Source organism: Capsicum annuum, chromosome 11, assembly GCF_002878395.1.
Source record: "Capsicum annuum cultivar UCD-10X-F1 chromosome 11, UCD10Xv1.1, whole genome shotgun sequence".
Classification (NCBI taxonomy): domain Eukaryota; kingdom Viridiplantae; phylum Streptophyta; class Magnoliopsida; order Solanales; family Solanaceae; genus Capsicum; species Capsicum annuum.
Genome location: NC_061121.1, coordinates 87,991,436 through 88,135,614, shown reverse-complemented (window position 1 = coordinate 88,135,614; position 144,179 = coordinate 87,991,436). Strand labels below are relative to the sequence as shown.

The window sequence follows — 144,179 nt, the reverse complement described above, 5'->3', positions numbered from 1 at the left end:
GATGATTTGAATTTAATAGGGATTTTTTTCTGTAATTCGAGGGCCATTAGTGGTGTATTTCTCAAATATAGGATATTTTGATTTGATCTCCATGAAAGGAGGGTTTCGTGGATTTTCTTGATGTATTTGATTATCAAAAAGGAAGGGTTTTAATCCTTTTGTGATATTCCACAAGTTTATGAAACTATCGAGAGATGATTGATCTCTTTATGAATATCTTGTGAATTTATCGAATATTAAAGATATTGGGGATGCCTTTTTAAGAAAATATTTGTCCCTTTATATAGGCGTAATTTGGGGTTTAAAGTAGAGTGACCTTCAGAACTGAAATTGGACCCTTCTTGTAAATCGCACAAAATTTCAATATCTACAAATGCCCCCTACTTCAAGGATTGTCGGAATGCATACATGATGAAGTTCAGAGACGAGTTTTGAACCCATAAAGCTCATGGTCTTGAGGCTACAGATTTTCATATCTGATTAATGAGAGAAGAGATGAAGGACAGATTTGGTCCTACTAGGCGTGCCAATTTATTGCAACAAATTTTATAATGACAGAAATAAATTGCAATCATAAATAAAATATAAAGAAACAATAATTTTATATTGATAAACGATATGGGTATAGTTTTGTTTGTTCCTTTGATTCTTCTCTCTTAATTTTCTTCGTAATTCGAGGGTCATTAGCATATTTCTCGAACGTAGGAAGATTTGAATTTGATATGATTTTCTCTGTAATTTGAGGGCCATTAATGGCATATTTCTCGAACGTAGGATATTTTAATTTGATCTTCATGAAAGAAGGATTTTGTGGATCTTCTTGATGTATTTGATTATCAAGAAGAGAAGATTTTGATCCCTTTGTGATATTTCATGAGTTTATGAAATTATTGAAAGATGGTTGACCTCTTTATGAATATCTCATAAATTTATCGGATATTAGAGATATTGAAAATGTCTTTTTAAGAGTATATTTTCCCTTTATATAGACGTAATTTAGGGCTTAGAATAGAGTAGCCTTCAAAACTGAAATTGAATTCTTCTTATAGAATCCACAAAATTTCAATGTCTACAACATATTTTGGACCAAAAATAGGTTTGAAGCTATTTTGAAATTTGAGATTTAACAAAAACAATATGCCCAGCATACTATCACCAAGTGGGGTCTGAGGAGATTAAGGGGTCGTTTGGTAGAGTAATAACAATATTGAATATGATGTATTAGTAATGATTGCATTAGTAATGATAGTATTAGTTATGCAATCAATTTTTTTACATTGTTTATTTGATGTATTAAAAATAACATTTTTTATAAAATAACATTATTTACAAAAATACCCTTTCTAGCTTTGCACACTCTTTTTCAACAGAAGGAGGAGGTAGGTAGCAAGTATATCAGCAATTATAAAAAATAAAATTCAATTTTCACTTTTTTCATCTAGACCCAAAAATTCTGGCAATGAAATCAACGAAATCAAGGGGTAGTTTAAGGTATAGAAAAGAAAAAGGCAAAGGATAGAAAAAGGTTGCATCTAATCTTCCCAAGCTCGTAGAAGGGATGAAACGTCTGGCAAAGTTTGATCCTATGTTTTTCTATACCGTTGAAGAGTCTGGGGAGGATGTAATTTTTAGTGCTGGAGAATTCCACCTTGAGATGTGCTTGACGGACTTGCAGGATAATTAAATAGGAGTTGTTCATATTGGACTGAAAATATCTAGAAGAATTTTTAAGGGTAATTGTCATTTACTAAGTTAATGCATGTATTGACATTCTTTGTATTACTAATACATAAAAAATTATTGTATAGTAATACATACGTCAATACACAATAGTGTATAACTAATGCTTTATAAGCTAAAAATGTACCCAACAAGGTAATAGGGGTCGTTTGGTGTGGGTATTAAAACATAGTCTTAGGATAAATTTTTTGATGCTATGTTTGGTTATCAAATTCGGGATAACTTATTTTGAAATTAGCAAATAGTATCGAGATAAGTTATTCCGCCCAAGGGGAGGTATAAATAATCCCACCATATTTTGTTTTAACTTGAGATAAAGTCATAAAATGACAAAATTACCCTCCAACTCTTTTAATTATTACTTTTCATATATATTTATACTAGACGTTGAAGGATCTGTGCTAGCACGGGCCCAATATATGTTATTTTTTATCTCAATTTATGTGACACAAATATAATTTGAACAATCAATCATTAAAATAATTTAAATTTTAATTCTTGTGATTTATAATGTTTTTTCTTCTATTCCAATTTAAGTGACACTGATATAATTTCGAGAGTCGAATATTTTATATCTTTTATATTTTTTAAGTTGTTAATTATGGGATTTATAATGCTTTTAGCATAATTTTTCAATAAGATATTAATAACTCTCTCTGTCCTAGTTTACGTGTCTTCTCATTTTTAAATAATATATGTTACTTTATCTCCTCAGTCCCATCGTAATTTATGTCACTAATATAATTTCAATAATCAATCAAATATTTTATATTGACATATCATTTTGTGTCTATTTTACCATTTTTATGAAATATTATTAATTTTTAATGCTTGGATGAACATAAAAATTAATTGGGGTGATATAATAAAATCACAATTAAAACAACGAAGCAGACATGTCTTAAATGACTTATAACAACTAATTAGAAGTGACATACTTAAATTACTATAAAAGATACTTGTGGAAAAAATTTAAATTAGTCTCATATAAGTTATCAAGTTAATTTAAAACAAAGAGTTAATTTAGCATTTTATGTCTAATTTATTTTTATTATTAAATACTATTAATTTTGTAATACTTAAATGACTTATAATAATTAATTAAGAGTGATATAGTAATATTACGATTGAAACAACTAAAGGCACAAAATATCAAGAGTTAATTTGTTATTTTAATTTATTTTTATTTTTTATTAAATATCATTAATATTTAATACTTAAATGACTTCTAAAAATTAATTAGCGATGAAATAGTAAAATTATAATTGAAACAGCTGAAGCAGAAAGCACAAACAGTCATATCGAAGAGTTGCCTGCTTATCCCCTTTATTATTAGTAGTGAATTGATATATATATATATATATATATATATACACACACACACTACTATATATAAGAGAAAACGTGGAATTTTGATGATCTTTACATTAAATTTTTTTTAATAATTTTATCCCTAATTTAAATTTTAATTACTCTACAAATTTTCATTCATTTTGGTAAATTTGTACAATTATATGAACTTAACTGTTTATAAAATAAAATTCAAGAATGATCCAAGAGTTTATTGTCTTTGTATTTTGTAATTATTAATCTTACTTCAAAATTTTATTTTTCCTAACAAATTTACCATGGACAAGTAATTAATGTATCTTTACATTCACTTTATAATAACTTTGTACATGCTTGATTATTAAATAAAAATTAATTTTTTTATATATAGTTAAAACATGTTTGAAAATTTAATTTTTAAAAAAATACAATTCAACTTTTCAAATATTAATGATACTAAATAATGTAAGATGAGAGCAATTCTTTCTCACATTTTTTGGAGTAAATTCCTCATATTGTCACTCAACTTAGGTAAATATTTCAATGAAGTCATTTATCTTTTCTTTGTTCCAATAATATCATCAAACTTTATTCATTTTTCTTAAAAATCAATAATTGCTAAAAGTGACTCAAAAAATGAGAGAAAAATAATCAAAAAAGTTCCTTAAGTTTGAACTTTGAATTTAAATGATTCTTATTAGTTAGCAATACGAAATATCAATAACCTTTCAATTATAAAACTTACCAAGTACAATCTTTTTTCAACTTCTAAGTGCGATATTAAATCTAACAACGTTCACCAAAAACTGCGATGAAAATTGTTAGAAATAAGTTTATATGTACAGTATTTATTTGGAAACTTAGGAGTTCAATAATAAAATAATATTCTATATTTATTCATTTTAAGATTAATCTTTATTTTTGATAAAATAGTTCAAGTTAGTTGTTAGTTTCTTCTACTCCAAATTATTGTCGAAAAAATTATAATTCATAAAGAAGACGATGAATTTCTGCAAATTAAAAAAAAAAAAAAAAAACTAGGGTCTCTAGCTAAGAAAAATCATATATAAATATTTTAAAAGATTTTTATTTTAAAAAATAATGCATACTAATGGATACCGTGATAATAAAATCAATCATTCACTATCAAATAAAATTAGGTGATTTTATATAACCATTTCGTAACTTAAAAATGTTTTAAGGTTTCAATATTATTTTTATCAATCTTATGATATTACTTCAATGAAAATTATACACCTCGTCAACTTGACTGTAAAAACTGAATACATTTATCAATTTGGACAATAAATGTACTTATTTATTTCATTTGAAATTTGGACAATAAATGTATTTATTTATTTCATTTGAAATATAACTACCTATTTTAAGCTCTAATTTAACATTCTTTGTCTTTTTAATTCGTTTTTAATATTATGATTTGTGCCTTTTTTAACTATATTATGCAATTATTAATAAAATATATTAAAAACTAATTTAAGAAGCACAAAAGTAAAATAATTGGTTATTAATATTTCATGTAAAATTAAGGACTATTTAAATTCAAATTTCAAACTTGATGGAATATTTTGATCATTTTTTGAGTCACTTTTAACAACTATTAGTTTGTACGGAAAATCCACAAACTTGAATAATATTATTGAAATAAAAAAGTAAATAAATGACTTTAGTGAGATATTTTGTTAAGTTGAGTGTCAATATAAGGAATTGACTCCATTTTTTGATGATGAATCTTTTTTGAAAAAAAATAGGATTATCAACATTTTGTAGAATTTAAGATAAAATAAGTAATTTAACATAAAATATTAAACTAAATAAGACGAAGGGTATTTTTCTAAACAAACTATCTATTTTTAAAACGGATGTGTAGTGACTCATTTTTAGTACCACAAAATTAAACAATCACTAAAAAATAGTACTAGGATAACTTATCTCAAGACAACTAATCCCAGTATAACTAATCCTGCATAACTAATCCCAGCATAACTTGTTTCCCAACCAAACGACCCCTAATAGTACACATTAACTAATACATTTATTATTTGTTTCAATACACTCTACCAAACGACCACCTAAGTGCATGCGAACCACATCACTACCCAAAGATGAGACAGAGAGGTTATTCTTGATAGACCCCCGGCTCAAGACAAAACAATCTAGAAAAGAAATAGTAAAGTAACGAGAAACGATAGAAATTATCCCACCCAATAATAACATAAACAAGACACCAAGTAATACGGCAAACGATAACACACCCTAAAACAAATACTAGTACTATAACTCCTAGCATGGATAACAAAACAAAATCCTCCTAACTACTAGCATGGATAACAAAACAAAGTCCTCCTAACTACTAGGCAATGACACACTCCTTCCTACAAATATCCCAAAAACTAGATAAATTCTATAAGCAAACTGATATTTGAAAAAAAATCCAAATTTTGCGTCCAAACGGTAGCTTAATACTCCCTCCAGTTTTTTTCACAGTAAGGAGAAGGTTTTTAACAACTAAACTATTAAGTTTATTTCGAAATTCAACAAGGCAAACAAGTACTGAGAACGATGAAGTTCTATGTGGGTGCTGCTGCCGTTTCTATATTACATAAAATAAATTACAAGGCAAGGAGGATAATTGTAACGGTAGAACTCAAGAGTAGGAAATACCAGGAGTAACTCTCTGAATATAATTTCCTGGAATTTTCCAACCTACAATTACTCAAAACTGTATCTACTAGTAGCTTGACAAAAGCCAATAATCCAAAAAATGAACATACAAGAAAAATAACAATTCCTTTGTTTTCCATGTGTACCTGATTCCTTTGAACCTTTTCCACCTCCTTCCTGCATTTTGATCAAATGTTAGAACAACAAAATGCAGAAAAATGCCCGATAGATATCGGGCAAAAGTAATGTAGAAAAATAAGGATCCACATAAATATTGAGGAAAAGTATAACAAATTTGCTTTATTTAGGACTTGTTGCTATGAGAAATTGGGAAACTATTCAATATATTTACTTCTATCCACCTAATTTTGGTTTCATACAAGAAATGCAAGGGAATCAATGCTGCTTTATTTGAAGGAAAAAAAAAGGAGTAACAAAAGAAAATTCATGCACCCTCTGTTAACCAGCCCATCTGAAGGAATAGCAAATAGAATACAGGATACCAAGTTAACTATGCTAAACTTGAACCATACATTAATAATACTTGGTCGAGACAGAAATGCTGCATAAAGGATAAATTTTGTTGCATTTGAATCAGTTATTTTATTCATATTTTAAACAGAAAACCAGATTCTTGCTAAGTGAGACTTGTTGATTCTTATTATTAAGAGAAAAACATACCTAAGAATAGCATTTCCCCGGATAATTTCTTCTAGCTGTGTGGAAACAAGGGATTTCCATGAAACTAGGTCGACAACTTCTTTACCCTGAAAAAAGCATTGTGATAGAACATTGGGGTGAACTTTACTAGATGCTAATGCCACAGACTAGAATCTGAATTAAAAAAAAAAAAAGGAGAGAAAGATGAGAGGAAGAAATGGACATACTATGTAATCCTTGCTTTGAGATAAACCCCTTATGTCTGACTTGATATTTTGAAGAAGAACATCTTTTTCTCCCATTTCAGAGTCGAAGTCTTTGAAAATCTTTCCATATCTAGAATTTAACTCTTCCATGTATCGTTCCAAAACAGACAAATTGATATCTAGTGACCGCACTTTTTTCATCAGTATCTTCAGACTGTCTCCCGGCATCCTATTTACCTGTTGATGACGAACTTCTTCCACTGGGTCAGGCACATCAATAGTCATTACTCCCCTTGTAACATCAGTTTTTCCAACAGCAAGATCCTTTTCCATTTCATCGTCAACATTTTGAAACGTTTTACCTTGATTAGAAACATGTTGAGTGGGCACAAATTTCTCCTCATTATTAGTTTGTTCGGGAACAAACAATTTATCTTGATCAGAAATAAGATCCTCAAGCAAAATTTCAACAGCATCAACTCCGAACACCTCCAAAATGCTCAGCGTACAGTAGAACTCTGAACCATAATGGCCCAGAAGATTCAATTTAAGATATCTTACCCATTTTGGCTCTGGAAGAAGAAACCTTTGAGCATGCCTTACATTTCCAGCGGTAAAATTCCCAAGTTTGATCCATGTGTCTGTAGGATAAATGGGACTACCAAGGAGCTCAAAATCTTTTAAGTTAGACGAGTGATGTTCAAAATTTGCAACCTCAACTGTATCCACAAGGGTCTCTTCTGACAGTTCGATGACAACAAACTTCTCTTCAGCTGAGCAAGGATTACGAAGGTACTTGTCCATATCTCTGCTCAAGATATTGGAAGCACCTTTTGCTTCCTTGTTGTAAGCCAAGACTTTGGCTCCTTTTGAAGCAGAAGCATAATTGTACTCTGATCCTCCTGGCTCTAACCTATGTATAATTCCTCCAGACTGGCCGATTTTGTTCAGATTTTTGGCGTTAAATGCCTTGTTTTTGAATTCATCAAAACCTGAAGGCACGGCACGAGCGAATCTGTCAGATTTTGAAGCACCCTTTTCTGAATTTGGCGCTGACTTTGGTTTTCCCTCAGTAATTTGTTCTTGAATTGAAGGACCTGGGTTGTTGTTTCGCAGAACATCCGGTGATTCTCCATTGCTAACTTGACTTTTGCCTGCCCATGTACATGAGTTCTTGGCTGAATCATCAAACTGGATTCCCTGTGATGAACTGGAAGTCTTGGGAAAAGCAGAACAAGTGCCTCTATCATATTGAGGTTTATTTTCAGCACATGATGTTACAGCAACAGGAAAATCTCCAGAACCATCTAAACTAAACAAACATGACGAGTTAAAGGCAAGGATAAAAGCTTTTACTTTTGAATAACAGTAATGATGATGGAAGATAAATTTCAACTTTTAGACTAACTAAACAGAAATACTTCAAAAAAAAAAAAAGAGGAATTGGATCAAGGGCATATTATTGCACAATTTGTGTGCAACTTCTACTCACGCTTTTCACTTAAGTTGAATATAAAGGAGTTACTATCATACAAATATTCAGTTGATGTAACTAACCTCCATTAACATCACCATGGCCAATCCACAAGTTCAAAAGGAAAACAAGAGCCCACAGAAGAGAAACTGCAGAAAGAGAGACTTTATGAGCCCAATTCCTCCTGTAAATTTCCTTCTCCAAAGCTCTTCTTTGCAGAAGAGCCCCGTGTGCTCTCTGCATTGCACATCAAACTGATTTGCTGTGACTCAATCCTAAGAAGAGATAGTCAAAATAAGCCTACACCACAAAAAGGAGAATTTAATACTTCAATCACCCTTCAAAATTGCAGAGGGACACAGATTCAGCTATAAGAGAAAATCACAACAGGTGGCTCACTCAGATTAGAGGCCAAATGATTTGGATCAATTCGCAAAATTCGGGCGAAGAGTAGCATTGCAAATTCATCATACCAATCAACTAGTCTATTGCTAATTAATTGATCATACCATCTAATAGAGTAAGAGGGGACAAAAAATGCTAATATACCCTAGCATATAGAGTGCATCAGAAAAAAGAAAGCACATGACTCAACACTAAACCCAAAAAAGCATTTGACAGGCCTTTACTCTTCTTCAACCATTTCCCCATAGCTGTATAAACCAACAGCAAAATCTTGGAACTGAAGCCAACACATACAAGGATAGAGAATTGCCACTCACATCATATTCCATATAACACCAAAACCTAGTAAAAGAAGATGCAAACTTTTCCCCACATTTGGAGAAGAAAATCAAAGACAGATCCAAATTTATAGATCGATCATCCGAAAGAAACTCCAGAAACAAAAGACTGTTGAACGGTATTACTAATTAAAGTACGAAAACATAACATCAGTCGGTGCAAAGAAAGCAAGATAAATGGGGCGAGATCACCTTGATCTTAAAAACCCAAAAGAAAAAAAAAACACCTCAAAATCGCTGAATTCCAGTGAAAATCTTTTTCTGGTTTTGTCTTGCCGTTTCAACTCTTGGCTTTTCTTTTTAATTTATTTTATATAGTATTCAACCTCAGAGAAACGGCTCTCTCTTACATCTACTGTTCCTTTTTGAAAAAGTCCGCTCTCCCGTTGATTCTTGAAAGACTTGGAATTCGAGGAAGCAAAGATGGCGGTTTCTCTTATTACTATCAACTATGGACCACCTACTTCCTTCACCATTCGAAGAGACAAGTGAAATAAAAAGGAGCGAGTAGACGGACAAGTTTAGGGTCACATGAAATTTGGAATGGCGGAGATGACAGTCCAATGATTGAAGGTTTAAAAGCGTGGATGACGTGTAAATGCCAGCTATACCTTAATAATAGGTCCTGTTGTAAGGCGTAGTAGATCTTTTGAGCTGAAATTTGCAAGAAAAACGTAATCGCCGCAACCTAGGTTTCCAATCAGAGTACACTACGTGGCCTTTATGCTGTCCGTCGCTACTCAGTTTGAGTAAATTACCAGATTCTTATATTTATTTTATCAAACAGAGAAGGGAGATTTTAAACTTGTAAATTAAAATGGCTATATGAACCCTCTCGTGAGGGGTTTAAACTTATGCTTGTTTGCAATTAATGAAGGTCTGAATTTGAATAGTTTAGACTTTAGATCATTAAGTGTATTTATTTTTTATTAAGATTTTAACTTTTAATAGGTCTGAATAGGTGTTAATTATTCAGATTTAGAACCAAGTCTTAATAGGCATGAAAGGATATTCTGGTGTTGGATAATATTCACCACTCTATTCATAATCAGCAGTTATCACTACTAACCACCTCTGCCACCGTCACCATTGTCAACCACCATCCACCACCACCAACCACATCCGCGATCACAACCACCATCGACAAAAAATATTGCTACCAACCACATTTGCCAATCGCTACCACGCCTACTACCTCTTTTATTCTAATTATATTCACCGCCACCACTGCCGTCAACAGCACCACAATCAACAATCACTATCGGTCAATCCCTACTACAAACCAACTCATCTATCACAATTAGCACCACCACTAACTACTATTAATACATCACAACCTCTACACATTCTTTGGTCACCACCACTATTGTCACTAATAACGCCACCTCTACCACCATTTCAACCAGTACCATCACTACAATTTATCTCTACTAACAATCATCTCCACCGCCACAGCAAATAACATCTCCAACTAGCACCAACACATCGTCAATCATCATGCATTCATGTTTCAGCCAACACAATCAATACTTTAAACTACTAACATCAAGCAACGTCACATCACAACAACCATCACCACCATCAATCGTCACCATTATAACAGTCACTACAATACCGACCATCATAATTATCACTACCAACATTATTAATCACTAACATCAATCATTGTCACCGCAACCACCATTATAAGTCATCTCCACTATCACTAACAAACATAAATATTTTTTCTCAATCAAATACTAATAATTTTGTTGTATTAAATTACATACTTTTTTAATATATAATTAATTTTTTATTTGAATTATATTTTTTATTTTATTATGTATATAAATAATTTTTTTTATATATTCAGATATGGAAAAACAAACAGTCTTAGTCATTCAGTTTTCAGATCTAGAGACAACATCTTAATCATTCAGATGTGCATTCAGATTCAGACGTCTGAATCTTAAAAAAAAAAAAACAAATGGAGCCTTAATATAGATGGCTCATGTCTGGAAAATTCTAAAAAAGGAGGCATTGGAGGGTTTATCAGATCTGATACAGGAAACTGGATAGTGGAATTTTATAAAAGCTACCATAGAACCAACAATAATTATATGGAAATTTTAGTTCTAAATGAAGGCGTGAAAATTGTGGAACAAAGGAATCTCCTTTCTATAGAGATAAACATTGATTCCAAAGAGATTATATCTATGTTAGTTACGGAAAATTTACATTATGATTCCTTAATTGATGAATGCAAGTCAAGGCTAAGAAGACTAGGGATCCCAGAGGTGTCTCACTGTTTTAGGGATAAAATGGTGCAGCAAATATCATAGCAAAGAAAGGTGCAAACTCAACGGACTTTGGAGGAATTAGGATTTTTGAAGTTCCACCGATGTGTCCAACCAATGCAGTTTGGCCAGACAATGCAAGAACTTTCTTTGAAAGAATGGTTAAATTTTGTAATCTAGACTGTAATGGGATTAAATTTCTTAATGGCTTTTGGATCTCATTTTGATCCTTAATTCAAAAATTTGTAAAATCGAGTCTTGGGGGTTAATTTTGCGAAAATAATGTCTTTTCAAAAATCTGATGTTGTCATTGAGTTCGGAACATCGAATTTAGTCTAGTAGCATATATCGTTTGCCTTCACGAGATTTTGAACTAATCTCAAGGGGTGGTTCAATAATTTTACAATTTAGCAAAGCTGCTAATACAACAAAAAATTTGGCGCCGCTAAAGCGGTAGGACTTTAGGCTTGTATTTTGTCGTCATGAGGTAGGTTATGTCTTAACTTTCCTCAGAATGAACTGGGTAGTTAATAATTTGTCACACCCTAATACTAGATGAGACAGACAGTTACTATAGGAATACATACTATAAAAATAAACTAGATGAGAAAATGAATCACCATACTAATGAAATCGCTGATAAGAAGTTGTATATATAATACCAACTAATTAGCCAAACCGATATAGATGACATGTGAATCCATGAATACGTATGACTACTTTACAATGTCTACAAAGCCTCTAATGGAGTCCTTGACCGTAAAACCATCAAAATATATATGATAGAGACTTAGCAAGACCCTGAATCAACTTGGACCTCACCAACAACCGTTGAGTATCCCGTGCTTCTATTAGGGAGATCTACCAGCTAAGAACCTGTGCCTGCAACATAGGACGCTGGTCCCCATGAGGGACGTCAGTACGAAGTAAGGTATTGAATATGTAAGGCATGAGATAACCATATGTGAAATAAGAAATCAATGAAATCATGGATCAATATAAAAATATACAGATAAGGATGAACGACCACCTTTACTTACACTTGTAGAAGACTGTACATTACCTTTTTTTTACTTTACTCTTCTTTATCTTATAATCTTTATAAGCCATGTGATATATATAACCAGCTGATTAGTGGTAAAAGAAGATGACCCATGCTACGCATTATACCCCTGGGATACGTTCCTCATCAATATGCAAATCAGGATCGACCCATGATAGACTTTCCTTTCACCCCTAGGATATCACCCGATAATAGGATCGACCCATGCTAGGTATTTCTTCCACCCCTGGGATATCACCCGATAATAAGATATTCCTTTTTAAGTTTGGCAGTCTCTTTATCCTTGATTATTAATAGATTTTTCTCTTCACTTTTGGTTTGTGAGTAAAGGGATCAAGATATTAAAGAGATATACATTAAGGGAATAAACTACCACAAAAATTAAGATATGGCTACTGTCCATTTTTTCCCTTTTCCTATATACGTGTGTTGGTTGAGGATTGTGTATATATTATTGTTAAGAACTCAAGGGATGGTGAGTTCAATTTTTGGTTGCCATATTAAGGGATATTTGGGGCTTTTTTAGATCTGTTTTATGTACATATGTTGGGGGATGCTTAGTTGACGTTGGGGGAAAGGTGTGAATAATTTCCATTGAAAGGTAGAAGAAGGGTATAATGGTACACCACCGAATCGAATATCGCATAAGTTTACTGCATGCATCACTTGATATACTAGTTTGAGAGTACAATAAAGACAAAACTGTTAAGGGGATCTTCTAAGAAGTTATATTGCGTGTGAATGTAATTGGAGAAGAACGAGGTTGAGAGAACACCCTTGGATTAGTTGATTGTGGGTTACTACCCGGTGACTATTTTAGTATGTTTAAATAGCGTGAATATATTAATTAGCTACTTATACTAGTCTTATACCATTGTAGATTAATAATCTAAAAGGGAAGACGTTAAATAAAAGTGTGATCAGTTGTGCAGCAAGGTATGTATGGTTCATCGATCCTATACTCTTTGGCATGAATCTAACTCCTCTGTTACAAAGTAAGATTCCTAAGTGTTCTTTATTTTAATACATAACTACAGCGTACAACCTCCAAGGTGGCTAACAACCTTATTCTAACTTGTTAGGTTGTTAAAGCACCTAAAGATGTGTTTGTTACTAGATCTGTCCATTTTCCCTTCTAAATACTAGTATGATATGGGTGCTTTCAGAAATAACCCTTATGAGTTGTTCTCTTAGTCAATATGAGCTATGGTGTTTGTTAAGCTCCTATGTGTTATATTTCTATTATTGTTGCATTCTACCTCATTGCTATTACATCTAGTGCATATTTGTATACCTTTTGCTACTGGTCCAAAGTTCCAAATCTAATATATGGCCACTAAAAGAACAACTTTAAAGATGAAAAAAATAATTTAAAGTGATTCTATATATATTTTTGGGTGGTATCCTAGGGGTGGAAGGAACACCTAGCATGGGTTGATCCTAACATTATGGGTAGTATCCTAGGGTCGATCCCGATTTGTGTACTTATGAGGAACGTATCCCAGGGGTTAAAATGCGTAGCATGGGTCTCTTTTACCATTGATCAGCTGGTCATTTGTATTATGCCTTATAATCTTATAAAGTAAAGAAGAATAAATAAAAGTAAAGGATGTAATGTACATGATCCCATAAGTACAAGAAAAATTGGTATTCTATCCTTATCTTTATAGTTTTATATTTATAGTCACTTCATTCCGTACAGCTCAGTACACTCTTCGTATTAAGTCCCCTCGTGAGGGACACTATGTTTCATACCGCAGGTATAGGTTCCAGCTAGTAGACCACCCTAGTAGGAGCATAGGACATCCAGATGTTGTTGGTGAGCTCCAAGTTGATTCGGTGCTTTCTGAGTCTGTTATATATATTTTGGTATTGTATAGTAGTTATGAGCAAGACGGGGGTTTTCCTCGACCTTAACTAAGTCCATGTGTCTTTTAGAGGCTTGCAGACTAATGTGAAGTTAAGTGTGGTAGTATTGTGTTCTTTTAACATTATGGCCCTAATGGCCAAGTCTTGTATATGTAGGTTTGGACTTACTTACGTGGTTTTTTTTATCAATGCATCATATCCATACTAGCAGAACCTTTGAATGCCATAGTTACATGCATGAAAAGTACAGGGTTACGAGTTGGCTCTCCCAAAATGGGTATCTGTCCGCCCCAATGGAATTTGGGGCATGACAAAAGTGGTATCAGAGCAGGTCATCCTAGGGAGTCGTCTGCAAAGCCATATCTGTGTAGCGTTTTGCTTATGGGTATATCAGGGCGTTACTGGGAGGGTTTAGTGATGTGCATGGTGGTTTTGGTTTTGGGGAGAGAAATGAAGAGAGAGCTACTCTGTTAGACTTTACGAGGTCTTTTAGGTTGGTAGTGGTGAATTCGAGCTTCCCGAAGAAGGACGATTAACTGATCATCTTTCAAAGCGTAATAGCCAAGACCCACATTGACTTTTTGCTTCTTAGGAAAGGGGATAGGGTATTGTGTAAGGACTATAAAGTCATCCCGAGTAAGAATCTTTCAACCTATCACAGGCTCTTGGTGATGTACTTAGGTATTAAGAAAGACAAGAAGAGAAGGGGTGAAGAGGGTAGACCTAGAATTAAGTGAGGCGGTTTAACGCTGACAAATGCGCGGGAGATAAAGGAGAAGGTGGAGGGTATGAGGGATGGGAGTGTAAGGGGGATGTGGATAGTACGTGGGATACGAAGGCTAGGTGCATCAAGGAGACTACTAGTGAGGTGTTGGGTATGTTCAGGGGCCAGGCCGATCATTGTCGGGGGGATTGATGGTGGAATGAAAAAGTTAAGAAGAAAGTAAAGACTAAGAAGAAGGCGTATGCTAAGTTGGCTGAGAGTAAAGATGAAAATTAGAAGCGGGATAATAGGGAGGAATACAAGATAGCTAGGAAAGAGGCTAAGTTGGCAGTTACAGTGGCTAAGATGACAACGTTCAAGAGATTGTATGCGAGGTTAGAAGAGAAAGGAGGGGAAAAGAGGTTGTTTAGGCTTGCAAAGGTTAGGGAGAGGAAGGGTCGTGAACTCGACCAGCTGAAGTGTATTAAGGGGCAGGATGTTAGAGTGTTGGTGGAGGATGATCACATTAAGAAGAGCTGGAAGTCGTACTTTGATAGGTTACTGAATAACGAAGAGGATAGAGATGTTGTGTTAAGGAAGCTGGAGCACTCAGGGGACTATTGTGATTTTAGTTATTAGAGACGTTTTAAGGTAGAAGAGGTTAAAGAAGCAGTTCATACGATGCGTAGGGGTAGGGCGACGGGGCCTGATAAGATTTTTGTGGACTTTTGCAAGTTTTCTAACGAAGCGGGCTTAAGGTGGTTGACTGAATTATTAAACGATATTTTTAAGTCGATAAAAATGCCCGAGGCTTGGAGATAGAGTACAATGATCCCTCTTTATAAGAACAAGGGTGACATTTAAAGCTGCAATAACTATAGGGATATTAAGTTATTGAGCCACACTATGAAGATTTGGGAGAGAGTGATCGAGTTGAGATTGAGAAGGATAATGTCTATCTTAGAGAACCAGTTTGGATTTATGCCTGGGCACTCAACGACGGAAGTGATTCACTTGGTGTGGAGACTGGTGGAGCAGTATAGGGAAAGGAAGAAGGATCTACACATGGTGTTTATTGACTTAGAGAAGGCGTACGACAAAGTCCCTAGGGAGGTTCTTTGGAGATTCTTGGAGGTGAGCAAGGTCCCCGTGTCGTATATCAGAGTAATCAAGGACATGTATGATAGAGCCAAGACTCAAGTGAGGACAGCAGGAGGAGACTCAGAGCATTTCCCTATCGTGACAGGGTTGCACCCCAATCTACTCTTATCCTATTCTTGTTTTCTTTGGTGATGGAAGTGTTGATGTAGAGTATTCAAGGAGAGGTGACTTGGTGTATGCTTTTTATAGATGATGTAGTTTTTATTGACGAGATGCGGGGGTGTGTGAATGATAAATTAGAGGTGTGGAGACAGACCCTTGAGTCTAAAGGGTTCAAGTTGAGCAGGAGCAAGACAGAATATTTGGAATGCAAGTTTAATGCATTGAGGCAGGAAGACAAAGTGGTAGTAAAGTTGGATTCTCAGGTGGTGTGTAAGAGAGATAGATTCAAGTATCTTGGGTCTATGATTAAGGAAAATGGTGAGATTGATGAGGATGTCTCCCACTGGATTGGGGCGGGATGGATGAAGTAGAAGCTCACCTCGGGGGTGTTGTGTGATAGGAAGGTACCGCCTAAGCTTAAAGGCAAATTCTATAGGGTGGCAGTCCGTCCGGCCATGTTTTAGGAGCGAAATATTGGCCAGTCAAGAACTCTTACATTCAAAAACTGAAGGTGGCAGAAATGATGATGTTGCGTTGGATGTGTGGGCTTACTAGGGGTGACAGAGTTCAAAATGAGACTATTCGGGAAAAGATTGGAGTGGCTTCGGTGGAGGACAAGATGCGAGAAACCCGTTTGTGATGGTTTGGACATGTGAAGAGGAGGGGCGCGAATACCCCGGTTTATAGGTGCGAGAAGCTTGCTTTGGATAGTTTCAGATGGGGTACGAGTAAGCCAAAGAAATACTGGAGAGAGGTTATCAGGAAGGACATAAAGCAGTTACAGCTCACAGAGTACATGACCCTAGATAGGAAGATCTGGAGGATGCGGATTAGGATAGGACATTACTTGTTAGGGTATTATTCTTGTTATGACACCTTGCTTCATGCTTTATTATGAGTTTATTTACTGCTCTTTGATTATTATTCCTTGTGGGTGGCGTAGGTATGTACTGTTATCTTGTTCCATGCTTTGTTAAGGATTTGAGTATTATTTCGTGTCTTGATCCTGGGGTCTATCAAAAATAGCCTTTCTACTTCTCCTGAGGTAGTGGTATGGACTGCGTACATCTTACCCCCCCAGACCCCACTATGTGGGAATATACTAGGTTTGTTGTTGTTGTTGTTGTTGTTGTTGTAAAGGCATTACCACAAGCTTGGTCCCATTCGAAGGGAGTGTCCTTCTTCATGAGACAACTAAATAGTTGATATTTTTCGGCCAGGTTTGAGATGAACCTTCTTAAATATGCTAGCCTTCCTTGAAGGCTTTTTAACACATGAATATTTCGAGGCTCAGGCATCTTCAAAATTGCATCAACCTTGGCTTGATCAATTGTAATTCCTCGGTATCGTACAATGAAGCCAAGAAACTTTCCAGAAGTAACTCCAAAGGCATACTTCAACAGATTCATCCTATGTTGATATCTTCGAAGTAACTCGAATACCATTCTTAGGTCTTTTAAGTGGTCATCTCTCTTTCTTGACTTCACTACTAGATCATCCATGTAGCATTCAACATTTTTATGGAGCAAGCCACCAAAGATGTTTTGTATAGCCCTTTGATAAGTGGCGCCAACGTTCTTCAAACCAAAAGGCATTACCTTGTAGCAATAAATACCTTTGGGCGTACAAAATGCAGTGAGTTCTTCATCCTTTGGCGCCATACGGATTTGATTATAGCCGGATTAACCATCCATGAAGGACATTTCCTCATAACTAGTGGTTGCATCAATCATCAACTCTGGTATAGGGATTGAAAAGTCATTCTTAGGGTAAACATTGTTGAGATCTCAAAAGTCGACACAAACTTAAATTTGGCCATTCTTCTTTCGTACTGGAAAAATACTTGAAATCCATGTAGGATATTTGACTTCATGAATAAAGAACACTTTAATGAGTTTGTTAACTTCATTTTTAATCAAAGGAACCAACTCTGGCCTAAAGCGTCTTTAGGCTTGCTTAACAGGACGGACACCATTCTTGACTGCCAAATGATGGATCGCTACTTTTTGATCTAAGCCAGGCATTTCCTTATAGCTTCTGGCAAAGACATCTACATATTCTTTGAGTATGTCCATATAAGCGATTTTCTCCTACACTTGTAGAAATGTACTCAGGTAAGTTGGTCTTGGGTCTTCATCGATTCCAAGATTAACTTTCTTCAAGGGATCTATTGTGGGATATAATCCTTCTTCAAGTTGAGATGGAGCATCTCTAGCATCTTTCTCCTCTTAAGGATCATCGTCGTTGACATAACACCAAAAGGCATCTTCTATCTCTTCATCAGCCTTTATTTGAGACGAAACATCTTTTTCGTTCTGGGTCGTAACATGATATAAGGAGCCAATACTCTTTTTATCTTCTTCATGTTGCTTGGTATAAACCACAGTATGCGCCTTTGCTTTTAGCATCTTGTTGCATAAAACTACCAGTTCCGTCTGTCGCTTTATTCTAGAAGAAATCAAACTATGGAAATCCTTCTGTATTTAAAGTGAAGAGTGTATCATCATGCTTTGATGACTTCTCTTACGCTTGTTGATTTTCTTCTTATTTAGAGGTCCCAACCTTTTAAACACAAAAGTTCTTACAGTTGAACCTCCAAGTAGGTCAAATACAGAGGGTCTTTTATTAGTAGCAGTGGATTTTTCTTCCACGGTAATGTAATTACTAACTGCCCTTCTTATGGAGATACGAATTGGAGGTGGTTGTGTGTATCCTAGGCTTTCACGTGCCTGCCTGGTTGTACCCTCCGATGGAAATTTGCCCAACCTTGATGGCTCATTAGGATTGTATCTAGCATTTACAAATAGCTTATATCCATTTGGGTCAAAGCCTTATTTCGTACGCTTCTTAGGGAGTGTCATATCTTGTGGAAGATTTTGAGCCACAGACTCTTCAAGAAGTCTTGAGAATGAATTTATTGCATCAATCTTCCTGATAGGTAAAGTTAGCCCCTTTAGCACATTATCTTGGGAATCTGATGGGTGATATTTCTCTTTCTTTACCTTCGGTACGTAGTGAAGAATGGGAGTTGCCTTCTTTTTCATAGAAGCGACACTTTCTTTATTTGAAGTGGAGATACGCTTCTTGGTGATGACTTTTTCAACAGTCACCGTGACCTTCTTAGATGCAAGATCGTCACACTTGGTCTTGGTGACATCTTCAACCCTCTTCTCATCCACAACATAATTTTTTAAGTAGAATTATGCATCGGTAAAATGTGACCCAGCTTCAGTGAATGGCTTGTTATCGGCAACTATCTTTCTTTATACTCCGCCTTTGAGGTACTTCAAATATTGATAGTAAGAGGACGATATAATTTTGTTCCCGTGCACCCAAGGCCTACCAAGCAATATATTGTATGAAGTTTTGGCATCGATCACATGCATCAATGGGTTTGATTAAAAATTATCCATACGAATCCCTAACTTGATACATCCCATGGCCCTATGGCCCCTTGGTTAAAACCTTGGATTATTATACGGCTTTCTTCCAGTTTGCTAGTAGCGGTACCAAGTTCCTTTATCGTGTGGATAGGTAGGATGTTGACTTCAGATACCTTATCTATCAAGATTCTATTGATTTTCTTTCCTAGAATTTGACCTACCATATATAAGGGATGGTTATGTAGGGCCTCACCAAGCAGAATATCATTATTTGTGAATGTTATTTTTGTATCTCACATATATGCCTCTTCGCCAAGAGTTTCAGCAAGCTTTTCGGAAGAGAAAGGAACTTCCATGGGTAGATTCTCACCCTTGGCCCCCTCTTTGGCGGTATTAAAACAAGAAGCCTCAAGGTTGACTTGGACAGTCTTTACATGAAACTAACTCGGTAAGAATTCCTCTAAAGTCACCGGACGTCGAAGTTTTTGGGGGTGAAGCTTCATCACTCTCGTCTTCTTTGGAAGTTCAACCAGCTTCTATTACCTTGGTTTCTACACCATTCTCCTTCTGGTTGGCTACTCGGCCGACTCTTTTTGCAAACTTGTCCTCCTATGTCTGCACCTGATTCCCAGAGTCCAACCTTCATCATCACCTTCATCAACTGAAGACCTGTCAGGCTCTAATATTTTCTCATTATGCTCTTCGATAAATATTTGGACTGGATCGAGTGAGCCAAATGTGATAGATATTTGATAAGAACTGGTCATCTCTTCATCGAAGAAGATCTTCTTCTATTTTTCCAGTTGCATGACTTTATCTTTAAAGACAAAGCACTTTTCTAAAGGATGACTTATGAGCCTATGATATTTGCAATAATTAGGATCATTGGTCCTCCCAACTTCATTGGGATGCTTCATCTCTGGGATTTTAATAAGCTTATGCTCAAGCAGTTCATCAAAAATCTCAGCAACCTCATAATCAAGGAAGGGATATTCCTTTTCTTGCATCTCCTTTAAAGTTTTTTGATTTGGACGTTCTCCAGAAGTCGTCTTCACAGTTTTCTTGTTGCTCGCCTTTGTTGTGACCTTCACAAGAGACACATCAATATTCATGGACTCCTTGTTCTCATTTTTTGGGACAAACTTGCCCCATCTTTTGGGTTCCTGCTTATCCTTTCCCCTTTGAAGGTCATAGATAGGCGTTGATCCCTTTCCAACAGAAAACATGCTCAATTCTATATCATGAGCACGAGTATCTAGCTCTTCAAAGGATTTAGGCTTAATGCCTTGCAAGATGTAGAGAAGTTCCCAGCGTATTTCTGGACGCACATCTCTATTGCAGAAGCTTTGCTGAACCTATCTCTGCAGTTTAGACTAGCATTTCTCCATTGATTGATGAATTCAATGACTGGTTCATTATTTTTTTGTCGAGTATTTGTGAGCTCTACCATGCTCACTATACGTCTTGTGCCATAAAAATGATTTAGGAACTTGTACTTTAATTGCTCCCAGCTATCGATGGAATTAAGCTCATGGTCCGTATACCAATCAAAGGTGTTTCCCTTTAGAGAATTAACAAACTGTTTGACAAGATAGTCACCATAAGTTCCAGCATTGATACATGTCTCAACAAAGCATGTGATATGCTACTTTGGGTTTTCTTTGCCCTCAAATTGTTAAAATTTGAGGGGTTGATAGCCGACAGGCATTTTGAGGCTATCTATCCTCGCAGTGTAGGGCTTGACATACGCAAGGGAATATTTGGTAACAACATCATACTTGTCTTTGAGGGTCTCTTCAATAAATTCTCTCAATTGCCCAATTGGGATTATTCCCTCAGAAGAAACTTGCACCTCTTTATTCGGTGGTGTTTGTTTCATAGGATTTTCCATCTCATGAACCTCTGGAGATTTTCCAATTTCATGGCCAGACTCTTCGTCTATCAGACCTTCCACCCTATCCATTATTTTATCAATTTGAGCATCTTGATTCTGAACATATTTGGTTAGGCCCTCAATTGCCTTTGCTAGATTCGTAAGCTGCTCCTCCATAGACGAGGTATCAGTCTCCATAGCTTGTATAATCACTGGAGATATTGGAGAGTAGCATGAATTATCACACAAGTTGATCTTTGAAGTGCTCAACTTATGTGGTGTAGTCGGAGATGATGAGTTACTTGAACAACTATCGATTTTTGCCTCAGAGTATTTGGAATGGGAATGCTCAAGTAAAGCTAGAGTCTTCTTAAGCGATTCTACCACACTGCTTCCTCCTTCCGAAGCACTTACATTGGACTTCTTTTTCTTTGGGGTTGAAGATCCAAAAGCTGGAGTTGGTTTGGATAACACTAGATGTGTTTGTTGTCCTAGCAAGCCTACCTTGATCTTTGTGATAACTCCTAAGCTTCAGAAAGTAACACCAAGGATGCTTTCTACTTTAGCAGAGAACTTTGAATCAGCAGCCTTGGAAGAAGTTAATTGAGAATTGACGTTCTTGGAAGTCATTTTAGTATTATTGCACTTTGCAGTTGGAAAAGTTGAGATGAGAGGTAGAGATTGTCCCATTGGGCGTGCCAGAATTTGTTGGACAGTAAAATTTCAAGACTAAAAATAAGTAATTCAAGACAAGAAAAATATTGCAATAATTAATTTATTAATTTCAATGCGAGTGTTACAATATCTATGAATCCTCTGATTCGCCTTTTCAAATATAAATTAAAGGGCTTAAAGCTTGATCTTAAATTTAATTAAAAATACTCGGATCCAACTCCTTTACCCCTCACACAAAACACAACACAAACACCACAGTGTACATACAGTGTATACGCATACATAGAAACAGCGAGTACAACACCAACAACATCGACCTCAGCAACACCACGAACAACAACATACAAACCCAGCCAACCAACGTTAACGACAAACCAACTCTCCAACGACCTTAAACCAAACTCTTGACCTGCAATCTACAACCAACACATTCTTTTTCTTTTCGTCATGCGTCCTATGCGTACTCGTATGGGAAGAGCCTCGTATCTTCTAGAAATGGTATAGGTAGCCAGCAAGTTATTCAAAAATCCATTGTATTAAAGAGTAATAGTACGAAGTCATACATGGTTGGAGAATTTTCATTGGTTCATGAAGGGAATTCATCCCTCAATACTAATTGGTTGTCCAATTTTTGGATCTTCATCAAGAAAATTCCAAAATTCGTACAGGTTGTTGGTGGAAAACACTATTTCCAACGCGAATTCAAATTTCCCTTATCAAAAAATTTTGAGATTACCCCTTCGTTTCTTCACTCCCACATCGAATGATTTGAAAGGAAACCCCCATTTATTTTTCTATATAAAGCTCATCATTGAACTAGAAATATCAAGCCTTGAAGGGTGGGAAAAATACCTTTTGAGCAAAAACAGTCTTATTTCACAGTAAAGAGTTTTTTCAGAAAGTTCATTGACTGATTGTGGTTTTCGAGTTGACGATGACGTTATTTTTTAGTGGTTGAGATTCTGATGAAAGCCCGAGTCTCATTTTGCTGCTCCAAAATAGGTAACATTCTGTTCCATTTAGTTCTGATTATTTTTGCTTCATCTTGATATTTTGTAGTTATGTTTCAATGACGTTGTTTGCTGGGAATAGTTGTAGATGGCCTTGAAGACCCTAGGTTCATTTGTTAAAGGTGGCTACTTTCAAAGAATCGATAGGTTCGAGGTGTTAGTTATTGCATTTTCTCTTACTGTTTTGGTGCTCCGTCGATGATTTAGCTTCTTGCCTTGTTTAAGATTCAAATGTTATTCTAAGTAGTTACTCCCAATGAATATTCTGCATTTAATCTTTAATTGATGCTATAATATATTGAGCTTATCGTCCCTCCTATTTGAATGTATATTGACATCTCAGTTTGTTGGTTGGTTTGCTGAAAAAGAGTAGCATAGTCCTTAAAACGACAAAATCTGGTGTTTATGATGTCCCTTTCACCTAGTTGTTCAGCTTTCCCTTCACAAAAATTTTCCAGCATCTTTTGTTTTGATGTGTTGATTTTCTTTATCATTATGGTCGCATATGCTGAAATTTAGCGTGATTAAGTCTTTAGTGTAATTGGTTTATCATCGTTGTAAGTTAAAAGATGCATTTTTGGGTGAGCCATGTATGATGTAACTTGGAATTTTGTTTAGCATAACACTACGTTTTCTTGATAAATTAAAAACCTACTCATGTATAGCGTATTACTACTCCAATCTATTTAGTTAGGAGTATAATCTGATCGTTTAAAGCATTTAATGCTAATTCGGTATAATATAAAAATGTTCTCGATGTCATATATTGTTTGATAACCTTCATGTACTTGAAAATGCTTAGTCTAACATTGATTGGTTCTTCACATGCCCCAAGTGGATAATTTTTATGTAGTTAAATTGCCATGAGTTTTCTTTTGGTTTCTAAGGAAAAATTTCATATGATGTATGGTTTCTATGATATAGTTTTTTTTTCGCTGTGATAATTTTGGCATCAGTAGTTTGAAACTTAGCATTATGCTTAGTCTCACTACCTTAAGTGGATAATTTTTATGTAGTTAAATTGCCATGAGTTTTCTTTTTGTTTCTAAGGAGAAATTTCACATGATGTATGGTTTCTGTGATATAATTTTTTTCTCTATGATAATCTTGGCATCAGTATTTTGAAATTTAGTACCATGCTTAGTCTCACAATTTAATTAATGAAACATTGAAAAGGAGTAAGGAGATTTGACTCAAATTTTGGAAAATCTGTTACACGTACACCTCTATCAGTATGAATAAATAATATGTAAAAGTTATGTGGGTCAATAAAGACAAAAATATTAATTTATGGATTAATTTTATTTCTCTTTCCCTTCGTTAATCATGTATTAATGTTCTCTATTTTCTCATTTTGCATGGAAATTCGTTGGAGTCCAAACGAACTCTTTCCTTTTGCATTTCATAATGGGCCAATGAGGCCCATCTTTTGAGTCAAGCCCAAAGGAAAGCCTCAAAGAATATCACATAGCATACGAAAGAAAGGATACAGAACAAGATAATAGGTCCAAGCCTATTGATGCAGTTGCTAGGATTTGGAGACCTAAAAAAGTCTCATTCCCTTTTATTTATTATTTAGTATCACTTTATTTGTCTTTATTCATTTGGTTGTTTACTCATTTTGGGCCTCGAAGCCAAAGTTGTAAATTTAATACAGGTGGAGCAAGACTCGAGTCAAAGGCTCAAAAACTAGATTAGGACAGGTGAAATGGGTCGAAAGCCCAATTAGACTAGGACAGGTCTCGTTGATTTGGACCCAATGGCCTAAGTCTTTTACTTCCTCCTCCCTTTCCCCTTTTATGTGTATATTTTCCTATTAGTTTGTTCAGATTTAGTTAAGATCCCTACTAAGTCACGCAAATTTATTTTACACACGTCTTTTTTAAAAAAAAATCAATCACTTTTCAACAAATCAATCTTTTTGAAGTTAGTCAAAAGATGTTTTCAAATAGTCCGGATAACCGTAAGTTAGCAGACTTTTTAGGTGCCTTAAACCTTCTTAAAACATTAATAGAAACCGCTTACTCAGAATCTTTAAATTTAAACGATTTTACTTTTTTGGATCGTTTAAAGTATCTTATAAAGGTTTCTTAATTCCGTTTTAAAATTAAGTTACGACTCTGTTAAGTCAAAATTTTTGCAAAATAATGCACACTATTATGTATTAAGGTGTGAGTTGTTAATATCCACCATTTCCTATGTATAGGAATACCAAGTATTTCAACGCATGTATTAATTAGTAAATGACAAATTTACCCCTCAATGCCTACTAGAACATTTCCCAAGTCTTTTTTTCATCATTCTTTGCCTATTTTACAGTGCTTTTCCTCTCTTTTCTCCACTAATAAGTTAATAGTAAACAAATTGAAAACACCCATAAAAGTGGGTGTAATTATTTTATATTGAAAGAAAGTGGATTAAGCATGATATGTAGATTTTGATGGCTTTGATTAGGATGTTTTGTAATTGAGGTATGAATATGAAATTAATTTTTTCATTTTAAAGGTTATAAATTTGGGGAAGAAGGGTTTGGGTTTTTAAGTTTTGGATTTGTTTGAGGAATTATTGGAGGGGTTGAATTCAACATTATTCTGATTCTTGCCTTATTGTGTGTATATGGTTTGAGGTGCTTTGATTTTGCTTTTGAAGGATGATATTTTTGTAAATAAATATTATTTTATAGAAATTATATTTTTACATGTTATTTCTAATACATCAAACCAAACAAAGTATAAAAATTTATGTTGACATAACTAATACCAACATTACTAATGCAAACATTATTAATAAAAGTATTACTAATACATTATACCTAACACTATTCTTATACACTCTGCCAAACGACCCCTTATTATAATAGCTGATGTAATATAATGCAAGTTAAAAAGGAAGAAGTAGTAAAACAGTAAATCTAAAAAGGGATACTAATGGAAAACATAAGAAAAAAACTATTCTATATTTAGATAAATACTTCTCTGTACAATGCCTGCCGAAAGGACAGTACTAGGCTTAAATATCCAATGATATTCGTGGAGTACAAGCCACAACTGGCCCTTTCCAATACTATAACAAATAACCAACAATGGACCAAAAGTGTCCAATTAATTAAACAGAAAGGTCAGTTGCAACAACTACTATTTAAAACCTATTTGGGATTGAGCTGTAAATAATACCAAACTAATTTATTTGAATTCCTAACGTACATAATGATCATGTCCAACTTTTATTCTTGCATCATTCTTCATTCCTTAACAATGTTCTTGTTCTCAAGAAATAAATTCCGGAAATCTCAACTTTATTGTAGAGCAGTCTTCCCTTGGAATTTGGCCCCAGTGTATTAAGATCTGAGGAATTGCCTTGTTTCCTCTTTTGATCCTCTTCCTTTCTGAGATCTCTTTATGATGCACACGGTTGGGAGAAGACACATCCACTTCTGGGGGGGGGGGGTGATTAAAACTAATAGGCACTCCATGACAACGCTTCAATTGGGATATATGAAAGGTATAATGGATGGCCACTTAAGAAGGTAAAAGACAATTTGTAAGCTACTGAGCCCATCTCTTGTAGAACCCGATAAGGACCATAGTATTTAGCTGGTGATACGAGCCAAATGGACCTCGTATCTTTTGATGACATCATTCGAGGCCAAGACATGAGGATTCAAGCTTTGGTCACATTGAGGGTACACGAACATGCATGGAGGACTCATTTCAAGCGTACAATAAAGCAATTCCATGTTTAGAAGGTTGCTTAGGATCTTTCCTTTGTACCTACCTGAGATCCCTAAGGGATTTCACATCTTGAAGCTTGAAGAACCACGACTTTAGAGTGCATTAAAGAGGCGTCCCATTCATCAAGTCCAAACACTCAATGGTCGCCCCTTCTTGAAGGGTATTTTAGAGATTGCACATGGTGTTTTCACACACCATGGCTGCCCCTCACCATTAAGGGCATCTTGGTATTTTCTTTTCTTTATGTAATAGCCTATAAATAAGCACTTATTAGGTTTATTTCACTTAGTTTTTGAAGATGAATAATTGAAAGAACTCATCTCTTGAGAGAGACTGTGAAAACCGTAACTAGGGTAGTACTTAGTGTGGAATCACTAGTGTTGCATTTTGGCTAGAAACGTTGGTGCTTGAGTGGTGATTCTCTCTTGTGTCTACTTAAGAGTGTAGTGTTAGTAGGGGTTCTAGGATTTGATACATCGTTTAGTTCCTACTTCTTGTAATAGTGTATATCTCACTATCAATCTTACTTTATCGCATTTGTTGTGTTTGTTTCTTATGTTCTCGGTTTGGTGTTGCTGCCATAGCTTAGTTTTCATCTTGTTATCATGTGTTGGTGGTTGTCCCGTATCAGCAATCCACTTCATTTGAGACCATGTCTGCAATTTATGATCTAGCAAAAATTTTAAGGCCTTTTGATCAGTCCACACAATGAACTTCCTACCCACTAAGTACTAAGCCCACTTAGTTACAGCTAAAACCAGTGCTAAAAGTTCCTTATCATATACAAACAACCCTTGGTGCCTTATAGACAACCCTTTGATGCGGTATGCTATAGGATGACCATTATGCATCAATACAACCTCCATTTCATAATCCAATGGATTTGTTTCTACAATGAAAAATGGCTGAATTTTCAGCCAATGCTAACACAGGTGTTGATGTTAGTTCTTTCTTCAATTTCTCAAAAGCTATAAATGCCTTTTCAAACCACTGAAACCTATCCTTCTTTAATTGATCAGTGAGAGGTTTACCGATGATCCCATAATGCTTGATGAACCTCCTATAATACCCTGCCAATCCTTGGAATCCCGTAAGCTCTTTTACGTTATTGGGAATTGGCCACCTTTTAACAACATCAATCTTTTTTGAATCAGTAGAATCCCCTTCAGCAGAGATCGCATGCCTCAAATACTCCACTCTACTAGCCCCAAATGAATATTTTGCTTGCCTAACACATAACTTATGTTTCATCTGTATCTCATAAAATATTTTGAGATGTATTAAGTGTTCAAATAAGATTTTATTGAACACTAAAATGTAAAAGAAAAACAATATAAATTTCTTGAGATAATCCTTAAACACATGGTTCATCAATCCTTGAAAGCAAGATGAGCATTGGATAGCCCAAAGGGTATGATCAAGTACTCATAATGGTCTGCATGTGTTCTAAAAGCTATTTTTACAATCCATATTTGATCATAACCTGACCTCATGTCTATCTTAGAGTAGATGTTAGAGCCTCCTAGTTCTTCTAGCAATTGGGAATTGGAAATTTGTCTTTAATTGTATCCTTTTTAAGGTCTCTATAGTCCACACATAACCTCCAACTTCCATCCTTCTCTAACACCACCGGAAAAGCATATGGACTGAAATTGGGTTGTATTATCCCTTGTTCCAGCATCTCCTCCACTAACTTATTAATGATATCCTTCTGTGTTGATGAGTATCTGTAAGGTTTCATGTTTACAGCGTTGCTACCAGTTTCAAAAGGTATTTTATGGTCAAAGTGGCCTCTTGATGGTGGTAGTCCTTTAGGTGTAGCGTACAACTGAGGTTACTCCTCAGTAAGTGCTACTATCTCCTCTGGAACTGTTATCTCCCTACCTTCTTCTTCACCTATCGGTTTCATCCTAATCTTGAAAAATTGACCCCCTCCCCTAGCCATCTTGATCAAAAAGGATATGTAGTGCTCTCTTATGACAATACCCCTTCACTCTCAAAGTATGGTAAGTGGGAATGCCAGGAAGTGCATGCACTAAGGTCTCTCATACTTTAACTTATTCTTTCTCTTTCTCCTACTCAAGGACATTCACCTCTAACAGTTTCTTTTCACTACTCCCCCCTTCTTCCTTCACCTCCAGCAAGTAGGTGACTTTGCACCTCCATACTTGTCCGCAAGAAAGAACTTATCATGAAAAAAATATAATCACTTCTGCCTTATTTTATTCATCTCACCATAAGTTAGTTTCCTACTACCGTTTTTGTTCAAGCTCAGTTATGCTTCCTTCTTGGATTGGGGGTAGTCCTTTCTAGATCCACATCCCTTTTTGAAGGACTAATAAGAACTTCCCTTGTACTGAGAACCACCAGCAAAAGCAGCTGGTTTAGTAAGCTTAGGTTGAGCTTGGACTTAAACTTCAGTGTTCCTAGCCAATTGATAAGCTTGAGGAAGGGAAAATAGCATGTGGTTCTTGACAGTGTAGCCTATTTAAGGTTTTAAACCAGTGATGGGAACACTGATAGCATACTCAGGAAGAATAGAGAGTCTAGTCATAATTTTATCAAACTCATTTTAATAATCCTTAACAGATCCAGTTTGTCTCACCATCTAAAGCTCCGCCATATACTTAGCCCTAAATCTATCCATAAGGGCATACATATACTCCTCCCAAGTAGGGTAAGACAAATGTTGTCTACTTTTAATATAAGCTAAGTGACATTCTATAGCTAACCGTCAAAGTGTAGTGAAGTAACTCTCACCTTATGGTTGTAAGGAACTTCATCAAGAGACAAAAATTAATCTACTTGCAGGTCCAAGGCCTGAGATCCATTCCATTAAAATTTAGAGAATCTATCTTAGATAACCTAGACAGGGATGAGTGAAGTGCTTTTAAATATGATCCTGTGTTGTTTCTCCTCCATAACCTTTAGCGGGTGCTTGTCCTTGAAACCCTCCATAGTGCATCTTATTAGATATTCCTAAAAGATTTATCCAGCAGATCCGGCTCCTGCAATAGGGTTTGGGTGTGCATGTGGTGTTTGGAACTGAGGTAAAGACACCATCCCATCATCAGGTGTCACCATAGTGGGCAAACTCCTTGAACGAGATGCAAAACTAATTCATTAGCTTACTTGAGGGGGTATAGATCTGAACCCAACCCTTCATTTTCATTAGATCTTTTTCCTTTCATTTCTCCTCACAACATCCAAGGACTCCTTTAACTCAGCAAAAGACCACTCATGCTGGTCCTCCATTTTGTTTTGCCTAATAGAGAAATTAGCTAACTCCACAGTCATTCTATCCAGCATATCTTTGATTTCCTTAACGTCATTAGCCATTGTTTACCGATAGAGCTCGAAAAAGTGCTCTGATATCAAAAAACTATTCTATATATAGCTAAACGTTTCTCTGCATAAAGTTTTCCAAAAGGAAAGTACCATGATTAAATAGCTAATGATATTTATGGAGTATACAACTGACAATTCTCAGTCTTATAACCAATAATCAGCAATGGACCAAAAGTGTCCAACTAGTTTAAGGGGCAATTGCAATATAACAAAGCTACTACTTAAACCTATTTGGGACTGAACTGTAAATAACACCAAATTAATTAATTTGAACACTTAACTAACATAACGACCAGGTCCAACTTTCATCCTTGCATCATAATATGTAGTTCTTCTCAATGCAACTGAAATTAACATATAATTTAGTGGAATAGAATTAAGGAAATTCTGGTTTTATATCAAATATCTAAGAAGAGAACTTCCATAACATAGGGTCCCATTCCGTCGAAATGTTGTGGGTTATACGTTTTCATAACATCAAAGACGTGACATCTGATATTGTCACCTTTAGATGATGCTTAAGTAAATCAATTTAAAAGAAACTGAAAACAAGAGTTGCTGAGTGGCTAACTATAATTCCATTTTGGTTGAGGTTTGTTTTGTATTATAGCACAATTCAAAATTTGATGGGGCTTTATTTTATTATAAATATCGAAGTTTTGCTTCTTCAACGAGTTGAATCCAAAATATTCATTATCTTTATATCAAAAATTTACTAGTTAACAAATCTCCCTTTGTCAACAAGGACAGAGACTTGGTTCAAGAAGTGATTAAATTGATTTTCAATTATTTATTTGACGTTTTAAATTCATAAATCTAAACTTGCAAGTAGAAACACCTATTTTGAGCTTGCTCAGGAAGATGTTTTTGCTTATATTAATTTTACAAATGAAAAAGGAACAAATATACTCTTAAACTATGATAAATGATACATATATACCCTCTGTTATATTTTGGTACACATATCCTACCATTATTGAAATGGTGCCTATATACCCCTCACACTAACGGTAGAGGCATATGTGTAACCAAAATATGACAGAGGATATATATGTACTATTTATCAGAGGGTAGATTTGTCTATTTTAATTTTTTATCCCAAATAATAACTCAAAATCCACTATTAGATCCAATAAACTCATCGAACTTGATTTCAAATCAACTTGACTCGGCCTCTATTTTTTGTTTTGAATCCGATACTCCCCCTGTTTTTATCTTAAACGTGAACCCCAGATACATTGCAGTGATTGATCGTTGCTGCTAGTCAGTGTTTACTGGTTGAGAGAAGTGGAGATTAGGTCAGAGATGTTCGGAGCTAGGGCTGCGGCGATGGTTCAATCAGATCAATTACAAGTTATTTTAACGTCAAATCAATCAAATTAACTAACAATTTATTTTTATTTTCGATTTGATTTGATTCTTTGATTCGATTTAACTTGTACACATATAATCAGGATAAATTTTTGTACTCTATGATAGCTTTTAAGCTAATAGTGATTTTTATCAAATAAAACTTTATATGGTCAAAGAAAAAAGAATAAGCTATCAATATTATGTAGTGTGACTATCTAATTAATCAATTAGCTAAAAGATGATATGAATTGAATGTTTAACTAGAAAGTTTTAATTTGAATTAAACACATAAATGTAAAAACTATAGCAAATAAAAGATAGTTACTCAATACTTATAGACTAAAAATAATGACATTATCTATATGCTTTTGGGTAAAATATGTATAGACCACAATATAGAATGATTTAATTACCAATATAAAATTATGCATGATATCAAAAGACAAGAATACTTAAAATAAGATCTACGATTTACCTTGAATTTGATAATTAATCAGTTATCTAAAAGATGATATGAATTGAATTTTAAACTACAAAGTTTTAATTTGAATTAGACACATAAATGAAGAAATTATAAAAAATAAAAGATATTTACTCAATAGTAAAATTTTATCGTTTACTTATAGACTACAAATAAAGACATCATCTATATGCTTTTGGGTAAAATATGTATAGATCCACAAAATAGAATGATTTAACCACGAGGATAAAATTATGCATAATAACAAAGGACAAGAATAATTAGAATAATAAAGTCTAATATTTACCTTGAATTTGATGACATCTCTTTTTAGATAGATGAAGAGACTCTTTCCACCCTAAAGCAACATAATTGATCGTCCAAAGTTATAATAATTTGGACTTGTTGGTTATGCTATATCTCCCGAGTGGAGTAAAAAGAGATGATAAACCTTTGAGTTCTCCGATTTCTTTCGTTCGAGATAATGTTTTTGTTTCATCTAATTTTTCAATCAGAAATTTTCACCTGAAAGAGAAATAGGAGAAATTATCAAAAGAAAAAATACATTATCAATTATTGACTATGCATAATTCATATATAATCTTTAAATCTATACTAATAATTTTCAAATATCAATATTATTAAAGCAACATACCACCTAAGCAAGAAATTAGCAATACCTATCAATAATTTTTCAGCAATTTTCAAACATGGGAAATATGAACAGTAAGAAATTAAACACACAACTAACAACTTGATAGATAAATTAAAAATTAATGTGTTTGTCATATTACTCTTAGTATATTGCCGTTGACAAATAATCATCTTTTTCTGATCTCTGCATGAAAAAGTTAATAAAAAGGAACAAATAATTGTGAACATACTAGTTCTTGTTCACAAACACCTAATATATATTATTTTATAAATGTAAATTTTGATAAAACTTACCCGAACCAACTTTGACAGAGTAAGAAAGCACGATAATTCTAATTTTAATAATTTGGACTTCTTACCATACTATTAATAATTTTATATAAGGTAAAAAATTTTAATTGTCTTAAAAGTGTTAAATATTATGAATTTTATCTAGATCAAATAAATATTTCCTTTCTTTGCAGAGGTATATATATATATATTGGTTCCTAAAATTTTTTCCTTAAAACCTGCCATACGTATTTTTTTATGATTTTTTTTATTTATAAATTTTGGTTCTTATTTGTTTTTCCTTTCCATTGATTGAATTTTTCCTAAAAATTTGCGTAGGACTCCTAACAAAAAATTTTGCACATTGCATTTAATTCCTTTAGGTATGCGATTCTTCCTATTTCTTTTTTTTTTTTCCTATATTCTAAATATTTGAATATTAATTTAATGATAATTATTTTAAAAAAATAGTGAAAAGACGGTTTGATCTATTGAGTAGTATTTTAATGAAGGGCAGAAGGTTCAAATCACTTTTTTAGGTGACTTCACACTTTTAATATGTGAACATGTACAGTGAGTTTGAAATTGAACTTTTGACTGACATTAATTTACCCTTATCCTGAATACATGCTAGTACTCACCCCACTAACCGTCTCAGAACGTCGTATCCCCATACGATGCAGGGTCTGAAGGCACTTCTTCTTTTCCTACCAGTGATAGGCAATCTCAGAGTCGATCGTTGCGGCGAAGTGGTGAGCTTCCATTCTCTGAAATACTTGATCATTCCATCGATTTTCCTTTCATAAATTAGAATTAAAGACTTCACATTTACATTGTCAGAGTTAGGGGCATGTTCCGACGTACGTTGTTTTCTGGTATAAAGGCTTTGTGAATATTACTGTGAATTGGGTATTAATGTCACTCTTAGATGTCTTTAAGCTTATTACTGTCTATCTTGTTATGTGTTCGAAATTTAATCGTTGTCAGGTGTGCTGTGTTTTGTTAGCTAGGTAAAGGGGGTGGTCCGATCCTCGGTGGACTTGAGATACTCATCACGACCAGGCCCTGGTTCGGATCATAACATGTATGGAGGCGAAGCTAAACTCTTTCACCTTATACTAGTTGTTGCATAGTCACCAAACTTAAAGTCAAATTATTCAACTGTAAAATGTACGGAGGCGAAGTTAAACTCTCACACCTAAAGCTGATCATTGCATAGTCACCAAACTTGAAGCCAAATTGGTCGGTCTAAAGATATATGGAGGAGAAGTTAAACTCTAGCACTTTAAGCCAATCATTGCATATTGCTATCTGTTTTAATTCTATGATAAAAAAATGAGACAGAAGAAAGAAAAAGAAAAAACATGAGAAAAAGCTATTCATCTGAGTATGGAGATGTCTCGATCGTTAAAAAAAACAAATTTTTTCCTTGAATTCTCTTGTTTGCTGAAAAGGAAGTAAAATAATCAAAAGTAGACCCACAGTTGTCTGTTCATGAGGTATGATGAAATCACAAAGTACAGTGATCCATAACTCATGACTCACATAACGAAAAGAAAATACTCCACATGAATCATTAGTGTCAAGCAAAATAAAGGAAGTTGTATGGAACTTTAACAAAGAAATGGTGCAAAGTTGGTTTTCTTAACATGTATACATATGTATTGTATGCGTTTGCATATGCATGATATTATGGATATATGAAAAAATATAATGGGTTGACTAAAGCCGATATAGGCCGCCTATAGTGGATTTAGCGGATTTTGTAGATTTGGGGATGGATTTTGTAGATTTGGGTCCAAATTTTATGGATTTGAAAGCAGGTTTTGTGGGTTTGAAAGCTGGTTCTGGGGATTTGGAAATTAATTTTGTGAATTTAGAGATGGATTTTGTAGGGTTAGGGATGGATTTTGTAGATGCTAAGCATCTGGGTTATTTTCTCGATTGGTGTTTTGGACTAGTTGAGGAGTGGAAACGGACGATATGTTATTTGGATGGTCCCTGAGAATAGGCGTACTGAGGGGAGGGATCTGGAGTGGAGTCCTGTGTCCTCTTGGAGCGGGAGCATTGACAATGATGGCCAAGTTAGCAAATCTTGAGTACGATTCATCTCCTCCTGAAGCATTTCCAATTTTCTCATGAGTTCAGCAGTCATCTCGCTTTATTCCACTATTGCATTATCCCTGATGGTCAATGCATTTTTTTTGGTCACTCCCAGTCTTGTTTGAATGATGGATTAGGGGATGGGATCTTATACGCTTTTGACCGGGTGAAGTAAGGATGTTCTGCCAGCTTATTTCAACACGGAGTAGTTTTCTATCATCTGCAAAGTAAAATAACTCAAAGAAAGATGTGTTAGTTTCCATATGTGATAAGTAATGCAAAATACTTGACAAAAAATAACCACGTAGAGTTGTCATAGCCAAATTGATCCATATGAACATCGTGGATAAACTTGCCTTTGATTCAAATAAATGCACATAAACACATAAGGCAGTTATATCGCATAAAGATATTATAATAACGCGTATCCTATCTAGGGTGACCCTTTTGAGCCAAGGGTTTAGGCCTGACGAACTTTGAAGAAAATATATGTATTTTTAAAGCCAATTCATTATCTCCTAATTTCATAGATATACATAAATGACATAAATGCCTACAAAAGCTACACAAAAGGGGTTCAATCTTTAGGGAAAGGAAAATAAAATAAGAAAAAGAATGATGTCCCGCACAGGGGATAGGAAATACAAACTCCTGAATGCTTCTTCTATCGGCCTTCGCCTTCTTAGCTTTGTCCGCTTCTTGTCATTGGCGACATCCGTTGATGATTAAGTTATTTTCCTATAGCTTTTCTAGATGCAACCATCCAAATCGGTCAATTTCTTACTTGGCTTGCTTCCCTTAGCTAGTGTATGATTTACGCATCCTTACAAGAAAGTGAGTAAAACAAGCTTTCTCCCGACCCCCAAAGGATAATGGAATGGATTAAACAAATATATATTTCTTCAACACGTAAATATGATTTGTCTGTAATTAACTCAGGGTCAATAGTCGCAGGAAAAGTTTTCTAATGGGCCCAATACCCCATTGGGTATTGGGTCGTCCTAGTCTCATGCCTAAAATAGGGTTTTGGTTTCGCTCTATCCTAGGGTCTATAGGGGGTTTGAACCAGGTTCCCAAGTGGACGACTTGTGTTTGGAAATACGAACGGTCATCAGACGACTCACGTTCTAATAAACCATTGTATTTCCGAACAACAGGGGTCGGGACATCTACAAAGCCCCAAACAATTTAATAAGCAATGCGAGATTATGCTATGAGATGCAATAACTAAATTCCACAAAAATCAAAACACATAAGTGATTAAACAGTTAATCAAAAGATAAAATTAAACATTTGGTTAGAACCTAGTTAACTATCCCCAGCGGAGTCGACATTTTTGTTTTACGAAAAATTTTGACTTAAGAGAGTTGCCACTTAATTTTGAAACGGAATTGAGAAATATTTATAAGATACTTTAAACGATCCAAAACAGCAAAATCCTTTAAATTTAAAAATTCTGATTAAGCGGTTTCTATTAACGTTTTAGGAAGGTTTAAGGCACCTAAAATGTCCGCTAACTTGCGGTTATCCGGACTGTTTGAAAACATCTTTTGACTAACTTCAAAAAGATTGATTTGTTGAAAAGTGATTGATTTTTTTTTAAAAAGACATGTAAAATAAATTTGGGCGACTTAGTAGGGATTTTAACTAAGTCTGAACAAACTAATAGGCAAATATACACAAAAAAGGGGAAAGTGAGGAGGAAGTAAAAGACTTAGACCATTGAGCCCAAATCAACGAGACCTGCCCTAGTCTAATTGGGCTTTCGACCCATTTCACCTGTCCTAATCTGGTTTTCGAGCCTTTGGCTCGAGTCTTGCTTCACCTGTATTAAATTTACAACTTTGACTTCGAGGCCCAAAATGAATAAACAACTAAACGAATAAAGACAAATAAAGTGATACTAAATAATAAATAAAAAGGAATGAGACTTTCAATTCTCCAAATATTAGTACTGCGTCAATGGGCTTGGACCCATTATCTTGTTCTGTCTCATTGCTTTCGTATGCCATGTGATTGTCTTTGAGGCTTTCCTTTGGGCTTGACTCAAAAGATGGGCCTCGTTGGCCCATTATGAAATGCAAAGGGAAAGAGTCCGTTTGGACTCCAACGAATTTCCATGCAAAACGAGAAAATAGAGCACATTAATACATGATTAACGAAGGAAAAGAGAAATAAAATTAACACATTGATTAACATTAGTGTCTTGATTAACCCACGTAACTATTACATATTATTTATTCAAACTGACCAGAGATATTTTCCACAATTTGAGTCAAATCTCCTTAATCCCTTTCAATATTTCATTACTTAAACTGTGAGACTAAGCATGGTGCTAAGTTTCAAAATACTGATGCCAAAATTATCACAGAGAAAAAAACTATATCACAGAAATCATACATCATGTGAAATTTCTCCTTAGAAACCAAAAGAAAACTCATGGCAATTTAACTACATAAAAATTATCTACTTGGCGCAGTGAGACTAAGCATAGTGCTAAGTTTCAAAATACTGATGCCAAAATTATCACAGAGAAAAACAATACTATATCACAAAAACCATACATCATATGAAATTTCTCCTTAGAAACCGTAAGAAAACTCATGGAAATTTAACTACATAAAAATTATCCACTTGGGGGATGTGAAAGAACCAATCAGTGTTAGACAAAGCATTTTCAGGTACATGAAGGTTATCAAACAATATATGACATCAAGAATATTTAAACATTATACCGAATTAGCATTAAATGCTTTAAACGATCGGATTATACTCCTAACTAAATAGATTGGAGAAGTAAGACACTAGATATGAGTAGGATTTTAATTTATCAAGAAAACATAGCATTATGCTAAACAAAATTTCAAGTTACATCATACATGGCGCACCCAAAAATGCATCTTTTAACTTACAACGACGATAAACCAATTTACACTAACGACTTAAGCATGCTAAATTTTAGCATATGCGACCATAATGACAAAGAAAATCAACACATCAAAATAAAAGATGCTGGAAAATTTTTGTGAAGGGAAAGCTGAACAGTTGAGTGAAAAGAACATTGTAAACACCAGATTTTGTCGATTTAAGGACTATGATACTCTTTTTCAGCAAACCAACCAACAAACTGAGATGCCAATATACATTCAAACAGGAGGGATGACAGATTCAATATATTATAGCATCAATTAAAGATTAAATACAGAATATTTATCGGGAGTAACTACTTAGAATAACATTTGAATCTTAAACAAGACAAGAAGCTAAATCATTGACGGAACACCAAAACAATAAGAGAAAACGCAATAACTAACACCTCAGACCTATCGGTTCTTTGAAATCAGTCACTTTTAACAAACGAACCTAGGGCCTTCAAGGTCATCTACAGCTACTCTCAGCAAACAACGTCATCGAAATATAACTGCAGAATATCGAGACGAAGCAGAAATAGTTAAACGAACCTAGGGCCTTCAAGGTCATCTACAGCTACTCTCAGCAAACAACGTCATCGAAATATAACTGCAGAATATCGAGACGAAGCAGAAATAATCAGAACTAAATGGAACAGAATGTTACCTATTTTGGAGCAGTAAAATCGGAATCGGGCTTTCATCGAAATCGCAACCACCAAAAAATAACGTCGTCGTCAACTCGGAAACCACAATCAGTCAACGAACGTGCTGAAAAAAACTCTTTACCATGAAACAAGACTGTTTTTACTCAAAAGGTATTTTCCCCATCCTTCAAGATTTTAGATTTTCAGCTCAATGATGAGCTTTATATTGAAAAATAAATGGGGGTTCCCTTTCAAATTAGCCGATGTGGAAGTGAAGAAACGAGGGGGTAATCTCGAAATTTTTTGGTAGGGGAAATTTAAATTCGTGCTGAAGATAGTGTTTTCTACCAACAACTTGTATGAATTTTGAAATTTTCTTGATGAAAATCCAAAAATTGGCCAACCAATTAGTATTGAGGGATGAATTCCCTTCACGAACCAATGAAAATTCTCCAATCATGTGCGACTTCGTACTATTATTCTTCAATACAACGAATTTTTGAATGATTTGCTGGCCACCTATACCGTTTCTAGAAGATACGAGGCTCTTGCCATACAAGTACGCGTAAGGCGCGTGACGAAAAGAAAAAGAACGTGTTGATTGCGGGTTGCCGGTCACGGGTTTGGTTTAGGGTCGTTGGCGGGTCGGTTTGTCGTTAACGTTGGTCGGCTGGGTTTGTACGCCATTGTTCGTGGTGTTGCTGAGGTCGATGTTGTTGGTGTTGTACTCGTCATTTCTGTGTGTATGCACTGTATGTATGCTGTACTGTCTGTGTCGTGTTTTGTGTAAAAGGGGTAAAAAAGTTGGGCTCAAGTATTTTTTATTTGGGCTATTGGGGTTGGGCCGGCTGTTATGATGGATTGTTAAATTGAGCTGAGGTGATTTATTTGTTTGGGCTGGATAGATTTTGTATAATTGGATTGGTTTGTGGGTTATTTAAAACATAACCCCCAATAATTTAGGATTTAGCCTAATATGATTAATATTTTGATCAAATTAAAAAAAATCAAATTGGTCAATTTACATTGCGATTGTGGCCAATCGATTTCAATTATGATCAAACTTAACAAATTGACTAAAATCAAAATTCGATATGAATTAATATCTTGTTTAATCCCGAGCTTCTTCATTTAATAAAAATCAAATACACATTTTTTAAATAGATTATTTTCAAGAACAAATTATATTTGAATCAAAACTTTATCTTTTTGAAATAATTTTCAAGCTCAATCAAAATAAAAATCCAATTTTGATAAAAGTTTCATTTAAGTAACAAAATTTATACGATCTCGTATATGTGAATACGAAAATATATAATCGTCACTTAAATGATGAAATTAACCCAAGTAAATATTTTAAAGCGTATTTATCCGGATGAAATACAAATTTTATTTTTTTATTAAAACTGAAGAAAACCAGAATTAAATTTAGTCGTGGAGGAAAGTCTAAAAAATAATATCAAACATGGTATTACTAACACACAAAAAATAATACATGTATTATATTTTTAACGCACTCTACCAAATGACCCCTAACAGGGTTACAATGCCACCTACACCATACTAATCACAATTAAGGGAAAATCTTGCTGATAAGACCTTGTACTAGCGAATCTATTTTAAACGGCTAGTTGAAACTGATGACTAGTATACTTCATAAAAGAGGAAATCTGATTTCAATTTCATAAACCAACAGCTGAAATTCCAGAGATGAGATTGAAAAGTCTCATCAGCACCTACTTTCATTACTTGTTTACATCGTTGCGAGTCAACTGCTTTTAAAATACAATACGAAGCAATCCAGTTCAACATATTTTATGATCCTTCTTTTTTAAGAATAACAATGCCAATTAAGAAAAACAAAAACTCAGCCACACTATTCTATAAGAAACAAAAAAAACAAGTCGCTCTACAACAATGTTCGCCTACCCAGGCAAACACTGCCATGCATGAAGAGTATGAACAGGTTTCTCCATGGCATTGCTGGCAAAAATCTTTAATCACGTGGTATCAACAGCTTCCCAGATTGATCTGAATCAGATCGCCAGACTCGAACCATAAGGATCTGCATGCTGGCAATTAGAGCAAATCCAGTAGAGGGGGCTGCTCTGGATGAGACTTGGTATTACCAGACCCTAGTGTTGAGGACCTGAGTTGCCCTTGATTTCCCCTTCCTCTTCCCCTTCCTCTACCAACAGCAGTTGATGGAGGTGGAGCCAATCTTGGAGCAGTCTGCTCACCCTGGTTTGAAGAAAAAATTGATCCAATATTGGTTGCTCTACCACTGGAAGCACTCAAAGCTGATGATGATCCTTGACAATGTTTCATAAATCCAAGTGAACTCTGTGGGTCAAGACACCCACTACTGAGACTATCAGTGAGTGATGTAATTCCTTGATTCTGTTTCAAGGACTGAGAAGAAATTGGGGTGCTGAAAGCCCAAGAATCAAGGCCATTTGTTTGAGAGTTCAAACCATTTAGAAGAGTTGCACTGCTTCTGTTTGTGATTGGGGCAATTGTTCCATTGTTCAAAGAGGCAGGTGAGGAGCCACTAGGTCGGGGAGGCCAGTTAGCAAAAGGATCAATATCATCGAGACTTGAACTCAATGTCCCCTTGTTTTCTGGTTGTTTCTCAGAATCGACTAGGTTGGTAGTACCAAGTGACGAAGGTCTAGGAGGCCACTCCACATCAACTGCAGGACATGAAGACGATAGTTGCTGGCTAGATACACCAGATGTTATGAATGACTCTGATGGTCCAGAAGTAACTTGGATAGACAGTCCTGCAGTAGACAGAACAGGCAACGTCGTAGAAGACTGTTCAGTGGTTGAAGGTCCCCTTGGTGGAATCCAGTCTTCGTCCCATGATGGGCTGCATTTTGTGGTAGACTGAGAACTCGCACTTGTTCTGTTCCCTTGTCCAGGCGTCTGAGCATCAACTGTAGGAGATGATTTTACGTTTACTGCTGGCTTTCCAGAGTCGTTCAGTGTCACTCCTCGCTTCTCTTCAATCTTCCTGTATCCCAATAAATTGTGCGTGACAGAGAAAATGAAAAAGAAATAAATGGAAATGACATAAAATTAAAAACCCAATACATCTAGCAAGTTCTCTGTAATGAAAGTCTATAGGCGTAATACAGAAGGCAGAAAATATGCAAGTCTATAAGAACACAGAAGGGAAGAATCTTGTAATCTAAGAAAATACATTACAACATACCATTTCTTAAACATCTTAAACAGGCTTTCTTTGGTTTCCTTTCAACCCCCCTCCTTTTTTTTTCCGTGTGTGTTGGGGCTTTGGGGGCTTTTGGGTGGGGGTGGGGGTTACAGGGAAAAAAAGAAATTGAAACAAAATTACGATAAAGTGAAATATCAATATTGTTTAATATAAGAGGCGTATTGGCAAGGATACATTAAGCAAAGGCGAAACAGCCAACACATTTTGAACCTCGCTTCAGGAATTGGAGCGCTTTTGACAACACTGAGCAAAAGCAAAGACTGAAGCAAACAAGCTTTGCAGTGTATCCAATTAAACTATTCATGATGGAAATAATCAAACAGAACAAGAAAATACCATTTACCAGTCCGCTCACCAATGTTCTTTTAGCATCTGAAATTCCTAGCACCCCTCTCTCTCAGAGGTGTACATGCACATGACATATGGGGAGAGATAAAATGAGTACTAGCGGAAAACTTCAAATAGTAATACCTGAGAATCTCCTTCACAAAAGCCATGTATTTTGCAAATTGCTGAACATTTAACTGTTGAGCAATGAGCAGAGGCATGAGATGTGGAAGGACATGCTCTGCCACAAATTCTATCCCATTCTGAGGAAAAGCAAATTTAAGTAAAAGCTAAGCAAGCAATTAGATACTATTGTTTCAAGCACGAGTAATCAGGTTGACCAAGATAAAATATACCTTCTTCAAGATAGAGTTGGCTACCCCAAGGGTACACATGAGAGTTGGTGCAGAACGATCAACTGCAGTACAACGTTGGATTGTCTGTAGGATCTCAAGAACAGCAGGCTTGTCCAGCGTGTGGACCATGTCTCCCAAACATAACAATGCATTGACCCTCACCTGACAAGACAAAGAATCATTGTTCCTCTATCAATATTCAGCTTGGTCAACAAACCCAAAGAAGGGCCTAGCTTATCAACAATCAGTGACACTAAGGACCCATTTGGCCATAATTTCCCATTGGGAAAAAACTTGGCAGATAGTGTTTGGCCAAATAATTTGCCATTATTTGGCAAATAATTTTGGAAAATAATCCAAATTCCCAAATACTAGAAAATACTAATATTTGGACCAAATTTCCATTTTTGTGAACTTTTAAAGGCAAAATATGTTTCCCAAATACTATGGCCAAACACATGGTAAAATTTCACCCAAATCTTCACCCAAAAATGACTTGACAAAATATTAGAATCTATGGCCAAACCCTAGCTAATAAAGGAACTTATGGATCAGCAAAGAATGATTTAGCTATGTTTACAAGGTAAAAGAAACTAATGTTTTTTTCCTTGAAACTGTAAAAGAAACTAATGTGATCGGAAAAGTTATAGGAAATCGACATGCCAAAGCACTCATCCTATCAAATCAAGCAGTATTTTGCACTAGAAGATGAGAACTGCTATGAATATCAATTCCCCAACAAAGCTCTAGAGTAACTCATGCCATAACATTCCTGCACAATAATGAATACGTACCGCAGCAACAGTTGTTTTAAGTGTCAAACCATGAACACGAGGCATGATTGCCTGTTTTACAAGCTGCAAAAAGATGAATACATAAATAAATAAGCATTTACAAACAAAAATATGAACTAATTCCAAATTAATAGCAAAGATACTAGTTCTCCAGAAATTAAGATTCATATTCACTCACATCCGCATTAATCTATATCTACCACATATGTAGTAACACATCAAGGTTTAACATTAACATCCAAGCATTAGTATCTCCCTACCACTTATGCAGGTTACATCAATGTTTAACAAATTTGAGATAAACCTCATCTTGTAATCCTGTTGCAAAAAACTAGTGTCAAGTGGTCAATAAAAGCTTACCTTATGCATAAAAACCAACTGTAAACGATCTTCAAAATTCAAAGAAAGTTCATTATTCCACATGAAATATCTAATAAAAGACCAAGACTTACCAAATAATGTGTAAATATTTGTCTTAAATCATGAATAATCAGATAAAATCAGTTTTGTAAATTTTTTATGGAGTAAATTTCCCAAGTGGTCACTTAACTAGTGACATTGACTAGTGAAGTCATTTATCTTATTTTTATATATTAGTCTTTCAACTGATAACTTGTTTCCTGAAAAATAACTCTGACCGGCTAAGTTGCATGGACTAGGTTGCGGATCCGAGAGTCGGATTCGTCAAAATTTAATTTTTAAGATTCGGGGATGCGAATCCGATTATGGATACGGGTGCGGGAATTCGGCTAAAAAATTAAATATTATAAATATAGTTCCATATTTAAACGGTCATTTCAATTTACTTTTTCCTATATGTCAAGGAAATTTCATTTTTTTTTAAATATTCTTTATTGTTTTTTACTTTTAAGGTAATTTTTTTTAAGTTACTTTTTAAATTAGGAATAGTATTTTTTATATGGAAAGAAAATAAATTCTTTTTAATTAGTAGTAGTATTTGAAAAGTCAAACACTCATCAGATCTAAATAAATTAGATTTACCTTTTTTAATATAATTTATTTTTTTAAAAAATACAATTATCAAAAAATAGGACCATCAACAGTGACGCCGACAAGCACAAGCTGAGCATTCTACTCTTTCTTCCCCATCAATTCCGGCGATGATAACCCTTCCGCCGGCGATAACCCTTTTGCCGGCGACAACTGACAATCACAGATCTGAGCATAATACCATTTTCTCTTTCTTCCCCATCGAAATTCCGGCGACGATACCCTTTCCCAGCGACAACAATCACAGTCGTCAACCTTCTCCTTTTTCCTAGTTTCTCCCTTTCGATAACGAAGCCAACTTTCTTCTTGATGTTGGTCAACGTCTCTGGATTCGTTGAGACGAATCCCGCGCCGGCGTCCATACCGGTGTCGCGTCGGGACGGGTTCGACGGCATAACCACCGAGTTCGAGCAACATAGCTAATCGGGAAAAGACTCTCTCCATCAGAAAGATGAATCTTTTGAGAATTTTCATAAAGATTGTTGCTTACATTTTTCTTCACCGACCACTTCTCTAAATTTCTTCAACTCCATTCACTTATTTGGTAATGTTGACTGTTTTCTTTCCTCCTAAGAAATTTTGAACTTTTCTTTAGAAAATTTAAACTTAAGTTATTACATCTGTTAAAAGGATTATTGTAGAGTCAAATTATTTTGCTTTCAGGTTAGGTAAAATTTGAGACAATCACTCGTATGTTGTTCTCAATAATAATCACAATTTAACACAAAAAGATTAATATCATTTTAATTACAAAGTGTGATTAGGAGTACTTTTTGTGCATTTATAAAATTATATCCAAATTGCCCATTTGATGTATTTAACTAATTAACTTCGTATTCTAAACCCATTATTTTCTTCTCTTTTTTTTTTTTTTTTTGAGAAACTGGTACTGTCGTATTCTTCAGCATGTCCTCGTATTCCTCAGGCACATGCTGGAGACCTACAAAGAAAGATAAAAAGAGACAAAAGAAAGACTGGTTACATTGCTCCTAGAAATTCTACAAGTTGGCCTACTTCTTCTATACATTGTTCTTCACACCAAAATAAAAACATATAATATAACTCCATTTCACTTGCTGAACATAATTGGATCTATCTTCAAAACATCTTTCGTTCCTTCCCTTCCATACTGACCATCAAATACAATAACAATATACCCAGTGCATTCACACAAATCAGGGTCTAGGGTTTAGGGAGGGTAGAGTGTATGCAGACCTAATCACTACTTCAGAGGTAGAGACTACTTCAGAGGTAGAGAGAATGTTTCGGATAGACCCTCGGCTCGAGAAAAACAGTCAGAAGCAGTCCCAAAAAGAAGTAACAGAAGTGCAAGAAACAACACTGACCACTAAATACATGAAGGAATAACTCTCCACCACTTCTTCCGACTCTTGCTACACCCACCCCCCACCCCTTTTTCTGACCAACAGCATAGTAGATCTGAGGTGTGCTTTGGCATGGTCCATTTAACCTTTGTGAGGCTAAAGAATATTGCCCAGATCTAAGCTGTGAATCTACAATAGAAAAACAAGTGGTTGTTTGTTCCCATGTTTCATTGCACACAACATCTAGAGACTACAGGCAACCCAATTTTCTGAAGCACTTCATGAGTTAAGCAAGCTCTCCTTGCCACGAACTAAGTAAAACATTTCACTTTAGTTGGTGCTATGATCTTCTAGATTTTCCTCCAAAGTTCTGGTCGCCCCTTTTTTTGTCCATTGCCCTTTTTATACACTACTGACTAAAAAAGCTCCATCACTGCTATGTTTCCATTCAACTTGCGGTCTACAACCATTATGTGGCATAGAGAGTTACATCCGGTATGAAAGTTGCTTCCTCCAAACACCATTCCTTCTACTATTGCCCACTATGATGCAAGTGTTAACTACCAAATTTGGCAATAAGGCTCTGATTAATTTCCATACCCCTACTCCATAGGTGTTGGTAAGCATGTTTGTGCACCAAGCGCCTGTCTGCCCATACATGCACAGGATAACTTCTTTCCAGAAGGAAAGATCTTCAACATTATACCTCCACAACCACTTAATCAGGAGACCAGAATTCTGCAGCCTCAAATTTCTAATGCGCAGCCCAACCTGCTCTCTGCTCAATTGAGTTGCTTGACAGTTTACTAGATTTTACCCCCTGCCTTCCTTAGTGCCATGCCATAGAAAGCCCACCCTCAATTTGTCTTAGTGTCTTCATCATCTTGGTTGCTCAAGGGAATAAGGACATCACATAAATTGGAAGTGAGTCTAGGACACCATAGATCAAATTTAGTCAGCTCCCTAGATACAGATATTGGGTCTTCCACTTTGCTAAACTCCTCTGTTTTCTCTAATATACCATCCCAGATCTCCAAGGCTTTATGATTGTTCACTAGTGGCATACCTGGACAGACAACTGGAAAGTACTCCACCTTGCAGCTCAGTATAATGGCCAGAACCTGTATTTGGGCCACTTTCTTGACTGGGAAAATGCTACTCCTCCCCGTTGGCACTCAGGCCATGAAACTTCAAAAACCAGCAGAATCAGTCTAGGAAATCTGATTTGCTCAATCACTGGCTCACAAAATATCAGTGTCATCTGCATAAAGTAGATGGCAGATTTTCAGGTCCTCACCCCCCTAGATCCAATCTTAAATCCGGTCAACCATCTGTTTTGTACTGCAATCCACCATCTGCTTAGTATTGCAATACACATAATACTGTTGAATCCTTCCATAACTAGAATGAACAGCAAAGGGGATAGAGGATCCCCTGTCTGAGCCCCCTTTCTGAGGAGAAAAAGCCAACAGGTTCTCCATTAACAAGCACTGAAAAATTAGTAGATTTGATGAATAAAGCAATCTATTTCAGTCATGTATCTCCAAACCCCTCTTGAGGATGTTTATAAAAAATTCCAATTTACGTGGTCATAGGCTCTCTCTATATCCAGCTTACACATTACACCGTGGAGATCACCTCTCAATATTGAGTCCACACATTCACCAGCAATGAGAGCTGCATCCATAATCTGTCTCCCCTTAATAAAGGTCATCTGATGTTTATTACTAAATTGCTCACCACCCTCTTTGATCTTTCTGCCAAGATTTTTGCAATGATCTTGCAGACTAGACTCCACTGATGAGACTTATTAGCCTAAAGTCTCTTAAATTTGTTGCCCCTACTTTCTTTACAATGAGAGCCACAGAAGTAGCATTGAAGCTTTTCTCACACACCTGATGAGAATGAAAATATTGTAAAGAGTTCTTGGTGTCCAACAAATCCAAGAAATTTGGAAGAAACTCATTGGAAAACCACCTGGACAGGTGCTTCCCAGGTGCCTTATCTGAGGCAGAGTCTTATGCTCTTAAGAATTTCCTCCTCTACAAATTCTATTTGAAGCCACTCCTGATCATCATTAGAGATGGTTGCTGCCCCTTGTAAGTGAAGACAGGTGCTGCCCCTTGTAAGTGAAGATCAGGTCTCCACCCTTGAGTCCTCCTTACATAGCTTCTGATAAGAATTCTGGATACATTCCTTTACTTCAACAGGTTCATTAATCAAGACTCCATCAGCTTCCAGTGAGTCAATGACATTGAACCTCTTATGGGCTGTTGATATTCTGTGGAAATATTTAGTGTTCGTATCAACATTCTTCAGCCACTGCTTATTTTCTTTTGGGATGAATCAAGTAACAATACCTAAAATAATTAAATTAAGGTAAAAATGTGCCCCTTTAACCGTCTTAACTACCTCACAAATCAACTGGTCCATAAGTTATTTCTGCAAAGTACCCCACAATGTCGGATATATTTTTGAAAAACAAACTTTAATTTGACTTGCAGATCTGTCTTTCTGGGGTTATTTGGTATTGGGTGGATTCTGGTGTTGGACCAAAAATTTTTATGTTTGTGGGGGCCGTCCAAGTCATCTTCTCATGGAAAAGCTATTTTTCATAGTTAAGAGTTATGTGTTTAGAAAACAAGGTATAAGTTGAATGACTTTATTTATATGAAAATAAGATAAGGAACTGTCAATTTCACTGACCTTTCGTAAAATTACTCACTTTTATGCTGAAGATTAACTTTTCCTGCCCAACAATGAACTTATTAACATTTTGTACACAATCAAACCATGAAATTAGCAAAAGGAAGATGAAGCATGCAAAGAACTGAAACGGCAACACAATTTCTCAAATTACATAGAACGGTTGATATCCACTACCACAGTCACAAAGATCAGTCAGATTTAATACTCCATCTGTCCCATTTTATGTGTGGCACCCCACTCTTTTTAGTCCGTCCCAAAAGGATTGTCACCTACCTATAATTAGAAATAATTTAACCTTAAAATTCTGCTTTTACCCTCATGAAATGATTAACAACAACAACAACAAACCCAGTGTATTCCCACATAGTGAGGTCTGGGGAGGGTAAAATGTACACAGTCCATACCTCTACCTCTAAAGAAGTAGAAAGGTTGTTTCCGATAGACCCCCGGCTCGAGACACGGAATACTAAACAAATTCATAGTAAAACATAGAACAAGATGGCATAACATAAATACGACACCCACAAGTAATAGTAAACAGAGAAAAGTAAACAGATTCGTAATAAAGCATGAAACAAGGTATCATAACAAGAATAATACCCCCACCAAGTAATTCCCTACACTAGCGACCCAAACTGACCCTAGTCTTCTGCCCTAATTCGCGTCTTCCAGATCTTTCTATCTAGGGTCATGTCCTCAGTGAGCTGTAACTGCTCCATGTCCCGCCTAATCACCTCTCCCCAGTACTTCTTCGGCCTACCCCTATCCCGCCTAAAACCATCCAAAGCTAGCCTCTCACACCTACGAACCGGGGCATCCATGCCCCTCCTCATCACGTGTCCGAACCATCTCAATCGGACTTCCCGCATCTTATTCTCCACTGGAGTCGCACCAACCTTCTCCCTGATAGTCTCATTCCGAACTCTATCCCCCTAGTCAGCCCACACATCCAACGCAACATCTGCATTTCCGCCACCTTCATTTTTTGAATGTGGGAGTTCTTAACTGGACAACACTCCACTCCATACAACATGGCCGGACGGACTGCCACCCTGTAGAATTTGCCTTTAAGCTTAGGCGGCACCTTTTTATCACATAACACCCCCGAGGCGAGCTTCCACTTCATCCATCCCGCCCCAATACGGTGCGAGACATCCTCGTCAATATCACCGTTACCCTGAATCACGGACCCAAGATACTTGAAACTATCCCTCTTACATACCACCTGTGATTCCAACTTCACTACCACCTCATTCTCCAGCCTCACGTCATTAAACTTGCATTCCAAATACTGTCTTGCTCCTACTCAACCTGACCTTTAGACTCAAGAGTTTGTCTCCACACCTCTAATTTATCATTCACACACCCCCGCGTCTCATCAATCAAAACTACATCATCTGCAAAAAGCATACACCAAGGCACCTCTCCTTGATTTACAACCACACAAATATCTAAGGATTTTCAGGTCTCCTTTTTTTTTCTTAAATACCATGTCAAATCAAAAGGTGCTAAATAAAATGGGATGGAGGGAGTATTACCTTCTACAATAGTATATGGTTAGAGGCACAAAAAGGCTACACCATTACAACTGTAATCTAAGTGATGGCTTAAAACTCAAAGTAGGTAGTATAACCAAAATCTTAAACACCTTATAAAGTTAAAAAAGAATGGTTGTACCTATATTTCTTATTTTTCAAGAAGGTAACATATTTCAAATAAATAAATAAGTATTTTTGCACTATAAGCCATGCTATATTTGTTGAGCCATGATCATGGAGTTTTGATAATAAACAAATATCATGTAAGAACCAGATACTAAGCATGTCTCAAATAAGGAGCAGTAATGTTTATGACTAATAATTATTAAAAAACCAGTTACTTAACATGTCTACTGCAAGAGCTTGATTACAGAAGTGCACTGCAAGAAGTGAAGAAACCAAGTAATTAACACGCACAAGCAGATTCCAAGTGCAAGAAGGATTCCTTGAGAAATTACAATTACGGCAAATCACAAAAATCAAGGAACATGAAATCAAGATAGAAATATTATCATATTTGCACACATGGAAACAGCTTTGGAGAAAGGAGAAAAAATAAGTGAGGACGACGCCTAACCAAGTTAGACTTGGATGAGGTTCTTGAATTCTTGAACTAACTCTTGTTGGGATTTGGAGAACAAGCGAAAGTTCCTACTAATATATATAGTATTACGTGATGTTGTTGAAGACACCGTATAACACAGAAGAGAGCACATAAGGAGAATATTCGAGTGTCTTCGTGTGATCTGGTGAGAGAGTCAGCTGGCAACGTCAAGAAGAACATGTTCCTATCAAGTTTATTTCTTTTTTTGACAGAGATGTTCCTATCAAGATTTATTCTTACAGGTCTTAGTTGTTTAGTTTGATTCTATGAGCTTAAATTGCGACCTTTTACATTCATAGATAATTGAATTAGGTATTTGTTCCTTGAGTTGTAAAGGCTTTCAAGATTGAGACAGAATATTGAAAGGGGCAATCGCAACTACAAAAGGGTGAAAGGTGCTATTAATAATCTTAAAAGATCATTATTAAGTTAATTGTGTAAAGGCTTTAAATTAAGATTATAACTGTTGTGTTTGTCGAATGAGCTGGCAAACTGAGGCAGAATCTGCTCCTAGCAGATTTGATTGAAATCTGCTCCACAAATCAGCTAACAAATTTGAGTGTAATCAGCTCCTGTAACTATGGGATAGCATGTATTTTAGGAAAATATATTAGTTGTTATTCTAGGAAATAGATTAGGGGAAGTCCCAAGAATCAGGGATCGATTAGTTTATCATGATCTTACTTTTTTCTTATAAATACTGTACATTTCTATGTATAAAAAATATATTTTTGCAGTATCTGAACTTTCATGGTATCAGAGCGGGACGTTTTCCCCTAGTATCTCATGGAAAAAACAATTTTCCAAGGAGATCATCTATCTGGAACATCAAAAGAAAACAAAAGTTCTTCTCTAGAAGTTCCGACAGAAAATATGATGACTCAAGGAGGCAATGCTTCTCACATGTCCTTCTAGTTAACTTCTCATCGATTAAACGGGAAGAACTACCATAAATGGGCACAGTCCATAAAGCTTGCAATTGATGGCCACGGAAAGTTGAGACATCTGACCGGAGAGACGAAAAAGTCAAAAGTCGGAGACCCAAAGGAACACCTGGAGATCAGAGGATTCACTCTTGATTGCCTGGTTGATAAATTCCATGGAACCAGTCATAGATAAACCTTATCATTTTTTACCTATTGCTAAGGATGTGGAAGGGAAGCCGTTAGGGAGACATATTCTGATGTAGAAATGCTTCTCAAATATTTGAGTTGAAAATTAATCAATGGCAGGCTAAGCAGGGTGACAAAGAAGTCACTGCTTATTATAACGAAATGGTGTCTCTGTGGCAGGAGTTAGACTAGTGTTATAATAATGAATAATGATGAATGGGAGTGTTCTATGGATAGTGTGAAAGCAAAAAAGGGAAGAAAATGAAAGTGTTTCCCTTTTTTTTAACAGGATTAAATTAGGAGTTTAATAAGGTTAGGTCACGAATCCTAGGAAAAATCCTATGCCCTCACTTCGTGAAACCTTTTCTGAAGTTAGGAGAGAAGAAACTAGGAGCAAAGTTATGTTAAAACCTAATTTAAATGTTGAACTAAATCCTGCTATAGACTATTCAGCTCTTGTGACAGTGAAAAATAAAGATAACAGGAAAAAAGGTCATGGTGTGATCATTGCAAAAGACACTGGCACACCCGTGAAACATGTTGGAGGATTCAAGGGGAACCACCAAACTGAAAGCAGAAGGGAGTTGATAATCGTAGCTTCTAATATCAATATGGTCAAGCCCTCCAAACAACTCATTTTGAGCAGGAGCAAATTCATCTCCATTTACAAGGGAACAACTAGTGATTCTACACAAATTCCTTCAATCTCCCCAGTTCCGTGCAAATGCACCAAATCCTTCTAATCCTTCTTGTTCTTTTGCTAAAAAAGACTAAGTTGCTCTGACTCTCCAAATATGTTGCCGCACCCATGTCGGATACTTCAAAAATACACTATTTTTGAAGGATCCGACAAACACCCATGGATATTTTTAAAGAGTCCAAGCAAAATAGGAAAAAGGTATTGTATCATCTGCTTTTCTTATAGCCATCTCCAACCAAAAAGATTTTTGGATCATAGATTCAGGAGCATGACTGGAAGTTCCCGTGTTTCTCTACTTATACTCCTTATGCAGGGAATAATAAAATCAAGATAGTTGATGATTCCTTCTCCGCAATCACTGGAAAAGATTTAACTTTCACCATTCCTCACACTTTATGATATTCTTCATGTTCCAAAATTGTCTTATAATCTGACTTCTGTCAGTAAATTAACCCGTTCTCTTAATTGTCGTGCTATTTTTTACTCTGATTTGTATGAATTTCAGGAAAAGGTCTCAGGAAAGACGATTGGTAATGCTAGAGAATATGGAGATCTTTATTTTCTTGACAACGGGGACAACTCTCTACAACTAAATCCTACTTGTTTGAACTCTACTTCTGTTTTGAATAAAGTCATGCTTTGGCACTATAGGCTTGGATATCTAAGTTTTTATTATTTAAGACATTTGTTACCTCAGTTATTTAAAAATAAAAATTTGTCCTTGTTCTAGTGTGAATTTTGTGAATTGGCTAAGCATCACCGATCTTTTTTTCCCTCTCAAAAGTATCAAGCTTCTAAACCTTTTATGATGATTCATAGTGATGTTTGGGGACCATCTAGAATTTCAACAATGTTTGAAAAATGGTGGTTTCTTACTTTTATAAACGATCATACTAAACTAAGTTGGGTTTTTTTTTATTGAAGGATAAAGCTGAGGTTAAAAATGTGTGAGAGACTTTTTATGTAATGGTGGAAACACAGTTTAATGAGAAAATTAAGATTTTTCAAAGTGACAATGGTCATGAATTTTTTAATGAATCTCGTCCGAATACACCTCAACAAAATGGCATCACAAAAAGAAAGAATAGACACCTTTTAGAGGTAACTAGGGCCTTAATGTTTACCAGTAAAGTTCCACAGTACCTTTGGGGAAAGACTCTCTTGACTGTTCTTTATCTTATTAATAGGATGTCATCTCATCTTCTCAAACTTAAAACACCTTTTAACGTTTTCAGAGAGTTTTTTCCTAGTTCTAAGTTAACTACAAATCTATCACTGAAAGTTTTTAGGTGTACAACTTTTGTTCATGTTCATAATTGCAGTAAACTTGAACCAAGGGCTAAGAAGTGTGTGTTTTGTAGGATATGCTCCACATCAAAAGGGATATAAGTGTTATGATCCTTATTCGAATAGGATAATTGTCACAATGGATCTAACTTTCATTGAATCCCAACTCTCTTTTACTGTTTATCTTCAGAGGGAGTACCACGTAGGTGAAGATTCGTTTTTTTGGGATATTGAGGAAGCTAGACATTAGACAAATGATGGGCTAGATATTACAATAAATACTGTTGTCAGGGATCTTGGAGAAAATATGAATGTGATGCAAGAGATGAAAAGGACGGTGATTCGAGAGATGATAGGGACTTAAGTGACTTAAATGACAAAAACTTTGATATTGAACCTGTAGAGCCTTCAACTAACAAAAATAAAAATGGGAACAGAGAACAAACAAAACAAATACATGTGTATTCGAAAAGGAACCGAACTCAAGAAAAAGACCGACGATCCTCAACACTATCCAAAGTCAACTCCGTAAGACCTTCCAGGAATTCAGGTAATCTTCCAACTAATTCTATTTCTAATTCGTTGTCGGATCTAGACCTACCTATTGCAAAACGCAAAGGTGTTAGAAATGTTTCTAAATATCCTATTTCTATATTTGTTTCCTATAAAAAGTTGTCTCCTAGTTATTCAACCTTTACTTCACAACTTTCTAGTGTGGAGATCCAAAAAACTGTGCAGGATGCTCTATGAGTACTCGAGTGGAAGGAGGCTATTTTGGAGGAATTGCGAGCTCTTGAAAAAAAATACGACATGGGAGTTGGTATATTTGCCCGAGGGAAAGAAACCAGTAGGCTGCAAATAGGTATTCACCACCAAATTCTAGTCAGACAGATCCTTGGAGAGGTATAAGGCTCGCCTAGTAGCTAAGGGGTTCACGCAGACATATGACATTGACTATCTTAAGACGTTTGCTCCAGTAGCTACGTTATACTCAATTAGAGTTCTGTTGACAATCGCGGTAAACCTTGACTGGGTTCTTCAACAGTTGGATATGAAGAATGCTTTCTTGAATGGGCAACTAGAGGAAGAAGTCTATATGGATCCCCCACCAGGTTTTGAAGAGAAGTACAAGTCAAAGATATGCAGACTTAGAAGATCTCTTTACAATCTAAAACAGTCTCTAAAGGCTTGGTTTGAAAGGTTTACTCAATTTGTGAAAAGGTAAGGATATGTGCAAGGACAAGCAGATCACACAATGTTCACTCTGCATTCACTGGAACGAAAAATAGCAGTTCTTATAGTGTATATGTTAACCTCCTATATTTACATTTAAATAATGACAAACTAATGAGTAAATCTTTGCAGGATATTGGAATAAGTCTTTGTAACTCTTCGTTTACAATTGTTGCATAAAGAGTAGGATCGAGTGAACTTTGTAACACAAACTGCAGTTGTGTCATAAGTAGGCCTGGCAACTGACCGGAGTTAATCCAGTTCCAGTGACGTTTCAGTCTGGTAACGCAACGATACTGGTTGGTACCGGTATACCGGTACCCAACGACGCGGAATCTGGTACCGATGCGGAGCATGGTTTTTTCCGGTAATTCCAGTTCCAATGCCGGTTGGCCGGTTCCGATATGTCGCTGACCGGTGCAGTTTAATTTTTAATTTTATTTTTAGAATTTAGCCGTGTTGGCCATTGGATTATAGCCGTTAGAGGGGCCAACGGCTATTTTGTGCCTCCCCTCCCAATTACCCCACTACCCCTTTAAATTTCTACTATAAATATCCTTTTGTATCTATTTTTTTCTCTGAAATTTCTCAATTTCTCATACTCTCTCCTAAATCTTAATATTGTCATACTCTAAATACTTATAGTTATTGTATTATTTGGAGTTAGAGATTTTTTTTGAAGATATTACAAGCTTCAATTATCATTTTTCAATTCCGACATTTGGTATATGTCTGCTTTTACGCAGACGTTCGATATATTCATTCCAACTTTAATATCTATATTTTTATTTTTAGTATCTATATTTGTTTACTTACATTAATTTTTTGATTTATAATATTTATATTGTTTGTTTTAACATTTTAATTATATTTAAATTTAATTATAGATGCCAATAAGAGTAGTGGTAAAAGACCAATCTTTGGAAAGGTTTTTCATAGAAATAAAAAAATAGTGCTACTAATAGTTCATTATCGCCTAGATTTAGTGAAACTTCTTTATCACAACCTAATGGTTTCGATGTTGGTGCGGGTATGGAATGAGACCATGAGACACTAAGTAGGCGTTATGATAATTTTGAGGAAGGCATACCGGAAGAAGATGATATAGAAGTTAGATGAAACGCCTACCCCTACTAGTTCGGTTACGGAATTACCAAAAGACGATGATGTACTTGCCCCTTTACTAGAATTTAGTATGGCCAAAGGTACTGAACGTCCTAAAAGGTCTTTAGTTTGGCAATTTATGAGTCACGATAAGGTAAATAATACTGCTACTTGCAATAAATGTCACAGAGTTATGAAACATTTGACCAGGGGAAAAAATAGTGGGACAAGGTTGCTTACAACGCATTTGAGGAAATAAAGAATATATTCGTCTAGAAAATGAGGTTAAGGCAAAAAAGGTGGTACACCATCGACGGAAGAATCTGTAGGAGGTAATATGGTTCAAACGCGTTTAGATAGGTTTAACCCATCTGGCTCAAGTTCTTCATTGACATATAATGAAGATGTAGATAGAGAAGAACTAGCGAAAATGGTTGTTGTTATGGGTTTGTCTTTTAGTTTTCCTTCGCACCACGATTTTATTTATTATATTCAACGAGCATATAATCCTTCTTTCAAAAGTTTTCACGAAATACAATTAAAAATGATATTTTAAAATATCAAGCTGAACATTGTCATTTTCTTCGTTGCTTATTCAGTAAATTTGATGGTAAAGTATCCATTAATTTCTGATATGGGCCGTAGTGTTCTCGGTAATGATTATTTTACTATCACGGTTCATTGAATTGATCACCATTGGAACATGCAAAAAAGAATTATAGCTTATAAATATGTTGACGAGACTAAAACCAATCAATTTATATCTACTACAATAACAGATTGCTTAAAATATTTTAGACTTATTGATAAAACTATGACATGTACGTTAGATAATGCTTCTAATAATTTGAAAGCCATTGATTTTTAAGTGCTCACTATGTCCTATTGATGATGATTATTTTCATGTTAGATGTACTGCACATATTTTAAATTTGATAGTACATGATGGTGTTATGTTGTTTGGAGATGGTTGTTATAAGGTTCGAATTGCTTGTAATTTTATTTTTAAAAATAAAAAAAAGGCTATAATAGATGATTTAAAATATCAATGTACGAAATGAGATCTTCCATATAAAAAAGTTCCAAAAGAAGTTCCTACTAGATGGAATTCTTTGTATCAAATGCTTGAAGTTGTTTTAGTATATCGTGAACCTATACAATTAGTTTATAATTCGATTAATTCAAATAATGATTTAAGGTTAGGTTCTGATGATTGGATTAAAGTAGAAGAACTTTGTAAATTTTTTAAAACTTTTTATCAAGCTACGAACACAGTATCTGCACAATATACTCCAACTAATTCTTCTGTTTTAGTAAATATTACTACTATTTCTAAAGTACTTGCTAAATATAAAAAAAATTGTCCTTACAAAAAGGCAATTGAAGCTATGGTTGCAAAATTTAATAAATATTTTTTTCCTATTCCACAAATTTATTTGACAGCTACTTTATTTAACCCATTTTACAAAGAACATGATTTAATGATAATGGTTCAAAAAATTTACGCCAGTTTAGAAATTGAACCTCATGAAAAGCCATATTAGTTGAAACTTGTTGTGCTAGCATAGTACCTAAAGCCAGAAGTTTATATAACATGTATCAAGTTATGGAACAAAATATTGCGTCGGTCGAACTTTCTACTTCTAGACATAGATATGATGATTTAGATGACAAGATGGGTGAAGAACTTGGTCTTCCATTTTGTAGCAGTAATGATTTTGATTCGTATATTTCTCAAGATCGGGTATGTATTAGAGATGCAAATGGACAACCACAACTTTTTGTATGGTGAAAGACCCATATCAGACAATTTCCAAAACTTTCAAGGGTGGTTCGAGATTTGCTAGCAAGTCGAGCTACTTTAGTTGCTTCGGAGCAAGCTTTTAGCGCAGGAAGATTTATGATTGAAGATCATCGATATTCGTTGGCGAAAGATAGTTTGGAGATTTCGGTATTATTTAGAGATTGGATCAATGCCGAACGAAGAAATTTTGGGCTCCCAAAATTACAAATTGAGGACGAAATAGATGAAATATTTGAGGAGATTAGTGATGATGGAACGGAACCAATGGAAGAACAAGGAAAAAGACCAATTTCGAAAAATATAGAAATAGATAACTTACGTCTAGAATATTATGGATGTTTTAGATATTAATAAGATTCTAGAGTAGATCTAATTCAAACAGAACCCTTCCTTAAAAGGTGGCTGCGTAGATTAGATTCTCTTTTAATATTTGTAATAAATGTACAACGTACTAAATTTGAATAAATATAAAAGCAATTCGCCTTAATTTTATTTTAAAATTTGTTTTGTTTGATGCAATTATAGATTACATTTATAATTTTAAAGTAATGAAAACAATTTAATACTTTAACTTTACAGAGTTAGGAATTTTTTTTATAAATTTTTCTAAGTTCATGTTATTAAAAGTTATTGCTATGAGTTAAACTTATAATTATTTTTAAAATTATATATTATAATCTATTATAACTTAAAATTATAATTATTTAAGTTAATGTATAAGTTTTTAACTTAAACTTATATAAATATAATTTAAATTAACTCATAGCATTAACTTTAAAAGAATATTAAATTAATATATATTTAACTTAATTATATTAATAAAATAATTTAAATTATTAAAATAATTATATTCTTTTAATTTTATTAGTTAAAGTTAATGTTATGAGTTAAATTATTAAAGTTAAAGTTAAAACCATTTTAAATTATTAAAATAACGTTACATTAAAGGAAAATCCTCAAAACCTTAAAGAGCTGTTTTTAAAAAATTAAAAAATAAATAAAAACACGCCGAAACTTCAATTTCCGTACCGGTCAGACCCGGTACCACACCGGTGACAATCGAACCAAGGTGGAAGGACCATATTTTTCGGTGGTACCGATTCCGGTTGTACCGGTTCCGGTAAAATACACCGGTATATTTGTCCGGTACCGGTTCCGGTAAAACCGTTCCGGTCCATTGCCAGGCCTAGTCACAAGATCTGAAGAACAAAATAAGTCTTCGAAACTTGTTTTTCATCATTATACTCAAGCCCGATATTGAACGATCTAAAGAAATGTTGAAACCTAAGGGGACTGGAAGTAGGCACCACATTGTGAAATGTACTGATCTGTAGGAGAGTCGACTATAAGAAGCCATAGTCGATTCACAGAAAATTTTCAATTCACCCCCTCTTGAATTTCAATTGGTATCAGAGCAGATCTCACCAACAGTTTTGCTTAACCGCATGTGAGCAAAGACCAAATGGCAAATTATCAGATTCCCGATGCTTTTCTTCAAGATGGTCACTCCTCCACAAGACCATCATACTTTTAATGGACAACACTACTCTTACTGGAAGAATAAATTCAGAATCTTTGTCCAATCAAATGACTTCCAAGCCTGGGTTGTCATCAAGAAGGGACCAAAGCCGATTCTAGGACTCAAAGAGAAGCAAAAGGACAAAGATAAAATCTAACAGTACTGACATAGAAGACCTTGAAAGTTTCGAGGGCACCAAAGAACAACAAAAAGTAATCCAAACTAATGCACGTGCTATAAGTTTACTTCTTTGTGCAGCTTGTGGAGATGAATACGACAAGGTATCAACTTGCGAGACTGCAAAAGAAATGTGGGACAAATTGGAGGTAACCTATAAAGGAACCACCAAAGTCAAAAAGTCAAATTGCTGCCCTGGTCAATGAATACGAGTTATTCAAAATGAAAGAGAATGAGAACATTGAAATAACGTTTGCCAGATTAGCAAGATCGTATGCAAACTGAAATAATCTATCCACATAGCCTGCAAGTCCAGAAGCTGGTTCGAAGCCTCCCGAAAATTTGGGAAACCAAGGTTGCCATTCTGGAAAACGGAGATCTTCACCAACATGACATATGACGAACTACGAGGTAACCACATTGCATATGAACGAGCTTATATCAACAGGTACCACAAGGAAGAAAAGAAGAAACCAGTAGCCTTCAACGCTGCTCCAACTGAAGAAGAGGACATTTTGGAAGATGCCAATAGCAAAGGAATCGCACTTACTAAACGTTGAGTAAGGCAGATCGTGAGACAGAGACAACAAACATACAAAGGAGCCAAAAATAATGACTCTACTAGAACCGATGATCGTTGTTATCACTGCGGAAGGCCTGGCCATTTCAAACAAAAGTGTCCAGAATTAAGAAGAAGAACATCCAGGAAAATCAAAACTTTGGAGCCTGGAGTGATGAAGATGAAACCGAAGAAGAATTATAAGTCGCCAATATGTGCTTCATGACAATAGGTGAATCTGGCGAGGTAAGACTACCGAATTCTCATAATTGTAATATTCTTGAATCTAATCTTGATATGATAACTGACAAGCTTCAAAAAACTATAGATGAATATAACAAACTCGCTCAACAGAAGAAAAGTTGCGAAGCTCGATTTAAACGAAAACTCGAAGAGGAACAAAAAAGTAATCAAATAGAAATCAAAGCATGTGAAATTGAAACTGACTTACTTCATGAAAAGCTTGATGATGTAAAAATAAAATTAAATAGTATTAAGAAATCACCAAGTCACAGTTTTATGAGATCAAACTTTTTTAAAAACAATTCATGTTCATCATCAGAATCATTTAAATCAGTCAAGACCTTTTTCTCCTCTCGAGAACCTGTCTGTTTTATCTATGGACAGAGAGGGAACAAATGCCTAAAAGTGTCGCCCAAAAAAAGCATATCTAACCTGCAAGGACCCAAGACCACTTGGGTACCTAAACAAAATTAATTTTCTTGTTTTGCAGGAAAAGGTCCGCAAGAGTATAAGAAGAGAATGTGGGTCATTGATAGTAGATGTTCCAAATCATCGATCGTGACGTTTTTGAGCTATACTGTTTGGTTAAGAAAAACAAAATCAATTGGGCAACGTGGATCCGTGAGTACATGCATTAGAAAATGCAACCGATGCTCATGCCTCTAGCATTTTATCGTATAGCCTGCTCATTACTCAGATTCTTCACTATTACTCTATTGATCTATCTGCTTACACCCCACCCCAGTGGAGGTTGTTGCCACTAATGATTCCAAAACATTTGCAAGTATGGGATATGTCTTGGTTGGAGAGGAATGGTGCAAGAAAGATTCTGCTCGGGCAAGGTCAGAACTTCCCAATCCAAGCAAATCTGTCTCTAACCCTATGCTTCCTATTTCGAAGGAATTGGAAGAGATTAAGGATCGGTTCAAGGCCATCGAGGAAAGTGTTGCGCTACTGCAGGAGTGACTTCGAAACTTCTGGACCTCGGGAAAAGCACCAACACAGACATTGGCGCGGTTAAGTTGGCTCTTGATAGGATCAAGTAGGAGGGTCTAAAATTGTTTACTGGTATGTTCACCCTAATGGATTCCCTTAAAACCCAAGTCCACTCCTCTAATGATGATCTAGCTGTTTCCGTCCAGAACTCCTATTCCTCCTTCAAAAACGTTGAAAAATCATACGACACCTTCAGTCATACCATGCATAATACTCTAACCTACTTTCTCAAGAAGCGGTGAACTTTGATGACAAGGAAGTGATGTTTACACTCGTTTGTCATTATCAAAACAGGAGAGATTGTTAGCCTCTTATGTTTACATTTTAATAATGACAAACTAATGAGTGAATCTTTGCAGGATATTGGAAGACCGCTAATGGTGGAAAGATGAAGGAGCAAGTAAGGAAGCCGACTCCAAGAATAGAGGACATCAAATCATGATCTATGGCATCCAAGTGAATCAATCAAAACGAGAACAAACGGAAGCAAAATCTCAGTCCCAAAATCATAGCAGATCAGACCACTCACAATGAAGTAAAAGGAAGAAAAGATCACAAACAAACTTGGAAAAACATCAATCACTATAAGAATAAGAGGAAGAAAAGATCACAGACATATCTGATATGGACATAAGTAAAAGCCGTATATAGACATATCTGATATGGACATATCATACGGCAATATTCCTCAATCAAGGAATCAATTCAAATCCTTGATTGAGAAGAAATCTCTTGGGTTTCCTTACGAAGAGTAGCAGCTAAAGACTATAAAAGAAGAAGACTAAAGATAGACAAGGGTTACGCAACTTCAAGAAGAATCTTAAAGTGTCTCAATCTTAGTCTCAAAAAGCTTTGTAACTCTTAGTTTACAATTGTTGTATAAAGAGAAGGATCGAGTCAACTTTGTAACACAAACTGAAGCTGTGTCACAAGATCTGAAGAATAAAATAAGTCTTCGGAACTTGTTTTCCATCATTGTACTCGAGCCCGATATTGAACGATCTAAGGAAACGTTGAAACCCAAAGGGACTGGAAGTAGGCACTACATTGGTGTTTCGAACCAGGATAAATCTCTGTGTCTTTACTTTAAGTTCGATTATTTATCTGCTTGATTATTTCAAGCCTGATCTGTTTTGTGAAGTGTACTGATTTGCAAGAGAGTCGACTATGAGAAGCCAATAGTCGACTCACAGAAAATTTTCAATCCCCTCTCTTGAATTTCAGTATGTTGATATTATCCTCACAGGAGATGATGTGGTTAAAATAAAAAACCTAAAGGAGATTGAAGTATTTTTTTCAGCATGAAGGTTGCATGATCGAAATAAAGAATTATAGTGTCACAAGAAGTATGTTCTTGATATGTCAAAAGAAACGGGAATGATTGGTTGTAGACCAGCTGAAACTCCAATTGACCCGAATCTAAAGTTCGCGAAGGATGGAAAATCAATTGATAGGGGACAATATCAGAGTAAAAATGTCAATATTTTTTCAATTGATCTTTGTCGAATTGTAATTATTTACATATTTTAAATTATGTTATTTTATAAAATATCAAATCGATTGTGTCCTTTTTATCTCAAGCCAAACTTTCATTCTACAACAACATACCCAGTGTATTCCCACATAGTGAAATCTGGGGAAGGTAAAATGTACGCAGTCCATACCATTACCTGCGAAATAGAGAGGTTGTTTCTGATAGACCCCCAACTCGGGACGACAAAACAGCAAACAAAGTCGTAATAAACATGAAACAAGATGAAATAATAGAAATAACACCCACAAAGTAGTACTATACACCATCAAACCGAAAGCATACACCCCACTTAAACCCTCTTAACTAGAAACTCCCAACTTATGTGCAAAGCCCTACGACTACTAGCAAAGCTACACCAAAGCACTCCCATCTACTGGCTACGACTCACCCACACGCACTAGACCTCTAACCTAATTCGCGTCCTCCATACTTTGCTATCTAGGGTCATGTCCTCAGTAAGCTGTAATTACTCCATGTCATGTCTAATCACCTCCCTCCAGTATTTCTTCGCACTACCTCTACCCCGCCTGAAACTATCCAAAGCTAACCTATCACGCCTACAAACTGGGGCATCAATGCCCCTCCTCGTCACATGCCCAAACCATCTCACCTCACTTCCTCGCATCTTGTCTTCCACCGAAGCCACCCCCACCTTCTCTGAATAATCTCATTCCTAACTCTATCTCCCCTAGTAAGTCCACACACCCAACGCAACATCCTCAATTCCGTCACCTCCAACTGTTGAATATGAAAGTTATTGACTAGTCAATATTCCGCTCCATACAGCATGGCCGGACGAACTGCCACTTTATAGAATTTGTCTTTAAGCTTGGGAGGCACCTTCTTATACACAAAACTACCGAGGCAAGCCTTCATTTCATCCATCTTTCCCCAATACAGTGAGTGACATCCTAGTCAATCTCTCCATTCACCTAAATCATAGACTCAAGATACTTGAAATTATCCCTCTTACAAATAACATAGGAATCCATCTTCACTGCTACCTCATCCCCCATGTGTCGTCACTGAACTTGCATTCCAAGTACTCCTTCTTGGTCCTACTCAACCTGAACCCTTTAGACTCCAGGGTTTGTCTCCAAACCTCCAATTTATCATTAACACCCACCCATCACCCACCACCCGAGTCTCATCAATCAAAACTATATTATCCATAAATAGCATACACCAAGGCACCTCTCCTTGAATACGCCGTGTCAAAACATCCGGCGAATAAAAATGGGCTAAGAATTGATCCCTTGTGCAACCCAAATGCTCTTAATCTCCTCTCATCGTCCTCACCCGAGTCTTCGGTCTATCATACATGTCCTTAATCGCTCATAGGGACCCCTCTAGTCTCCAAGCATCTCGAAAGAACCTCCCTAGGGACTTTGTTGTACGCATTCTCTAGGTCAATGAACACCATATGTAAGTATGTCTTCCTCTCCCTATACTGCTCCACTAGTCTCCGCACAAGTTGAATTGCATTTGTCGTCAAGCGACCAGGCATAAATCCAAATTAATTCTTAGAAATACACACGATCCTCCTCAACCTTCGCTCGACCACCCTCTCCTAAATCTTTATAGTGTGAATCAACAACTTAATACCCCTATAGTTGTTGCAACTCTGTATATCACCCTTGTTCTTGTATAAAGGAATTATCGTACTCCATCTCCAGGCCTCGGGCATCTTCGTAGTCCTGAAATGCCATTAGATAATTCGGTCAGCCACCTTCAACCCTGCCTCGCCAGTATACTTCCAAAAATCCATTGGGATCTTGTCAGGCCCTTCGCCCTACACCTACGTATCCTATGAATAGCCTTTTTGACCTCCTCAAGCTTTATACGTATACAATAACAGAAATCACAACACCCTTCTGAGTGCTCCAACTCTCCTAACACAATGTCTTTGTCCTCATCATCATCATCATCAAGAGTCTTATGAAAATACGACTGCTACTTTCTCTTAATGTGAACGTCCTCCACCAATACACTGTCATCCTCTCTTTTGATGCACTTCACTTGGCCAAAGTCACGGGCCTTCCACTCCCTAACCTTGGCAAGCCTATACAACCTTTTTTCCCATCTCTCTCCTCTAATCCCGCATACAAGTTTTCAAAAGTTGTCTTAGTTGCCGTAACAGCTCACTTAGCTTTTATCCTACTCCTCCATGTTTGCCCGCTTCTTCTCTTCATCCTTACTCTCAACCAACTTAGCATAAGCCACCTTCTTAGTCTCCACCTTTTTTTGAACTTCTCCGTTCCACCACCAGTCCCCCTAGTGCTAGCCAGACTGGCCCCTCAAGACACCCAACATCTCTCAAGTTGTCTGTTTGATGCAACTAGGAGCCCTATCCCATATACTATCCACGTCCCCCAACACTCCCACACCCTCATCACTGCCAACTTCTCTCCATCTCCATAGCAATAACCGGAGTCAAGCCACCACACTTAATTTTGGGTCGACCCTACTCTTCTTGCCCTTCTAGATAATCAAGTCCATCACCAGAAGCCTACCTATGTTGGGTCGAAGATTCTCACCAGGAATGACCTTATAGTCCTTACACAACGCTTTATCCCTCTTTCTAAGTAGCAAAAAGTCAATTTGAGTCTTGGTTACCACGCTTCGAAAGGTAATTAGGTGATCCTCATTCAGAAAAGCTCGAATTCACTACCACCAACCCAAAGGTCCTCGCAGAATCCAAAAGAGCAACTCCCCCTTCATTCCTATCCCCGAAACCAAAGCCTCTATGAATATCATCATAACTCGGTAATAATCTGATGTGCCCATTGAAATCTCCTCCTATGAAAATCTTCTCAAAGTTAGGCATGCCTCTCACCACCTCATCCAAAACCTCCCAAAATCTCTTCTACTCGTCCAAGCCCACCTGCGGCACATAGGCACTACAAATGTTCAGAATACACCCTCCAATGACCAACTTAATAGTCATCATCCTATCGCTGACCCTCTTAACCTCCACCACTTGCCTCCTAAGCTCTCCATCTACTAAGATACCTACCCCATTCCTAAGTCTCTCGCTTCCGGAGTACCACAACTTATACCCATCAGTAATTATGAAGGATTATCAACAAAACATGTTTAATGTGCCATTAGATTATACTGGATTCTACATGACACATTGTTTTTTCAACTAAATCCACACACCCATTTAAACTCTTTTAACCTTCCACCTACTAAAAAATTAAAACCTAAAAACTTTATGGCTCGTCCATGATGAACACAATTCACCACTCACAACTCGTCCAAATTAAAACTTAGTGGGCGTTTGGCTGTGAAAACTAAAATTTTTGAAGTTGAAGTTGGAGTGGAGTTGCAATTGGAGTTGGAGTTGGAGTTGCGCATGTCCATGAATATAATTAGAGTTGTGTTTGAATTTTTGTAAGAGAAGGACGGTGAGAAAAAGTGAAAACAACTTTTTCCAGTTTTACACTTTTCCAAATACAACTCCAAGTTGTATTGGGAATTCTCAAGGCCAAACATCAACTTGGAGATGTATTTGGCATAAAGTGAAAGAAATTTCCAGAGAAGTAAAAAAAAATTCATCACCAAACGGGCCCTTAGATTACTTATTCCATTAGTCCATCTATCCCACAAATCTTGTAGAGAACACATAACATATAACAAAATTGTCATAAACTCCAACTTTGTTAATAACCAAAACTATCCAAACAACCGACATTTTTCCAAATCATACGCCATAGGGTTGATCTCGAATATACAATGAAAATATTGAATTGGGAAAATTAACATTGTGGATTTTTCGAAAAGTTTAGTTACAAAAAACCCACTTTTTAATTTTTGTTTTCCCCAGAACACAACAATGATGAATGTTCTAATAATATCTCATAATAAAAAATTTCTGAGTTTTTATTTACTACTTGATTAGTTGTTGAAGAACCTAGGTTTTCAATACATAGGTAGCAGCATAAAATAACATAGCCTAGCACAAAGATTGTGCTAAGAGAAACACAGATACAAGACCCCAAAAAACAAAAGACTAGACATGTGATGTTACAAGGACCCAATGATAGCAACAATACATTGTATATCTTCTACAAGCAAATATACTTCTGAAATACAACTTATATTCCAAAGCTGATAACACAATTGAAGTCTTACCTACGACCTTAAAAAGGGAGAAAAAATGGCACATACCATCTCCAATGTAGTGCCTCTATCACGAAATCCTCTAGAAAATGTTCTGAGATTTTAATGTAACCTTTCCCATTTTAGCTTTAGGAGTTGTCCTCGTACCTTTTTATTCTATCAACAAAATCATTTAACAAATAGTATAAACCTAAAGAGAATTTGCGAAGAAAAATCTGGTTCAATCTGAATGAATTGTATCTGCATATCACATATTACCCATTATCAATATAAAGAACATGTAAGTTACTAGCCGGCTCCAATTCATGGCCCAAGATCCAACCTCTCTTTATTTCTTCCTCAACCTTAAACGACATCTTTGTTTTTATAATCATGGTCACTAGTCCAGCGTCCATGCACCTCGACTAATTCCCAGGGATACCGGTCACCTCCTACCAGCAACAGGTACCAAGTAACTATGTCCACCAAGGCTAGGACAAATGGAAAGGAATCACATAGTGTTTTTTGTCTCTACTCTATTAGAATTTGCAACCTGAGACCTCATAGTTCTCAACCCACTTTATTTATTCTTGTTATATAATGCACAAAATATAGAAGACGGCAGGTATTCTATGCAAGTACATTGCCATCAAAAAAACTTCACCCCTACATCACAAACATGTCTCTGACCACCCAGCATCCTTATTCCCTAATTTCACTTCATTCTGGAAACTCCCGTTCTTAATCAAATTAGAGGTGCCTGAAGATCTTAATCAGCAGTGAAACTTCATTAAGAAACATTCATCAGGAGGAACAGATTATACATCTTTTTCCTTTTCCTTTTCTGGGTAGAACCAGTGAACTTGATATAAATAAAGATTAACCTCAATTCAGCCAACCAACTGATAGGACAATTAGAAATATCAAAAGGGCATCAATTACCTGAAGATCAAGTTGCTTAGCAAGTGCTACAGTCTTTTTCAGGACTTCCTCTTGCAAACGTGGATCAGTATCATCATAAGCTCGGACAAGCATGGGCAGGACATGTGTTATTAAGTGGTCTTGACTAGCCTACAAATGAGAAGATGGGACGAATGACAAAACAATGATACAAAACAAGCATCAAGTATGTCAACAAGGTGAAGAAAATTCCTACAGCAGATATGAGTCTATAATTTGGGGCAAGAAAAAATTAATGCTGCAAGAATTATGTGAGCATGCATAACGGAATTGGCACCTTGAAAATGCAGTATTTACCTAGTGGATGGTAGACTTTGGTGAATCGTATGTTGCAGTGGCAGATCCACATAGATCGAAGGATGGTCAGTTGAACACCCTTCGTCAAAAAACTATACTACACCCTTCGTCAAAAAACTATACTATGTATACAGAGAAATTATATCACATATGTAGGTCAGAAAATACTACTTAACAAGTATATTAATTCCTTACGAGGAAGAAGGATTTAATATATTTGTACAAATATATTAAATCCTAAACACCCTTTGCAAAATTTGTAGCTTCGTCACTAGTGTGTTGGATGGTGTACGAACATATCTCATGTCTTTGCTTCCAATCTCTAAAAATATTGTGAAGCAGCCAGGAAAAATCAGATCTGACTTCTCATGGGAAGGAGGGAGTGTCAACAGGAAATACCATTTAGTAAAATGGCCGACAGTGATTCGTCATAAAAAGGTTGGAGGTGTGAGTTAGAAATCTGAAATTGCACAACAAAGAGTTTGCAACATAAATGGCATTGAAGTTTCAACGTGGAAAGGGGAATTGTAGAAGGTAACTGTTAAATGTGGATTGGAATCTCCCTGGTCTACTAAGTTGGTGAAGACACCTTATGGAGTAGCTATATGGAGGCACAAACAAGAAATTGTTGGGATAAATGTAATGCTCATAAAAGTCTGAAAATTGGAGTTCGAAGAAAGGTCTGAAAATTGGAGTTGGAAGAAAGGAAACATATTGAGTGGATAAATGGCTGGAAAATACTCATTTAAAAAGATATGCATAATATAGCCATTGATAGAAAATGAAATGTAGCAAGCTGGTGCAATCCAAGTTGCCTCCAAGACAAGACCTTTCACTAGAAGTCAAGCACGAGAGATCCAAGCGCTCCAAGGAATGTTAATGAAGCGAGAGGTACTTGACGACATCCTACTATCATCAAAAGGGTGTTATGTGTCGGTGATTACATCTAAAAAAGGATCACGGCTTTGGAGGGATCAACGGAAAGTGAAGAGGAGCTAAATGGCACACTGAGACCACATTCGAGCTCACTTGCGGACGCAGATGAGAAGGGAGCATGCGCAGGTGGCCAAACCAGTGGCATCTACGCCCCTGACCTGCGTGGGTAGGTGGCCATCTGCATGGGCGGCAGATGAGCCTAGGCAGCTGCACTTGTTTTGATGGAAAAATCTGTCACATTTGGGCCCAAGATTTTAATAAAAGGCCATGGGGTATAAATAGTATGACCTTGCGTTTATTTCCTGAGTTTTGCTTGAATATTGATGAACAAATCTCTTGAGAGAGTTTTTGGTAAGTTTTTGTTGAACGTTGGTTTAGAAACGAGTGGTTTCGAAGCCATTCCAATTCCCTCTTGGACATTGTACGAATTAGATGTGGTTGGTGATTGTAATTAAAGGTTTTAGGGTTTGAAACATCCTATGGTTCTGAATTCTTTCATCTTCTTGTGTCTAATTTTATTCATCTAGTGATTGTCTCTTTGTTTTTGTAGTTAACTTCTCGTTCTCGTAGTTTGTCCATTTTCATTTGGTATCAGAGCTCGGTTTAGATTTCGTTCTTACGCTTCTAAATCTTGGGTTGTGATATTGAAGAAAATCAAACCAAAGAATTTTGGAAATTTCATTTCTCCAAAAACCCCAAAATTATTTTTGTGCTTTTGAGTCCTTTTTGTAGTTTTAATACTAGATTTGTTCCATCTAGTATTATTCAGGTTGGATCGTGAGTTTTTTGGAGTGTTTCAAGTATATTTGAAGAAAATCCATTGATGTGTTGTTGAGGTTGAAGAAAAGGTGAAGTGGGTTTCTAGATCTAGTTATTTTGGTGAGGATTTAGAGGATATAGATTGTTGGAAAGTGTTCCCCACATCAAAGGGAACCTAGATCTGAAGTTGTGCGCCATTCCGAGCAAAAAAGAGTTAGTTTGGAAATTTTGAGTTCTTGGTGTTCGTGAAGAAGTTCATATTTTCAAGAGGAAGATTCTTCAAAAAATTGTTATTAAATCCAAAAAGGGACCAAAAGAAACAAGAAAAGGTGCTAGTCCAAGGAATATCCAAAAAGAAGGGAACATTCAAGGAAAGAGTGTAAGAGAGCCCACAGAATGCAAAAACTCCAAAGCTTCAGCTGTACCAAGGGGCATCTGCTCAGGCACCTGCCCACGCAGGTCACCACGCACGTGAGTTTCCAGCAACACGGGATCTTGACCTGTGAAGCCACCTGCGAGGGCATGTGCCCCACCTGCGCCCACATCTCAGAGAACGCATTTCAACCAGTCCAAATCCAATTTTGCTGAGGTTCCAACATCCTAATTCCATTTCTTCATTCCTAATATCATTTCTTGATTCCTAGACTAACTAACAACTAGTAATTGATCTACTTAGTTGGTTGATTTAGTCTTATAGTCCTTTTTTTCGTCCTATTTTCTTCTGTGCTTTTCTAGTTTATACTTCATCGTAATTTTTTGGCTCAAGTCCGTAAGCATTTCTTTGAGTCCTTTCAAACAAGAATCTATTCTGACCAAGAGTAGCAATCGATACCTCATTTACCATCAGAGTATAAGCAAGCTTTCAACATTTGCTGACCCAAGTGGGAGGCAATACGAAGGTGTGTAGAGATTGTGAGATTGATTTCTAACGCTAACTTGTTTGTTGTTTTTGCTTAGTTGTCTCTTTAATAGGTACTATTGCCCCAATAAGTGAGACTCCACCCACTATGTATGTCAATGCTTCGAATGCAATCTTAGCGGCGGTTGAATCCCTGAATTGAAGAACGGAATCCACGGAAGGTCATATGACCACGCTCCAAGAAAGTGTGGCCAACATGGATGGGAAGATAGTTAACTTAGAAGGTCGTCTAAACTCCACCCAATCACTCCCCAAAACTCTCATGCCTCATCTAGCGGACACGCTCAAAACACATCCGCTACTATGACAAACACAGATCTCATTACCCAAGCCACTACTTATCCAAATAACCGAAATCACATTCGTCCACTGCAACTCCACTTCAATCAAGTTACCCAAGAAGCTCCACAAAACCAAACACACCAGAACAAGGCGTCCCCAAGCCCCATTAAACCAAAATCCACTACTCCAAATACCACGTAACCAATACAAACCCATCCAAGTCAAGGGGGTAGGAGAAGAGGAACCTCAAGATGAGTTTGAAGAATACGATGAAGCGGCTGTTTGCGGAGTACATGAGGAATAGACCAACGGGTCAAGCAGAGCATAGAGGTCGAGTTGGAAGGTTTGGTCTCGTACCACATAAAACAGGAAACTTGGGAAATCGTCCCAAAGTGAGGATCAATGGAACTATAATAATAACAAAGGTGGCAATGGAGGTCAGGATGTAGGAATCAACTCTATCAAGACTAACCTTCCAACTTTCAGAGGAGAAAGTGGTACCGAGGCTTATCTCACATGGGAATCTACGTGTGAGAGAATCTTTCAAGTTAATGATCTTACCGATGTCAAGAAGAGTTGTTATGCCATAACCCAATTTGAAGGATTTGCTATTACATGGTGGGAATATGCCTAAAGGTATTAGCAAGTCATTAATGAGGGACAACCACCACCATAGGATGTATTGAAGGGCCTTATGAGACAAAGGTATGTGCTGGAAAGATATAGACATGAGTTGCTTGCCAAGTTATACAACTTAAGGCAAGGAAGGAAGAATGTTATGGCTTACTATGATGAATTTCAACAAGTGATCTTGAAGCTTGAGTATCATGAGAATGTGGAATACGCCATCATCTGTTTCAAGGTCGGGTTGAACAAGAAGATCTCCTTTGTAATGATAAGTTTGCTACTATGGAAGAAATCTTTCAAGCGGCTTTGGAAGTTGAGAGAGACCACAAGGAAAAGACATCTTTCAAACCCAAGGGATACTCAACGACCAACTCTTGGGGAAAGAACAAAGAGGTAGCCTAATCGGTCATCAGATTGGAACAAGAACAAAGAATTCAACAAATCCGTTGACAGGAAGCCCGTTGAGAAAGTGTTCCAAAGTACCAACCAAGGAATGAAGGTAACAAGTATCCAACCTCTAATTCTAAAGGTTTTCAATATTTTAAATGTCAAGGATGTGTGACGAGTGAATGTCCTAATCGAAAGAACAAAGTCCTTACTTATATATTACCTTGGAAAAGAGGTGGGACAAGAAGAGGATACTGAATGAGAGCCCCAAGATAGGGAGAGGTTTGAGGAAGATGAGCATATAAAGGAAGAGAATGAGGATGTTTGGCCTCAAGATGGAGAGTTCGAGGTTGCAAACATTGTGGTAAGACGAGTAATGATTACTAAGGCATTGGATGACCCGAGTCAAAGGGAAAATCCATTCGAAATATCGTAACAAAGGGAACATGTGCTCATTGATAGTGGGAGTTAAGCTAATGTAACTAGTGCCACCATGGTTGATTTCTTGAAGTTACCCACAACCAAGCATGCTACACCGTACAAGCTTCAATGGTTAACTAAGCGTGAAGGAGAATTGAAGGTTAGTCAACAAGTTGTGATCCGGTTCAAGATTGGAAACTATCATAATGAGGTACTATGCGATGTGATTCCTATGCAAGCTTGTCATATTTTGCTTGGGAGACCATGGCAATACGATCGTTTTACCAAGCATGATGGAAGAACCAACCGATATTTTCTTGAGTAGAATGGTCAAAAGTTTACCCAGCATGATGGAAGAACCAACCGATACTCTCTTGAGTTGAATGATCAGAAGTTTACCCTTCACCCTCTCTCACTATCACAAGTGATAGAGGTACATCAAAAGATGAGAGGATTGAAGAAGAAGGGTAAGCAGGAAAGGGAGGATGAACCCCATGGAAAGGAGCTTAATGAAGGAGAAGATAGGAGGAAATTAAAAGAAAAGGGTCAAATGGTGATGTTGGCTAGAAACAAGGAACTTTTCCAAGAATGTGATGATAAAGAGCTCATGCTCTGCTTTTCATGCTAACCCCTTTAATTCTCGTATGCCCCATTCTATCTACATTGTTTTGCAGGATTATAAAGATGTGTTCCCAAAGGAGCTTCCAAAACGGTTTGCCTCCACTTCAAAGAATTGAACATCAAATAGACTTCGTGTGGGGCTCTTAATTGACAAACAAATCGGCTTATCGAAGTAATTCAACGAACACCAAAAAGCTCTAAAGGAAAGTTGAGGAACTTCTTAACAAAAGATACATCAAGGAAAGCATGAGTCCTTATGAGGTCCCAGAATTGTTGATGCCAAAGAAAGATGGGACTTGGGGCATGAGTGTTGATAGTCGGGCAATCAACAAGATAACGGTAAAGTCTCGCCACCTTATCCCTAGATTAGATGACATGTTGGATAAATTAACTGGCTCTTGTGTGTTTTCAAAAGTTGATCTTAGGAGTGGGTACCATCAAACCCCGATGAATCAAGTGATGAATGGGAAACCACATTCAAGACTAAGCTTGGTCTATGTGAAAGGATGGTGATGTCTTTTGGACTCACCAATGCCCCTAGTACCAACGAACCATGTAATGAAACAGTTCATAGGGAAATTTGTTGTGGTGTATTTTGATGATAGTTTGGTTTATAGAAAATCCATAGATAACCATGTTAAGCATTTAAGGTGTGTTTTTTATATGCTTAGAAAGGAGCAACTATTTGCCAATCTTGAAAAATGCTCTTTTTGTGTTTGATGAGTTTGACTTTTTGGGATTTGTTGCAAATTTCCGGGGTGTTGAAGTGGATGCATCCAAGATAGACGCTATAAAAAATTGGTCAACTCCACAATTCATTGGTGATGTGAGAAGTTATCACGGTCTAACTAGTTTCTATAGAAGGTTTGTCAAATGGTTTAGCACTATAGCCAACCCGCGACTGAGGTAATCCAAAAAGATAAGACTTTAAAATGGGGTGATCAGCAAACAAAGGCGTTTGAAATTTTGAAAACAATGCTTAGCCCTACCCCATTGCTGCAATTACCTAATTTTGATAAAATAATTGAAGTTGAATTTGATGCTAGTAAAGGTACGCATTGGAGTCGTCTTAATGTAAGACCAAAAGCCAATTGCTTACTTTAGTGAAAAGCTCAAAGGAACAACCTTGAACTAATCCACGTAAGATCTTGAGTTATATGCCTTAATTCGAGCTTTGGAAAATTGGCAACACTATTTGTGGCCCAAGGCATTTGTGATTCGAACCGACCATGAATCCTTGAAACACCTCCGGGCACAAGATAAATTGAATGGATGGCATGTCAAGTGGATTGAATTCTTAGAAACTTTTCCCAATGTAATCCAATACAAAAAAGGGAAAAAGAATGGTGTGGTTGATGCCTCGTCTAGAAAACATGTTTTGATCAACATCTTATCTTCTAAATTATTGGGTTTGAATGTTTGAAGACTTTGTATCCCGAGGACCCCAAATTGGCTCAAATCTTCAAAGATTGTGAGAATGGGAAAAGGAATGGTGGATTAGGGATAGGTCATCTATACCCTATTCCAGTGTTTTGGACCGCGAAAGGCGACGAGAGGAGACAAGGCCCCACCTCGCCATGCGGTGAGGCGAGCGGCAAGGCGATTGCCTTTTGAAAGTGCGGCAACAATTAATACAAAAAAATTAAAATAATATATAAATGATCAATAATTTTTTTTTTTACATAATACATATGCTTACTGTTAGTTGTTACAAGGACAGTGTAACACTGTATTACTATTAGGGGTCGTTTGGTAAAGTGTATAAGAACAACGTAGACTATAGTGTATTAGTAATGTTTGCATTAGTAATGCTTGTATTACTTATGCTTGTATTAGTTATGCATGTATTATTTCTAATACATTGTTTAGTTTGATGTATATGAAATAATATATCTTACATAATTTCTATAAAAGAAGTGTTTATTTACAAAAATAACCTTCTTTGACTTTGTAGACTTTTTTTGCAATAAATTTCTTTTGCCATCTCAAACATAATTAGTATTGTTGAACTAGTATTATAGACATTTAGGATTAGTTGCAAGACCTTCATCTTTGCGCATGAAATGTTACGCCGACGGTTAACATAGTCGAAACAAAAATAAAATACAAGATGTAAAATTAAGGAATAGTCTTAAGAATTTTTTTTTAATCTTTTTAAAGACCCTCAAAACAAAGCAAAAATATGTTGCAGTTATTTAAATCAACTATTCATTGTAGTAAATTAAAATGGTGGGAAAAGAAATTTTGAAATGTTTTGAGGTGATTCACCGTTGAAAATTAAAATGGCGGGAAAAAAAATTGTTAAATATTTTGAGAGGGAAATTGAGGGGTACTAAGGTCATTTAATAAGTTAATGCATGTGTTAAAAGTCCTTGTATTACTAACACATAGGAAATGGAGTGTATTACTAATATACACTTCAATACACAATAGAGTGTATAACTAATGCTACATAGGCAAAAAGACGTACCAAACAAGGTACTAGTAGTACACAGTAACTAATGCATGCATTATATTTTCCAATACACTCTACCAAACGACCACTTATAGAGGAAGAAAAATAGAAGAGAAAAAGGAAAAAAAAAAATCGCCCCTCGAGTAGCTGGAGTCGCCGGATTAAGAAGAAGAAGAAAGAAGAAAAAAACATGTAATAGAAATCAATACTTACCGGAGTAGCTGCAGTCGCTGGAGTCGAAGTGGGACTTGTGAGATGGTAGATAGTAGCAGTCGTAGTCCCTAATCGAGTAAGTTAGTAGAGCCAAATAGGAAAATAAGCCCTAAAATTATCTTTTAAACCTAAAACCCTAATTTTTTAAAAAAAATTAAGAAGGCGACCGCATTGTCGCCTTGCCGCCTCACCTCGCCATTTCGTCTTTCTCGTAATGGCGTCGCCTTTTGGATGTCGCAGCGCCATGACGGCAAGAGGTGACTATGCCTCGCCTCACCATTCACCATTGGCGACGTGGTGAGCGCCTTTTACAACACTGTCTATTCTAAGTTTAATGGGTTTTTGTTCAAAGGAAAAAGGTTGTGTGTGCCCTCAAATTCATGGAGGGAATTATTTGTATGATAGGTAACTTTGGAATTGACAAGACCCTTGGAATCCGAGAGGAACAATTTTATTGCCCCAAAATGTGACATGATGTTGCCTAGATTTGTGACCAATGTGCAGATTGTAGGAGTGCCAAGTAGCGACTTTTCCTTCATAGATTGTATAACCCACTCCCCACTCCCTAATGCCCTTGGTTTGACATATCTATGGACTTTGCTATGGGCTTGCCAAGGACAAGAAGGGGGAAAGATAGCATTTTTGTTGTTATGGATAGGTTATAGCATTTTTGTTGTTATGGATAGGTTCTCAAAAATAGCTCACTTTATTCTTGACACAAGTGTGATTAATGCTCCCCATGTTGAATCTTTGTTCATTTAAATGTTGTCAGGTTACATGGGATATCCCGAACCATCGTAAATGATAGGGACTCCAACTTTCTTAGTCAATTTTGGAAAGAATTGTGGGGCAGGCTTGGCACCAAGTTACTATTCTCTACTTCAGGCCACCCACAAACCGACGGTCAAACCGAGGTTGTGAATAGAACCTTAGGTTCTATGCTACCTCTAGTTGAATTTGCTTATAATAGAGTTATTCATTCGACTATTGGTATGATCCTTTTTTAATGTGTTTATTATTTTGACCCCTTAGATCTCAACCCTTTGTCTAGTGATATTGTGAGAAATATTGGAGAAAATATTATTGGATTGTTGTTATATCTAAATTATTACATAGAGGCCCTATTTATAGACACTACATTAAAATTCTTTTCCAAGTAGGATTTTGTACACTACATTACAATCCTCAAGCTAGTGCATACAAGTCATATGTACCTAACTTGCTACAAATATAATTAATACGAGGACTAGTAAGGGACTTGGTGAAGATATCTGCAAGTTGATCACTTGACTTCACAAATTTTGTAACAATATCTCCTGAGAGCATCTTTTCTCTGAGTTCTCTCATGGAACACTGGATTAGATGCAATATGAAGAGTTGCTTGAGTATCACATACAAGTTCCATCTTACTGGTTTATCCAAATTTTAGTCCTGTCAACAACTGTTTGATCCAAATAGCTCACAAGTTGTTGCAGCCATTGCTTAATATTCTTCTTTCGCACTAGATCGAGCAACCACACTCTGTTTCTTGCTCTTTCGAAAATCCAAATTACCTCTTAAAACACAATATCTGAATGTGGAACGTCTATCAGAGGGTGATCCTGCCCAATCAGCATTTGTACATCCAATGATATGCTCATGGCCTCAATCCTCGAAGAGTAATCCTTTACCTATGAAAACTTTACATATCGCAAAAACGAACACAACTGCGTCCCAATGACTATCACGGGGGAAGTCATAAACTGACTTACAATGCTCACAAGAAAAGAGATGTCAGGTCTAGTCACTGTGAGATAATTCAACTTTCCAACCAACCGCCTATACCTTTCATGATCACTGAGTGGCTTTCCCTATCCTCGTAGAAGTTTAGCACTTGGATCCCTAAGAGTGTCAATGAGTTTATATCCCATTATTCTTGTCTTCTCAAGAATGGTTAAGGTATACTTGCATTGAGAAATAGCAATACCTTATCTGGACTGAGCAACCTCAATACCTAGAAAGTATTTCAGTCCACCGAGGTCTTTAGTCTGGAAATGCTTAAAGTGACGTTGGTTCAAATTAGTGATACCATCTTGATCATTGTCGGTGATAACGATATCCGCCAACATAAATGACTAAATAAATACACAGAGTAGGTTTAGAATGGCGATAAAACACTGAATGGTCAGCTTCAATACGAATCATGCCAAACTCCTGAATTACTGTGCTAAACTTCCCGAACCAGGCTCAAAGGGACTGTCTCAAACCATAGAGTGACTTAAGCAATCGACATACAAGGCTATTAGACTCCGCCTGAGCAACAAAACCAGGTGGTTGCTCCTTATAGACTTCTTCCTCAAGATCACCAGCAGAAAAGCATTCTTAATGTCTAACTAATTGATACGGGCATGATCACGAAGATGGACGTATGTAAGTGTGTTGAATCCGCCCAAAGGAGTGTGCAAATGTAGTGTGAAAGAAAGCCTTAAGACACAAAAATAGCCTTTATGTTTGCACTTGAAGGGCGCCTCTCCCTTAAGGGGTCTTTTCGTCACTTTGTCTTCTCTTTGTAATATACTATATATAGAACATTTTAGGGTTTTAGTCATTAGTTATTGATGATATTTTTAAGTCTTGAAAACATTGAAACACAAGCCCTCTCTCTTTAGGAGGCAAACCCAAAACTAGGTCAACCAAGTGTGGATTCACTTGTGTTGTTTGTTCTTAGCTTGGAAACGTTGGGTGCTTAGGAGATTGACGTCCCTCTTGTGTCCACGTAAGAGTGTCGGTGTTGTTATTACATGTTATAAGGATTTTGGTGTTTGATACACACCTTAGTTCTTAGTGCTTGTAATAATCTATGTCACACTACCTATCCCTTTACTTTCTTATAATCGTGTAGTGTTGTTTGTTCTTGAAATCTTGTAACCGTTGGTTGTTGTTATTGTTATCTTCTTGTTCATCACGTATTGTTGTTGTTTTTTGGTGCAATATACACCTTGTTATCTTGTCCTTGTGGTGTTGCTGTTGCTGCCGAGACTTGGTCTCAAATGGTCCTCGGGTTCCACTGAATTGTGGACTGTTTTGAGCCATTTTCGTGCATTTCGTAGATCGATTTGTATCATTTGGTATCAGAGCTTGTGGTTGATTTTGTTCCAACAAAACCAATCTTGGGCTTGTTTGTTGAAAAAAAAAAACGTAGTGTTCTTGAGTTTGTTCTCGGCCGAGAGAGTTTGTTGCTCTTGTTGTGTCTCTTTGGCCGAAGCATTGACTCTCGATCTAGGAGTCATTTTGTTTGTTTTGTTGTTTCTAGTGCTAGCTTCTTCATCTCTAATACTAAAGAAATCTAGATCTAAGTTTAAGTTTATGTTGTTAATGTTGTTGTTGTGGACAAAGTGTGACCGTATATGATGTTGTTTTGAGCTTGGAAGTTCGGATATTGTTGTTGTTGGTGGTGATTGTTATTGTTGTTCTTGATGTTCTTCACCACCTTCAAACCTTGTTAAAGATAAAGTGAACTTTAGATCCAAAAAGTTAAAGGAAAAAAGGTGTAGTACTTGATCGTCTTGAAAGTTTTTACAACCACCAAAGGCTTGTCAATCACTTCTCAACCACCTTCCATGATTTAAGGACCATGTTTTAAGGAGACGTACAAGAAAAGTCAAGTCTTGAATTTGAATTTGTAAAAGAGCTCTAAAACTTGTATTTCCCTCCTTAAAAAAATTTTCATCAATTCCAACTTGTAATTTGATCAAGACTTGAAGTTGGAAAATAAAAACTTGATAAAAACCGCAACCAATAGTGGACTGCCATGTCACCTTTTACTGTTCATGCATCAATTTTAAGCTTAAATTTTGGATTTCTTAGTTTCATTTTCTTGTTCTTTAGTTTCATTTGTTGGTTCTAATACTAATTGACAAGCTAGTAATCTCCTACTAGGTTGTCAGTTAGCTTTTGAGTCCGTTTGTTCGTGTTTGCGTTATTTGTGTGCTTTTGTCATTTTGAATTATTGTAACTTCTTGGCTCAAGTCCAACAAGATTTGTTTGAATTTCAAACCAAAATCTATTTCGGACAAGAGTTGAATTCACTCCTCAATCTCCTTACAGGTTCTTAGCCGGCTTACAACACTTGTGAAGCTATGTTTGAGGTAATAAAAGTGTGCGAGTGTGGTGAGGCTATTTTGAGCTAACTAGTTTGTTGTTTTGCGTGTTGTTATCTTGTCTTAGGTATCATGGGCCATAATAATTTCAATGCCACGTTTGATAGCTGCAATGACAATTGTGACGATATCAAACGGCACCTTAAAAAGCTACGTCAATTGATACCCACACTTATCCCACCAAATCGAATTCCTCTTGTCCAAGCACCTTGTGATGAGAGCTCCCAAAGGAAGAAGTGGGCTGCCATGACCCGCACCAAGGTGAAGGCCGTAGCTCATGTGAGCTACAAGGTAAAAACGCTATCTCCTACACTCCTATAAACGCAGAAAGTTGTAATGTGGCTAGTATTAACCAAATGGATGTAGTTGCGGTTTTGCCTAGTGAAGAAGTGCATGATTCTTGGAACAGTGTGTGATGAAAGCTGGGCTATTAGCTTTGTTCCTAGAGATCATGTAACTAGAAATGATGAGAATATTGACATATGCCTTTTTGAGGATGGACTTTTGGGCCGTAACTCCTTCCCCTTGAAATGTAGTCCTCTCTTAAATATAAATGTCTTGTGTGATTGTGAGAATGGCACTATAGTGAAAAGAAAGAGTAGCCTCGGCTTGTGTCCTTGGCTACTTCTACTATTTGATCCCGGTGCCATCTTAGGGTGTGGAAGTAGTAGTCTCGATTTTTGTTCCTTATTTATTGATGTTTATCCTAGTCACTTCCTTTGTGATGTTGTACCAAAGCTTTTCATAATTAACACAAAGGATTCTTGGTTGTACTTCAAGTGTGTACCACCGTGGCATGATGATGCTATTTATTTATTTTGTTAACTCTAACCCTCATGTCATGAGGATGTGTGCTTGTTTGTCTTCTCTTTGATTTTGCAAGGTATGGATTCCAGGTCGAATCCTTTTTAAGAAGGGGAGGATGATATGCACGACCACCGCATGTGTGAGTGTATTGAAACCGAGACTTGGAGTGTGCAAGTGAAGTGTGAAAAAAGGGCTTGGAACACACCCAAACCGTCCCTATGCTGCACTCCAAGGGCGCCTATTTGGCATTCTTCATTAAAGGGTCCTTTTGGTCATTTTAATCTTATTTGTAATATACTATAAATAGAACATTTTAGGGTTTTGTTCATTAGATTTTGATGATATTTGTAAGTCTTGTAACATTTGAAACACTCTCTCTCTAGTGTGAGAAAAGGTCCACTCGAAACTAGGGCAACCAGGTGTGGATTCACTGGTGCTTGGGGAGATTGAAATCCCTCTTGTGTCCACGTAAGAGTGTTGGTATTGTTATTACATTTTTTAAGGGTTTGGTGTTTGATACACACCTTAGTTCTTAGCTCTTGTAATAGCTTATGTCACACTACCTATCCTTTTACTTTCTTATAATCGTGTAGTGTTTGTTTTTTGTAATCTTAAATCCGTTGGTTGTTGTTCTTGTCATTGTGTTGTTCATCTTGTATTGTTGCTGTTTTAGTGTTGTTACACCTTGTTTTCGTGTTATTGTTGTGTTGTTGAAGCCGAGACTTGGACTCCTTTGGCCCACGATTTCTCTTGTTGTTGTGGACCGTTTTGAGTGTCATTTCGTCCATTCCTTAGTTGGTTTGCATCACAAGTAGGAATTTGTAAACTATTCACATTCCTACTCAAATTCTAACAGTTGTGTCAAGCTTATATGAAAGCAAAAGGGTGAAAGCCTTGAAAAATCTACATGAGAAGGTGAAACTTCGCCTTGAAAAGAAGAATCAAGAGGTGGCCTAAAGGGTGAACAAAGGGCGTAAATAGCTTTCCAAGTAGCTTTTTCACAAAGGATTGGGTGTGAATACATCTCCGAAAGGATCGATTCCCAGCTCATAGAAAGACTAAGTTGATGCCACGAAGGGATGAACCTTTCCAAGTCCTAGAGAGGATAAATGATAATGCTTACTAGGGCACACCTCCGAAAGGATCAATTCACAACTTATAGAAAGACTAAGTTGATGACACGAGGAAAAGTACATAACACCTTCAATGTGTGTGATCTTTCCCCATTTGACATACTTAAGGATGATGATCCCGCGAATTTGAGGTCAAATTCTTCTCAAGAAGGAGAGGGTGATGCAATCCAAGTTGCCTCCAAGAAAAGACATTTCACTAGAAGTCCAGCACAAAAGCTCCAAGCGCTCCAAGGAATGTTCATGAAGCGAGAGGTACTTGACGACATCCTACTATCATCAAAAGGGTGTTGTGTTGGTGATTACATCTAAAAAGGATCAAGGGGCTTTGGAGGGATCAAGGGAAAGTGAAGAGGAGCTAAATGGCACAGTAAGCCCACATGCGAGCTCACTTGCGGCCACAAGTGAGGAGGGTGCGTCGCAGGTGGCCAAACCAATGGCATCTGCGCCCCTAACCTGCATGGGAAGGTGGTCATTTGCGTGGCAGATGAGCCTAGGCGGCGGCTGCACTTGTTTTGATGGAAAAATGGGTCACTTTAGGGCCTAAGTTTGTAATAAAAGGCCCATGGGGTAATAGTAGGACCTTGCCTATATTTCTTGAGTTTTGGTTGAATATTGATGAATAAATCTCTTGACAGAGTTTTTGGTGAGCTTTTGTTAAACGTTGGTTTAGAAACGTGTGGTTTCAAGGGTATTCCGATTCCCTTTTGGTCCCCGTAGGAATTAGGTGTGGTTGGTGAATGTAATTAGGGATTTTAGGGTTTGAAACACCCTATAGTTCTTAATTATTTCATCTTCTTGTATCTAATTTAATCTATCGATTGTGTCTTTGTTTTCGTAGTTAATTTCTCATTCTCGTAGTTTGTCCATTATCATTAACTAAGAAATTTCAGTGATTTGGGACTAGGAATGTAAGCAGCTTACACAAATTAAATACTGCACTTCTTAACTGAAGGCAAATAAGATATCTTATTCTGGGAAAGCAGCAGTGATGGACAATCTCCAGTTCCTACTATAAATTACTCTACAAGATAATTCAGGGAAATGAAACTGGCTCTGGAAGTTTAATTTGGAAACAAGAGAGTTGCTTGTTTTGGGTGGATTCCCATAAATTATTCTTGCCTCATTTGAGTTAATTTGCAAAAGAGAGGAACTATTCTCTGTGGTAAATGTAGCATGTGCAAACATACGACAGAATTAGTCAGTCGCTTTCTCATTCCTTGCAATTTTGTTCGGCAAATACGGCACATGTTTCTAAATCTTTGTGGAATTCATTGGGTAAGAGATTTGGAGCAGCTGTTCAATTGCTGGCTGGGACAGAAGGCTAAAAAGAGGTTCAGACAACTATGGAGGTCTATTACATTATGTAGATTATAGATTACCTGGGAGGAAAGGATAGTAGTATTTTCGAGGGGGTAAAAGATTGTATTTCCCATATGAAGTTTAGATGCAGTCCGAATTCATACTGCTGGCATTATAAAAAATGTAGAAACTAAGTTGACAGAGATTTTAATTCTGCTGGATTCCTCACCAATTCAGAAGGAGTATAGGATGAGACATCTTTGAATGGATCATCACTGCCTTGGTACTAATTGACTTAATAAAAATTTCTTTAATCAAAAAATAACAAAACAAGCACCATATAGGCAAGGATTCAAGAAAGACACAAGTAGGAATGAGAAACTAGAGATTCCTTCCGCTGCCTAGCTTCAAAAAAGGCCTAAGTAAAGCTTTAGGCATTGTCAGCAGTAAAAAACTATAGTATTCGGCTTTCTTCATAGACAAGCCTGATTTTCTTTTCCTTTGCTTTTTACTTGTTTTTTTCCTCCCTCTTGTAAGGTGTTAAGGAGGCATTGCTATCACAAGTTTGAAAATATGCATGCAATTGTTAAAGATGAGCAGGATTGCTGAATATATGTGCTGCAATCGTTAAAAACAATTAGAAGAACAACCGAAAGTCGGCAGCAACTTTGTCTTACCTTGTTGATAATAAGATCTGCATGCTTAACAAGTAGCAATAATGTTTCACCTGCCGCGCTGTTTAGGACAGGAACAAGAGCTGGCAGGGTCGATATCCCAAAATCACTTTTATCCTGCAGCGGACCACTCAATAAGTCATACTACAACAAATTATTAGATAATAGATGAACATAAGGTGTGAATCAATTAATCACAAGGGCACAGCTTATAAAGATGAGTCTTAGTAATTCACCCAGAAAAAATTAGAATTAATCCATGTACTGATATACAAATTAATTTTATAGATTCAACAAAAAAGAAAGTTGAACAATATAAGACAAACAAAATGACATATATATGCAATAGTACATTTTCTGGAGTACAACATTATTAAAAGGAGAAAACACAGTGCAAGCTAAATCAAACATTATGTGCATGACTGCTTCCTGCTGTGTCTCCCTTTCCTACTTGATTTTATTATGCTTTACTTGAGCGAGGCTCCATCGGAAACAGCCTCTCTAAAGCTGAGTACAGTACCCTCCCCACCCTCCCCAGACCCCACTTGTTAGATTACACTGGGTATGTTGTTGTAAACATAAGTTTGATCTATGAAGACATCATTATGGAATGAACATGCATAATGTGGAACATCTTCTGGAGTACAACATTATTCAAGGGACAGAACACAGCGCCAACTAAACCACATTAGGATATTAGATTCAGATGTATAACACAAGATAGAGCTATGCAGATATATAAGCAAAGATGTGAGTTATTAGTTGACAGCTAAATAAATTAGTAAGCTAACAACAACATAGCCAGTAAAATACCACAAGGTGGGATCTGGGAAGGGTAGAGTGTACGCAGACCTTATCTCTACATCTTGGAGGTAGAGAAACTGTTTCCAAAAGACCCTCGACTCAAGAGAAGCAAATCATAGTAGTAGTGGAAAGGAAAAAAGGCAGTGAAGAAAAATATGAGAACTAATATGAAAGCTAAGCATAAATACGAGGAACCTAAGTTAGTCGGACTCTCTAAAAAAGTTTGTCGCACCCGTGTCAAATCTTCCAAAAATGATCTACTTTTGAAGGATCAGACACGCACCCGATGACATTTTTGAAGAGTCCGAGCAACATAGCAAGGAACCATTACATCAAAAACAAGGTGCGACCACTTAAACATAGCAAACAACAGATGATAACATACAAAATGCCAAAGACCAAATGAGTAGGCTAATCCCACGGTAGAGATAGTGCTCTAGACTACACCAACTTAAAGACTACAAGAATATGCTAATACTAATACATTGCTGGACTACCTACTAACCTTCTACCCTTATCCGCAACCTCCACACCCTCCTATCTAAGATCACGTCCTTGGTAAGCTGAAGATGTAGTATATCCTGTCTAATCACCTCTTCCCAATACTCCTTCGGCCTATCTCTGCATCTCCTCGTCCCCATTATATCCAATGGCTCACACCTCCTCACTAGGGTTTCTGCACATCTATCTTTCACATGCCCAAACCATCTCATTCCCCTCCCTTCATCTTGTCCACCACAGAGGTCCCTCCCACATTCTCCCGAATATCCTCATTCCTAATCCTATCACTCCTACTATGCCCACACACCCATCTCAACATCTCATTTCCGCCACTTGCATCTTCTGAACGTGAGAGTGCTTTAAGTTATGATGGTACCTTCTTTTTTTGGAGCAAAATGATGGTACCTTTTTATCACACAAGACTCCGGATGCAAGCCTCCACTTCATCCATGTTGCACCAATACGATGTGTGACATCATCGTCAATCTCCTCATTTCCTTGGATCAAAGACCCAAGATACTTAAATCATTTTCTCTTAGCGACAACTTTTGTATCATTCTCTCTTTAGGTCCTATTCAACTTGAACTCTTTAGCCTCGAGAGTTTGTCTCTACCCCTCCGACCTATTGTTAACTCTGCCGCAAGTCTCTTCAATCAAAACAATGTCATCTGCAAATAACACCAAGGCACCTCACCATGAATATGACGTGCCAATTCATCCATCACTAAAGCAAATAGAAACAGGTTAAGTGTTGATCCTTGGTGCAGCCCCCATCTTGATTGGGAAGTGTAATGCGTGTCCTCTTGGTGTTCTTACCCAAGTCTTGGCTACATCGCACGTTTCTCTTACTTCCTTAATGTAAGCCACATATAAACCTTTAGACTCCAAGCATCTCCAAAGGCCATCTCTCAGGACTATGTGTAGGCCTTTTCAAGATCAATGAATATCTTTCCCAGTATTTCTCTTACCAATCTTCTCACAAGCTAAATAGCTTCAGTAGTTGAATGCCCAACATAAATTTGAACTGGTGCTCGAAAATGGATACACCATTCCTTACCCTCAGCTCCATTATGTCCCAGACTTTCATGGTGTGACTTATTAGCTTGATACCCATTCAATTATAGCAGTTATGAATATAATCCTGTTATTGCACGGCAGAATCATTGTACTCCACCTCTGTTGATTGGGCATTTAAAGTTTTCAAAATGCTCCAGCCACTCTTATCGAGACCCACCCCCCACCCCCACCCCCAACGTCCTTTCAAGTAATGATAATATCACTTATTTTGTTGTGGGTTTCAAATCCTATGATAGCACGAGATCTTTGGAAGCATCCAGATGTTTGGTTTGACGGGACAGAAAGAAGCAAAAATTTATCAGAACTTATGTGTCAAGAAACTACAATATATTTGGACGTCACATCAGCATTGTAAACTTGAAAGGAAGGTCAGTTCCAATCATTCTGGAACTAGCCTTCAATATTGGATGGGAAGACATTACGGACAAAGTGGTTAGATTCATTAAAGAGTCGGGGTCGAGTGTCGGGTCTAGGGCCAGGTGTCCAGTTCCAATTTGGATGTCGATGTCGGGGTCGAGTCTTGGGTCAGGATCGTGTCCCGGTTCGGGTTTGGGGTCAGATCACGGGCTGGGAGTCTATGTCGGGTGTCAGTCAATAATTGGGTCAGGTCTCGGTAGATATCAAGGTTGGGTCCACAGTCAGGTGTCGGGGTTGGTGTCGGTGTTTGATCCCGAATCGTGTGTCTGCGTCGAGTCTCAGGGTTGAAAGTCGTAGTCGGCTGTTAGGGTCGAGAAACAAGGTCAGTGCTCGAGTCGGGAGTAGGGGTCAAGGTTGGACCCTGAATCGTCGGTTGGTTCCCCATACAAAAACTATTTTTCTAAAAGTATTTTCTACTCTCTAGCCAAATACTAAAAAATATTTTCTCAAAAATGTTTTCCATTCACCAACAAAACAATAGAATATATTTTCCTGAAAATGTTTTCCACTCACCAACCAACAACAACTACCCAGTGTATTCCCACATAATGAGATCTGGGGAGGGTAAAGTGTACAGCAGTCCATAGGTGGTTTACGATAGACCCCCGTCCCATGACAAAAAAGATAGTAAACAAAGTCACAATAGAACATGAAACAAAATGAAATAATAGAAATAAGATACCCACAGAATAACACAATACACTATCCAACCAAAAGCACACACCTCACCGAAACCCTCCTAACTAGAAACTCCCACCTATGAACAAAGCCCTACGACTACTAGCATGGCTACACCACTCCTATTTATTGGTTACGACTCACCTGCACGCACTAGCCCTCGAAACTAATTCGTGTATTCCATAACTTCCTATCTAGAGTCATGTCCTCAGTAAGCTGCAACTACTCCTTGTCATGTCTAATCACCTCCCTCCAATATTTCCACTCACCAACCAAACATGAGAAACTAAGTAAGAAACCAACTTGTTTTCCATGATAACATTTTCTAGGAAAAAATTTTCCTATATACCAAACACACCCCAGATGTTGTCAGGAGAATTAAATGGGCAAATGGGGAATTAAATGAGCCCTCACTTGCTAAACCAACCAGAAAAAAAGGAGTTGTCCACATTGATAACATCTCTAGTCCATCACACAGTGAAGGTGTATGGTATTCATCTTTCTTGAAATGCATCAGAACTACCAATAATATCAAACTTGAGAAGATTGTCACAAAGCACATGGAAGCAAGCACACGATCTAAATATCTATGAGATGGTAAATCATTGGTTTTCCTAAATCATTGGTTTCCCCTGGAGTTTACCTCTAGAGCAATTGCAGAAGAAATGATGTTTGGCGAGTGGAGATGGAAGAAATTTCAATGGTGGACTCCCACCATAGGTGCTATCGATACCCACAAAAAACTTACCTCTGTCTAGGCTAAATTTGTAGGGTTAACCCTCCATTTATGGTCACAACAACTTCAAATCCATTGAGGATTTTGTGGGAGATGGAGAAGGAGATGCAGCTCCGTAACCATTTTAAGCTGGCTAGGGTTAAAATCAAAGGAGATGGAAGTTCTGTTCCTAAAGAAGTGACTATTGAAAATGGAGATTTCTATTCACAATCCAAATATGTGTTCAATTGTCGGCGATTTACCAAAAGAAGATGGACAAACGATGCATCAATATCAGCCTTTGTACCAATAATCATCGAGGGAGATGCATACCTTTGCACAATGGGAAAGCGACTGATCAGCGTCCTCCTCACGTGTGGGTCTTACCCTGGGCCAAAATTTAACGCACTCGAAAAAACATATTGGGCCAAAACAAGTTAGGTGCTTTGTCCCAACTGGAAGATGCCCGACCTCTTATAGTTTTAAATGATGCACGTGACCCCCACCCCCACCCCAAAAAAAAACATAAATCAGCACCAAATTGATCCTTTCCTCTCAGGTTAAAATGAGGGGCACAAAATTCCTTCAACAATCTGCAGCCTGGGAAGCAAAATTCTATTCCGAGACTACTTTTCTTTCTACAGAATACCCCAATAAAATTGATGAACCACCAAAACACGAATCAATAAACAGTCAAGAATATCATTCTACATTACAGACTGAAGAGATCCCTGTCATACAAACCCATGTTCCTTCGAAGCATTCAGATTTGCAACTTTTGCAAATTCACGAAGTTGAACCAGTTTCCATTCAATCCCAAAATATACATGAAGCAAAACTTGAGGCCTCCCAGCTTGCATTTGGTGGATAACCCGAAAAGAGAGACTTTTTGAAGACACTAGCAACTTCATACATAAACTTAACTTAGGATGAATTATCTTAGTCTGCTATTTTTTTTGTGTAAACATAATTTACTAGGGGATTTGCTAGATTTTGAAGGCACATTGTAATGATACATCTGACTAGCTTTTTACAATCTCCTCATGCCTCTTTTTACCCTTTTCAGCACTCCCCAGGTGCTTCTTTTTGCTATGTATACAAAGATGTTACCTATATCAAAGAAAGGACTTAACCAACCAAGTCAACCACTCCAGACCTGCTGTCCTCTGTGTTTTTCCAAAACTTTACCAGAATCTCATCTGGAGCAACCGCTTACCCCGGTTGATCTTACACAATGCACCCTTAACCTCCTCAACCTTAATACACCTACATTATCCAAAATCCCGCCAACTCTCCGAGTACTCCAAATCACCCAACACAATGTCCCCGTCACCTTCTTTATTCAAGAGTTTATGAAAGTACGTTTGCCATATTCGTCTAATGTGTGCCTCTTCAACTAGCACTATACGGTCTTCATCCTTGATGCACTTCACTCGATCCAAGTCTTGAGCCTTCCTCTCTCGAGCCTTGGCTAACCTTTACGACTTATCCCCGCCTATGTCCCTTAGCTCGGCATAAAAATGCTCAAGCGTTATCGTCTTTGCCATTTTAACCATTATCTTCGCGTCATTTTTCGTCGACTTATACTTCTCAGCATTCATCCGCCTCTCTTCCTTGTTTTTTTTGATCCACCCCTTGGACTTTTCCATTCTACCACCAATCCCCCTCAATGGACACCAAAGTTGCTCCTCAAAACCCCCAACACCAAATTAGTAAGCTAACATGTACATAGAATCTCTAGAACCTAAAATGCTTTGTGAATGGCAAGTAGGTAGATTAGATTAGCTCAACGGCTAGGTGAGTTAGCATTATTTTGTATATATAACTCCATCACTTTATTAGTTAGCTCAGTTCATGCATTTTTTCATTTTCATAATTTATTCATGAAAAGTTAGTTTGATTTCTTCGTACTAAAGATATATAATATTGTTGTCTTTCTCAAGAAAAAGTTAATTTCAATTCTCTCAAGATATCCTTTCGGATTTATCCACATTTTGACAACTGAGTGTGTGTTTCAATTATTTAAAAATATACACAATGTTTTTGAACACACAATCCATGATAAATTGTTCAAGTCATTGATAACATACGCAACATGCTTTTTTCGAAACAGTTTCTCATTATAATTTTCTGCTTCACAGCCCAAATAGCCATTCTAAATCACCAAATAGGTTCAGTAATTGACTGATGAGAATCCATGGTAACTTTACTTCAAGAGTGAAACTTGCACCACCTTATCAAATGACAATAAATCTCATTAAGCTGGCAAGAAACAAGATTGAACAGATGATACGGACACAAAGAGTACAAGACCTTTCACAAGGAACCAACTCAAGACATATTCACGAAGAAGGAAGTGAGTGAAGGTCATTTGAAAGCATTGCACAAGTTGAAGAGAGGAGTAGGAGCCATGCACTCCAAAGCCGCCCCTTGACTACTCTCATTAAGGGCATTGTGGTCTTTTGATGCCTTTCTTTTACACTCCCTAGGAGCCCCCTTTCATTAAGGGTAGTTTAGTCTTTATGTAATAACTATAAATAGACTTTTAGGCTTCTATTTTCATTAGTTATTGATGAATATTGAGTGAACTCTTTTGAGACTTTTCTTTTTTCTCTCTTGTGAGTAGAAATCATAACTAGGGCATCCTTGAGTGTGGAATCACTAGGGTTGCAAATTGGCTTAGAAACGTTGGTGCTTTGGGGAGGTTTGAGTCCCTTTTGTGTCAACGTTAGAGTGTGGTGTTTCTCTTGCAAGATTTAGTGGGTTTTGGTGTTTGATACACACCTTGGTTCCTACTGTATTGTAATAGTTATATCTCACTATCTATCTTTAATTTCATGTTCTTAGTCGTGTTTTTGTCTTGAATCCGATTGTGTTATTGCCTTTTAGTGTTTGTTTCATCTTCATCTCCTTTCTTTAGGTTTGTTTTCGGTTTTATAGCTTATGTCTACATCATTGGATGAGGTTATGCAACATATTCGAACATACACTCAAAATGTATCAATAATTGGTGGAGTTCGGGCTTTGGATTAAAAAGCTAGTCAAGACCAACAGCTTAACAAGCATCAGATTAAAATCGTCACCAGACAATACCTGAGATTCTGCAATGGTCAGAACCATGGGAAGAATCATTGGTTGCATTACCACATTCCGGAGCTCCGCACAAAGTGGAGGAAGAACCTGCATCATAATACAAATGTATTATAATTCTCCGCTCATTCAGAATTACAAAAGCAATTAACAGGAGTATTTGAGAAACAGAAGACCCCATTATTGAATACTGACTTATAAACAGGGATGACTTCCAACCTTATAACGCAATACACGGGAGTCAAAATCTTTCCACATGTCAGATAATGCCTTTAAAAACTCAGATTTCTGCATGTTATCTCTTTCCTACAAAATGAAAAGTTTTCCTCAACTTTACACTTTGTAACACTGTACCATTGCCAAACATATAGCATATATTCCTGCAAGCATGCTCAGGATAAAATGTGAAACCATACAAGCATGTGATCCAGGAAGCGAAGAGCACGCAACCTAGTGTCGTCACGGAAAAAAGATGAACCTGTAATGTTAAAGAAACCATTTTTAGATGAAATTCAATTTTCAAGTAGATAAATATCTACAAAAACAGGAATGTGTAAACTACACTTCTCAATCACATTTGCCTCCTGAGATCAATTATTCTTGAAATTCGTTAAAAAAGGGATGATCAATTTTCAATTTAGTTTTATGCCTGGTCGCTCCACGACTAAGGCAATTCACCTTGTGCGGAGACTGGTAGAGCAGTATAGAGAGAGGAGGAGGGATCTTCACATGGCGTTTATTGACTTGAAAAAGGCGTATGACAAGGTCCCTAGGGAGGTTGTTTGGAGATGCTTAGAGGCGAGAGGGGTCCCGGTGGCGTACATCAGAGCGATAAAGGACATGTATGACGGGGCGAAGACTCGGGCAAGGACAATGGGAGGAGATTCTGAGCATTTCTCGGTCTTGACAGGGTTGCACCAGGGATCAACTCTTAGTCCGTTTTTATTTGCTTTGGTGGTGGATGTGTTGACGCGGAATATACAAGGCGAGGTGCCTTGATGTATGCTTTTCGTGTATAATATAGTTCTGATTGATGAGTCGCGACAAGGGGTTAATGATAAGTTGGAGGTTTGGAGACAAACCCTGGAGTCTAAAGGTTTCCGGTTGAGTAGGAGCAAGACAGAGTACTTGGAATGCAAGTTTAGTGACTCGAGGCGCGAGGAAGAGATGGTAGTGAAGTTGGATTCTCAGGCGGTTTGCAAGAGGGGTAGTTTTAAGTATCTCGGGTCTATGATTCAGGGGAATAGAGAGATAGATGAGGATGTCTCTCACCGTAGTGGGGCTAGTTGGATGAAATGGAGGCTCGCTTTAGGAATTTTATGCGATAAGAAGGTGACCCCCAAGCTAAAAAGTAAATTCTACAGAATTGCAATCCGGCCTGCTATGTTGTATTGAGCGGAGTGTTGGCCGGTTAAGAATTCTCATATCCAAAAGTTGAAAGTGGCGGAAATAAGGATGTTGCGTTGGAGTGTGGTTTCACAAGGGCTGATAGGGTTAGGAATGAAATTATTTGGGAGAAGGTGGGAGTGGCATCTGTGGAGGATAAAATGCTGGAAGTGAGGTTGAGATGGTTTGGTCATGTAATGAGGAGGGGTACGGATGTCCCAGTTCGTAGGTGTGAGAGGTTGGCCTTGGAAGGTTTCAAGTGGGGTAGGGGTAGACCGAAGAAATACTGCAGAGAAGTGATTAAACGTGACATGGAGCAGTTACAGTTGACTGAGGACATGACCCTGGATAGGAAGATATGGAGGAAAAACATTAGGATAGAGGGCTAAGGGTGTGGATGAGTCGTAGTCAGTAATTAGGTGGACGTTGGTGTCCTTTGTTTGGCAATGTACAATGTTTTGTGGATGTCGTACCTATGTTATTTTATCATTTTCTATGCTTTTTATGCTTTTGTATACTGCCTTGTATCTTGAGCCGGGGGTCTATCGGAAACAGTCTCTCTACCTCTTTAGGGGCAGTGGTATGGACTGCGTACACTCTACCCTCCCCAGACCCCCACTTTGTGAGAATATACTAGGTTGTTGTTGTTGTTGATTATTCTTCTCATTATGGTTGGACAAAGCAGAATTTAGTCTCGGTTATACAAGAATGAACTTGATTCCACGGTACTCACCTCAACTGAACCTATTACCAAACAACGGCTAAAAATTAAGCTTATTATTTAACCCAAAAATAATAATCAGTATATTTCACGTTCTCACTTGCAGGTCATGTCCTAACACTTGATTATTCTTTCCTTTTTGTTTTTCTTGGTGATCTGAAAATCACAATCTTCAATCTATCCAATTGCCACTTTTCTCAATTATATGATCAGATCATTGAAACTGGGAAATTCTGATTTCACGGGCAGAATAACCTTTTTTAACCAAAGAGAAACGTTAAATATCACTTTGTAGGAAGAATAAATAATTATAATGAAACAAGAATTAGGCCCTCTAATTCCACGGTATTAATGTGTTGTCACATAATTCAAATTAATCATTAGAAGTTTAGAGATAAACAACCCCCTTTAGATGATGCAAGCATTTTCACAATATTCCAACATTATAGGTAGTATGCAGATGTGAAAATGAAGACTAATCATGATGATATGGCACTCCATTACATGCTTCAAATGTTGTCTGCAGTCAAAGGAGTACCATAGAACGACACTTACACAACAAAAAGAACTACTCCCTATTTTGACTTAGCACGGAGTTTAAGAAAATAAAGAACACTTTTGAATCTTATGGTCTTAAATTAAAGATATGTCAAATGTACCAAAATTCCCTTTAATCTTGTGGTCCTAAACTTGACACGTGGAATGTTGGAATTAAAGAAGAGCCAAAAAAGGAAAGGATCATTCTTTTTTAAATAGACTAAAAAGGAAAATAGATCATTCTTTTTTAAACTGAGGAAGTATTTCTAAGCTATCACGGTTCTATAATGTGGGGTTCCTGAAATATCTTCTTCCCTCTTCTTCTTCTTCCTTAAAAATCAAATAAAACTGCAAGAAAGATAAAGGGGGTGTTTGGATGGGCTTCTTTTAAGTGACTTAAAAGCTAAAAGCCAAAAGTAGGTAGCAACCTACTTTTGGATTTTGGCTTTTTTTTTTGTACTTTTTAAGCCTAAAGTAAAGTGGCAAGCGCCTCCAAAAATATAGAAGTGCTTAAAAGCCAAACGCACTTAAAATAAGTCAATCCAAACACCCTCAAAGAAATGTGTTGATATAAATGAATAAAGCTCACGAGATATTAAAGCAATGACAATTTTACTTGTAAAATCCATGGCAGTTGGTCTCAAAGCCTCATTTGCAGAAAGCATTTTCTGCAAGTCCGGAACTAGATCTTGTGGAATGGAAGAGAATGCCTCGCTGGATAAGTAATTCAAATTATTCATGTACTGCAAGAAAGTTGTACAAGGACCACTATTATAAAAAGAAACCCTCAAATAAGAGTAACAGTAATTCCAAAGTAATATTTCATTAAAAATTCATCTTACACAGGATTACATCTCAAAGAGAAAAAATTAGATAAGCAACAAGGTACTATATTTAACTTTCAGGACTGTCAAATTATCTTCATTTTGGTAAATTTTGGTAGAAAAGATATCTCACTCAGGAAAAATGACTTGGTTGAGTTACAAATTTGCTAGTTTTGGTCGAGAGGATCCTTCCATTTGATCACAGAAACTTGGATTCATGAGTAACTCAACACCAATGAGGCACCACATTTTCTCCCCAACAAGACGAACATATAAGTTCCTTCGCAGCTTATGACATACACAAGAGAACCACCTCTACCCCCTTTGGTCTAGATCACTGAGTCAATTTATCCTCAACTATCACACATTTTGAGAAAGAAAATTGCAGGATAATTTCAAAGATATACCTGGCGGCTACATATAAAGTTTTAGAATGAGAAAAGAGTGATATTTGAGCTTTCAAGTAGCTTCCATTCAGGAGTCGATGAGGGAATCTGCACTAGATTTGGTCAAACCTAACTAGGGTGCTTTGACTTTTGACTACAGATATGGACATGAATAGGTTGATTGCATATTAGGTTTTATATATATATATACGTATATATATATACGTATATATATATATATATATATGTCCCACAATTGGTCTATGGACTTGGATAATCCTCACCTTACAAGCTAGCTTTTGAGTTTGAGTTAGACCCAACATCCATTTCTTTACATGATATCAGAGTCAAGCCCATTCCAATTCATTGTTCACCGATGTTGGACCGTCATATTATATTGGCACACTCCAGTTAACGAGGTATGGGTTTTCTGTGAGTGTTAAGAGCAGTGTTGTAAAAGGCGAGCGCCTCGTCGCCAATGGCGAATGGCGAGGCGAGGCCTGATCGCCTCTTCACGGCGTGGCGCTACGACATTCAAAAGGCGTCGCCTTTGCGAGAAAGGCGACATGGCGAGGCAAGGCGACTCGCCTTTTAATTTTATTTTTTTTTAAATTAGGGTTTTAGGTATATAAGCTAATTTTAGGACTTATTTACCCATTTTGGCTCCACCAACTTACTAATTGGTGACTGTGGCTGCTACCATTTATCTCACAATTTTGATTCCGGCGACTGACAACGTATTCCGGCGACTCCCGCTACTCCGGTAAGCAGTGAACTACTGGTTTCTATTTTTTTTTCTTCTTTCTTCTTCTTAATCCAGCGTCCAATACTTGTATTTTGATTGTTTTTTTGTTCTTCCTCTTTTTCTCTTTCTTCTTCTATTTTCCTTTCGGCTTCCACTATAATACTATATTCTGTAACAGTGTTACAACCTTACACTGTTACTGTAACAGTAACCAGTAAGTTGTAGCCTTATTATGTAATTTTTTTTTAATAATTTATATAAAATTAACATAGTATGATAGTAATATACTAATTGAATTGTTGAGTCATTTAAGTTCTAGACTTTTAGTATCTGTCTACTATCTATTTTTAATTCTTGACTTGAAATAGTTTCTAATATATTAGTGTTATTGAAATTTTGATCATTTATATATTATTTTAATTTTTTATATTAATTGTCGCCGTACATTCAAAAGGCTATCGCCTCGCCGCTCGCCTCACCGCGTGGTGAGGCGGGGCCTTGTCGCCTTTCGCCGTCCAAAACGCTGGTTAAGAGTCCCGTGTCGAAAAAGGGATTGGCGATTGATCTCCTTATATGGACTTGAACAATGATCACCTTACAAGCTAGATTTTGGGGTTGAGTTAAGCCCAATATCCATTTCTTTAAAATATTCACATACCAGAACATTTTGCTATTATACAAGATAAGTTGTGAATAAAATATTAAGTGTTACAAAGAATTTACTTATACTAGGTGATGAAAAATCCGAGTTCAAGATCCACATCCGTGTGGAATGCCAACAACCATATCCGAGCAACAAAGCCTTAGGGCAGAAACATAGCATGGATTAAATCAAAACCTTCAAAACTATGCAGACAGTTATATTAATATAATGAGTTCCATTAATATAATGAGTGGTTGCACCCACACGGTCCCTAAAAGTATCATATTTTGAGCTTTTATATGGGGGCTTCTCCCAACATCAACAATATTATTTACCTTATCAAAAAGACAGATATGATGAGTAGAAATCTACTATGAACAACCTACATCATTATTTACCTTATCAAAAAGACAGATATAATGAGTAGATATCTACTATGAACTGCATAGCAATAATATCAGGACGCTACATGCAGTTGGCAGTCATTACATTACAGAAACAACTACATTTGAAAGTACCATTTTCACATTGTTGTGGCAGTCCAACAAAGGCTTCCGAGCAATCAAGTGGTAGGCAACGCATCCAAAACTGAAAATATCAGAGGAGCACCCAACAGAATATGTCTTACTTCGAACCAGCTCTGGTGCGGTGTACTCTAGTGATGGCTGAAGTGGTACAACAGAATCTTCAACATCATATTCCTAACAATCCATCAAATAATAAAGCTACTTTTAGTAACCATCACCTCCAAACCAAAATATATAATAGATAATTTGTTTAATACAGAAATTTTACATGCAATGAATAATACAAGTCATTGTCAACTAGATAAGCATATTCTTTTTTTGATAACACTAGGTAAGCATATTCTTTAATCACATTAAAGTAAGACTTAAGTGTGGAAAGGAGGGAGGTGAGAAGGAAATTCTGGGATACTAAGAGCACCTGAAAAGGTTGCTTTCTTTACATGATGTGTGGTACCAGACACTATTAACAAAAATAATTGAGAAACAAGAGAAGGTTGGTGAGAGTCAGTGCTGCTTGTGTAAGGGAGGTGGCAGAAGGTTACTGATCATATCTTATTACATTGCAGATTCATGACACAGTTGTAATAGCTTATTTTGAAGGTAATACTTTTATTGAAGTAGCACTAAGTGCTACATAAGTAGGTATATCAGAAATCGCACAAGTGCTACGTGAGTATGTATATCAGAAGTCCCGATACGGTTCCTGTGAGGACTCTATGAATTATGAAAGCTATTATCATATACCAAAACAGTAACAACCAAAAACAATTCACTTTGACCTTTTTTTATTAGGTTAAAAACAATTTATTTGATCTTTTTTATGGAGCTCTGCTTGTCTTCAGGACATCTTGGGTTCTTTCCAGTTGTAATAGATAATCTATTCTACAATTTATCTAGAGACTTTCAAACGCATCCAAGTAATTGATATCCCATTGAAAGATGGAATAAAGATTTGCATTCTCCTGGGTCAAGATGAGGAAAGCGGCAAAGACACTTGTTGGGGTATAAAAAGAGTGGGCACAGAGAAGAACAAGACAGCATGGAACACCATGCCGTTATGTATTCTTTGGGCTATTTGGAACATGAGAAGATTATGCCATGGACATTATGTAATAAAACAAAAAGTTTTTAAATAATTATTTTGGTGTGAATAAGGAATACCAGTGTGCACACATGATGGGGATATTTTGATAGAATGGGTGGTTGAGCCACTTAACCATTCTCCTCCGTTCCTAAATACTTGTCATCCTTATAAAAAATAGATAGTCCACAATACTTGTCATTTCAGAAAACCAAGATATGATTAGAGTCCACAATACTTGTCATTTTAAAAAACCAAGATATGATTAGTTGTTTGTTCCACCTTTACCTTAGTCATAAATATGTAGAAATATAATGTGGTGCAAAAGAGAGAAAGTATTAAATTGAATGGAGTAATGAATAACGATAATTTGGTCAAATTACCCTCTAGTTAATGTTTCTTTTATAAGGTGTGCAAAATAAAACATGACAAGTATCTAGGAACGGATGAAGTAATAAATAGCTTTGACATCATTATGGTGTGCCCCAGACCTCACTATGTGGGAATACACTGGGTTTGTTGTTGTTGTTGTTATCATTATGGTGTGAACTCAATGAAATGCCATGAATTATCAAAGCCTTATAAATTCTGTTTATTAATAATAACGTTCAAAAAGAACAAAGAACATCAGAGTGTGAAGTGAAAACACGTGACATGAAAAAAGACGTAGAGATACAAGCATGATTAGCAAGGGGCACATTAGAATGGGCTTCTACATATGGATGATAGTTTGGAGCCCGAAGAAAGCCATGGAGTAATAAAGACACAAGGCCATTGGTGATCAAGATGCCAATTGGTCAATCAAGAAGGGCGCTTGTGGGTTATTTCCTAAAGTAGCCACTTTTGAGCTATTTTTGCAATAGGCTATTTCTGCAAAGGCAATAACTATATATAGTTGCCTTAGCCATTTTCTTCCTTAGTTTATGATGTTTATGATGAATTGAGAGCTTTTAAGCTTGTAGTTTCTAGGTGAAGCCTAGCATTAGATTAATCAAGTAGTTGTTAATTGTAGTTGAGTGATTGAGGTGGATTCCCGATATTGCTCGTGTTAACTTCTTTCACTTAATCAATCATCGAGTCACCTCTTTTGTGGATTCAATTTGGTTGTCTCGTCTTTGATTGACCAGAGTTATTGTTGTTTGATTGGGTTCAATCGCGAGGTGAAGGTATCAAGTCTTTTGTTGCTCGTAAATCCATTTGAATCTCGATAATTCCACATATCCTTTTTCTTTGTCTTCTTTTTTCTTGTTCTTCCTCGTTTGATTCTTATCACACAGACCTCAGTTGCATAACACTAGAATATGTGAAAAAAATCATTTCATATTGTATTTATTAACTCCATTCATGTATTTCCACAGTCCAAAAATGCTTGTCCTACTGAGGAGAAAAGCCAAATAACTGGATGCCAAAAGGCATCCCTCTGTCTCAGACACAATTAATGAGCGAAGACATCTTGTATTGACATGTCACTCCTTAACTTAACTAGCCATTTCAGTATTTTCATACTACCTAAATAATAGCAAGAAATTCCTTTTATTGATCCACTACATTTGACTGAGATGCAATTTCATTCCCACTGTTCCTGATTTGAGCCACTTTCGCCCTCAACAACAACATATCCAGTGTAGTACCAAAAGTAGTACCAAAAGTGGGGTCTGGGTAGGGCAGGATGTACATAGACCTTATTAAATGGTTCTTGGATATTCCAGTGGCCCAATCAAACCTTTTTTGTGGATAAGATAAATTTATTTCTATAAAGCAGCTCAAAGACTGCTGATATACAAGAAGCTTAATACAGCAAACAGGCTAAGCCAGTAAAGTACTAGGATGCATTTGGAAGGAAAAACGGGTGAAAAAGTTTTTGGCCCTCGAGGGAAAAAGAAGGTATTAACAGAAAAAGTAAAAAAGTAGAAGTAAAAAGTCAGAGAGAAGGCAACAAATTAAAAAGGACTTAAAAAGGAGATCATGTAATTTACCAATAAAAATTAAAAACAGAGAGTGCAAAGAGAAGGTTAAAATAGAAGCTCTACAAGAAAGGCAGTAGTTGCAACGGTCAGACTACTCAGTTCCATCTCTAATTTCCACAACTAAGACCCACGACTCTCGCAACACGACCTCCTTATTTCCACCCCCTCCTTGTGACATTCTTCATGAAAAGCCACAGCATAAAAACCTTATTCCCTTCCTAACCTTTGAAATGAGGGTGCCGCGCGCACACACACACACACAGTTTTGAGTGAACCCTTCCCCCTTCAGCCTCAACTATCCTTGTTCCACTGCCCGACTTCCTCAACCAACTGATTCTTCCTAGACAGCCCATTTGTCAAACCCCCTCCCCTCCCCACTCCCCCTTTACCAACTACCAGCACCTCTGCCTCCCTCTCAATCTAGGCATATGACCATTCCTAGACCCTAGATTTAGTCATAACCTACGCCCTTCCCAATAGAACAAGTTGAATCTGCAATAGAATCCAGCAACTGCTGCAAACAAGGAACTTTTGACAAAATGCTGGCAGCACACAAGCAGGTAACCTAATCCCTTTCTAATAGAACGAGTTGATTCTGCTAAAAAATTCAGCATGCCGCTGCATATAAGGACCTCTTTTGTAAAGCACGCATGCAATGGGCTTGTGCTGATTAGTTGAAGCCTAAGTTGCTCGGACTCTCCAAAATGTTGCCGCACCCGTGTCAGATCCTTCAAAAATACACTATTTTTGGAGGATCCGACACGCACCCGAAGACATTTTTGAAGAGTCCGAGCAACTTAGGTTGAAGCAACACAGAAGAAACAGTATTTTCACATGACTATGGCCGTCGCCAACGTAAGGCCACATGAGAATTGAATGTCCTTAGAATATGAAAGATTTGATTACAACCAACACCGAGACCCATTAAAGCACCAATATAAAATCTCAAGCATGAAATGGGAACAATACGGACCGAATTGCAGCTTCAGTCAAAGACTAAGAAACAATAACATGGACCATCTTCTAACATTAGCAAAAAACATGGACCTATTACAGTCTTACCATAGGCACATATAATTTAAAAAAAAAAAAAAAAAACATTCATCAGTACTAAGGACCCATTTGGACATGATTCTAAATCAGTAGTTTCAAATCATGTTGGTATGGATTTGAAATTTCTTAAGCTGTATTTCTTTTCATAAACACAGAAGCCCGACAATTTGTGAAAACTGTTAAAACATACCCGACACTTATAGAATCTTACCAGATGAGCAAATCATAGTTCATAAACAAGGTATTGAAATGTCCTAAGGCACCACACATTAATAAATCACACATCTCCATGTTCCTTTTATAAATAAATACTAGTAATTACATATTATTACAAACTTTCAAATACACATAATTTTACAAAGATCCACTAGTCGACAATAGTAGTAACGAGCTATCCTTTAGTATAATCCTTCCACACGGTACAAACAATCTCTTCCACGTAGAGCATGAGTCTTTTTTTTGTTTTTGTTTTTTTCGCAAAATTTGAAATAATGGGTCTTTAATTGCAAAATATGATTTTATGGGTCAAGTTTTACATTTAAATTTGGAATTTGAAATTCTATTTTTGGAGAAATTGATTTGAAATCATGATTGAATTTGAAGTTGGTTTTTTGTGCAAATTTCATAAACAAATGCTAATTTCAAATCAAAACTTGAAATTGTGGTCCCAAATCCTATAGCCAAATGCCTACTAAGCTGTACGTCATTTCAAACCATATTTGTTTCATTTATCACAAGGTAAAAATAGAAATTTCAGTATTAACTTGATCAGTTGACAGCAAATAGTGGCCCATATGTACTATGATGAGAGACATGATAACATGCCATGATGTTTGAACATCTTGTCATATTTGAGAGACACATCAGAACATGACAAACATAACACAACTGGAAAGAAAACGAACTATGTAGTAAGCCCCACCCTACCCCTACAGCCCACATTCACATTTAACTTCAAATATTCCCAGCAACTATTCTCTGAACACCCTGAGCATCATAGTCAGTTCATAGAGAATTCCACAAACAATCTGTTACGAGAAGTCAACAGTATAGACAGTGTCATTTCCATGTTCACAGCTGCACTGATGAGTGATAAGTGAACTAAGAAAAGCAGGTTCTCCAGAAGCATAGTAAGTTCAATTAAGACATGAGTTCCAGATCCTAGAAATATTCTTTTGAGAATAGCAACCATTTAAAGCTCCTAGCATTATTTACTCACCGCATAATGGAAAGCCTGCATGTTGGATAAATCAGCTGCTTGATCCGCGGATATGGTAAAACCGAAACCACCAAGTTTCCAAGCTCCATTTGAAGTGATGAGAATGGTCTGCAAAAGCAATTAACCATGGAAAATCAATTTTCAATTTCACATCACAACACACGGTATAATACTCCGACCGGGTTTCCTTAAAATAAACAATTTTGTATAATGTAAGGAGTAATGACCTGTCACTTTCCAGGTGCAAACAGACATAACCGTGACATCTAAAAGATACCAACCTAAAATTTGTGCCAAGAAGCTTCCTGCTAATGGAAGATAACAAAGCATATCAAGGACACTTCCTGACACGTCCAAACCATTCGCAAGGAGCAAAGTGCGGGAATTACAAGCACTTCAAGGCGTACTCATGAAGATGGACATAGTTGAGCACACCCTGAACCATCCAAAGGGTTCCATGTCGTGATGATTGGATTGGAGACCAAAAGAAGGCCAAAGGAGGGGAGATGGGGTCGCAAAACTCGAGTGTGGATCGCAAAAGTCACCTAAGGATCGCACAACTGAGCAGATTGGAGAAGCTTCAAAAGCAGCACTTTTGCGAGCTGGCCAAAGTTATGACTATTCATCTATCAATCTCATTTATGAATGTTATGATGGCCATGCATAGCCGGAACTCTTTCATAGGTAGCTCTCGAGGCAGTGGCTTAAAACTAATCCCCCAGTCACCCACCATGATCGGAGTTGCGTATCGCATAACTGTTTAGCGAGCTCGATGAAGATCACATTTCTTACAACTTTAACTATTTCTGCAGTTTTGTATAAGAGCCACTTTTGGGCTATTTATGTAATAATTAGCCAGGACTATAAATAGCTAGGTTAGGCCATGCATTCCTTGGTCTTTGATAAATATTGGATACTTCTCATTGCTGAGAGTTGAGAGCTTGGTAAAGCTTTTGGTGAAGTTTGCTTAGAAATGGGGGCAATTTGAACTGATCTCCCTTGAGGTCTTCGTAAGAGGTTAGTACTTGACTTGGAGTAATTGATTGAGACTCCTTTTGGTTGCTAGCGATTTCTTTTCTTGTGTCTATCTATCCATTCTTTTACTTTCTTGTCTTTAATTCTCACATTTCTTTTTGTTTCCATTGTGATATTGCATCAAATTGGCATTAGAGACGAATTTAGTTTTGTTCCTATGAATCTATCTTGGATTGTGGTATTGATTTCGAAAATCAGAAAAAAATCCAAAAAACGTTTTTTATTTTTGAGTTGTTTTTTGTTGTTGAACACTAGATTTGTATTCCCTGTATGTTTCAAAACAGGTAACTTTGTTATATATGTATATCTTTAAACAAGTCAGTACAAAGGTTGTACTACAACCACATCTACATGAAGCTTTCCAAAAAGAAACTACTATGATCCTATATCTATAATGAGTCTAAAACATCAATAATAGAAACAGGATCATTAGTGAAGATATGATTACACCAAAAACGCATGATCAAAATGCAATTTAGCTTAATATGTTGTATGCTATTTCCATATTCTCAAAACACCTAGAGTTTCTTTCCTTCCAAATTGTCCACCAGCTACTTGCGAGGACAATCCTCCATCATAGCCAGTTTTAGCTAAGAAGTGCCTCTGAAATTCTTCCGGAAATGCTACCATAATAAAAGGGCAGCCCGGTACACCCGCTATGCGCAGGGTCTGGGAAGGGCCCCACCACAAGGGTGTATTGTACGCAGTCTTACCTTGCATTCTGCAAGAGGCTGTTTCCAAGGCTTGAACTTGTGACCTCCTGGTCACACAATGTTCCTCTTAAATTTAAAAATAACCTCCAAAGCTGTCCGGCTATTTTGAAAAGTAAAAATAGATGGCTCAGTGTCTCTGTTGTCTCTCCACACAAGTAACATATCGGACACATAACTATCCCTTCATATCGGACACATAACTATCCCCTCTTCATGATATTCTCCTGAGTAAGCACTGCTTCCTTCGCCAATAGCCACACAAAGCATGCTACTTTGCAAGGGACTTTTGTTTTCCAAATGTTTTTCCAAGGCCACCTGCTAGGCTGCTGAATGGGATTGTTCATTCTCCTGTAGGCCTTGTGTACTTGGAAACCCTTCTCACATCCTTGCCACCATAGTTCATCATTCCCTTTTCTTAGTCCACTGAACTGCTCAACTGTGCTAATAAACTCTGCTACTCTGGGAATTTCCCAATCATTAAATTGCTATCTGAAATTAAATCTCCACCCATCAGGTGTCTACAATTCTGCAATATACCTTTGATGGTGATGCATTAAGTCGTAAAGATCCAGGGCTAGACTTTCCAGGTTACCTTCCTCAGGCCAATTGTCTTTCCAGAAGCTTGTCTTTCCCCCATTGCCCACTTTGATATTGGAGAAAGATTTTAGTTCATCCCACAACTCTCTGAGGGACCTCCACAGACTGGTTCCATATGGAGTTGCAAATTCCTTGGTCATCCACCTATCGTCCTCTTCATACTTAGCTTCTATCACTTTCCCCCACAGAGTCTATTTATCATTGGCATACTTCCACAAACATTTCATTCTGAGGGCCTTGCTATGGTTTACCAGGTTCTTGATCCCCAATCCCCCTAACTTCTTGTCCACAACCAATGATTTCCATTTACTAAATGGTAGCATTTCTTTTCCTTGTTCTCCTGCCACAAAAACTTTCTTCTTATTCTATCTAGCCTACTGATGGGAACAAGAACATCATGTAAGTTGGCAATGAATTTAAAACTGAATTTAAAAGAGATAATCTGCCACCAAAATGACAACTACTATCCTTTCCATCTGGCCAGCTTCTTTTCACATTTCTCCACCACACTTGTCCATATCTCTTTGGACTTTGTTTTAGCACCTAAAGGCATATGTCAAGATAAGTGGTAGGTAAATTACCTATCTCACCTGATATGAGACGAAAATACGGAAACGAGAACAAACACGAAACAAGGACAAATAAAGGAAACGAGATAAACAAACAAGGATAGAATGACACGAGAAGGAACGTAGGCAAACCACAATATACTAAATTGAGACCCTCAAACATAATCCAACTACAAGCACCAATTCTCTTACGAAGACAGAGAGAGACGTTGAACCCTCACAACCTATGTTTCTAAACAACCAATAAGCTCCCAACAAGCTTAACATAAACACACTCGCAAGTGTATACAAACATATCCAAAATCAACCAAGTCTAAAATGAAGAGGGTCCTAGCTATATATAGGCCCAAAGGCCACTTATTATTACAATGTGGGCCCAAAAGTGACCCTAATGCAACTTGGGCCCAAAAGTGACTCAAGATCCAAAACAATGCAAATGGGCGCCCATACCCTCTCGAAGCCCAAGCTATCATCCAAATGCAGTATTGCTCAACGCTCCCTTGGATGACATCATCAAGTATAGCTTCTCCCGCTCTCCAAGCTATCATCCACACACGCATTTTCTCCCCTAAAACGATCAAGTCTTGGATTCGTAGATGTGATCCTTGAAGCATCGATCCCAAAGAAGTGGAGCCCATGGAGCTTATATCATCACCACCCAGAATTGCATCAAATTTTCCCTGTTTGCTACTACATTGAGTGGACACAGAAAATTCTTTCTCCAATTAATGTATAGACATTCCTTCAAACAATAAAAGTATCAACCTTGGAACTCTAAGTCTCCAATTAATGTATAGACATTCCTTCAAACAATACAAGTATCAACCTTGGAACTCTAAATCTTCTTCTGCATCACAAAATATTAGTGTCATTTGCATATTGCAAATGAGTCACCTCCAAACTTTCCCTACCATTTCCAGCCACATTAAAACCCCTAACCCAACCATTTGAATTGGCATTTTTAATCATATTATTGATCTCTTCCATTGCCAATGAGAACAAAAAAGGAGATAAGATCACCCTGCCTTAGCCCTTTTTGTGCTTTAGAGAATTGGTGCACCATTGATAAGGTCGGAGAAGCTTACAGTTGATACACAAAACCTTATCTAGTGTACCACTTCTGTCCAAATTCCAAAACTCCTAAAAGATATACCCAATTGACATTATTATAGGTCTTCTCTATATCAAGCTTTAGAGAGAATGCCTGGTTTTCCTTACCTCTGTCTAGATCCCAACCACTGCTCCATTGGCTACCAATACTACATCCATTATTTGTCTGCCCATGATAAATGCCATCACCTCTGTTATCCTCTCAGTGAGAACCTTAGCGAAGATTTTGTATACCTACCACAATTAGGTTAATTGTTCTGAAATCCCTAAGCTCCTTGACCCCTTTCTCCTTTGGAATAAGTGTTATGAATGTGGCATTGAAGCTCCTTTCAAATGTTTCTTGGTCATAGAAATTATGAAAGGCATTCATAATATCCTTTCTCGCCACCTCCCAGCATTTGAGAGGCATTCATAATATCCTTTCTCACCACATCCCAACATTTAATGAAAAAATCTCATTCTAAAACTATCAGGCCCCGATGCCTTATCTGTTGCACACATCTTCAGACATCTCCTATGTTGCTCGGACTTGGCGGTTTTGCCGCCAAACCCATCTCGAAACGAGACTGAGACGGGTGCTGGTGCTTCCGTTGTCTCCGATTTGGTCAAACGATTTCAGAGACGTTGACCAAATTAAAGAAGAAATTTGACTGAAAACATCAAATAATTAACCGGCGACTTGCTTGAAAAAATTTCAACCAACGACCACCGAAACAGAGACGGCGTTGTCGATGTGCCACCACCGTCGCCATTGTTGAGAAACCGTCGTCGTCGTCGTCCCACTTCAGTCAGCGGCGGCGGCACTGTTCAGTTACGGCGTTGTATGTGTTTGTATTGTTATATATATATATATATATATATATATATATTAATTATATTAATATTAACATGTTTTTTAATAAAAACAATTAGTGTATACTTATGACCGCAGCATGTCGGTTTATTGGACTTTTTTATTTTAAATTTTTTATAATTAAAAATAATGTATATTAATATATAATTATACGTAAGTTACCTTAACATTGAAAAAGGGAAAAAACACTCTTAATTATACTTAATTTTTTATTTTTTTTGTAAATATACATGAGTTACAATTTTGAAAAAAGTATCTACTACTAATACTATTCCTAATTGAAAAGTAAAATATGTGACAAAATAACTAAAAATAGTAAAATAACTAAAAAATAAATTTGAATCCCGATGTGTCAAGGAAAAATAAATTGATTTAAAATTGGCAAAAGTCTAAATTTGTCTTCATCAATAACATTATAAATAAAATATCTTTATAACTCTATATTTATAATATTTGATTTTTTTAGCCGAGTCCCCGCACCCGTATCTATACTCGGATTCACACCCCCGAATCTTAAAATTTATATTTTGACGAATCCAACTCTCGGATCCGCACCTGTCTCGGATACCCGCACCCGAGTCCGAGCAACTTAGGACATCTTAACACTTCCTCGTCTTCAAATCTTCCCTGAAGACACTCATTTTCTTCCTTTGTTAACACTGGACAATTAGGTAGAAGATTGGCAGGTCTCCATCATATTGGTTCTGTATAAAGATTTTGGTAATAGTCTACTATTTCCCCTTCAATTATAGCCACATCTTCAGTTAGTTCACCTCGTACATACAACTGATCTATGTTGTTGTACCTCTTATTTGAATTGGTAATCTTGTGAAAAAACATAGCATTTATGTCCCTCTCCTTCAACCATAAAGCCCTAGATCTTCGTCACCCTGCTATTTCTTCTTTTTTAATCAACCCTTCAACAACAACAACAAACCCAGTGTATTCCCACCTAGTGGGGTCTGGGGGGTAAGATGTACGCAGTCCATAACTCTGCCTCTGAAGAAGTCGAAAGGCTGTTTCCGATAGACCCCCGGCTCAAGGCACGAGATACCACACAAACACATAGTAAAGCACAGAAGCAGATTACATAACATAAATACGGCACCCATAAGTAATATAAAACAGAGCAGAGCAGAGGAAAACACACAGATTCGTAATGAAACATGGAACACGGAACACGGAATCATAACATGAATAAAACCCCCACCAAGTAATTCCCTACACTAGCGACCCAAACTGGCCCTAGTCCTCTGCCGTAATTCGCGTCCTCCAGACCTTCCTATCTAGGGTCATGTCCTCGGTGAGCTGTAACTGTTCCATGTCCTGCCTAATCAACCCTTCATATTCTATAAATTCTGCTTTTCTGACTGTTTCCTCTTCTGTGAGTATTCTATCTTCTGAGACTGGAACTGTTTCCAATTCTGACAATTTCCCTAACTAACTCTTTTTCTGGAAGGTTAAGCTACCTTTGTTCTCATTTACTCCATTCTTTTAACTTGCATGCCAATATATGGTCTGGTTTTCCATTGAAACTGAAGCTGTCCCACCACCCTTTAACTCTGAACCCCTCAGAAGTTAGCCACCAACTTTCAAACTTGAAATAACTTTTGCTTCTTCTCCATTGTATGATCAGATGTAATTCATTGTACTGGAGTCTGTTTCAGATTTTTAAAACAGTCATCCCACTCCTCAGAAATTAGAAATCTATCAATTCTGAAAGCTGCTACTTGGTTGTCCCCCTCTAAACCACGTGTACTTGGCATCCTCCAATGGCTAATCAACAAGGCTCATATCTTCTATGAAGTCCGACAATTCCTTCATCTCTTTTGATCTTCTTACGCAATTCTTTTTTTTTGAAGTAAATCTGCAAACATTAAAGTCCCCACATACAACCCAAGGTTTATCCCCCTCACAGCACCTATCCCCTCCCACATGAACCTCCTTTCTAAGTAACAATTGGAGCATAAAACCCACTGATATGACAAGAAAAATCTGGAAGTTGAGCTTCTAGTTTGCAGGTTTAAGTATATGAACCTGCTTCTAAGATCTCACCTTTCCAAGTTCTACTATCCCCCATCATCAAAATCACCCCTCTTGTTCCACTTGCCTCTAGGCAGGTAAACTTAACTCATCTTCCTCCCCAAATTTGCTTTACTATCTCTGTCAAGTCCCCCTCCAACTTGGTTTCATGGAAACAGTATATATCTGCATTCCAGTTAACCCCCATGCTTTTGACTAGTCTTCTTTTACCCCTGCAATTCAGTCCCCCCACACTCCATGAAACAACTTTGATATGCATTATACAATGAGCAAATTGTTTTTTCCCTTACCCCTCTCACCACCACTTTCGATTTTACCTCAAAATTAACCCGACTTTTAGTTCTTTGGCCCCTTCGAACCTGATCTTCTTACCGATCACATCAGACTCCATTCTTCTTGCCATTCTACAACTATCTACTCCGAGTAATAATTTCAGAGCTTCCTCCTCGTGTCCCTGAAAGTCTGCCCCCAACAATTTCCCTTGCTTCAGCATATTTTGTTGGGACCCACAGTGATGTCGCCCTTTCTTTCTCTTTAATCATTAGCTATGTTTGGACAAGCAAAGGTTCGGCATCCTCGACTTCACAAGTCTCCATTGCAATAGAGTCTAAATCTAAAGTTTCAAGTCATTCCGGGTTGATTTCACTATTATTGACTTGAAGAACTTGAGCAGGATCTACTTGATTTTGTGTTTAATTGGTTCCAATTTGTACTGGGCTTTGATCTTTACGTTGAAGGAAAGCTAGATCTGAAATTTAGGGATAATACGAATTGATTTGAAGAAGTTCCAAATGTAAATATTCAGGTGTTCTTGGTGATCTTCAGATCATCATGTTGGAAGAAGCAAAACGTACAAGTCTGATCCAAAACCTTGGTATAAATTTTGAAAAAATAGTTTTTGGGTCCAAAAAGGGTAAATACTAGGTAAAGTGGATCCAAGATATCAGAAAATCAAAAGATTCAGCAAAATTTTCAGGGACAAAATCAGCAGGATAGTTTTGCGAACTCCATCGAGCTTGCAAAAAGTGGTTTGGGATATCACATTTCTGCCTTCAACTTTCTATCCACTTTTGCAAGGCTTAATGACATCGCAAAAGAGGAATATGATTCACATTTCTCAAAGTGTAGCTCGCATAACTGGTCAATTGAGGTGCCTTCTATTTTGTCTATTTTAGCGATGACTTGGACCTTTATGCGATATGCATAATAGTTTCGTGACCTACTTTTGCAATCTGTGAGTGAAATAAAAGTACAAAAATTTTAAAATGTTGCTATTTCCAATTGATGCCATGGGTTCTTTGGGTCATTTAAAGTGTGTTTCAAGTGATCACCCAAATTGAGCCCAGAATTTTTATTTTTATCCGATTTTCGCGCTTCATTTTTTATTTTCCACAACTAGTGTGCATGTACTACCTGTTCTGTACTTGTGGATGCTAGTTCTTGTGTCTGTTTTCCATTCGTGCTAATGTGTTTCGTGCTTTTCTCGTTTTAACCTCGTTATAGCTTCTTGGCTCAATTCCGCTAGCTTTAATTGAGTTGTCCATTATTCTATTGAACAAAGATCCACTCCGACCAAGAGAATTGTTTGACACTTTGTATACCACCGGATTTAAGCAAGCTTTAAGAATAGTTGCGCCAATTTGTGAGGCAAGCAAAGGTGAAAAAATGTAAGTGGTAGTGAAGAGGTTTTATTACTAACCTTGTTTGTTTGTTTTGTAGGTACAAAGGAGCCATAAGGAAGTATGACATAAATAGCTTCGGGTCTATGTGATTATGACATTGGAGACTATGCTACTACCAATGGAGGCAGGCTATAAGTATGAGGATGATGGTGATTATGGAGGCTATAACAATAGCCATGATCATGAACCATATGGACATGAGAGCTATTATTCCGGAGGAGAAGTTGAGGAAATGGTGATCATGGCTCTTATGGTGAGGATGGAGAGGACGAAGAGACTTATAATGGTTCCTATGATGATGTTGGAACGTGTGAGGGATGTTACACTTCCCACTATAAGGATGAAGATGACTAGAGGTATAAAGATCGCGGAAATTCATATTCTCTGTCTGGTGGTACTTCTTATCCTAGTCAAATGGTGTGTGTAGTTATGTTAGTTCAAGTCAAACTCGTTCAACGAGAGGAAGAGAGTGCATTTCCAATATCTAAGAGTACTGCATCTTATACTTCTCGCACCTATGCACAAATGTTGAGCTATTAGAACCAAGGCGGATATGGGGGAAATGACATAGGTCTCAATTCCATAGAGGAGGCTCTTCCTATTTTCAAAGGAGTGTAATCCAGAGGCCTATCTTGACGGGGAGTTGCAATGTGATCGGATTTCCAAAACCATGATTTGATCGAAGTCAAGAAAGCCACATATCCTATTGCACACTTTGAAGTGCTTGCTTCAACTTGGTGGAAATCCATAAGTGGAATTCAAAGGGCTTATGATTATGGCAAACTTTCGAAATAAAGTATAATGAAAGAATCATGAGAGTCATATATGTGTGGAAGGAGGCCACACGAAGCTTTATAATGATGAACCGAGGAGACAAGTTCTTGAAATAAAGGTGGATATTTGTGAGATTCAATGAGTGGTGCTATGCAAACTGCATCACTCCACCCGCGGTAGAATACTCAAGGATACCTCGTGTCAAAGTGATATCCATATACCATGGAGAAATGCAACTGAGAGTGTAAAGGTCTCCTTCATCCACAATGAATACTATGAGGAGATATGGTGTGATGTATTTCCCATGGACTTTTGTCACTTATGTTTAGGAGTCAACTGACTAAGCAAGTATAGAGCGAAAATGGTCTGAGCATGTCGTGGACCAATAGGGAAAACATTTCTTTCCATTTACTTTTCCCAAGCCTCATCAAGGAAATTTGGGCACTTATTCCAACACCCAAAGGATGCTCTTAAGGAAGTAAAAAAAGGGCAGCCCGGTGCACTAAAGCTCCCGCTATGCGCAGGGTTTGGGGAAGGGCCCCACTACAAGGGTGTATTGTACGCAGCCTTACCTTGCATTACAGCCAGAGGTTGTTTCCAAGGCTTGAACCCGTGATCTCCTGGTCATATGGCAACAGTTCGAATTTGATGGACTCCTTGGACAAACTTGAAGTGTATGCCAACACTTTTCACCCCAAAGTAAAAACAATCCTATTTTTTTTATCAAGTATTTTCATCCATAAACATAACCAAACCAGTCGTATACGAAGGTTATACCAAAAGATCAAAAATCTACAAAATATGAAGCTCTACAAAATCCACCCAATCTCTAAGCAAGAACGAACTTTCCATTTACATCAAAAGAAAATAAGAGAGCGAAGACTACTCCTCAATAGCAAGAAACTCGACTCTACACCTTCAAAAGCTCTTCTATTTATCTCTCCAAACTACCCATGTCAATGCTATTGAAACCATGTTCCAGGCTCTTCGTCTTCTCCTTCTCCCGATCTTCCAACTGAGCATCAGATCTTTCACGATTCTTGGACTTAAAAGAAGATCCTACTAGTGAGCGCATCAAGGCAAAATAGCTAAACTTAACACTTTAGAATTTTCTAATGAACTAAGTGTGAGTGATAGCTTGTCTTTATGTGAGCCTAATGATTCTTTACCATGTGTTGATAATGTCATTGTTGAGGGTTTATACACTAGCTAATACTATTGATAATCGAATTGATTCTTCTTGTAAGGTCGATTGGGTCCACCTAGTGTTGAGACTTGTGTTTTGAATGATAGTACATTATCATATGATATTTTTTGGTTCACTAATTGAGGGATTTCGTAATGTGGTTAAGGAGCCTCAAATTAGTGATGATGTTGATAAAGTTGGTCATTTGAATAGAAGTGACACTTTGAGCATATATTTTGTCGAAGATTCCATTACTTATTTTGCTCATACATATTATGCGAATGAAAATGCTTTAAAGGATGATATTTGTCTTTTTGAGAGTGAAATTAAATGTTTTAATGCTTCTTCTTTGATTGATTATTCTCTCTTCATGTAAAATGTCTTATTTAAGGATGATGAGCTCTTCTTAAGGGCTATGTTTGTATGATAACCCACTATGGGATGTTGAAAATAAGGTATTTATTGTTCTCAAATTGCTATTTGTGTGTTCCAATTTTTGAGAATATTCTCGACAATGTTCTTGAACCTAATAGTAAGTATGAACTTGAGGACACCTTAGGTGAAGTTATTTTGTGTGACACGTTTCTTTACTCTCTATTTGCATAATATAAAGATATGCATTCATGTGTGGAGAGTATGTCTTATAGTGATAGGAGTACCCTTGGAATAAACGGGTGTTGCCTTGACCCATGCCTATAGATATTCTTCCCATTTGACCCCGATGACCACTTCAATTATGGTGATTGTGAGATGAAGCTTGGTCAAGACGGCAAGCAAGATTTCAATAAAATTATTTGCACCCTTCCCTATGATGAAAAGTCCTTGAGGGTTTATACTCCACTTGATGGACCCAAGTTGTGTGTGGAAAAGACTTCCAACAAAGAGGAATGCTCTTCACAGAAGGGGAGCAATGAGATAATAAAAGAGTATTCTCTTGATGTTTACTATGCTAAAGCTTCTAATCTAAAGGGAGGGGCAATGTTACTTAAAGGTTGGTGTAGGACCAATGAGCTTAAAGGTACAAGTCTCTTTATTGATGAACTCAATTATTTGATTGACTTGTTTGTGAAGCCTTACCAAGGGACCAGTCCGAGGAGACTTGTCATTGGAGGAAACCTCATGGAGCAATAATTTGATATGAAGCCACATCTTGTATTTCTTACAAGAGAGGTATGTATACATGGCTCATGCTTATTCTTAGGCTTTCTAATTCATGAAGATAGCTAGTGCATTGGGTGGAGACTTTAATTTGGGTTCACCTTGTTTATGACGTTGCACTTAGCTAAGGTTATGATAGGTTGCTGACTCAAAAGGCAATGTGAGCTTCTATGGTTCTTTTGATTTACTTCTTTGTCAAAGTCTCTTGAGTAGCGAAGTATCACTAGTTTTGTTCAAGTACATATTTTTCCTAGATCATGTTGATGCTTGGTTACATCATATAAGTGAGCAATTTCGAGTGTTGATTGCCTATTATGCTTACTTTAGGTATCATAAACCCTATGATGATTATCTTGTTGGGATTGAGCAAGGACTTGTATTCATTCTCTTCCATGTTTTGCAAGATTTAGATTCAAGGACAAACCCCTTCCAAGGAGAAAATAAGAATGTGACCCTGGTCACCTCCACGCCATTCGACGCAGGTATTACAAGCACTTCAAGGCTTATTCATGAAGGTGGACATATGTGAGCACACCTTGATAACATCTAAAGGGTTCCATGTCATGATGATTGGATTGGAGACCGAAAGAAGACCAAGGAGGGAGATGGGTTCGCAAAACTCGAGTGCAGATCGCATGACTGAGGTTCACACAATTGAGCAAACTGGAGAAGCTTCTAATGCAGCACTTTTGCGAGTTGGGCCAAAGTAATGTGTATCGCGTTAATGTTATGCCATTTATGTATTAATTAGCCAAAATTATAAATAGCTAGATTAGGCCTTTCATTCCTCAATTTTTGAATACTAAATACTTCTCATTGTTGAGAGTTAAGAGCTTGATAAAGCTTTTGGTGAAGTTTGCTTAGAAACGAGGGTTGCAAGGTGAATTGATTTCCCTTGAGGTCTTCGTAAGAGGTTGGTACTTGACTTGAATTAATTAATTGAGGTCTTAGGGTTTACTATACCATTTGGTTGCTATCGATTTCCTTTTCTTGTGTTCTATCCATTCTTTTACTTTCTTGTCTTTAATTCTCGCATTTCGTTTCGTTTCCGTTGTGATATTGCATCATTTCCTATCAAGGAACTTCAAATTGTCCTACCTACTTTTCTTTTCTTTGGAATATATGCAGTAACTATTGGAATCTCTCCAGCAAATACAGCCATAACCTATATCTGACATGATTGGGAAAAATTAGTAGATTCTGACTAGCATATGCAGGAAACATCCTTGCATTTTCAAAAAAGCAAGACTTCTAAAGAACTTCTCTCTCTCGTTGGGTATTGTGGTAAGGCCTGAACTTCTTCCATCATACTGTCTTCAGATCTGCTAGTTGATTGATCGTCGTAAATACTCTTTTGACATATCCCATCTACTCTCTCTCTCTCTCCTTAAACCCTCTAAGAACACACACATGTCCTCTTTTCGACCCTCTTTCTCTTATGATCTGCTCGTCGCTCGCAAAAATTATGTTTCGGTATGACCCATTTGTTCTCTTTCCTTAATCCCTCTCTCAACTTGCACAGACCCTTTTCACGAACTTCTCTTTCTTTGAAACCCTTTCTGTATCTAATCCGCACCTATTTCGACCGCTACCAACAAACAGTCAACCTTTCTCCCTCAGACAACCTCTCTACCAGACTCATCTGTCTTCTCGTTCTAAGTTGTCATCTTCCATAATAGTTTCCAACACGGCTAAAGAACTTAATTGGTTGAAGGGCTTTGATGTGGGCAGCAGAACGGGCCAATTAACCTCTGTACCACACTTACTATTTGCTGATGACACTTATATTTTGTGGTGCTGAGAGGTTCCAGGTTCAATACCACAATATCACCTTAATGCACTTTGAGGCTCTCTCTGGTCTCCATATCAACATGTCTAAGTGTGTTATCTATCTGGTGAATATGATTAATAGGATGGAAGAGATGGCAGAGATAATGTATTGCAATACATGGGGACCTTCCCTACTACCTACCTGGGGCTCCCATTTGGCTAGCTACAGATCTGTTGAGAAATGGAATGGGGTTGTTTAAAAGTTTGAGGAAAGGTTGGCCACTTGGCAACAACAATATCTCTCTTGGAGGCAGAATTACATAGATTAACATTGTGCTAGACAGTATTCCGACTTATTTAATGTCCTTATTCCCTGTACCAGATGAAATTGCAGAAGCTTGATAGCATTAGGTGCTCATTCTTATGGGATGGCAATAACGAGTCCCACAAACTTCACTTGTCGAAATGGGATAAGGTTACTATCCCAAAATCATTTGGTGGATTAGTGGAAGACCTGGCACTCCATAGGAAAAGAATGCTATTGAAATGGCATTGAAGGTATAATCAACAGGGTATTGGAAGGAAGTGATCCACGCTAAATAGGAAAATATAGCCACTAGATTACCAACTCTGGCTGGTTACCTCATGGTTGTAGTTTGTGGAAAGAAATCAGGGAATTGTGGTCTGACTTCTCTCCTAAAACAACTTTGCGGTAGGCAACGAAAACCACATCCTCTTCTGGAAAGACCATTGGCGTGGTCAGCATCTATTGAAGGAGCTCTACCCTGTGATATTTTTCTTGCTTCCAATCCTAATTCCACTGTTTCACCAAATTAGGAGGGGCATACTTGGTGTCTTAGACCGAGAAGTAAAATGACTGGGAGTTCGAAGAACTTGCAGCACTCGTGGGAGGTTACATTCTACTGTTGCCAACCCCGTGGGAAATGACACTCTCAAATGGGGTAATACCGTGGATGGTTAATACTCAAGTCTTTTGAGTTCCAGCAAAACTCTAATTGATCAGTGGCCATTGAAGCTGATATGGAAGATCAAATTCTCCCCAGCCCCCACCCCCACCCCACCCCAAAAAGATAGTGCTTTTTGCTGGCTAGCCCTGAACAAGTCATGTCTCACTATAGACAATCTCAAGAGAAGAGGATTCAGTTCAGCAAACAGATGGTACATGTGTTTAAACAGTCTAGAAACTGTCATTTCCAGAAGTTTTTCTCAGTTAGGACTTGGGACAATTGGAAGGTTGAGAAGTCCATCATTAGATTCTGGTCTATGGTTCCAGCTGATGTAGTCTGGGGCTTATGGACAGAAAGAAACCAAAGATGTTTTGATGGCATCTCAACTAACAGCTCCAATTTCAAGGGCAGGTGCTTAGTCTTACTTTTTAGTTGGGTTAACCCAACACCTTTGCATAACCCAGAACAATTCTTAGATTTTGTCAGCTCTTTTGTGTTGTGATAGGTTTTATTTTTGCCCTTTCTAGAGCCGACTCTTCCTACTTTTGTAAATCTTGCATCCCCTGGATGCTTTGTTATTAACATACACATCACAAAAAAAAATGAATGATACCAATGCATACCCCACACAGAGGTAATGACATAAACAGTTGGAAAAATGAGGAGAAAAAAAATACCTCAGGTGATATAGAACGATGAATTAGACGAGCATTGTTGTGGAGGAAATCCAAGGTTTCTGCAATTTGGAGCAAACCATGTTTAACCTCAAGCAACCCCATTTCCTGCATGAAGCAAGAGTCATCAGGAAAGTACCCAGTATGACCAAGTGTTAGCCTACTGCTAAACAAAAGAGACACAAGGTAACAGTTTGCATCTTTTATCACACAAACATACCAAATACAGTGTTCCTTAGAAATCTAAATCTTGCGAGTTCAGTAGAACTCAAGTATGCACACTCAGCAATTTCATAGATAAACACTCCTCAGTTATGGCGTGAATTTGGAAAAGAGATGAAATGATTAACAGAGTCACCTATCAGAACCTTAGGCTTCTACTACAAGGGAATTGCGGCAAGACACCTGTGAGAAATAAAGGAGAAAATATTATTGAATTGTTGTGTATCTAAATTATTACTGAGGGCATTGAATATTTTCTCCTTTCTCTCACATGGTATCAGAGGAAAAGCTAGACTCTGCACAATTCTCAGTACTACGTTGAAAGGTAGGTCGAGTGTGTTTCCCAATTTGGCACGACTCACAATTTAATGTGGATAGACTAGACAAACTAGGCACCATCTATGTAGTTTGAACAAACTAGGATGTCCTAAACGTTTATGAATTATGTCCGAAGAATCTATAATTCTACATGCTATGGAAGAGTTAGGAGAGGTAAGGTAGTAAAAGCCTTGTGATTCATATCCTACACTAATTGTTTGTCCCGTACTACAGTCATACATGATAAAAGAGTCATTAACAAATAATATGCCACAGTTCAGGCACGAGTCAAACGACTGACCGATGCAAGATTAAAAGGACAATTAGGGACAAAAAGAACAGAATTTAAAGTGATGAAGGATAAGGGAGTAGCTTGTCCAACTCCTTTTGCTTTGGCTTGGTTACCATGGGCTAAAGTGACAGCTGAAAGAGACTGTGAACAAACAATTTGATCGAAGTGATTTATCACCAGATATATAATCAAAAGCGCCCGAGTCCACAACCTATGATCCAAAGCTAGGAAATTGTGTTATGCGGTTGAGGCTACGGGTAGAGATATCTGCTTACTTGCTCGATACTGAAGATACTCATTATATTCTCTTTCATATAAATACATCCATTGATTACCTGTGGTTTTAGACTGAGCAACATGAGCATTTTTAGGTAGTTGACCACGTAAAGAATAGCATGTTCCACAAGTATGTCCAAGTCTATTACAATAACTACCTTAGGTTGAGAATAGCATATTTCACGAGTATTTTCAAGCCTTTTAGAATAACTACACCTAGTCGAAATCGTCCAAAATGACCCCCTACCCCTCTAATCGATTCTTCATGGACCGTGACGTTTGATTTTCTAATCTCCTCATTAAGGATTCAGATTTAATAGGACTAAATTAAGCAAAAAAATAGAAATATGTTGCCAATAAAAAATTGGCCAGTCGCCCAAAAATTGAATTTGATTGCCGGAAACTAGTCGGAATCAATAACTATCTTCGACAGCCTCAAAATAAGGTGGTGACCTCACTGAAAAAAATCTTGCCGGAAAGTGGTCAAAAACAGTTGTACGCGTCAGTGCGTGATATGCGTGGTAACACAGATTTGAGACTATCGATGGTGTGTGGCTCACTGAAACTGAGAGTGGCTGGGGGTTGCTCTTCCGCGTGTTTCGCACCTCATGTTAGTGTTGGCAACACTTACAAAACAGAGGAGGGCGCAAATCAGCCTTGACAGTTGCTGGAAATTGACACACGATGACGATCTTATTGAGTTTTCTTCCCAGTAAGTTTCTCACCGAACTTGCTTCGATACCATGTGAGAAATAAAGGAGAAAATATTATTGAATTGTTGTGTATCTAAATTATTACATTGAGACCCTCTTTATAGACACTACATCAGACTCCTTTTCCAACTAAAACACTAATATTACAATTCTTTCCCAAGTAGGATATTATATACTATTCTTATTCCCTCTTTGTTGACACTACATTAGACTCATTTTTCAACTAGAATACTGACATTCCAATCCTTTACCAATTCTCCCTTTCCAGAATCCAAAGAATTTAGAAATATTTGGTTTTATATATAGCAGAGTTATTGAGGGCCTAAAAATGGTTTATTAATTGGTATAATTACCGGTATGCTAGAGAACTTCAAAATTAGAACTTCTAATAATTTTTTTTCATACCTCGGAGAGCTGACAAAATCCCTTAACTAATCTCTTTTTCTTTTGATAAGTAAATGAAATTTACAAGCAAAAGGTGATCCCGGTATACCAAAGATTGAGAAGGAAAATTGTACAAATCTATAATTCTCAAGAAAACCTATCCTACCATCAATACAATGCTGGAGTGACATGTGTACTTCAGCAATATACAGAAAAGAGAAAAAGCAGGGTTGAAAATTGATTTTTCTTTTTCTTTCTTTTACTTTTATGCCTTCAATAGCTCTGAAATTCTTTTCCTTCTGTCAGGTTCACATGACAACTGGGAGACATTCACATGTTCCATGATCCATAGCCAGTCCAGCTATGCATGTCCAGCTCCACATGAGCTGTTCTAAATTCCAGGCATAGCTGATGCCAAGCAGGTGTAACATTAAATTACACTTTTTTGTTTCTACAAAGCTCACTCCCTCTTTGGTTTCCCAATGTCAATACAATGCCTCTTTTACTTTAAAAAAGAAGAACTATAGCATCATTGCATATTTTTGACAATGCCTCTTTTACTTTAAAAAAGAAGAACTATAGCATCATTGCATATTTTTCTTTCTCGATTATTTTACAATATAATCCAAATTCAATGTATAGAACAAAGTCAATACATACTGTAACCTATCCCGCCACCTATTCGTCGAATTGTTCCAGATAAAACATCATATATACTCGATCCCAAACTCATCGAGGCTAGCTTTTTTTTTGGGGACAATTGTGCCGTTGTATTCTTCAGCATTAGGAATGTTGGCCACCATCAAGAATTCACAAGGTAGAAAGTTAGATTCCAAGCCTTTGCAGAGCACCTATGAAATCTACCAACGCATCTACTTCCCTTATACAGTTTCTTTTACACCAAAAAATTAAACACACTAAACAATTCCATTTCACATCATGAATGGATTTGCTCTAGTCTTCAAAACATCTCGTATTCCTCTCTTCCATACAGCCCATCATACACAAAAAGGTATTATCCTTCAACATTTCATTGAGGCTAGTAATATGAATCCTTCTATATTCTTGCGCTCTATTCAGGAATCAATTCATTCCATACTAATTGTTCTCAAAATCACATGCTAACACCTACAGCGAGATATAAGACTCTTCCAACCGTATCTTTCCTGTTTTTCCACCAACAAGAGCTTCTTTGTCCGTGGGAGATGAAAATGTGTTGTGATGATAGGTGAAGAGGATTATGAATAGGAATCTCCACAACAATGTTGACTCCAACATCTGGAATTATCACATCTACTAGTGCCATTTGGCCTGGGCTCAACATTAAAAAATAAATTTACAAGTTAAAAAAGAATACTACTCTTACTTCTTTTTTTGTAACATCAATTGACAGTTTCTAAGGACTTCTAAAGCCACTAAAGTTCAAAATAGTATTCAGAAGTTAAAGTATAATATTTTTCTTAATTTATATACTAGACTTTTAAAAATGAAAATCAAACAAATACATATTAAAAATCAAACAAATACATACACAAAATCTCTTCTAGTTTCTATTTTATAGAAATTTATTGAGCTTATAATCTTTGATGATTCAAAATGAGTTTTATCTTCTCTTATTTTTTTTTATAAGGCCGAGTTGGCCATATAGAAAGTGAAAACCAAAAGGTAAAGAATCTACAAAATCTAATTCTCTACAAAGTCCACCCGTTCTTCTACACAACTAGGGGTTTTACGGTACACCAAAAGAAAATAAGAGATCGGAGGCTATTCCTCCCTTGAGAAAAACTCGACTCTACCCCTCAAAAGTTCTCCTATTTCTCTCATTCCAAAAAACCCACATCAACGTAAGAGGGACCACGTTCCATGCCTTAAGCCTCCTCCTTCTATTCCCACTTCTCCAACAAAACATTAGATCTTTCAAGCATTTCATAAACTGTGTGAAGATCAAATTGTTTTTTTAACTACATTTTTCTTTCAAGCATTTCCAAAGAATAATGTTCATATAATGTTTATAGTTCATGTTTAGTAGTCCTTTACTAGGTAAATTTTATGTTAAAAGTGTGCACATAGAAAATTAGATTGACTAACTATATTCTACAATTCATTTTTCCATTGAGATGAAATGACTATAATTTACATTTTTGGCAACTTCTTTTTTGCAATAAAATTTACATTTTTTGCAACTTTTAAAGGAATTTTAAAATGATATAAGTTAATTGTGTTTAGTTTTTTTATTTGAAACTTAATCATACCTTGAGTGAGATCTTTGTTAATTACTTATATTTGCCAGCATATACGATAAAAAGTTACAGGAGAAATAAAAAATAAAAAAAGAATTACATTTAATTGGCTGATAAAAATTTACATTAGCAAATTATAAATAACATCAATAAATAATAAATAATATTATAAGAATAATAATTTAATTCAATAACTAAGCCTATACATGTGAGGGGAGGGGTTAGCCTGACAAAAATTGAATAGAAGGATTATTATTTATGTGTCTATAATAAATTCTCAAGGAAAAATATAATTTGAAACAACTTTAATAATATTGTCACATATAAATAAAGACTCAAATATGTATAAGTGCGCCTTGTTGGGGACACTATCATCTTTTCCATGACATCATCATTATTAGTGGCATGTAAAAAGTCCATAAAGTTCTTAAAATTTACCAAACTATGTGAGACTAACAAAATCATAAAAACTTTAAATGGGAGTTAAAAAAACCAAAAAAATATGAAAAGCCTATGAAAAAGGGGTATTCTCCCTTTTATAGTAGTAAGTAAAAGTTAATAAAATAAAAAAATTTAATACTAACCTAAAAATAATTCTAGAATAAATATTTATAAGCACGTATGAGGTCACTAATAAAGTAAAAGATTTTAAAATTTTACCTGAAAATAGTTTCTGGACAAATATTCATAAGAACATATGAGGTCACTAAAGAAACAAAAATATGGAAGATTTAATGATAAAAAATATATTAAGGCCTAGTATATGCTCCGTTCATAAAAGAATATTAATTTTGTCTTCAAAAGTTGTCCACATTTTATGTTTTATTTTTCGAAAAGACAGTTTGACCAATTTTTGAAGGTAAATAGAGCTAAATTAATTCAATATTTTAAAATTGAAAATTAGATATTCGAATCAATACGAAAAAACAAATACTATAAATTGCAATGCTCCTATCAACATAGATCTTTTTCTTTAATTTGATTATCGAAAAGTGAAATGTGATAAATGTTTTAGTAAGAAGAATAAATTATTATTTTATGTTTTATTTATCGAAAAAACAATTTGACTAATTTTTGAAGGTAAAATTGTGCTAAATTAATTCAATATTTTAAAATTGAAAATTAGATATTCAAAACAATACGAAAAATAAATACCGTAAATTGCAATGCTCCTATCAACATAGTGATCCTTTTCACAAAAATTGATTAAAGTTCCTATAATCTGATCATCGAAAAGTGAATATAATAAATGTTTTAGGGCGACGAAGAAAATAATTTAATTTTAAAAAAAAAAAAAAAATATTGACCAATCACAAAGGTACATGGAAATTCTTAAAACAAGAATTATGGCAAAACAATAGCCACATGTAAAGCTTCATACCATCAAATTTGATGAGAGGACTACAAAAAGCGTTCTTTCTAGCATATGAAACAATAAATAACAAATACAAGGGCATGTTTGAAAGAGCAACCTCTTTTAGTAGACAAGCTAACAAGGTAGTTATTATTAGTTAGAATGTAACCAAGGACTACAAAACTCTTTGCATTCTCCCATATATAGTCGTAAATTGTGATAATCATATGCACGGGATGGAGAGATGTACATGACGTGCTCATGCTGATACATGTTCTTTTAGATACTGACAAGGACACTGAGGACACAAGACACTATTACTAGCATCACTAAGATAAATGCCTTGAAGCTAAAATGTAACCTTCTCTCCACTGAATCTCTACCATAAATTACAGCCTATGACCACTTTCTAGCTTTATACAAACTACAGTAAGATTCTTTCAAAAGAGAAGTTGTGATGCAAAAGATGTTACCCAGCTAGACCGAACATATGTGCCGAAAAGTCAAATTTAAAATTTTAATGACATCAGACAAGCAAGGAAAATCTTTAGCCTGATACAACCCATCCCTCGCAGCTTTTTTGAATAGCATCTTCGAAAGTAGATCTTACAATCAACTACTTAAGCATCCCGTTTGGTCTATAGCACAAACCACTTCTAGCTTTCAGAGTTAATCTGAGATTTAACTATTTGAGTTAGTAAATCTAAACATTTTGTCCAATCATAACAGTCCTATATATATTGTCGTGGGTCTATCAGAATCAGTCTCTCTACTTCATTTTGAGGTAGTGGTATGAACTGCGTACACTTGCCTTCCCCAGACCCCTCTTCTTTGTGGGAATATACTTGTATGTTTTGTTGTTATAACAGTCCTACATAGTCAGAGTCGATCTACATCTAAATTTAATATTTTATTACATACACAAACCTAAAAGAATGTATAACACCTACTATGAAGATGACACATGTTACTTCTGAGCTACTATCAAACTCTTCTTATAAATATGATTGGTCCCTATAGTAGTAGAGTAGAACCTGTTCAACCAGACAAACTATTTCCCAACATATCGTGATCTTTGTTTTTCTTATGATTTTTGCTACTTTTTTTACAGTATTGGTCTCATTTAGTGTAACAGTCTAGGCACTCAAATAATCCATCTTTTTATCAGTTACTAAGGAAATGAAACAGAGTTACTGTCACGTTCAGTCGCTCAATTAACTAAATATCAATCCCATAGTTCAAAGATAGTTGTTATCATCACCTTATTGTAACTCAAAAATCTATAGTAATAAACCATTTTTTTTAACTTGGTAACTTTGTATTATATCACACAGTACATGGGTTGTACTGAAACCTTCTATACAAGAGTACTCCTAAATCAACTGCTTTATATCTAAATTGAGTTTAGTATATCAATTATCGAGACAATATCATCAGAGTATAGTTGATTACACCAAAAACATAAAAGCAAAATGCAGTTGAGTTTAACTTTCTGCACACTATTCTCTATGCTCTCAAAACATCTAGAATTCCTCCCTTTCCAGATAGCCCACCATATAGTACCAGGGATAATTCTCCATCTACCTCTAGCCTTCGCATGTACACTGCTTCCTCCCAGCACTTTAAAGTCTCAGATATTTTCCTAGGCATTGTCCAGGAAATGTGTTTAAGTCTTAAGAAAAGTCTCCAAAGTAGTTGAGTGTACTTACAATGTAGAAATAGATGATTAAAAGTCTCTAAAGTTTCTCCACCGAGGAAACATCTAGAGCACAAGGTTATCCCTTTCTTCATCTTTCTTCATGACAATATCCTGTGTAAGAACTGCTTCTTTGGCCAATAACCAGACAAAGCATGACACTTTGTGAGGTATCCTACTTTTCCATATTTGCTTCCATGGCCATCTTGGACCCCATTGAGTTGTTTGGTTCATCATCTTGTAGGCTTTGTTGACTTTGAACATACCGTTTTCATTTCTCATCTACTATAGTACGTCCTCCCTGAACCCACAGTATTAAAAAATTCAGCTACTCTCATTACCTCCCAGTCATTTACTTGCCTTCTGAAATTGAAGTTCCACCCATGTGGTGTCCATAATTCTGCTATAGTCCTCTGGTAAAACAATACCAAGTTGTAGATATCTGGAAAAAGCACTTCCATCCTCTCTTCCTCATGCCAATTATCCTTCCAGAACCTAGTCTTATTTCCATCCATCACTTTAATCTTTGAGTTTCTTTTAACTTCATTCCACCAGTGTCTAATAGATCTCCAGAGTCTAACCCCATATAGTGTGGCCACTTCTTTAGTCATCCATCTATCTTCTTCAGTAAATTTAGCCCCAATCATTTTCCTCCATAGCAGCTGGTTATTTTTTGCATATTTCCACACCCATTTCATCATAAGAGCCTTACTTTGAATTTTCAGATTCTTTATCCCCAACCCTCCATTCTTCTTGTCAATTGTCACTGATTTCCACTTTACAATATGAAAACCTTTTTTGTCTTTACTACCTTGCCACAAGAATTTTCTTCCGATACTATACAACCTCTTAATAATCCTTGCAGCAAGGGAAAAAGAGACATCAATAGGTAGGTAAGGCATCCAGTACTGAGTTGATAAGTGTCAACCTTCCTCCTAGAGATAAATATTGAGTCTTCCATCTTGCCAATTTCTTCTCATATTTCTCAATCACACTATTCCATATGTCTATGGAGTTGGATTTAGCTCCCAAAGGTAATCATAAGTATGTAGTTGCCAAGACACCTATTTCACCACCCAAAATTGATGCTAACCAATTCATGTTGTTGACTTTATTGATCGTATACATTACACTCTTCCGCTAGTTAATATGTAAACCAAATATCCCTTCAAATAGAATTAGTATCACCCTCAAGTACTTAAGTTGTTCCTCCACGGCATCACAAAAAATAAGAGTATCATCTGCATATTGCAGGTGCATCACTTCTACTCTTTCAGCATCAAGCATCAAATCCCCTGAAAATCCTCTCATGTTTGTTGTCTTTATCATGTTATTATATTCAGCCCCTCCATAATGATCAAAAACAAGAAAGGTGATAGCGGGTCACCTTGTCTGAGTCCCATTTGTATTTGAAAGAAGCCTGCAAGGTTACCGCTAATAAGAATAGAGAATCTAACAGTTGAGACACAATATTTTATCCAGTTTAGCCACTTCAACCCAAATCCCATCTCTCCATCATTTTCACTAAATATTTCTAATTAACATGATCATTAGCTTTCTTTATGTCCAACTTACATAGAATCCCAGGTTTCTTTTGTTTGTTCCTGGAGTCAACAACTTCATTTGCAATCAATGTAGCATCCATTATCTTCCTTCCTACAATAAATGTCATTTGTTGTCAGTCTACTAACTTGTCAATCACCCTTTTTCAGCCTTTCAATCAAAACTTTGGATATTAGCTTGCATAAGCTGCCAATCAAGCTAATTGGTCTAAAGTCCCTCAACTCCTTGGCACCTTTCTTTTTAGGGATAAGAGCAATAAATGTTGCATTTAGACTCTTCTCAAACACTTTGTGGTCATAGAAGTTTTGAAAAGTGTCCATAATGTCTTGTTTCACAACATCCCAACACTTGATAAAGAACCCCATAGTAAATCCATCGGGACCTGGAGCTTTGTCAGTTGCACACAACTTTAGGCATCTCAAGATTTCACTTTCCTCAAAGTTGTTCTGAAGGGCTAAATTTTCTTTTTTTTGTTAAAATAGGACACTAGAAATTCTGATACACAGGCCTCCGCCGAGTGGTTTCCTTGTATAGATTCTTGTAATAATCAATGATCTCCCTTCAATTTCACCTGGTACCTGAGTGATTTCTCCTTGTATCATAAGCTGATCAATATTGTTGCATCTTCTACGCACATTTGTCATTTGTGGAAAAATATTGTATTCTTACCACCCTCTCTCAACCAAAGTGCTCGTGATTTTTGTCTCCGTGAGATTTCCTCCCTCTTGATCATCTCTTCATATTTCAACATCGGTTCAGCTTTTCTGGCAATCTCCTCATCCGTGAGTATTTTATCTTCCCTCCCAGCATCTAAGACTGCCAGTTGTTCAAGCAATTTTTTCCACTAAATACTCAGATTCCCGTATTTTATCTTCCCTCCCAGCATCTAAGACTGCCAATTGTTCAAGCAATTTTTTTCTCTGAATACTCAGATTCCCCTCTTCTTTATTCCTCCAATTTTTTTAGCTTAACTTTCAGTGTTTTTAGCTTACAAGCCAGTATGTAATCAGGTTTCCCTGCGAAGTTAAAGATCACCCACCTCTAGCTCTATCAATGAAGCCTTCTGATTCCAGCCACCAATTTTCAAATTTGAAGTCGCTCTTGTTCCTCTCCCCGGATCCACCAACTAAAGCTACAGGAGTATGATCAGAACTCATTCTCTGCAATGGAGTCTGCTTTAGGTTTTGGAAACTACCATCCCATTCCTCTGAAATTAGGATCCTGTCAATCCTTGATGCTACTTCCTGTTTATCTCCTTTGAACCGAGTATACATTGCATCCTCTAGTTGCAGATCAACTAACTTCATATCTTCAATAAAGTTTAAGAATTCCTTCATACCTCTGGTGGTACTACTGCAGTTCTTCTTCTCAGTAATGTATCTTGATACATTGAAATCCCAACAAATAGCCCATGGCCCTTCTATCAACCCCCTTACAGATCCCAACTCTGCCCACACCATTATTTTTTCTTTGTAACAATTAGGAGCATAAAATCCAGTAATACGACACATGTAATCTTGAAGTTGACATTCAAATTTACATGTGATGGAGTAAGTTCCTATTTCCAGAATTTTCCCCTTTCCATGCCCTCTCATCCCACATTAATAAAATCCCCCCTCTTGTCCCACTAGATTCCAAATATGCTTGCTTAACCCATATCTGCCTCCCCACACCTGTTTTGCCAATTCTATGACATTACACTCCAATTTTGTTTCTTGAAGGCATATGATGTCCGTTTTCCATCCCTATATCATGCTATTCACCAATCTCCTCTTATCTCTGTCGTTTAATCCCCCTAACATTCCAAGACACTAGCTTGAACTTCATCAAGAACTAGTGCTTATGTTTCTCCCCCTACATCTATTCCCATTATTTTTAAATTTAACATCAAAGCATATCAGACTTCTTAATTCTTGCACTCCCTTTGTCATAGCCTTCTTGATCTCACTACTATGTTCTAGTCTTCTTGCATGTCTGCAACTGTCTATCCGTAGGAGTTCTATAGCTTCCTCTTCATGTCCTTGAAAATCGACCTCGAACATTTTTCCCAATTTGATTAAATTTTGTTGCACCCAATCGAAATTTACTTTTTCTTTCCCTTGCGTGATCAATTGTTGTGTCATTAATGGTACTGCTTCGTCCACCTCCTAATTAACTATCTTTGTGTCAGTGGATTGCTTTGTCGTCTCATAATTAACTTGCTCAGCACCACTGATGTCACAATTTATTTTCAGTTGTTGATCTTTCTCTTCGCCTGTTATCAGCAACCCCAACAACCCCATCTCTTCCCTTAATTGTGTTGTCTTCCCCACTATTTCAGCAACTAGAGCTTCACAATGCTTAGTCATCTACTCTTCAATGTCTTCAAATGAATTAAACGTGCTCTGGTCTCCTGAAAAACTTCTTATTTCACCTTGAAAATTATTTTCAATCACTTGACTTGCCAGATCTGAGCCTTTGGTCTTTATGTTAGGCCCAATGTCCAGGACCATTCTAACATTCTCACTTAAGTGATTCACATGCCCTGCACATGGTAAAGACAGCCCCACACATGGTAAAAACACGTTTCTCCCTGTTGAGACCACGTGCTGGAAACTAGGAAAATCCCTAAATTTATGGGATTCTCTTGCAACATCACGAACAGGCACCTCGAAGAACTTCTGGGTAAAGCTATGGACCAGGTAATTATCCTCTTCTTTTCTGACATCACTTTCCAGCAAGAATTCAAATCTAGGCAACATTCCGGCCATATTTGAAGATGAAATATGATGCCATTTCGCGATATAGCCACTTTTCTTGGGATACTACTACCACTGTTTACAACCAGAATCCTAGCCCATTTCATATGATTCTTAAGTTCTGTTTCTTCCTCCGTCGCCACCCAACCCCCACAGATTCCTCTTATCTCTTGGAAAATCTTGTTTGACCAGAGATGAAGAGGAATTCCTACTACTTTAATCCAGGTCTCCTTGGTATTTGCAGATTTTGCAGATATAGGGACATATCCTGATGTTGGCTTCCACCATTCAAGGAGAAATTTGCTACTCTTCCATTTCCAGTGGCCTCAAATAGTTTGTTCCACCATGTTTCTATTTGGGAACTCAAACGAAAACGTGTCATTGTTCAACTCGTAAATATTTATACCAAAGGCTTTCTTCCAGTTTGTTGAGGTCCATCTTCTAATATCGGCTAGGTTGGCCTTTCCTTGGTCTTCTCGCAATAACCAACTAGGCATCTTCTTAGCAGACTCTCTTCCTGAGCATCCATTTTATCTCGAACCTTAACAATTCCTTTCTTACTTTTGATCTCCGCCTTATGCAGCTTCCTCGATTGCCATTTGCTCTCTTGAATAGCCCTATTATAAGGGTAAGGGTAATCTGCAGATGCCCTTGTGCTAGGTATTTGCACCTTCTACCTTAGGTATTTAATGAACCTGTCTATCTTTAAAGCAATATCTAACCACCCGGCATTCAATGCTAAATGCTAGCTCTAGAATGATTAAGCCTGTCCTTCCCCCTCTATATAAAGATATAATACTTATAAATCTCCCATATTCATAGTGCTTCCTTGTACAAAAGTGTTCTGAGTCTTTATTTATCAATTTACATCACTTGGTCTCCGTTCTTTTTCTCTTCTAATGCTTCTCCTAGACAGAAGCATATCCACTCCATAACATTCCTACTCATGGAGGATCTGCGCATCATCTTTCTGCTTCTCTCTACCCATTCGTACCATTTAGTTACATCATTTCCCCATCGAGTGATATCAAATAATTTGAACTCTGCATTGAAATAGATTCTATTCTCCTCCATCCTAGCAGTGAGTGGCTTATCAATAAACACAGTGGGTGAATATTGTTGACTTGAAATAGTAATAAACCACTTGTTCTTTTCATTTTTCTTTCTTTCCATTATAAAACCACAATGTAACTCAAAAACCAACGTAAAGATCAACAAAAAAAAATCAAACTTGCCAAGAAAGATCTAATAACCAAACTAAAAATTATTGAACCTAAAAGAGCAAGGAAAGCCTTTTGGTCTAATACAATGGGTCCCTAATAGCTTTGGCAGTAAATGTTACATCTAACTATTTAAGATAATCTAATAGAGTCAGTCCCTATAGTAGTTGTCTCAGTCAACCTTATCGCTACTACATGAGTTACTAAATGGCACCCATAAAGCCAAAGTAAACCATCTAAATAAGTAAAAGTGAAGTATCTACTAAGGAAATGACAAAAAACACTAATTAGGTAACATTGTCACAGCACGATAATTATCAAATTTCTCTCTTGAGTTTGTTGCCTTCCTTTTCCTGTGATAAAACCACAATGTAACTAACTCAAGAATATAAATCATCCACTTGAACCACCTCAAATCATCATAAACACTATTAAAGTCCAAACTTTCCATGAAAAAAACATTCACATAGATTAGCAGTTAATTACATGATTTATTATGCAAAAGGCAATTACCATTCCTTTAAGCTCCTTAGGAACTTTGTCAATACTGTCCAAATTCCCCAAAGCATTAGCAGCGGAAGCAAACAAGGGTTCTGTAACTATAGCCATACAATTTTTACTCTCATCAAGTGCCTGGACTACATGAACAACCCCAGGATGTCTCAACCTAACCAACCGGGCGGCATCAGCCCGAATGATGTCAAAAAAGGAGTCTTCAGCAGCCTTGGAAAGGCCTGCTCGTTGTCGTGCCTCAGAAAGGGACCGCTTATCAAGAAGCCAAACACAAACGTTTGGGTAAACCGCGTGGCCATCTCGGGCCTTGGCAGAGTACAACTTCCAAGCTAGGCCCGGCCCGGCTGAACCGATCTGATCTAAGAGATCGTAGTCCTGTAAAGCTCTGGGTAAACCAGTAACTTCTTGTACCGTCGTTTGAACCGTTTTCTCGATCACCGCTGAGGCTTTGGCGAAGGCTTGGGTTAGAGTTCTCATGTTGATAGACATAATTCCTCTGGAAATTTCAATCGTCAACGGTGGGGCGTCGCCTTTCTGTTTTGGTGGAGGGAGAAAACGAACTTGGGATTGCAAGTTAATTAAGGAAGATGGGATCCAAGTGCAATTGGCCTTGTGTAACTCCTCTTTTAGTTTACTAATTTAGCGTAACTCAAAATTAAATGATTTTGTCTATTATAAATATTTTTAATAAAGTATAAAAATGTGAATCACTTGTCAAATATAACTACACCAAATTTAAGTGGTGAAAGACAAACCACATCATGAATAAGTTAAAGTTAATAATTATATGAAAATCAAATTAAAATATCTAATAAAAAATAAAGCAAATTTATAATTACGAATCAAAAAATTGAATGTATGGTAAATATGAAGAATTTACTAATTGAAAATTTGAAATAGATGCACGATACAATCGGAACTTCTATTTTTCTTTCCTTAAATATTAAAAAAATAAATCTTTATTGTCAAATTTTTATTCAGGAGTTTTAAAAAAAAAAAAAGTGAAATTTGTCTTTTTTAAAAAAAAAAACATTTGTTACCTTTTCTAAGTTGCACTTTGTTATGCACTTATTTAATTTAAGTAATGAAATAGATTTTTAAAATTTTTAAATTAATGAAAAAAGTATTAATTGATATTAATTCTGAAGACTTTTAATGAGAAAAGTTTTACTTTAACTATTTAATTAATTTTCAAATCTTTAAATACTATGAAAATAGTGAAAAGACAATTTTGATTAAAACAGAAACCTTTAATGAAGCGCAAAAAGTTTAAAAAATATTCCTAAGGCCCTTCATACTTTTAACATATTATAGATATAGATTATAGATTATAGATTATAGATATAGATTATTAATTATAGATATTACTAGAGTCGCATGACCCATATTAGCACGGATCCAACTTTAAGATATTTTGACTATGTACAGTAAGTTAGATTTATGTCAATTTGAATTACTAATTACGAAATATGAATACACAAAATATATTAACTACTTGATAGTATTTTTTAAGAAATCGTGTCTCACAAGATAATTATGTATAACTTACCCATATAAATAACAAAGTTTGGTGCATTTTGAAGTTTAGATTTTTAATCATACTAGTTTAACCGCACGTGTCTCGCACGTTTAATGTTTGATTATTTAAATTAAATGATTTTGCCTATTGCGGAGATTTTTAGTGAAGTGCAAAAAGGTCAAATCACTTTTCAAAGATCCTTCACATTTTAATATAATAATGTAAATATAAACATATATTTTAGTGTAAGCACATATATAATTTACCACAAGAAGTTTCAAGTGGTTGATTGATTATCACTTTTGTTTTCCATCATGCAGTACTATTTCCCTTACAGCCAGAGGCTAAGAGAGACATATCAATTTGAACTATATTTGTGGTACGATTGTTATTTTTTTCTATATTTAAAATTTTTCCTTACTTTTAAAGTTATCAAATCTTTACAAAATCATTGATTATATTCTTATTACGTACTTAAATTTTTTAAAATCTAGTACTTCTTAAATTTTTCTTATTCTAACGCTTGTATATTTATTTCTAGATTTTTCAATTTCTTAAAATCAAATTTGGTTGATTTAGAATTTTAAATTAATGGAAAAAATATTAGTTGTCATTAATTTTGACGATTTTTAATAAGGAAACATTTTATCATAAAATATATTTAATTAATTTTCAATACTTAAATATTAAAAAAATCATTAATTCTGATGACTTCTAATAAGGAAATGTTTTACCATAAATATATTTAATTAATTTTCAACTCTTAAATATTAGAAAAAATAGTGAAAAAAATGATTTTGTCTAAAGCAAAGACTTTTAATGAAGGACAAAAAATTCAAACAATATTTCCAAGGCCTTTCACATTTTTAATATATTATAGATATAGATTATTGAGATTTGCTACATTAAGTGGGAAATATGAGATTAAAAATGATACATAAGACTTAATACCGTTTGTATAAAATAGAGAATAATTGTTGAAAATTATAAAAGGTTATCTAGTCATTACATATTACATCGCATGTGGCTTGTAATTAATAACCCAAAATTGTATTGTACTCCCCTACTAAGTCGACCTAAATATTTTTGCTTTGATTTTCTCCTTCTCTTTTATTTGTCAACTTGTTCTTTGAAGTTAAATTAAATTAATATTTTAAATTTAAATTTTAAGTGTTTTCAAAAATTATATAAAAAAGAAAACTATAAGTTACCATCTTTCATATTAGTTTAATTTTTTTGACTTTGAGAACACGATAAAACATATTTATGTAGATGTTCTATTGAACTTTGCTTTTATATACGTTCCTTCCATTGGAACGTAGGAATAGTTTGTTAGAGTGTATATATTAGTAATGTTTGCATTAATAATGCTTGTATTGGTAATACTGATATTATTTATTCTAACATTATTTCTTATACACTATTTGGTGTGATGTATCAGAACTTGCCTTTTCAATTTTGATATATTTAAACAAAAATTTAAAAGAAAAATGGATTGCACATACATTCTATGATCCATCCGAGATTTAGCACATGCTCAATATATGTTATTTTTTGTCTCAATTTATGCGACACAAAAAGAATTTAGATAATCAATCATACTTTTAATATATTTTTAGATATTTTAAGTTGTTAACTATTGTAATTTAGAATATTTTTTATGTAATTTTCAAATAACATAAGTTACTCTCCTTGTCCAAACTTTTTTGCCATTGATAGTCAATTATATTTTTAAAATAATTAAAGTTTTTAATTCTTGTGATTTATAATACTTTTCTTCTATTCCAATCTTTCTACTTCTCCGGAGGTAGTAGTATGGACTGAGTACATTTTACCCTCCCAGACCCTACAATTTAGGAATACACTGGGTTTGTTGTTGTCGTTGTTCTTCTTCTATTCCAATTTAAGTGACACTAATATAATTTCGAGAGTCAACCAAATATTTTATATCTTTTAAATTTTTTAAATTATTAATTATTGTGATTTATAGTATTTTTTAGCATTTTTTTAAAATATACAACAGATTAAGTTATTTTTTTTAGATATTTTAAGTTGTTAACTATTGTAATTTATAATAGTTTTTATGTAATTTTCAAATAATATATGTCACTCTCCTTGTCTAGACTTTTCTGTCATTGATAGTCAATTATATTTTTAAAATAATTTAAACTTTTAATTATTTTGATTTATAACATCTTTTTATTCCAATTTAAGTGGCATAATACTTAGATGACCATAATAATTAATTAGGGGTGATCTAGTAAAATCACGATTGAAGTAGCGAAGTAGATATGTCTTAAATGACTTACAACAACTAATTAGAAGTGATATAACAAAATTATTTAAAAAATACTTGCAAAAAAATTTAAGTAGATCTCATATAAGATGTCAAGTTAATTTAAAACATCAAGAGTTAATTTATCATTTTATATCTAATTTTCCTTTTTGATTAAATATTATTGATTTGTTAATACTTAGATGACTTATAAATAATTAATTAGGGTGATATTTAGTAAAATTATATGGTTAAAGCAGCTGAAAAAAATATGTCATAAATGTCTATTTACTTTTTTATCAAATATCATTATTTTTAATACATAATGACTTATAATAATTAATTAGGGATGCTATAATAAATAGAAAAGAAAAAAATTAAAATAAAATAATAATAATTATTAATTGTTAACTAAAAGAGTATTTGGACATGATAACTAAAGTTGAAGTTGCAATTAGTATTGTGTTTGGCTATGAAAATAAATTGAAGTTTTTAAATTCTCTGTGAGAGAATTTGAAGTGAAAAACTAAAATATTTTTTTCAAATATAATTTCAAATTGTATTTGAAATTCTTATGACCAAATACTTCAAATTTCACTAAAATAAAATAATTTCTGGAAAGAAAATGAAAAACTCTTATGGCCAAACGGAAGGTTATGATTGTCTTATTTTAAGGGTTTATTTATATAGTAAAACCTCCTGTTTGGAAAGTCAACCCGAAAATTGAATTTGGTATAATTGAGTGTAGTTACACAATTTGACATGTTTGGTTGGCCAAGTAATTACTTGATCAGTAGGTAACTTGGTGTAATTGACAGAGGTAATTACATTCTCCAATTCACTGGGGAAAGCTGTGAATTGCTGATAATTACATTATGTATTTACAAGTTGACTACTTTTAAAATTTCTTTCTTTTATTTCTTTTTTTATTTTATCATTTTAATTTATTTTTGTCTTAAATTATTTTTAAATTTATTATTATAATATTTTAAAATATATATTTTTATTTTATATTATTTATATTATTTATATTTTATTTTCTTCTCATCCCACAATCTTTACTTCTTGTAATTCCATTCAATTATTCTTATTATCTATTTTTTATTTATTCTTTCCATTTAGCATAATATTATTAATATTTTATTTTTTTTTAATTAAAGTAGGATCGTTATTGAACAAGGTTCCAAACTTATGTTTTTCTTTTTTTTCTAAATCATATTTATGTATGTTATATTAAGATTTGTCATAAGAGTATTATGTTAACTTTTTTGTTTTGAATTTTGAACTTATGTTGTATTTTCAGTCCCAATTTATTTGTTTTACTAGTATTGACTTTTCTTTTTCTTTGTTTAATTTTTCACCCGGTGTCCGGTACCTGTATTGAAGCTCCAACTAATTCAAAGCGTGCACTATAGGGCACATTCTGAGGGAGGCGCTCCTAACAGGATCTTCTCCATACTCAAGGCTCGAACCCGAGACCTCTGGTTAATGGTGAAATAGTCTCACCACTACACCACAACCCATGCGAGTTGTATTGACTTTGATATTACACACTGCAAGTCATTCATTTTTTAGTTAAAATTAATAGATGAACTTTGATATTACACATTGCAAGTCATTCATTTTTTAGTTAAAATTAATAGATTAAATTTTTGTGAAATTTTTTAATAATTTTATGACATTATATTTATAATAATAATTTTTTGTTTATCAAGTATGCATTTCATGTTGTTCTTAAAAATCATGTACTTTTAATTTTTATGATTAATTTAGTTAAAACATACTAATTTGTAAAATATATTAATTATATTCTTATAATATTAATTAAAAACATATGTCTATTAATTGTATTTTGAATTATATTAATTATTTATATATATATAGAGAGAGATATCTAATTAATATTATTTATAAAGGCTCTTATATTTCTAATATAAATTTTTAGTTACTGATAATTAACTTTTATTTTAAAATTTTAATATAACTTTTGACACCTAATTTTTATCATCCGCCACTAAGTTTAATTTTGAGTTTTTTCGATTTTAAATAAAATTACAACATTTAGTTTATTCAAATAAAAACTTTCTGAAATAGTTATGTGGATTAATTTTGACATTTTAAGTGGCGATTGTACATTTTCATATTCGTATATACGAGGTTGTCTAATCTTTTAACTTAATAATTATATTTCAAAATTAGCTTTTGATTAAAATTCATCTTGAAAATTTAATTCAAACGGGTAAATCTTGATTTAAATATAATTATTCTCAAAAAATATTTACTGGAATAATATTTGTTGATTTTATTAAACCAAGAAGCTCAGGTTTAATTCGGTTGTAAATTTAATTCAATTTTTTATTTAATTTAGCCAATCTATTAATTTGGCTAAAATTAAAATCAATCCACAACTGCAATGCAATTGGTCATTTGACTTTCAGTTTGGTTAAAATATAAATATTATATACTAAAATTTCAATCTAAGGCTATTTAATAAATAACCAAAACTTAACAATCCACCTACGACCCGTGCTGACCTGACCAAATTTCCTCATAACAATATCAACAACCGATGACTCCAATAGTAATATCACTACTGCCCCAACCCAATAATATCACCAACTCGACCTACCCCTTTAGGTCTTATCTTCATCAAATGGCACCAACAACAACGTACATTAACAATACTGAACAACAAAAACAACAAACAACGTCCAAAACCACTAACACAACAATAATGGAGGTTGACCCAAACGACTGCCAAATCTCACACACGATGCCATAAAATTCAACACTCCAGTTCATTCCTTTTAAGAAACCAAAGTGTCACGAACCAAAAATTAAGGGTCATGATGGCACTTGTCGCGGCAAGCCTTGACAAGTAAGTCTATCACACAAACTGATACAAAAAGGAAAATAATAACAATAACCTAAAGTAAGGTTTCTAGAACAAAGCCAAACCACATAATATAATAAATCCGAAAGAACATAACTAAAGATATCATACCATAATCTCAAAACCTGGTGTCACAGTGTAAGAACATCACTAGTAAAACTCGAGATCAAAATATGTAAGATATCCAAAACAGGAACAACTGTGTCTCTGAATGCAAAATAAAGACAGTCTAAATAAAGAAAGGTAGTAGTCGACTCTGGAAGCAAGAATCCAACCTCTACCTTGAATAACTCTAAAGTATCGCCCAAAGTCAACTACTATGAGGCACACTCAAACTTGGATCTGCACCGAAAGGGCGCAGTAGGGGTGAGTACGGTCCACTTGTACTTAGTAGGTATCATAGGTCGACTGAGCAAAATAGAAAATAAAGCATACAAAGTTCACGCTAAGGGCACGTCATTTGTGATAAAAAAAATGTCCTAAATGGTAGCCCACACCATCTCCACTAGCAGTTCTATAATATTCATAAACACCATAACAATACGAAAGAGAAGTACAAGTATACAGGTACACACATACGGACATGAAGAAATAAATACACATAAAAAGTATCACATCAAGGAAAATAATAAATCACAGAAATGTAAAAAGTAAATAAAAATACAATGGACCTGATGATGATAATGCTAATGATGATGATGATGATGATAGTGATGATATGCCTGAGGTTGTCGCACAACCTCCGCATACACCTACAGAGCCAAAGCTTCCCCACATAGGACCCATGGGGGGTTCATCAACTCATATACAATCAATATCCAATACCAATATCCATAACTCCTCTTGGGCATATCCTTCGATAGAGGGTTTTAAGATGTTACATTTTCTGTCAGAAAAAGTCAGTGTTTCCAATATTTCAATGGTGGCACCAATATTTCATGATGTATATGATATGAGGATGTAATGCTCACAACCAACCAGAATAAAAGTTTTCATATCCAACCAATATACCAACTAAGTGAGCTACCCAATCAATATTTTCAACCATCCATGAAATCCAACATGAACCATATGCGAAAAAAGGTAAAAATACATCAAAATATATCATTGATACCACATTAGGCTTTTTTATTAGACAAGATACAACTAATTTCACATACACAAGGCAATAATATCATATAAGACCCCACACGATCATACGTAGCAATTAATATTCTAAAATTACCAAATATCATCAATATATAAGCCCCCAAACGGGCATAACATAATAACATATCCATTTTCATGATTAGTTCTCATACCCTTAATATGATTGTACCAATATTAACTATCCAGTCCAGTCTGAAAAAAGTTAAGCCATAACCTACCTCAAATGCCAAAAAACCTATCCGAAGGTCTTTAATCCAAAGCCTTGCTCCTCATGAACGAACTTAGAATCAACTAAAATATAGAAATATAGAATCTATGCATCAAAAGAAAGTCAACAATACACATATTGCCTATTTTAGAGTCGGGGTCAAATGGACCCTCGAAATGAGTTTTCAAAAAAAGAAGGGTAAAATCATAATTTTATTTTTGAAACATGATCCCTATATTTTTAGGAGTCTACAACTTAAAATCTAAGCGGAAACAAGTTAAAAATGAGGTCCAAATTAAAGAAAAATCATGTTCAAGCTTTATTGGCAAAATTCTCGGAAATTCATTTTAAAAATCAAGAATTGATGTTGTTTTGAAGATGAAATTAAAAGAGAAGTGATAATTATGAGATTAGAAACTCACCTAAGTGAAAATGGGTTGAGAGAATTATAGTTGTTAGGTCTTACGGGCCAAAATCCCTAATTTCTACCTTTTTATCTGTGTTTAAACAAGAATTACATGATAAAGTTTAGGGAAAGTAGTTATAATAGGTGTTTAGGAGCTTACCCAAGCTTAAAAATGAAATAAACTGCTCAAAATTACGAAACCCTAAGCTTTAAGTCTAAAAAATGGTGAAAAATATCGAAACATAGTATATATATAGTCCACGCATCACATATCCGACCAGGTGTTACGTACATGGTACCTGGCTTGATGGCAGGTAGCGTATTTATGACGTGGTCCTCATGTATGTGAGAATTAGGTCACGACCAAGATGTGGCATATGCGACACGCGCGTCTTCCTATTGAGTTGTAAAAACGACTGATCTCTCATGAACGCGGGTGCACCAGTTGGGGACTTGGAGTATTCCAAGCTCCGCGGACCCTTCAGGAATCATTCGGAATCCCATGAATGCAAAAGAACTATGCTACCCTATCTAATTCAACGCTTCGAACTCAATGGCAATATCAGATTTTCAAAAAAACATCATTTTCATAAAGTTGACCCCTAAAACCCAATTTTCATTACCTCTACAAAGGACCTCATCAAATATGGTTCCATTATTGATCCTAAGGTCCACCTTACCCACATATCATTATCATTCAAACAAGGAATCCAGCCACCAAACCTACTACCTCTACACATTATACATTCAAAATTAACATAATTATCATCATAGGTAAAAAGGTAGTATAGAAAGGAATCAAGTATGAAGACTTTATGTCGAGGGGGTACACTTTTAAAATACAACCAGTAATTCCTTTTTTTGACAATGAAACATTTAGTATGAGCATTACAAAAGATAGGGATAAGATAAATATCAAGGAGGAATGAGCACAAACCGAGACAATTTCTTTCCCATCCCACTAGTGCACCGGGATCAAATGGATGAAGTATCCAAGGGCATAAGCCGAGGCTACTCATTCCTTTTACTAGAAAATCAAGCCCACAATCACCTAAGGCATTAATCATAACTTTAACATACATATGGTCACTATGAACAAGACTAAAATCATGGCTTTCATCACACAAGTTGAAAGGACCATATTCATTATCTAGATCAACATTACAAGCATCAATACTAACTTGAAAATTTTCAATCATACCATTCACATGTTCAAGTAGTGGACTACATTCATGAGTAAGTTGATCATCATTTACAACCTCACTAGTTGTTGGCAACTCACATACCAACGCAGACTCACCTTGTTTTTCACAAGGGTCAACTAGTGTGTGAATACTCTTGTCACTTGGTAATGGAACCTTATTCAATTTATAAGTGCTAGCACTAGGTGGCATAAATCATTCTTACGAAAAAAATTGATTTTGTCATCTAAAAGATCAACTAGTGATTGCGTACTCACTATAAGAGCCTGGTCCTTATGCATCCTAACAACACTAAGAGTATCACAAAAGGAAGATTCATACACTTCTTCACTAAGCAAATTCGAAACTACACCACTTTGCCACTACTAGCCAGATCACAACAATTTAAGTTTCTAGGAGTGTAGAAGATAGCTTTGTTACCTTGTAGATCATGGGAAGTGTGTTCTTCACTTGGTTTTGAATTATGGCAGCCTTCATGCTTCACATTACAAGGGAATATGTTAAGGTTTTTCTTTGGACTCATTTCTTCATTACTTATCCCAAAATTGGAACTTTCGGCCAAGGGCTTGAAGGGAACTTCCTTGGGCTTCTCCTTGGGACTTCTAGGGTCTTGAACCTATACATCAGAAGAGAAAATATTAGGCAAAATGCTAGTATTTAGGTTAGTGAGTAACAAGGATTCTTTGTGGTCAAGATCCACAATCAAGCATTTTTTCCCTCTCCAACTTCACTAACCGTGTATTCCCTTTCCCTTTTCCTATTTTATTCACATTCCTCTTGTATCCCACCTCTAAGTTTCTCTACATCTTGAGGCTTGATCTCATTCTTCTTGGATTCTAACTTGCGGAGTGGAGGCATTGGATTTGGTTGATAATGGGTTTGGATTTATGGCATGGGGTTTTGTGGAGTGTAGGGTCTTTGGTCAAGTAGATTTGGGACTTGGTGGTTTGGATTTTGTGGAGGTTTTGGTGGACATAGTCTATCAACCCCTGCTTTAATCCTAATTATGTCACCCCTCATGGATCCCAAATCACCCCTCATTGATCTTACATCACCCTTCATGGATCTCAAGTCACCTTTTATAAGGTCCAAATCACCCTTTATGTCTCGGTTTATGTAACGCCCCGAGAACTTATCCCGAGACATCACATGGTGCTCAAGGCCACACATGGCCTCAAGCTAACCCTCTAAGTCTGTCATTACCTTTAGAACTCTCTACGACACGAATCATCATAAAGTAGGGAAGAATAATCATGACATTAACATACTGAGATACCAAGTAATATGGTTCTGTACAAATAAAATACTGAAATCTCTGTACATGCTAGCATACTAGTCTGACAAAGCCTCTACTTTATAGGATTAAGGAGCCTTTGGGACAGATCCCCAACTAACTCATACTGAACTGAAAGTAACCATCTATTAATTAGACAAAATCGAAAACACAGGTCCTCGAACCATGAGGACTCACCAACCGCAGAAATGTAGATTAAGGTACTCAAAGATCACTGTCGCTGCTGAGACTGAGCACCTGAACCTATATCATGAGAAAATATAGAATACAAAAGAGTATGAGAGTCAGTAATTGGGAATGTACTGAGTATGTGGGGGTAGATGTAACATTTTTAATAATATCATAAAGGTATAAGAAAATCGTGCATGCTGACAATAATAACTCTCTTCGCTTGAATTATCTAAAACATCATTTCTGTAAGTCATCAGTAATAACATATGCTTCATAAATCTCATAAATTATTTAACTCAACTCAAACTCTTTGAATCATGACTTATAGTGACTCGGTATCTCATGGTACTTAGATCATTATGGACGTGGGAGTTTCTTATAACCGACATAACTACACCACGTGAGCCGCATGGAGTCCAACGCTTTGCCCTCCGAAGAAGAGAACCCCACATTGGCGGGGGTGTTGTACTCTTTCCAGGGAGTACAACCTCAATCGCATTATCACAATCCCATACTCGGCCTCTAGCCCATAATTATCAACATCAATCCTATGGTGACACGTAGTTTTGGGGAAATACCACATTTCTCGCTCGGTGTAAATACTCCTCCCAGACTCAGCTCAGAACTCTTTAGGAAATCCACCTTAATCAATATCAGCTCATGGGTCTATCATAGATACCAAAACATAAATATATCTCATCTGTAAATCATGAACAACTGTGGATTCCTAACTCGACTCAAAATCAAAACAATTTTTCTCATCATCAAGTATATTTGCTTATCGAATCATTTTCAGATATCAAAAGCTTCAAGGAAACATCGTAGGACTCATTCTTGACTTTCAATCTCAAATATCTATAGATATTCAATAGTCAAATTTCTCATGGAAAGGCATAACTCATGACACTTGTCTTAAATCGCTTAGAAATCATCAATACGTAATGACAATATACAGCTCATGGAATAAATTCTCAATTTAAGAAACATGATGGTGAAATAATCATAAATATCAAACTTATTCAACTCAAATCTCATAAATCATAAATAAAGAAATTTGGGTGTAAACCCACTTGCAAAATCATGTAAATCAATCATAGAAAGTAAATCTTTAGGGACAAGAACGAAAGGAGTATTCTTGTTCAAACCCCACATACCTCAGATTATGATTTTGGAGATGTAGAAACTTGATATAAACTTCTTTATAGCATTCTTGAGCTAGATTTCTTGATTCCTTTAATTAGGAAAGCTTTATTCTTGGATCACTTTGAATCTCTATGGAAGATTCTTGAATTTCTTGGAAGAAGATTAAATTTTTGGGTTTTGGAAGAAACCCTAATTTCTAGATGTTTCTTGGTAGAGGAAAGGAGAAAAATGAAGGGCTATTCTCTACTAGGACATATATATAAGACCTTATGGGGCGGATATGACCAAAATGCCCTTTTGAAAAAGCTGAAATTCGCTGATCGGGGCCTGTGACGGACGATCTGACAGTCCGTCAAGTCTCCTGACGGTCCACCAGATCGTCCATCACTCGAGTGCCAAAATTGGAACGTTTTGCCTCGGCATAATGGTCGAAGTGACGGTCCGTTAGGTAAATGACAGACCATCAAGTCGTACGTCACTCGAGGGCTAGAAATGAGACATTCTGTCTCGACCTGACGGACCCCTTGGTGGTCCGTCAACTTTTTGACGGTCCACCAACTTGGCCGTCGTACGATGGCCTGAAAAAGGAGTCACTGCCTTGGCTTGACGGGGTACTTGACGGTTCACCAGGGACCTGACGGTCCGCCAGGTCGACCGTCAAACCTGGGCGATCCTATACCGTTCAGTAAAATGGCCATAACTCCCTCGTTCGATGTCAGATTTAAATGAAATTGGTATCGATGAAAAACTTATTCAATGCTCTACATGAAAAAAATTAGAAATTAGAGAAATACAACATGGTTTAAACAACAATCACTTTGGACGTCATACTTATCCACTCAAAAGACGAATTCAGGCTTAAGAAATGATCGGGGTATTACAGTTTAGTGCATCCAACCGAGCTATTAAGACTCCCAAAACATCATTTCCCAAAGGTTTGGATGTGGTTCCTTTGGATTCCATTACAATTGTACCTAACAAGAAGCAAAAAAACAAGGAAAAACCTACAAAACGAACAAATACGTTAGTTCAATAAACCTCACCACACTCACACTCAGATCTCACCTCACACTTGATTTTACAAGTGTTGAAAACTTTGTAATACTTGGCAAGTAAATGAGTGGTATATATGCTTTGTCCCAGAATCAATTTTTGTTTGATATGACTTTAATTAAAATGATGTACGGACTTGAACCAACAAACTACTGCGAATTAAAAATGAGAAAAGCACACAAAAATTGAAGACACGAAATAAACGAAC

General features: G+C 36.3%; 2 protein-coding genes and 1 long non-coding RNA gene across 5 annotated transcripts; all 3 read right to left on the bottom strand.

Annotated features, from left to right (window-relative positions):
- Positions 1 to 5,641: 5,641 nt before the first annotated feature.
- Positions 5,642 to 9,443, bottom strand: LOC107847699 (SUN domain-containing protein 4). 3 transcript variants are annotated; one of them, XM_016692111.2, is made up of 5 exons: positions 9,027 to 9,443; positions 8,175 to 8,391; positions 6,639 to 7,924; positions 6,433 to 6,518; positions 5,642 to 5,928 (listed from the first exon to the last, which is right to left on the bottom strand). In XM_016692111.2, the coding sequence occupies exons 2-5, from the start codon at positions 8,332 to 8,334 to the stop codon at positions 5,700 to 5,702; spliced, it is 1,761 nt and encodes a 586-aa protein (XP_016547597.1). In that variant the 5' UTR covers positions 8,335 to 8,391; positions 9,027 to 9,443; the 3' UTR covers positions 5,642 to 5,699. The 3 variants fall into 3 exon arrangements, with proteins under 3 accessions (XP_016547597.1, XP_047254792.1, XP_016547596.1); XM_047398836.1 differs by having other exon boundaries at positions 9,185 to 9,418; XM_016692110.2 differs by having other exon boundaries at positions 9,062 to 9,378.
- Positions 9,444 to 38,021: 28,578 nt separating this feature from the next.
- On the bottom strand, positions 38,022 to 39,315 carry LOC124888474. The gene is made up of 2 exons (XR_007046709.1): positions 38,330 to 39,315; positions 38,022 to 38,231 (listed from the first exon to the last, which is right to left on the bottom strand). It is a non-coding gene; the product is annotated as an uncharacterized LOC124888474 (long non-coding RNA).
- A 762-nt stretch (positions 39,316 to 40,077) lies between these two features.
- Positions 40,078 to 131,299, bottom strand: LOC107847273 (SCY1-like protein 2 A). Its single transcript, XM_016691466.2, has 14 exons — positions 130,659 to 131,299; positions 117,133 to 117,237; positions 101,998 to 102,105; positions 96,669 to 96,851; positions 94,169 to 94,295; positions 91,325 to 91,386; positions 91,128 to 91,214; positions 90,912 to 90,998; positions 83,630 to 83,743; positions 67,641 to 67,769; positions 43,140 to 43,202; positions 42,346 to 42,507; positions 42,134 to 42,252; positions 40,078 to 41,440 (listed from the first exon to the last, which is right to left on the bottom strand). The coding sequence occupies exons 1-14, from the start codon at positions 131,145 to 131,147 to the stop codon at positions 40,504 to 40,506; spliced, it is 2,772 nt and encodes a 923-aa protein (XP_016546952.1). The 5' UTR covers positions 131,148 to 131,299; the 3' UTR covers positions 40,078 to 40,503.
- Between the last annotated feature and the right edge of the window lie 12,880 nt (positions 131,300 to 144,179).

Bases quoted from the DNA above. Each gene is read 5' to 3' on its own strand.
- LOC107847699 (XM_016692111.2), bottom strand. From the start codon at position 8,334: ATGCAGAGAGCACACGGGGCTCTTCTGCAAAGAAGAGCTTTGGAGAAG. The intron at 6,519-6,638 runs GTATGTCCATTT...TGCTTTTTTCAG, and splicing joins CTCAAAGCAAGGATTACATA to GGTAAAGAAGTTGTCGACCT. The intron at 5,929-6,432 runs GTATGTTTTTCT...ATCAAAATGCAG, and splicing joins CGGGGAAATGCTATTCTTAG to GAAGGAGGTGGAAAAGGTTC.
- LOC107847273 (XM_016691466.2), bottom strand. From the start codon at position 131,147: ATGTCTATCAACATGAGAACTCTAACCCAAGCCTTCGCCAAAGCCTCA. The intron at 91,215-91,324 runs GTATGGTTTCAC...TTCATTTTGTAG, and splicing joins GCTTCCTGGATCACATGCTT to GAAAGAGATAACATGCAGAA. The intron at 41,441-42,133 runs GTATTACTATTT...ATTGGGATACAG, and splicing joins TTTGTGAAGGAGATTCTCAG to GAAGATTGAAGAGAAGCGAG.